Source organism: Salmo salar, chromosome ssa19, assembly GCF_905237065.1.
Source record: "Salmo salar chromosome ssa19, Ssal_v3.1, whole genome shotgun sequence".
NCBI lineage: Eukaryota > Metazoa > Chordata > Actinopteri > Salmoniformes > Salmonidae > Salmo > Salmo salar.
This window is the reverse complement of record NC_059460.1, coordinates 87,765,311-87,902,314: the sequence shown is the minus strand read 5'-3', so window position 1 is coordinate 87,902,314 and position 137,004 is coordinate 87,765,311. Positions and strand designations below refer to the sequence as shown.

Genomic DNA, 137,004 nt, shown 5'->3' with positions numbered 1-137,004 from the left:
AAGGCTTTTTTCACCCGATCTGTCCAACTTATCGCCTTATCGCCTCTAAAATGTAAATAAAACACTATAAAGAGTTTATATAATGTGTCATTACATACCTATTTGAAGGTTTGTGTCGAATTTGAATCGGGTTTTTAGGGCGGTACTAAAGTGATCTTCAGAAGTAAACAGCGGCTTTTGAGAGTCATGATAGCTTGTAGTGATGACGGGAAAAATGACTAGGTATCCCCCTTACCCCGTTCCTGTCCCCTTACCCCGTTCCTGTCCCTTTCTTGTTTTTAAACGGTGAGAGAAGTGCTACCCCTAGTGGAGAGAGGCTGTAAGACAGAATTAGTTGCTTTATGCTGTACGTTAGGCCATGACACGTCCCGATGTAACGTTCAGCGTCGGAGGGGTACGTTTTTTCATATTTTCTCCAATACTAAAGATCCTTTACCATGACAATCAACGCTTGAATAGAAACGTAGTTCACACCACAGATTTTGATGTCAACACAGTCACTACAGTCCCATTAGTTTTCATTGCAGCCTTGTTTGAATGTAGCGGTTGCGCAAATTTGTACAGAATGGGGTTAGTCACAGTTATATTATATATATATATAAATAATCACACAGTTGAAGTCAGAAGTTTACATGCACCTTAGCCAAATACAATTAAACTCAGTTTTTCACAATTCCTGACTGTAATGTGGTGTGTGTGTAGCTTGTGTAGAGGAGTCAGGCGCAGGGCAGCAGATATGAGTAAACAAACGTAATTTACTCAAAATAGACAAATATAATACAATAAAGCGAGCCCACATAACGGACCGTCTTACAATCAATCAGAACATGGGGGAACAAGAGGGTTAAATAATGAACAAATGGCAAAACAAATGGAAAATGAAAAGTGGATCGGCGATGGCTAGAAGGCCGGTGACGTTGACTGCCGAACGCCGCCCGAACAAGGAGAGGGACCGACTTCGGTGGAAGTCATGACAGTACCCCCCCCTTGACGCGTGGCTCCAGCAGCTCGCCGACACCGACCTCGGGGACGACCCGGAGGACGAGGCGCAGGGCGATCCGGGTAGAGACGGTGGAAATCCCACAGCAACGAAGGGTCCAAGACATCCTCCACTGGCACCCAGCATCTCTCCTCCGGACCGTACCCCTTCCACTCCATGAGGTACTGAAGGCCCCTCGCCCGACGCCTCGAGTCCAGGATGGCTCGAACAGCATACGCCGGGGCCCCCTCAATGTCCAGAGGGGGCGGAGGAACCTCCAGCACTTCAGACTCCTGGAGTGGACCAGCCACCACCGGCCTGAGGAGAGACACATGGAACGAGGGATTAATACGGTAATCTGGGAGAAGCTGTAACCTGTAACAAACCTCGTTCAGTCTCCTCAGGACTTTAAATGGCCCCACAAACCGGGGACTCAGCTTCCGGCAGGGCAGGCGGAGGGGCAGGTTTCGGGTCGAGAGCCAGACCTGGTCCCCCGGTGCGAACACCGGGGCCTCACTGCGGTGGTGGTCGGTGCTCGCCTTCTGCCGCCTCAAGGGCCGTTGCAGGTGCACATGGGCGGCGTTCCAGGTCTCCTCCGAGCGCTTAAACCATTTGTCCACCGCAGGAGCTTCGATCTGTCTCTGATGCCACGGTGCCAGAACCAGCTGATACCCAATACGCACTGGAAGGGAGAGAGGTTAGTGGAGGAGTGGCGGAGTGAGTTTTGGGCCATCTCTGCCCAGGGGATGAACGCCGCCCACTCCCCCGGCCGGTCCTGGCAAGATGACCACAGAAACCTACCCACATCCTGGTTTACTCTCCACCTGCCCGTTACTCTCGGTGTGAAAACCTGAGGTGAGGCTGACCGAGACACCCAGACATTCCATGATCGCTCTCCAAACCCTGGACGTGAACTGGGGACCCCGATCAGAGACTATGTCCTCAGGCAGCCCATAGTGCCGGAAGACGTGAGTGAACAGGGCCTCCGCAGTCTGTAGGGCCGTAGGGAGACCGGGAAAGGGGAGGAGACGCCAGGACTTAGAAAACCGATCCACAACGACCAGGATCGTGGTGTTGCCCTGTGAGGGAGGAAGATCCGTCAGGAAATCCACCAACAGGTGCGACCACGGCCGTTGTGGAAAGGAACAGGCAGTGCTGGAACAGTGGTAGCAGGTCAAGGAAGAGATACTGTTCAGCTACTGTCTGTGCGTAAGTGTGTGCATAGGTTACCTACTTTTGGGTGTGGATGTGTGTGCGTAGCGGAGAGAGAGGATAAAATGAACATCTTTGTTATTTGTACCTCAGAATGTTCTCTGAATAAACTGAACAGACCTATTGCAGAAAGCTGAGTCCTTGCCTAATTATGAACCCAGTGTCTTACAAACCCTGGGGATTAGTCAAGGCTTATTGATTGTTAATTTATAGCATTAGGATATAAAATTCCATTATCAGAGACATATGTTTCCATAGCCGCCGTCTCCTCCTGTGACAGAGGATACACGTGACTCCTGGGAAGTGCTGCGTCTACCAGGAGATTTATCGCACAATCCCCCCCCGTCGATGGGGTGGTAATTAAGTCGCCTTCTTCTTACAGAAGGCGAGAGCCAAATCAGCATATTCTGAGGGGATGCGCACAGTGGAGACCTGGTCTGGACTTTCCACCGTAGTCGCACAGATGGAAACTCCCACACACCTCACTGAGCACTCTCGTGACCACCCCTTGAGCACCCTCTGTTGCCACGAAATAGTGGTGTCATGACAGGCCAACCAGGGTAGGCCCAGCACCACAGGAAACGAAGGAGAATCAATAAGGAAGAGACTGATTCTCTCCTTGTGACCCTCCTGCGTAACCATGCTTCGTGGAGCGGTGGCCTCACTAGTCAGCCCTGACCCTAATGATCGACTATCTAGGGCATGCACAGGGAAGGGCATATCTACAGGAACAAGGGGGATCCCTAAACTATGAGCAAATGAACGGTCAATAAAATTCCCAGCTGCGCCTGAATCTACGAGCGCCTTAAGCTGGGAATGCGGGGAAAACTCAGAAATGTAATTAACACATACATGTGAGCAACAGGGGGCTCTGGGTGAGCCTGGTGCCAACTCACCTGGGGTGACACGATAGTGCCCTGCCTGCTGCCTCGACTCCCTGAGGAACCCCCCAGCACCGACCAGCATTGTGCCCTCTGCAGCCACAGATGGTGCAGGGAATGGCCCCTCCGGTCGCCCTAATTGCAGCACCTCCCAGCTCCATGGGTGTCGGAGCGGTGGTGCTGGGGGATGGAAATGACGGGCCCCGATCCGGACGTCCGCCTGTAGCCAGCAGGTTGTCCAGCCGGATGGACAGGTCCACCAGCTGGTCCAACGTGAGGGTGGTGTCTCGGCAGGCCAACTCCCGACGGACGTCCTCGCGCAGACTGCATCGGTAGTGATCGATCAGGGCCCTGTCGTTCCATCCTGCGCTGGTGGCCAGGGCCCGGAAGTCCAAAGCGAAATCCTGCGCGCTCCTCGTCCCCTGCCTCAGGTGGAACTAATCTCATTGCAACTCCCCTCCAAGTCTCCGACCACTACCTTGTATCCTTTTCCCTCTCGCTCTCATCCAACACTTCTCACTCTGCCCCTACTCGGATCGTATTGCGCCGTCCCAACCTTCGCTCTCTCTCTCCCGCTACTCCCTCCTCTTCCATCCTATCATCTCTTCCCTCTGCTCAAACCTTCTCCAACCTATCTCCTGATTCTGCCTCCTCAACCCTTCTCTCCTCCCTCTCTGCATCCTTTGATTTCCTCTGTCCCCTATCCTCCAGGCCGGCTCGGTCCTCCCCTCCTGCTCCGTGGCTCGACGACTCACTGCGAGCTCACAGAACAGGGCTCCGGGCAGCCGAGCGGAAATGGAGGAAAACTCGCCTCCCTGCGGACCTGGCATCCTTTCACTCCCTCCTCTCTACATTTTCCTCTTCTGTCTCTGCTGCTAAAGCCACTTTCTACCACTCTAAACTCCAAGCATCTGCCTCTAACCCTAGGAAGCTCTTTGCTACCTTCTCCTCCCTCCTGAATCCTCCTCCCCCCCCCCCCCCCCTCCTCCCTCTCTGCGGATGACTTCGTCAACCATTTTGAAAAGAAGGTTGACGACATCCGATCCTCGTTTGCTAAGTCAAACGACACCGCTGGTCCTGCTCACACTGCCCTACCCTGTGCTTTGACCTCTTTCTCCCCTCTCTCTCCAGATGAAATCTCGCGTCTTGTGACGGCCGGCCGCCCAACAACCTGCCCACTTGACCCTATCCCCTCCTCTCTTCTCCAGACCATTTCCAGAGACCTTCTCCCCTACCTCACCTCGCTCATCAACTCATCCTTGACCGCTGGCTACGTCCCTTCCGTCTTCAAGAGAGCGAGAGTTGCACCCCTTCTGAAAAAAACCTACACTCGATCCCTCCGATGTCAACAACTACAGACCAGTATCCCTTCTTTCCTTTCTCTCCAAAACTCTTGAACGCGCCGTCCTTGGCCAGCTCTCTTGCTATCTCTCTCAGAATGACCTTCTTGATCCTAATCAGTCAGGTTTCAAGACTGGGCATTCAACTGAGACTGCTCTTCTCTGTGTCACGGAGGCTCTCCGCACTGCTAAAGCTAACTCTCTCTCCTCTGCTCTCATCCTTCTAGACCTATCTGCTGCCTTTGATACCGTGAACCATCAGATCCTCCTCTCCACCCTCTCCGAGCTGGGCATCTCCGGCGCCACCCACGCTTGGATTGCGTCCTACCTGACAGGTCGCTCCTACCAGGTGGCGTGGCGAGAATCTGTCTCCGCACCACGTGCTCTCACCACTGGTGTCCCCCAGGGCTCTGTTCTTGGCCCACTCCTATTCTCGCTATACACCAAGTCACTTGGCTCTGTCATATCCTCACATGGTCTCTCATATCATTGCTATGCAGATGACACACAATTAATCTTCTCCTTTCCCCCTTCTGACAACCAGGTGGCGTATCGCATCTCTGCATGTCTGGCAGACATATCAGTGTGGATGACGGATCACCACCTCAAGCTGAACCTCGGCAAGACGGAGCTGCTCTTCCTCCCGGGGAAGGACTGCCCGTTCCATGATCTCGCCATCACGGTTGACAACTCCCTTGTGTCCTCCTCCCAGAGTGCTAAGAGCCTCGGCGTGACCCTGGACAACACCCTGTCGTTCTCCACCAACATCAAGGCGGTGACCCGATCCTGTAGGTTCATGCTCTACAACATTCGCAGAGTACGACCCTGCCTCACACAGGAAGCGGCGCAGGTCCTAATCCAGGCACTAGTCATCTCCCGTCTGGATTATTGCAACTCGCTGCTGGCTGGGCTCCCTGCCTGTGCCATTAAACCCCTACAACTCATCCAGAACGCCGCAGCCCGTCTGGTGTTCAACCTTCCCAAGTTCGCTCACGTCACCCCGCTCCTCCGCTCTCTCCACTGGCTTCCAGTCGAAGCTCGCATCCGCTACAAGACCATGGTGCTTGCCTACGGAGCTGTGAGGGGAACGGCACCTCCGTACCTTCAGGCTCTGATCAGGCCCTACACCCAAACAAGGGCACTCCGTTCATCCACCTCTGGCCTGCTCGCCTCCCTACCTCTGAGGAAGCACAGTTCCCGCTCAGCCCAGTCAAAACTGTTCGCTGCTCTGGCACCCCAATGGTGGAACAAGCTCCCTCACGACGCCAGGACAGCGGAGTCAATCACCACCTTCCGGAGACACCTGAAACCCCACCTCTTCAAGGAATACCTGGGATAGGATAAAGTAATCCTTCTAACCCCCCCTTAAAAGATTTAGATGCACTATTGTAAAGTGGTTGTTCCACTGGATATTATAAGGTGAATGCACCAATTTGTAAGTCGCTCTGGATAAGAGCGTCTGCTAAATGACTTAAATGTAAAATGTAAATGTGGAACAGACGTTCACCTGCCGCTCGACCCTCAGGCGGGTGGTCGAAAACTGCCCGAAAGCGGCGGGTGAACTCTGCGTAATTGGCCCACTCCAGGGCTTTGCCTGAGAGGCAGGAGACGAGGGTGGACACGCTCTCATGTCCCGAAGGAGCCGGGTGGACGGTCGCCAGGTAGAGCTCAAGCTGGAGGAGGAACCCCTGGCATCCGGCAGCCGTCCCATCATACTCCCTCGGGAGCGCGAGCCGAATTCTGCTGGGACCGGGTGAAGGAGGGGTGGGCAGTGGGGCCTGCTGTAGTGGGGCTGGTGGAGGCGCTGGACGACCTTCTCCTCTCTCCCAACGATCCATTGTCTGCAGCACGCAATCCATGGCGGTGCCCAGATGTCGCAATATGGTCGCGTGCTGCTGGACGTGTTCCTGTATCGCCACAGGGAGGGCGTCTGCTTCTGCTGACTCCATTCTTGGTGAGTAATTTTGTAATGTGGTCTGTGTGTAGCTTGTGTAGAGGAGTCAGGCGCAGGACAGCAGATATGAGTAAATAAAAGTAATTTCCTCAAAATAGTCAAATATAATACAATAAAGTGAGCCCACATAACGGACCGTCTTACATACAAACAATTACTCACAAACAAACATGGGGGAACAGAGGGTTAAATAATGAACAAGTAATTGGGGGATTGAAACCAGGTGTGTAAGACGAAGACAAAACAAATGGAAAATGATCTTGGTGAGTAATTCTGTAATGTGGTCTGTGACGTTGACCACCGAACGCCGCCCGAACAAGGAGAGGGACTGACTTCGGCGGAAGTCATGACACTGACATTTAATTATAGTAAAACTTCCCTGTTTTAGGTCAGTTTATTTATTCATTTCACCTTTATTTAACCAGGTAGGCAAGTTGAGAACAAGTTCTCATTTACAACTGCGACCTGGCCAAGATAAAGCAAAGCAGTTCAACACATACAACAACATAGAGTTACACATGGAATAAACAAACATACAGTCAATAATACAGTGGAAAAACAAGTCTATATACAATGTGAGCATAAGGGAGGTAAGGCAATAAATAGGCCATGGTGGCAAAGTAAATACAATATAGCAATTAAACACTGGAATGGTAGATGTGCAGTAGATGAATGTGCAAAGTAGAACTACTGGGGTGCAAAGAAGCAAGATAGATAAATAAATAAATACAGTAGGGGATGAGGCAGTTTGGGCTATTTACAGATGGGCTATGTTCAGGTGCAGTGATATGTGAGCTGCTCTGACAGCTGATGCTTAAAGCTAGTGAGGGAAATAAGTGTCCAGTTTCAGTGATTTTTGTAGTTCGTTCCAGTCATTGGCAGCAGAGAACTGGAAGGAGAGGCGGCCAAAGGAGGAATTGGCTTTGGGGCTGACCAGTTAGATATACCTGCTGGAGCGCGTGCTACGGGTGGGTGCTGCTATGGTGACCAGAGAACTGAGATAAGGTGGGGCTTTACTTAGCAAGGTCTTGTAGATGACCTGGAGCCAGTGGGTTTGGCGATGAGTATGAAGCGAGGGCCAGCCAACGAGAGTGTACAGGTCGCAGTGGTGGGTAGTATATGGGGCTTTGGTGACAAAACGGATGGCACTGTGATAGACTGCATCCAATTTGTTGAGTAGAGTGTTGGAGGCTATTTTGTAAATGACATCGCCGAAGTTGAGGATCGGTAGGATGGTCAGTTTTACGAGAGTATGTTTGGCAGCATGAGTGAAGGATGCTTTGTTGCAAAATAGGAAGCCAATTCTAGATTTAATTTTGGATTGGAGATGTTTGTGAGTCTGGAAGGAGAGTTTACAGTCTAGCCAGAAACCTAGGTATTTGTAGTTCTCCACATATTCTAAGTCAGAACCGTCCAGAGTAGTGATGCTGGACAGGCTGGCAGGTGCGGGCATTGATCAGTTGAAGAGCATGCATTTAGTTTTACTTGCGTTTAAGAGCAGTTGGAGGCCACGGAAGAAGAGTTGTATGGCATTGAAGCTCGTCTGGAGGGTAGATAACACAGTGTCCAAAGAAGGGCCAGAAGTATACAGAATGGTGTCGTTTGCGTAGAGGTGGATCAGAGACTCACTAGCAGCAAGAGCGACATCATTGATGTATACAGAGAAGAGAGTTGGCCCAAGAATTGAACCCTGTGGCACCCCCATAGAGACTGCCAGAGGCCCGGACAACAGGCCCTCTGATTTGACACACTGAACTAAGTAGTTGGTGAACCAGGCGAGGCAGTCATTTGAGAAACCAAGGCTGTTGAGTCTGCCGATAAGGATGTGGTGATTGACAGAGTCGAAAGCCTTAGCCAGGTCGATGAAAACGGCTGCACAGTATTGTTTCTTATCGATGGCGGTTATATCATTTACAGTGAGGGGAAAAAGTATTTGATCCCCTGCTGATTTTGTACGTTTGACCACTGACAAAGAAATGATCAGTCTAGAATGTTAATGGTAGGTTTATTTGATCAGTGAGAGACAGAATAACAACAACAAAAATCTAGAAAAACGCATGTCAAAAATGTTATAAATTGATTTGCATTTTAATGAGGGAAATAAGTATTTGACCCCCTCTCAATCAGAAAGATTTCTGGCTCCCAGGTGTCTTTTATACAGGTAACGAGCTGAGATTAGGAGCACACTCTTGGAGTGCTCCTAATCTCAGCTTGTTACCTGTATAAAAGACCCCTGTCCACAGGAGCAATCAATCAATCAGATTCCAAACTCTCCACCATGGCCAAGACCAAAGAGCTCTCCAAGGATGTCAGGGACAAGATTGTAGACCTACACAAGGCTGGAATGGGCTACAAGACCATCACCAAGCAGCTTGGTGAGAAGGTGACAACAGTTGGTGCGATTATTCGCAAATGGAAGAAACACAAAAGAACTGTCAATCTCCCTCGGCCTGGGGCTCCATGCAAGATCTCACCTCGTGGAGTTGCAATGATCATGAGAACGGTGAGGAATCAGCCCAGAACTACACGGGAGGATCTTGTCAATGATCTCAAGGCAGCTGGGACCATAGTCACCAAGAAAACAATTGGTAACACACTACGCCGTGAAGGACTGAAATCCTGCAGCGCCCGCAAGAAAGCACATATGCATGCCGTCTGAAGTTTGCCAATGAACATCTGAATGATTCAGAGGACAACTGGGTGAAAGTGTTGTGGTCAGATGAGACCAAAATGGAGCTCTTTGGCATCAACTCAACTCGCCATGTTTGGAGGAGGAGGAATGCTGCCTATGACCCCAAGAACACCATCTCCACCGTCAAACATGGAGTTGGAAACATTATGCTTTGGGGGTGTTTTTCTGCTAAGGGGACAGGACAACTTCACCGCATCAAAGGGACAATGGACGGGGCCATGTACTGTCAAATCTTGGGTGAGAACCTCCTTCCCTCAGCCAGGGCATTGAAAATGGGTCGTGGATGGGTATTCCAGCATGACAAGGACCCAAAACACACAGCCAAGGCAACAAAGGAGTGGCTCAAGAAGAAGCACATTAAGGTCCTGGAGTGGCCTAGCCAGTCTCCAGACCTTAATCCCATAGAAAATCTGTGGAGGGTGCTGAAGGTTCGAGTTGCCAAACGTCAGCCTCGAAACCTTAATGAGATCTGCAAAGAGGAGTGGGACAAAATCCCTCCTGAGATGTTTGCAAACCTGGTGGCCAACTACAAGAAACGTCTGACCTCTGTGATTGCCAACAAGGGTTTTGCCACCAAGTACTAAGTCATGTTTTGCAGAGGGGTCAAATACTTATTTCCCTCATTAAAATGCAAATCATTTTATAACATTTTTGACATGTGTTTTTCTGGATTTTGTTGTTGTTATTCTGTCTCTCACTGTTCAAATAAACCCACCATTAAAATTATAGACTGATCATTTCTTTGTCAGTGGGCAAACGTACAAAATCAGCAGGGGATCAAATACTTTTTTCCCTCACTGTATGTACGGCAGGACCAAATCGGAAAGATAGGTATGAGCAAGCCCATGTAATGCTTTGTAAGTTAGCAGTAAAACCTTGAAATCAGTCCTAGCCTTAACAGGAAGCCAGTGTAGAAAGGCTAGCACAGGAGTAATATGATCACATTTTTTTGGTTCTAGTCAAGATTCTAGCAGCCATGTTTAACACTAACTTTAGTTTATTTAGTGCTTTATCCGGGTAGCCGGAAAGTCGTGCATTGCAGTAGTCTAATCTATCAGTGACAAAAGCATGGATACATTTTTCTGCATCATTTTTGGACAGAAAGTTTCAGATTTTTGCAATTTTACAAAGATGTAAAAAAAAAAGCTGTCCTTTAAATATTCTTGATATGTTCGTCAAAAGAGAGGTCAGGGTGCAGAGTAACGCCGAGGTCCTTCAGTTTTATTTGTGACGACTGTACAACCATCAAGATTAATTGTCAGATCCAACAGAAGATCTCTTTGTTTCTTGGGACCTAGAACTAGCATCTCTGTTTTGTCCGAGTTTAAAAGTAGAACATTTGCCGCTATCCACTTCCTTATGTCTGAAACACAGGCTTCCAGGGAGGGCAATTTTGGGGCATCACCATGTTTCATCAAAATGTACAGCTATGTATCGTCCGCATAGCAGTGAAAGTTAACATTATGTTTCCGAATGACATCACCAACTGGTAAAATATATAATGAAAACAATAGTGGTCCTAAAACGGAACCTTGAGGAACACCGGAATTTACAGTTGATTTGTCAGAGGACAAACCATCCACAGAGACAAACTGATATCTTTCCGACAGATAATATCTATACCAGGCCAGAACTTGTCCGTGTCGACCAATTTAGGTTTCCAATCTCTTCAAAAGAGTGTAGTGATCGATGGTATCAAAAGCAGCACTAAGATCTAGGAGCACGAGGACAGATGCAGAGCCTTGGTCTGACACCATTAAAAGGTCATTTACCACCTTCACGAGTGCAGTCTCAGTGCTATGATGGGGTCTAGAACCAGACTGAAGTGTTTCGTATACATTGTTTGTTTTCAGGAAGGCAGTGAGTTGCTGCGCAACAGCTTTTTCAAAAAATGTTGAGAGGAATGGGAGATTTGATATAGGCCGATAGTTTTTCTATATTTGCTGGGTCAAGGTTTGGCTTTTTCAAGAGAGGCTTTATTACTGCCACTTTCAGTGAGTTTGGTACACATCCGGTGGATAGGGAGCCGTTTATTTTGTTCAACATAGGAGGGCCAAGCACAGGAAGCAGCTCTTTCAGTAGTTTAGTTGGAATAGGGTCTAGTATGCAGCTTGAAGGTTTAGAGGCCAAGACTATTTTCATCAATGTGTCAAGAGATATAGTATTACAAAACTTGAGTGTCTCCCTTGATCCTAGGTCCTGGCAGTGTTGTGTTAAGCTTTGGAGAAATATGCAGATTAAAGAGGAGTCCATAATTTCCTTTCTAATGATCATGATCTTTTCGTCAAAGAAGTTCATGAATTTATCACTGCTGAAGTGAAAGCCATCCTCTCTTGGGGAATGCTGCTTTTTAGTTAGCGTTGCGACAGTATCAAAAATTAATTTTAGATTGTTCTTTATTCTCCTAAACTAAGTTGGAAAAATATGATGATCGAGCAGCAGTGAGGGCTCTTCGATACTGCACGGTACTGCCTTTCCAAGCTAGTCGGAAGACTTCCAGTTTGGTGTAGCGCCATTTCCGTTCCAATTTTCTTGAAGCTTGCTTTAGGGCTCTGTTTTTTCTGTATACCAGGGAGCTAGTCATAGATGCTCTTCCCCAACTTCTCTCCTGGACTTTCGTCAACTGTCGGTTGCTTTTACCTTACTACTCAAACGAGCCCAATGTCTTAATTAAGAAGTTAAACATGGTATTACTCCAACGTCGTGAAAGTGATAAACTGACACGTTTTAATTTGTCAAAAACATCTTGATATCGAATGAGTGATTTGATGGCCTGCACATGCTCAGTTTGGTGTGAGACGACCGTTAGACCGATGAAGTGTTTCTGCACATGAGCTCAGCTAGCCAGCTAGCTAGCCAGCTAGCCAACTTTGCCTATTGGTGCTTTCAAGACAACTGGGGAAAAAAACGAGTTGAGTTGGATGACTGTTCAAAACGATTTTTCCCAGTCTGAGCTAGTTTTTTCCCCCAAGTTCCCAATTGTCCAAAAGTTGGAAGTCGAAGATTTCAGAGTTCCCAGTTGTTTTGAATGTGGTAATGGCTAGCTAAGTTCATGCACAGAAACACGTCATCGGGTCTAAGAGTCATCTCGCACCGAATTGCGAATGTATCGACCGTCAAATCAAAGGTACTCTGATATACAGTATAAAGTTGTTTTTAACAAAAATAAAAATGTGTCAGTTTGTCACTTTCACAAGGTTGGAGTAATAACATGTTCAACTACTTAAGACATTTGGCGCGTTTGACATTGCACCTGACTTGAAAGGTGAGTTGAGACTGACTGATATTCAAATGACCTTGCATCCTAAATAACTACTAAATATTATTTGTAGATCAGTCAGTCACAATTTACCCATGATACATCACAGTTTTGATGCTCTCAAACACGCCAATTGGCTCAAATCTAGGTTATGCATTTACATTTTGAGAAAAATATTTTTTTACTTCTCTCAATGGGCTTGTTCGACATTACAGCCGACATTGCAGGCGACTGACGATCTACAAATCACTTTGGATCATAAATAAATATTCATTATTATTTGTAGATCGATCCTTCAGTCATTTACCCACAATGCATCATGTATTTGATGCTCTCAAACATGGCTATTGACTTCCCAAACCTCAGCCTGGTCTGTTTCGCAAGCGTTCCCGGAAGTTTCGTGACTTTGCTCGATCAAAACTGCTCGATCAAAACCATCTAACCAATAGAGTCCCACAGTGAAGGTGTCATGATACCCATAAAACCTAGCGGTCAAGCAGGGAAATTGTTCCAATCGTTTTTTCCCATTGGGAATTTTAGAAACACTTAAAACAAGGGCTTTGTTTTGTGTAGGCTCTACTCTGATTTGAAAATACTAATTAGCATCGAAGTAGGCATCATGCAAGACTACAAATCCCTGCCAGCTCCTGCATGTTCTCTTGCTGACACCTTTGCTCACAGGTATTGTGTCAATTTAAAGCATGCACAATACAGATCATAGAATTGTCAATTCAAAGACATTTAGTCAATTTATTCGTTACTAAATTTAGCTAACATTAGATAGTTAATCCAGAGATTACCTTTGCATTGATTCGGCATAGCCACATTAGTAGCTAATTAGCATTTCATTTTTGAGGGGTAAATACAGGTGAATATATTGAACGTCACACTAGGGTAAGAGTACACAAAACACAGCTTTTATTTAGTGTTTCTAAAATCCCCTATGGGAAAAATGAATGGTAGAAAAACGATTGGAACCATTTCCTTGTTTGACTGCTAGAGCACGTTCCACACACCCACAACTTTTCACACGCTCACTATTTTCTGTTCGACACACCCACTCACCCATACTCTGGCTGCTGCTACCACCCTTCTCTTCTTTATAAACTTAATGCTTCAATGTTTACACAAATTATACAGTATATAAACCCTGGATTGCTGATGCTATGTATTGGCCATTGAGAAGCTTTGAACCCACATGTCGGCCATATTGGCAATCCCCATAGGAATGAATGGAATTCTACAGTATTTCAATTAAACGTTTCAATGACAAAATTACATGTATTTAAGTTTATTGTTGTTGTTGTAGTGGGGCCAGTAACATTACTAATCTCAAAAAATGTAAGGGAAATGTTTTGATGTATTTTATTTTTATGTTTAGCTCACATAATATGTAAAAGTATGCCTTAAGGTGTCTATAATATAATAAACATGGTAAACAAATGTAGACATTAATAAATGCATTTCTGTAGCTTCCAAAATATTATTTACAACGGTGAGGGAGTACCAAGATGGAAGCCCTATGGCTTCAACACAGCGCCCCCTATTAGTCCTCTAGTGTGTATATAAATGTGTTTAGGCCAAGGGGCCAGGGTTCCAGTCTAGAAGCACAGTTTCGACTGATCCTACAGTTTAGCCTTGGTACTGCCGTTTAACTGACGCCCGGCCCAGAAAGACAATTTCCATAGAGAAGTCAGATTTGGAAAATTCCTAATAAGACACTTTAGTCATCACCTTTGTGCTCAAAACATCAATTAACTGATTCAAATAACTGTTGCTGAGGATTTTTATTTATTTAATGACTCACAGTTAGGAGGATATTAACATTTTATATTCATATATTATTAACATTTTATATTCACCCAATGTCTGCCATGTTTTTGGATGACGTCGCCTCTGCTCCCTGAGTACATGTGATGTTGGCATGTATACACCGGCTATAACCTGGATGGAGACCGTCCATGAATGGTGTATGCGAACGTGAGTAGATTACCTTGAAAACAATGGTCTGACATCTTGGACGCATTATTCAGTTCTTTTTATACTGTACTTCAGTAGTTTACAGTGCTTCCTCAGACTTTTAGCCCGAATTTATCACTCCAGTGTTAATCTGCTGAAATGTAATTACTTTGTTACTATGGCCTATTTATTGCCTACCTCCTCACGCCATTTGCACACACTGTATATAGACTTTATTTTTTTCTATTGCGTTATACGCTTGTTTATTCCATGTGTAACTCTGTGTTGTTGTTTGTGTCGCACTACTTTGCTTTATCTTGGCCAGGTCGCAGTTGTAATTGAGGACTTGTTTTCAACTAGCCTACCTTGTTAAATAAAGGTGAAATAAAATAAATAAAAAAAGGCATGGAGCTGCTTTGATTGATTTGTTATTTTCTACTCTGAAGAGTTGTGTTCCTACGGGATCTAGTGATGGGTCGTTCACGAACGAACGGCTCTTTATTTAAATTATATTTTTGGTTAAAGTCGGGAACCGAATCGCATCGGTCAAAGAGCCGTTCATTTGGCTCCCTGGTTTGCATACTGCTAGTACTGCTTTTGAGTTAAGAACAACGTTTTTCTGCAGATAAGTTACAAAATAATTATCTAAAGAAAGAGTAAATGGTGGGGAGAGCACCTCATTCTGGTCCACGCTGATTTTTTGTTGTTGTTGTGCGTTTTTGTATTTTATATTAATTTGGTCAGGTAAAAATGTATTTGTATTTTTTTACGATCTGACATCATGGTAGCCAACCTTCTGTGTTTAACATTGGAGATTTGCATTTTTGTTCATGGTTCTAGGTCGATTTTGAATCATTTTGTACTAAGAGCCGATTGGGAGTAAAATGAGCCGAAAATACTCTAAAGTCTCGTCCCTAACCAACTCATCATATTTGATCTGCGTTCACCAGACAGTGTTAAAGGCATCGAAACGACTGCAGGGAGTCATATAAAAAGTTACACCAAACCGTCACAATCAGAACGCATCGGAACTAATGTCACGCTGGGAAGAGTTTAGCACGGACCTTTTAACATGACACAGGCGGCGGTCGATTGACTGATTTACAAATCACCTTGCATCAAATAACAACTCATTATTTGTAGATCGGTCAGCCAAATTACCCATGATCCATTGCAGTTTTGATCCTCGAACACGGCCATTGCGTTCACACACCGATCAGCTACGGTGCGCAGATCACAGGTAGGTAAAGCCTGCGTAGGTTGCTTAATCAAAACTATATTGTTTATTATTATTGGTTTTTTTTTAAATTAACGGTGGCATCTTGTCAACCTCTGGGAATCAGTAAACAACCGATGTTGTGGTGTTTAGCTCACCAAACGGCCTGGACATCGCAAGGTTAGCTAGCTTGCTAACTAACGTGTTAAATTGAGATTGCTAACGGTAGCTAGCTAATGAACGTATGCTAGTAGCCTACTACGGAGTCTTTCTTTAGCTAGTTGGCGTATAAACCAGCTTGATAAAACACATTCGTATCATATGTATTGTGCCTTTCCAAGAGTGCTAGATGGTAACAAACTGAGGAACGCCGTGGAGTCAGCCAGATCAGCCAACAACAGCCAAGTAAACATTGCATATCAAGTCACGGCGGATATGTCGATTTAGCGGGCATACTATGTGCTGGTACTATAATTGTTCAAACTCCAACACAAATTAACCTTGCAAACATGGCTCAATACTTAGCAGTAGCTACAGACAATATCCTAACTGAAAGTGAAAGTAGGTCAACAATAGGCGCGACTGTAACTACCTTTAGTGTTTACTGAAGATAGTATTTTCCGGTCGTTGAGTGCCCCACCGCTTGCTCTAAATCTAAATGCATCGCTTGCGTTACGGTTTTGGAAACAAGGAACATTTCGTTGATATTAGCGAGAGCTAATAAAAACAAGGTTCAATTATCGCAGATTTTTATGGGGTTGGGGTTCCCACACGGCTGTTTTTCCATGTTACAGCGCTTGTTAACGGAAACCAGACGGAAGACGGTTGACTACCTGTGGTAATTAACATTAGTTCTCTGCATCTCCGAACACATGCGGAAGATGGATGCCACAAATGCGTTACTACTGAAATACCGTCTGCTGCTAATGTTAAAACCGTGTACAGTAAATGTATTTTGCATTTGTGAAATTATTTTTGATACAATTTGAAAGTAGAGGGCTTAATGAACCTTACCGCAATTGAGAATACATTCGTGTTTAGATGGAGTTTTTGGCTGCCAAAGGAGCCTAACGTTACTCTTTAACTGGGCTTGGGTCGACAATGTGATCAAAAACATTTGCCCAGTTCAAAAAGGGCCTATGGTGTCATGTAACTTGGCAAAGTGTTTTCGCTACCAATCTAGCAGACATTCAATAGGCTATGGACTAGTTAAATACAATCAACTAGATACTGTGGGTCCTCCCTGGTATTCAAATCCATTTCCTTGTCCTCAAACCCTGCCTATTTTGGGTGGGGTGTCACTCTGTGTCCCAGTCAACCATGTCAAAAAATGTGAGATAAACAGCCAAGCTGGTGTTGTTTTGTGTCCCTTACAGTGGGGATCCCCCACATTTCATTTCCCTCAGCCAACAAGAAAAGTAACAAATGCCAAAATCACCAGCCGCTGCATAGGCTGTGTGAGTTTAAGGTTTGGGGAAGCATATTTTCACCATACAAATGCACCTTTATAATAAAGCAGTCCATGCATCCTTGCGTTTGCAGACCGATGTAAGGTACCCTACTATTCATAATGTGATGAGTAGATAGCATTAATCTAAATTATGACTATCCAATCACTGTTTTGCAAAAAAATACCATTCAATGCCTGCAATCATTGGGAAAAAAAATTGATGCCCTACGATTAAGATTATCCTACCAACGGGACATGAAAAATTGTAACGTCCTAACATCTTATGTTTCACCGAGATGTGGCTGAACGAAGGAACGGACAATATAGAGCTGGTGGTATTTTCCGTGCACCGGCAGAACAGAGACGCTACCTCTGGTAAGACGAGGGGTGGAGGGTGTGTGTCTATTTGTCAATAACAGCTGGTGCGCGATGTCTAATATTAAATAAGTTTTGAGATATTGAGGTAGCGTACCGTATGATAAGCTGTAGACCACACTATCTACCAAGAGAGTTCTCATCTATATTATTTGTAGCCGTCTATTTACCACCACAGAACGAAGCTGGCACTAAGACCGCCTACTCTATAAGGCCTCCCTGTGGCTCAGTTGGTAAGGGATGAGCATGGTGTTTACAACGCCAGGGTTGTGGATTCGATTCCCACGGGGGGCCAGTACGAAGAAAAAAAATCTATGAAATGTATGCATTCACTACTGTAAGTCGCTCTGGATAAGAGCGTCTGCTAAATGACTAAAATGTAAGAAAATGCTCACCCAGAAGCTGCGCGCCTAGTAGCCAGGGACTTTAATGCAGGCAAACTTAAATCAGTTTTACCAAATTTTTACCAGCTTGTCACATGTGCAACCACAGAGGAAAAAAAATCCTAGACCACCTTTACACCACACACAGAGATGCATTGAAAACTCCCCTGCCCTCCATTTGGCAAATCTGACCATAATTCTATCGGGAGACTAATCCGGACACTTATAAGAAATCCCGCTATGCCCTCAGATGAACCATCAAATAAGCAAAGCGTCAATACAGATTGAGGTTGAATCCTACTACACCGGCTCTGACACTCGTCGGATGTGGCAGGGCTTGAAAACTCTTACGGACTACAGAGGGAAACCCGGATGCATGTTGCCCAATGACGCGAACCTACCAGACGGGCTAAAGGCCTTTTTTTATGCTCGCTTCAAGGCAAGCAACACTGAAGCATGCACGAGAGCACCAGCTGTTCTGGATGACTGTGTGATAACGCTCTCAGTAGCCGATGTGAACAAAACATTTAACCAGGTCAACATTCACAAAGCCGCTGGGCCAGATGGATTACCAGGGTGTGTACTCAGAGCATGCGCGGACCAACTGGCAAGTGTCTTCACTGACATTTTCAATCTCTCCCTGACCGAGTTTGTAATACCTACATTTTTCAAGCAGACCACCATAGTCCCTGTGCCCAAGGAAGCGAAGGTAACCTGTCTAAATGATTACCGCCCCGTGGCACTCACGTCTGTAGCCATGAAGTGCTTTGAAAGGCTGGTTATGGCTCACATCAACAGCATCCTCCCGGACACCCTAGACCCACTCCAATTCGCATACCGCTCCAACAGATCCACAGATGACGCAATCGCAATCACACTCCACACTGTCTTTTCTATCCTGGACAAAAGGAACACATATGTGAGAATGCTGTTCATTGACTACAGCTCAGCATTCAACACCATAGTGCCCACAAAGCTCATCACTAAGCTAAGGACTCTGGGACTAAACACCTCCCTCTGCAACTGGATCCTGGACTTCCTGACGTGCCGCCCCCAGGTGGTAAGAGTAGGCAACAACACGTTTGCCACGCTGATCCTCAACACTGGTGCCCCTCAGGGGTGTGTACTTAGTCCCCTCCTGTATTCCCTGTTCACCCACGACTGCGTGGCCAGGCACGACTCCCAACACCATTAAGTTTGCTGACGATAAAACAGTGGTAGGCCTGATCACCGACAATGATGAGACAGCCTATTGGGAGGAGGTCAGAGAACTGGCAGTTTGGTGCCAGGACAACAACCTCTCCCTCAATGTGAGCAAGACAAAGTAGCTGATCGTTGACTACAGGAAAAGGCCGAACAAGCCCCCATTAACATCGACTGGGACTGTAGTGGAGCGGGTCGAGAGTTTCAAGTTCCTTGGTGTCCACATCATCAACGAACTCTTGTGGTCCAAACATACCAAGACAGTCGTGAAGAGGGCACGACAAAGCCTTTTTCCCCCTCAGGAGACTGAAAATATGTGTCATGGATCCCCAGATCCTCAAAAGGTTCTCCAGCTGCACCATCGAGAGCATCCTGACCGGTTGCATCACCACCTGGTATGGCAACAGCTCGGCATCTGTCCGTAAGGCGCTACAGAGGGTAGTGCGAACGGCCCAGCTTCCTGCCATACCGACCTATACAATAGGCGGTGTCAGGGGAAAGCCCATAAAATTGTCAGACTCCAGTCACCCAAGTTATAGACTGTTCTCTCTGCTACCGCACGGCATGCGGTACCAGAGCGCCAAGTCTAGGACCAAAAGGCTCCTCAACAGCTTCTACCCCCAAGCCATAAGACTACTGAACAATAAATAAAATCGTCAACGGACAATTTACATTGACCCCGCCCCCCCAGTACACTAATGCTACTCTCTGTTTGTTACTTATGCATAGTCACTTCGCCCCAGCTACATGTACAGATTAGTCTTCCTGGTAAAGTGTATTTGGAGCATGTGACAGTTTGATTTGAACTCGTATAGCGTAGAGGCCTGGGCTCTTTCCTTTTCCAACAGCCAGATCAATCGCCTTCAACTTGAAAGCTGCATCATATGCATTTCTCCGTGTCTTTGCCATGACGAGGGTGACAAAATGACTACCGTAATCAGAATGATGGGAAGTTTGAGAGCGCTCGATTTAATCTAAACAGTAAACCAAAAAGTTGTTTGACCTTAACCCGTTCGGCAATTTCATTGGTCTAATGAAAGCTTCATGCCGCCCAAAAACTGAGCACGTCACAGAATGTGTTTTTTGGGGGGGAAAAAATTGAAAGCGGGAAAAATCCATATATTAGCCGCGTCATTGTTTAAGCCGCGAGGTTCAAAGCCTGGGAAAAAAGTTGCGGCTTATAGTCCGGAATTTACGGTAGTATTTTCATTATCTTCTCTTTACAGGAATAGCCATTTTATTTCCAAACTATTTTACAGTTGCAACTATAAAATCTAATCATCAGGCTGCCAAAATTGCGCGCGCTACCTTAAGTGTAGGGAAGTGTCCATTTTGGGGGTGTCTGACTTCTGATTGGCTTAACCCTGATTGGGCTCCCGAGTGGCGCATCTCAGTGCAAGAGGCGTCACTATAGTACCTGGTTTGAATCCAGGCTGTATCACATCTGGCTGTGATTGGGAGTCCCATAGGGCGGCGCACAATTGGCGCAGTGTCGTCCGGGTTTGGCCGGAGTAGGCCGTGATTTTAAATAAGAATTTGTTCTTAAAAGACTAGTCAAATAAAGGTAAAAACCCCACCTCACCATGGCTAATAAGCTGGGCTTCAGTCATTTTATTTTCATCTCGCACAGTAAGTCAAGTCTTTCTATTTATAGTAGTTCCTCACAGTATTTTGGAAAAACTTTCAACACTCGTCACCTCTAATCTGCTGTTAAATAGGCTGTGGATATGCGTTTTCTATTTTACTGACTGTCAATTTCATATTCATACTAGTACCGAGTCTGGACTCAATCAATTTAATAAGGATCAAATGCTCCTGTCATTATTTAACCCTCCCGCTGTGTTCCGGTCGAATTGGACCGATTTACAAGTTCTCTCTGAAAAATGTAGTTCATTTAATCTGATTGTCATAAGATTCCATGACTTTGTCCACACAGGGCATCTGAACACACAATACATTTTGATGATTTTCATAACATTTTGGGTGTTTTATTTAACTTTTGTACACCTGTGGTGTTAACGGTATAAAAAAAAATGGCCGGTTATTCGAAATAAATGGGTGAGACTACAATTAGTGTATAAAATTGAGTTCAGGCATATGCCCATTCTTCAGATGGACACACTTCCTCTCGCAGACCCCCGGATGTGTGTTTGAACACACACACCTCACTCCCCTTCTTGGCTTCCATGGCAACCCCCACAGGAACCTTTCCCCAATATAATCTTTCCCCCCACAGGGACCACATCTGTTTGCATTCTCACAAACAATCGCAACATTGTTTCAATAATATATAGAACTTTTCTCAAAGCTCTTGTATGTAAAGCTTTTTTGAGGCCTTGCTCACAATTCATTCTGTGGCAGCACAATGACCGAACGATATACTGTATGTGAGGCTCTTGATCATATCTTTGATCATGAAACTGGTGAGGAGAGAGTCCTTGTTTAACTTTGTGTCAAAGTCGTCTGTGATAAATAGCACTATGTTTCATCTGAGTATTTGTTATATTGAAAATAATCCATACATTATGCTTTTTTTACTCAACAACGAGTTGTATGAGCTCAGCTCAATGAGGCCAACAGGCCATAAATTGCAAATAGGAGTTCAAAACTTGTAATGTTCACAAGAACTTTAGTTGATAAAAATCTAACATTAGGTGATAATATATGTATTATTATGGATTTATAATCAGCTATAATGGGGCGGTCATTTTGGACCAGGAACACATAATTAATTAACATGAAACGAACACAACAGGAGGGTTAATCTTGTAAAAGGCCTACAGTGCATTCAGGAAGTATTTAGACCCCTTCCCCTTTAACACATGTTACCTTACAGCATTATTCTAAAATGGATTCAATAAAAAAATGTCCTCATCAATCTACACACAATACCCCATAATGACAGTGAAAACAGGTTTTTAGAAATGTTTGCAATATTATTAAAAATAAAGTATTCAGACCCTTTGCTGTGAGACTGTCTATATAAGTTCCCACAGTTGACAGTGCATGTCAGAGCAAAAACCAAGCCATGAGGTCAAAGGAATTGTCCTTAGAGCTCCGAGACAGGATTATGTCGAGGCACAGATCTGGGGAAGGGTACCAAAACATTTCTGTAGCATTGAAGGTCCCCAAGAACACAGTGGCCTCCATCATTCTTAAATGGAAGAAGTTTAGAACCACCAAGACTCTTCCTAGAGCTGGCCGCCCGGCCAAACTGAGTCATCAGAGGAGAAGGGCCTTGGTCAGGGAGGTGATCTTCGGCGGAATGCACTCGGAAGGGCACCCACTTCCACAAGAAATGCTCATTTGTTCTGCTAAGTCCATAATTTATGTCCAAATACGTCCGTTTTGTTGACCCATCCAGAACACTTTACAATGCCATGTGGCGTGGACGCAAATCCATAGACAATGTTCAAAAGTTCCATTACCGTTTGTAGAAACATGTCAAACGATGTTTACAATCTGTCCTTTAGGGTATTGTTTTACGTAAAATTGCGATAATTTTTACAACCGGGCAATAGGTATTCATCCCAGAAGATAAATAACAAACAGCGAAGTCACGTGCACGCGCGTCGTGACACACCTGTCCTCAGACTGGCCAGTGATTGACTGAGCCACAATTTTCTGCCCGGTAACAGGTGACAGATGAAACCAGTTCCTGAAGATTGTTGACAGCCAATGGAAGCTTTAGGAGGTGCAACGTAAATCCTATGTCGCTGTAGTTTTTCAAGGGATTCAAAAGAAAAACTACATTTCTAATTTCTCCCACTTCCTGATTCAATTTTTCTCAGGTTTTTGCCTGCCATATGAGTTCTGTTATACTCACAGACACCATTCAAACAGTTCTAGAAACTTCAAGTGTTTTCTATCCAAATCTACTAATAATATGCATATTCTATTTTCTGGGCCAGAGTAGTAACCTGTTTAAATTGGGTACGTTTTTCATCCAGCCGTGAAAATACTGCCCCCTAGCCCCAAGAGGTTTTAAGGAATTGGCACCTTGCTTCATTGATATTTGACATACTGCACAGTATAAGGACTATGCTCGGCATTAAAAACCATAACAACCAACCCTGACCCTCAGTAATTGTTTCCCATCATCACGTGAAAGATATGGCAGCTGTTTATCTCGTGGCTTAACAAATGTATTAGATCTGCCAGAGATATCATGTTGAATCCTTTCTATATGTAGCAAGCCTGTGACTTCAGCTAACCAGGTTTTAAAAACTGGTACAGTCTCCTTATTCCAAAGGCTTAAAATTGTTATTTTTGCCATATTGTAGTGTTTTTGTTCTCAGTGGGTTAAAGTCGTTAGGTGCTGTGTCCTGCCTAAAACAGCAGTGTCCGGGACTAGTATGAGGTTACAGCTGTATACTAATGACAAACACTTACAAATATCCTGCCAGTATGTGTGCAGTTTGGGGCATGACCAGAAGAGGTGACCCAGGGTACCCTCTGCAGATTCGCACTAGAACGTGTGTAATTTGGTACAGGAACAGTGGAGTCTGTGAGTCACTTTGTATTGAATAAGTTGGTGTCAGGAGTTATATCTCGAAGGCAATCAGCCCAACATTCATCAGTAATCTCCATACCAAGGTCTTCCTCCCAGGTCTCCTTCAAATGTTGTGTGGATACTGAGTAATATGCTGTAAAGAGATCAAACTCTTGGAGCCAGGGGCGAGGTACATGAAAATATACAATTTGCGTGCAGGTGTAATTGCCTCAGTGTTACATCGCTTCGGAAGATGTCATAAGAAGTTAGATGCAGGGAGATCATACATTTCCCTCAACTATGAGAATGTGGCAAAAATATTTTTGACGTAAAGGTCTGCATATAGTAGTAATGCCCTTTCTCTTGCTCTCTCCCCCTTTTTTCTCTCTCTTGCTCTCTCCCCCTTTTCTCTCTCTCTCTCTCTCTCCCCCTTCTCTCGCTCTCTGCCCTGCAGGTGTCCCAGTCTGCTCTGTAGTCAGGATGGGGGTGAAGGAGCGTCCTCAGTGCTACTTTGATGTGGAGATCAACAGAGAACCAGGTAAGACAACCACCCAGTGATGGCTCACTGCCAGACAGGAAGAAAACACTGAGACAGGACTTTGCTGCTCTGCTCTGTCATTCTCATTCACGTTTTACGTGTAGCCTTGGATAGGCTTGTTGCACTATTGAAAGCTGAGACCAGATTTTTTACCTAGTCGGCTCTGGGATTCCAACCAACAATCTTTTGGTGACTGGCCCATCGCTCTTATTTGAAATGCAACAGGATATTAAATCATAAAGCCACAGCTAGACTGCTAATATCAACAGTAATTGTTTTATTGTGCTCCAGATTGGATGTGTGCCCTATTTACCTTTTTACTGTAGAATACTGTACAACCTACTGCGTACAGTAACAGTATATATACAGGGAGAGCTGGGTAGGTGTTTCCATACTCTGGGGAGCATGCTAGGCAGGTGTTGACGGGGGGGGTCCAGGGCGTAGACGGGGGGGGTCCAGGGCGTAGACGGGGGGGTCCAGGGCGTAGACGGGGAGACGGGGGGCCGAGGGGGGGTCCAGGGCATAGACGGGGGGTCCAGGCCGTAGACGGGGGGGTCCAGGGCGAGCGGGGGGGTCCAGGGCGTAGACGGGGGGGGTCTAGGCCGTAGACGGGGGGGGTCCAGGGCATAGACGGGGGGGTCCAGGCCGTAGACGGGGGGGGTCCAGGGTGTTGATAATGGCAGGGACAACTAGGGCCGGGACCATACCAGTATCGCCATACTCGTTAGTATCATAGCAAAGAAACAAAACGGGAAGCGGATTGAACTTCTTTAGGAAAGCAGCCCCAATAGGCTCTGGATGACAACTAACATGTCGTCCAGAGTCAAATGTATTTATTTTCCAAGCTATAGCTATATATACACTATTTTACATACAGCAGGTTTTTAAAGGACGAAGGAGCGGTTTTATGTATTCATTTTTGCCATTGAAAAAATCTTGCGATACTGGTATTGTCCCAGCCCTAGTGATAACTGCGGTGTTGAGATGATTGGTCAGGTGCTATACTGCCATTAGAAATATTTATTGGCCAGAGAGACCTGTCAGCCCAGGATATGTTTCAGATTGATTCCTCTGTTCTGTTCTGTTTCAGTTGGACGTATAGTCTATCAACTGTTCTCCGATGTCTGTCCCAAGACTAGCAAAAACTTCCTCAGTTTGTGCACTGGTGAGTATTGACCAGACACAGCAGGTCTGGATGTTTCATCCACAGAGCTGAGTTCCAACTCAACATTACATGAAGCCTATCTTAACCTCCATGTTTGAGATGTATGAAATGTACCTCGTCTATAATGAACATCCAGTTAGACATTACCTCCAATACCATGAAGACATCTCTTCCTGGAGGAAGAGCAGCTGCAGGATGTGGTGAAAGTGCCACACAGTCTGTCCCTATCTGAGATAGTGTTTCGGGATGAAGGCATACCAGTCTGAATTACATGTATGATGTATGTACTAGGCATGGCGTGTACAGTAGTGGTGTGAACATTTAAACAAAATGTAATTGTTATTGTTAAGAAAAAAAATAAGAACAGTGTCGTCGTCCCTCGGTGCAGTATTCACTAAACTACCACTAACAGATCCGATCATCATCCCAAAAATTATACAAATAGGCCTACCTAACGCGACGCCGCTGTGAGCCTACCTAACGCGACGCCGCCGTGAGCCTACCTAACGCGAAGCCGCTGCGGGCCTACCTAACGCGACGCCGCCGTGGGCCTACCTAACGCGACGCCGCCGGCGGGCCTGCCTAACGCGACGCCGCCCGCGGGCCTGCCTAACGCGCGCGCCGCCGGGCCTGCCCTAACGCGCGCCGCCGCGGGCCTGCCTAACGCGACGCCGCCGCGGGCCTGCCTAACGCGACGCCGCCGCGGGCCTGCCTAACGCGACGCCGCCGCGGGCCTGCCTAACGCGACGCCGCCGCGGGCCTACCTAACGCTGAATACAACAGTGAAATGCTTACAAGTCCTAACCAACAATGCAGTTTAAAAAATGTAATAAATTAAAGTAACAATTAAAGAGCAGCAGTAAAATAACAATAGCGAGGCTATATACAGGAGCTACTGGTACAGAGTCAATGTGCAGGACACCGGTTAGTGGTGTTTCTTGAGGTAATATGTACATGTAGGTAGGGTTATTGAAGTGACTAGACATAGATAATAACAGAGTAGTAGTAGTACCAGCAGCAGCAGTGTAAAAGGGGGGGGGGGGTAATGCAAATAGTCCGGGTAGCCATTTGATTAGATTTTCAGGAGTCTTGTGGTTTGGGGGTAGAAGCTGTTTAGAAACCTCTTGAACCTAGACTTGGCGCTCCGGTACCGCTTGCCATGTGGTAGCAGAGAGAACAGTCTATGACTAGGGGTGGTTGGAGTCTTTGACAATTTTTAGGGCCTTCCTCTGACACTGCCTGGTATAGAGGTCCTGGATGGCAGGAAGCTTGGCCCCAGTGATGGACTGGGCCGTACGCACTACCCTCTGTAGTGTCTTGCGGTCGGAGGCCGAGCAGTTGCCGTACCAGGCAGTGAAGCAACCAGTCAGGATGCTCTCGATGGTGCAGCTGTAGAACCTTTTGAGGATCTGAGTACCCATGCCAAATCTTTTCAGTCTCCTGAGGGGGAATAGGTTTTGTTGTGCCCTCTTCACGACTGTCTTGGTGTGCTTGGACCATGTTTGTTTGTTGATGATGTGGACACCAAGGAACTTGAAGCTCTCAACCTGCTCCACTACAGCCCCGTCGATGGGAATGGGGGCATGCTCGGTCCTCCTGTTCCTGTAGTCCACAATCATCTCCTTTGTCTTGATCACGTTGAGGGAGAGGTTGTTGTCCTGGCACCACACGCCAGTTCTCTGACCACCTCCCTATAGGCTGTCTTGTCATTGTCGGGCCTACCACTGTTGTGTCATCGGCAAACTTAATGATGGTGTTGGAGTCGTGCCTGGCTGTGCAGTCATGGGTGAACAGGGAGTACAGGAGGGGACTGAGCACGCATGTGAGCATGTGAGCATGTGTTGTTACCTACCCTTACCACCTGGGGGCGGACCGTCAGGAAGTCCAGGATCCAGGTTCAGAGGGAGGTGTTTAGTCCCAGGGTCCTTAGCTTAGTGATGAGCTGTGAGGGCATGCAGAGCTAAAGTGAATGAATAGCAATCTCACATAGGTGTTCCTTTTGTCCAGGTGTGAAAGGGCAGTGTGGAGTGCAATAGAGATTGCGTCGTCTGTGGCTCTGTTGGGGTGGTATGCAAATTTTAGTGAGTCTGGTTGTTTCTGGGATAATGTTTATTGTGAGCCATGACCAGCCTTCATGGCTACAGATGTGAGTGCTACGGGTCGGTAGTCATTTAGGCAGGTTACCATAGTGTTCTTGGGCACAGGGACTATGGTGGTCTGCTTGAAACATGTTGGTATTACAGACTAAGACAGGGAGAGGTTGAAAATGTCAGTGAAAACACTTGCAAGTTGGTCAGTGCAGGCTCGGAGTACACGTCCTGGTAATCCGTCTGGCCCTGCGGCCTTGTGAATGTTGACCTGTTTAAAAAGGTGTTACTCACATCGGCTGCGGAGAGCGTGTTTCTTGTTTGCTTATGGCGGTATACAGCTCATTGAGTACGGTCTTAGTGCCAGCATCGGTCTGTGATAGTTTGTAGACAGCCACAGTGGCAAGAAAAAGTATTTGAACTGAACTTCATCTAAGTCTCAATAATAGACACACAGTGTGCTTAAACTAATAACACCTTAATTATTGTATTTTTCTTGTCTTTATTGAATACATCATTTAAACATTCACAGCGTAGGTTGGAAAAAGTATGTGAACCCCAAGGCTAATGACTTCTCCAAAAGCTAATTGGAGTCAGGAGTCAGCTAACCTGGAGTCCAATCAATGAGATGAGATTGGAGATGTTGGTTAGCGCTGCCTTGCCCTATAAAAAACACTCACAAAATTGAGTTTGCTATTCACAAGAAGCATTGCCTGATGTGAACCATGCTTCAAACAAAAGAGATCTCAGAAGACCTAAGATTAAGAATTGTTCACTTGCATAAAGTTGGAAAGGGTTACAAAAGTGTCTCTAAAAGCCTTGATGTTCATCAGTCCACTGTAAAACAAATTGTCTATAAATGGAGAGAGTTCAGCACTGTTGCTAGTCTCCCTAGGATTGGCCGTCCTGCAAAGATGACTGCAAGAGCACAGCGCAGAATGCTCAATAAGGTTAAGAAGAATCCTAGAGTGTCGCTAAAGACTTACAGAAATCTCTGGAACATGCTAACATATCTGTTGATGAGTCTACGATACGTAAAACACTAAACAAGAATGGTGTTCATGGGAGGACACCACGTAAGAAGCCTCTGCTGTCCAAAAAAAACCCATTGCTGCACATCTGAAGTTTGCAAAAGAGCACCTGGATGTTCCACAGTGGCAAAATATTCTGTGGACAGATGAAACTACAGTTGAGTTGTTTGGAAGGAACACACAACACTATGTGTGGAGAAAAAGGCACAGCACACAACCATCAACCTTATCCCAACTGTAAAGTATGGTGGAGGGAGCATCATGGTTTGGGTGTGCTTTGCTGCCTCAGGGCCTGGACGGCTTACTATCATCGACGGAAAAATGAATTCCCAAGTTTATCAATACTTTTTGCAGGAGAATGTAAGGCTATCTGTCTGCCAATTGAAGGTCAACAGAAGTTTGGGTGATGCATCAGGACAACGACCCAAAAGACAGAAGTAACTCAACAGAAGAAAATACGCCTTCTGGAGTGGCCCAGTCCTGACCTCAACCTGATTGCGATGCAGTGACATGACCTCGAGAGCGGTTCACACCAGACATCACAAGAATATTGCTGAACTGAAACAGTTTTGTGAAGAGGAATGGTCAAATTCCTCCTGACCGTTGTGCAGGTCTGATCCGCAACTACAGAAAAAGTTTGGTTGGGGTTATTGTTGCCAAACAAGGGTCAACCAGTTATTAAAACCAAGGGCTCACATACTTTTCCCACCCTGCACTGTGAATGTTTACACAGTGTGTTCAGTAAAGACATGAAAACGTATTGTTTGTGTGCTATTAGTTTAAGAACAATGTGTCTATTGTTGTGACTTAGATGAAGGTCAGATCATATTTTATGACCAATTTATGCAGAAATCCAGGGAATTCCAAAGGGTTCACACACTTTTTCTTGCTACTGTACAAAAATACAGAACCTCTCTAGGTGTAGATAGTGCGGTCTACAGCTTATCATGAGATACTCTACCCCAGGCATGCAAAACCTCAAGACTTACTTAAATATCGTGCACCAGCTGTTGTTTACAAAATACATAGTCCGCCACCCCTTGTCTTACCAGAGGCTGCTGTTCTATCCTGCCGATACAGTGTAAAACCCTGCAGCTGTATGTTGTTCATGTTGTCGTTCAGCCAGGACTCTGTGAATCATTAGACTTTACAGTTTTTACTGTCCCGTTGGTAGGTTAATCTTGCTCGTAGGTCATCGATTTTGTTTTCCAATGATTGCATGTTTGCCAATAGAACGGATGGCAGTGGGGGTTTACTCGCTCGCCTACGAATTCTCAGAATGCAGCCCGACCTCCTCCCCCTTTTTCTCCGTCTTCTCTTCACGCAAATGATGGGGATTTGGGCCTGTTCCCGGGAAAGCAGTATATCCTTCATGTCGGACCTGTCGGATTCGTTAAAGGAAAAAGTTTCTACCAGTTCGTGGTGAGGAATCGCTGTTCTGATGTCCAGAAGTTATTTTCGGTCATAAGAGACGTTAGCAGCAACATTATGTAATTTAAAAAACAGTTACAACGCAAAAAAACGAACAAAATAACACTGTTGGTTAGGAGCACGTAAAATGTCTGCCATCCTCTCTGGTGCCATTCTATGGGATTATCTGATGGAAATTGAATGCTATACCACGTGAATGCTATAGTCACCGTTCTACATCTGTAGTGGACAAGAGATTGAATTCAGATTGTAAATTCAAGCGTTGCTTATATAGCTCGGGGTGGCGTCAGGGCATATTGATGGTCTGAGTCAAGGATGGCTTTAGAGTTCTAAGAGTTTAGAGTTCCAAGTTTAGCTTTCCGAGTTTTGTTTAAATGAGAAGAATAAGAAATAATTTCTCCTCTAAAATAGGCCTTAAGTGATTGTCTGATTTGGAAAAAAGAAAATGATCAATAGAAGTGGAGATAACGAAAGTCTGCATCAGACAGGAGAAGAGAATTGGATCTCCAGAGAGGAGCGTGGGTTTGTCCTGATAGGGATATGTCGTGGGCTAAAGGTCCATGGTCAGAAATTACAATGGGTAAATATTCAAAAGAGTTGACATTTGTAAGTAACTTATGATCAATAAAAAATGGTCAATATGAGAAAAAGAATACTCTCTTGCCTGGGGAATCTGAAATCTACAGGGATCTGTACACCCATTCTGAGCCATAACATCTGAGAAGGACTTTGACATAGCAGAAGGAGACATTGTTCTGGGGTTGGAGCGGTCTGAAGCCGGGCTAATAAACACAATTCAGATCCCTGCCAAATAGCAAAAGATGGGTGTTCAGAGAAGGGATTTTCCCCCAGAAACCCATTGGCAAATTCAACATCAAAATTGGGAGCATATACATTGAACCAATAGTACAGGTGTGTTCCAAATGGTGCCAGTTGTGATTTAAGAGTCTCCCATTACTCTCTGAAATAACATCAGTAGTAGAGAAATGTATTATTTTACTAACCAAAAGTCCAACCCCTCTGGCTTTGGAGTTAAGGTCTGAATGTAAAACCTGACTAAACCTGGAGTTTTGTAGCCTTGAGTGATCTGTAATGCGTAAAAATGACCTTATCTGCTTTCAGCTTTTTCAGGTGAGAGAAGACCCTAGACCTCTTGACAGGATTGTTCATTGTGAATTCCAAGATAAAAGCTTAATAGGATTAGGCCTACCTATTCCCATATTACTGTTATTAGTGTTGCTAGCCATCTAAAATATTGAAAGGAAAAAGATGTGAAAACAGACCAAGCGTTTGCAAAGATAACAGAGAACTGATGAAGAAAACAAATGGGACCAAACCCAAAGTCTCCAGTGAATGGAGACAGCAGGTTGAAGTTTGCGCAGCTTCGATGCATATAAACAGAACCTTCCTATTCTAAGTACATTTGAAAAGGCTTTCACAAAATGGGAAAGTAAGTCAACAGATAACCCCGTAACAGTAAAACGGAGCCGTCCTGACTCAGGGAGTCTCCAATCAGTGTCTGTACATGTACGAGTGATCAATAGGGCGTAATAAAGTGGTGAAAAGTCCTTCAGTCAGTATCAAGATGTAAAATCAAACAAAGGAAAGCTCTGCAAAAGCCTGGAATTGTAGCCATGCATTACTATGCTAGCCATCCAGCCAAATAAAAAGCACCTCCCAAAAGTGTAGCTTAAATAACAACCACACAAGACAGTATTAGTCATATCAGAGTTCAATAACGTCAGTGTTTCTGCCTGGTAGAAAAGGAATGGCAACATGGGGGGGGGGAAGGCTCTGTCGTTTAAGTCAAAACATGCCTTCGACTTAGAGGCTAGGCTAGGCTAGGCTAGGCTATGCATGCTACCTGGCAAAAGAGTAGGTCATAGATCCAAGATAAGGCTCAGAAGGGACTGTTAAACCACTGCTGGGCGTCCTCGTGGGAGTCAAACCGTAGCTTCCCCCCAGCATGTTCAATGTGGAGACGAGCGGGGTGAGAAGTTCACTTTTTTTCTCATGAAGGTTGTGTTTCACATCGAGAAATGTAGGTCTTTTCTTGGTGACATTTGAGCTAAGGTCAGGAAAGATGAACACCTTGCGTCTGCAGAAGTGTAGCTGGTCTCTGCCCTGCCTCTGGAGGATGAGCTCCTTGTCACGGTACTAGTGAAAACGGACGATAAACGCTCTAGGCTTGGAGTTGTCGTCTCCGCCCGCTGGGGAGGGGCCAATGCGGTATCCAGCTTCGCGGGTGATGGAACGATGGCCGGACCTCCACAAAGAATTCTGACATGAACTTAACCGAGTCCACCCCTTCACGTTTCTCTGGTATACCAACAAAACGGCGAGAATGGGATTCCAGGTCATTGACCAATCAGCTTTTGGTTTTTGGAGCTCAGATGGGTAATTGTTTTCTCAAGGGCTACTATGTGGTCACACAGTTCATGTTCAAAGCCATCAATTCGGCGGCCTTGTTCATCTGCAGTAGCTCGCACACCATCCAGGACGGCGGAGAAGGGGGCCATCGATGGCAGTTTTGAGCTGAGGGGCAATGGTAGCTTTAATTTCCAAGACCAGAACCGTTCGGAGGTTCTGAAGGTCAGTGGGGAGTGTGACCGCGTGAGACACTAACGGTTGGACTGGAGTCGGCACCATTACCGTTCACGTTTGCCATCGCGGTTGAAATGTTACAGGTCTTCTGCTTCTCAGCTTCTTCTCCATTCACATGCTGAACCAGAAACATATTTCCCTATTTTAATCAACCAGTCCATTTTGAATTTGTGATTTAAGCTGTCGGGATTTGGCAAAGAATGTACACGAAGTATGTGGACACCTGCTTGTCTCATTTCAAAATCATAGACATTAATATGGAGTTGGTCCCCTCTTTGCTGCTATAACAGCCTCCACTCTTCTGGAAAGGCTTTCCACTAGATGTTGGAACATTACTATGGGGACTTGCTTCCATTCAACCACGAGCATTAGTGAGGTCGGCATTGATGTTGTGCGATTAGGTCTGGCTTAGAGCTGGGCGATATGGCCTAAAAATCATGTCTATTTTTTTCAAACTTATGTGTGTTTCTACAACTTGATTGGAGTCCACCTGTGGTAAATTCAATTGATTGGACATGATTTGGAAAGGCACCCCTGTCTATATACGGTCCCACAGTTGACAGTGCATGTCAGAGTAAAAATCAAGCCATGAGGTCGAAGGAATGGTCCTTAGAGCTCCGAGACAGGATTGTGTCGAGGTACAGATCTGGTGAAGGGTACCAAAAAATGTCTGCAGCATTGAAGGTCCCCAAGAACACAGTGGCCTCCATCATTCTGAAATGGAAGAAGTTTGGAACCACCGAGACTTTTCTCAGCCAGAGTCCGGACTTCAACCTGATCGAACATCTCTGGAGAGACCTGAAAATAGCTGTGCAGCAACACATTTATAGACAGGTGTGTCTTTCCAAACCATGTCCAATCAATTGAATTTATCACAGGCGGACTCCAATCAAGTTGTAGAAACATCTCAAGGATGATCAATGGAAACAGGATGCACCTGAGCTCAATTTCGAGTCTCATAGCGAAGGGTCTGAATACTTTTTGAAATTATATATTTGCAAACATTTCTAAACCTGTTTTCACTTTTATCATTAAGCTATTGTGTGTATATTGATGAGGATTTTTTTTAATGCATTCTAGAATAAGGCTGTAATGTAACAAAATGTGTAAAAAGTGAAGGGTTCTGAATCCTTAACAAATGCACTACGTGTTAAATGTAAAATAATATATATTTAAAAAAACATTTTTTTTCCACATACACCGGAAATGTGTTGTTTACAGGGTCAGCCATAAAAGTACGGCTCTAACCACTAGGCTTCCTCCCGCCCTCAGTATGCGATACATACTGGACCGTTGGAGTGGTTGTACTAGAGGCTGGTTTCTGACTGCCTTCAGATGGTGTTAATGAGCAAGTTAAACCACATGAGAGACTTTCAGAAACCTGATGACTGTTCAGATAATAACATGTTGTCTGGAGGCTGGAGACAGGATTTTGAACCACAGTGGGTCTCTGTCCCTCTGGCAAGCTGGGGAGGTGTTAGGATGGGAAATTAGAGTATTTATGAGGAGAGGAGAAGGGGTATAGGGAGGGCTGTGCTTTTGGACAGTTTTCCGACGCTCACACATTTCTCTCCAGTAGTTCAAGTGGTGTTACAGGGGTTTCGGTTTCCTTTAAATCCCAATAAGAGACACCGGGACAGGCTTCCAGAGAGACCAAGCATGCTGACGGGGACAGGTGTGGGCGGAGGTGATAGGGGAGGAAGGGGGCGAGGAAGAGGGCAAGGGTGGTGTAGCCGGTCTCGGTAGTCTCCATGTCGGTCTCTCCTTGCATGTGTATTTATATTGTATTTATTATGGATCCCCATTAGTTCCTGCCAAGGCAGCAGCTACTCTTCCTGGGGGTTTATTATGGATCCCCATTAGTTCCTGCCAAGGAAGCAACAACTCTTCCTGGGGTTTATTATGGATCCCATTAGTTCCTGCCAAGGCAGCAGCTACTCTTCCTGGGGTTTATTATGGATCCCCATTAGTTCCTGCCAAGGCAGCAGCTACTCTTCCTGGGGTTTATTATGGATCCCCATTAGTTCCTGTCAAGGCAGCAGCTACTCTTCCTGGGGTTTATTATGGATCCCCATTTAGTTCCTGCCAAGGCAGCAGCTACTCTTCCTGGGGTTTATTATGGATCCCCATTAGTTCCTGTCAAGGCAGCAGCTACTCTTCCTGGGGTTTATTATGGATCCCCATTAGTTCCTGCCAAGGCAGCAGCTACTCTTCCTGGGGTTTATTATGGATCCCCATTAGTTCCTGCCAAGGCAGCAGCTACTCTTCCTGGGGTTTATTATGGATCCCCATTAGTTCCTGTCAAGACAGCAGCTACTCTTCCTGGGGTTTATTATGGATCCCCATTAGTTCCTGTCAAGGCAGCAGCTACTCTTCCTGGGGTTTATTATGGATCCCCATTAGTTCCTGCCAAAGCAGCAACGACTCTTCCTGGGGTCCAGCAAAATTAAGGCAGTTTATACAATTTTAAAACATTACAATACATTCACAGATTTCACAACACACTGTGTGCCCTCAGGCCCCTACTCCACCACTACCACATATCTGCAGTACTAAATCCATGTGTATGTATAGTGTGTGTGTGTGTGTGTGTGTGTGTGTGTGTGTGTGCGTGTGCGTGTGTCTGTGTCTATGTTTCTGTTGCTTCACAGTCCCTGCTGTTCCATAAGGTGTATTTTTATCTGCTTTTTAAATCTGATTCTACTGCTGCATCAGTTACCTGATGTGGAATAGAGTTCCATGTAGTCATGGCTCTATGTAGTACTGTGCTCCTCCCATAGTCTGTTCTGGACTTGGGGACTGTGAAGAGACCTCTGGTGGCATGTCTTGTGGGGTATGTATGGGTGTCCGAGCTGTGTGCCAGTAGTTTAGACAGACAGCTCGGTGCATTCAATATGTCAATACCTCTCACAAATACAAGTAGTGATGAAGTCAATCTATCCTCCACTTTCATCCAGGAGAGATTGACATGCATATTATTAATGTTAGCTCTCTGTGTACATCCAAGGGCCAGCCCTGTTCTGAGACAATTACAATTTTCCTAAGTCCTTTTTTGTGGCACCTGACCACACGACTGAACACTAGTCAAGGTGCGACAAAACTAGGGCCTGTAGGACCTGCCTTGTTGATAGTGTTGTTAAGAAGGTAGAAACTAGGGCCTGTAGGACCTGCCTTGTTGATAGTGTTGTTAAGAAGGTAGAAACTAGGGCCTGTAGGACCTGCCTTGTTGATAGTGTTGTTAAGAAGGTAGAAACTAGGGCCTGTAGGACCTGCCTTGTTGATAGTGTTGTTAAGAAGGTAGGGCATCACTTTATGATAGACAGACTTCTCCCCATCTTAGCTACTACTGCATCAATAATATGTTTTGACCATGAGTTTGCAATCCAGGGTTACTCCAAGCAGTTTAGTCATCTCAACTTGCTCAATTTTCACATTATTTATTACGAGATTTAGTTGAGGTTTAGGGTTTAGTGAGTGTTTTGTTCCAAATACAATGGTTTTAGTTGTTGAAATATTTAGGACTAACTTATTTCTTGCCACCCACTCTGAAACTAACTGCAGCTCTTTGTTGAGTGTTGTAGTCAGTTCAGTCGCTGTAGTAGCTGACGTGGATATTGTCATCCGCATACATAGACACAGTCAGTGGCATGTCATTAGTAAAAATTGAGAAAAGCAAAGGGCCTAAACAGCTACCCTGGGGAATTCCTGATACTAAGTGGATTATATTTGAGAGGCTTCCATTAAAGAGCACTCTGTTCTGTTAGACAAGTAACTCTTTATCCACATTATAGCAGGGGGTGTAAAGCCATAACACACAAGTTTATCCAGCAGCAGACTATGATCGATAATGTCGAAAGCTGCACTGAAGTCTAACAAGACAGCCCCCACAATCTTTTTATCATTAATTTCTCTCAGCCAATCACCAGTCATTTGTGTAAGTGCTGTGCCTGTTGAGTGTCCTTCCCTATAAGCGTGCTGAAATTCTGTTGTCAATTTGTTTACTGTGAAAAATCATTGTATCTGGTCAAACAACATTTTTTTTCTAGAAGTTTACTAAGTGTTGGTAACAGGCTGAATGGTCAGCTATTTGAGCCAGTAAAGGGGGCTTACTTTTCTTGGGTAGCGGAATGACTTTAGCTTCCCTCCAGGCCTGAGGGCACACACTTTCTAGTAGGCTTAAATTGAAGATGTGTTAAATAGGAGATGCAATATCATCTGCTATTATCCTCAGTTATTTTCCATCCAAGTTGTCAGACCCCGGTGGCTTGTCATTGTTGATAGACAATAAATGTTTCTCCTCTTCCACACTGACTTTACGGAATTCAAAAGTACAATTCTTGTCTTTCATAATTTGGTCAGTTATACTTGGATGTCTAGTGTCAGCATTTGTTGCTGGCATGTCATCCCTAAGTTTAATTATCTTGCCAATGAAAAAGTCATTAAAGTAGTTGGTAATATCAGTGGGCTTTGATGAATGATCATCTGATTAAATTAATGAAGGAGCCGAGTTGGCTATTTTCCCAACGTGTCATTTACGGTGCCCCAAAGCTTTTAACTATCATTCTTTATATAATTTATCTTTGTTTCATAGTGTCATTTCCTTTTATTTAGTTTAGTCACATGATTTCTTAATTTGCAGTACGTTTGCCAATCAGTTGAGCTGCCAGACTTAATTGCCATACCTTTTGCCTCATACATTTTACATTTTAGTCATATAGCAGACGCTCTTATCCAGAGAGACTTACAGTAGCGAATGCATACATTTCATACATTTTTTTTCTCCGTACTGGTCCCCCGTGGGAATCGAACCCACAACCCTGGCGTTGCAAACACCATGCTCATCCCTCTCAACCATACAATTCTTCAATTCCTAATCAATCCAAGGGGATTTCAGTTTTTACAGTAATTTTCCTAATGGGTGTGTGCTTATTAGTAACTGGAATAAGTAGTTTCATAAATGTGTCCAGTGCAGTGTCTGGTTGCTCTTCATTACACACCACAGACCAGCAAATATTCTTTACATCATCAACATATGAATCCCTACAAAACGTATTATATGACCTCTTATACACTATATTAGGCCCAGCCTTTGGAACTTTGGTTTTCCTAGATATGGCTACTATATTGTGATCACTACATCCTATGGATTTGGATACTGCTTAGCAGCAAATATCTGCAGCATTAGTAAAGATGTGACCAATACATGTTGATGATTTAATTCCTGTGCTGTTTGTAACTACCCTGGTAGGTTGACTGATAAGCTGAACCAGGTTGCAGGCACTGGTTACAGTTTGACGTTTTTCCCTGAGTGGGCAGCTTGATGAAAGCCAGTCAATATTTAAATCACCCAGAAAATATACTTCTCTGTTGATATCACATACATGATCAAGCATTTCATACATTATCCAGATACTGACTGTTAGCACTTGGTGGTCTATAGCAGCTTCCCACCAGAATGGGCTTTAGGTGAGGCAGATGAACCTGCAGCCATATTACTTCAACAGTATTTAACATTATCCAGATACTGACTGTTAGCACTTGGTGGTCTATAGCAGCTTCCCACCAGAATGGGCTTTAGGTGAGGCAGATGAACCTGTAGCCATATTACTTCAACAGTATTTAACATGAGATCCTCTCTAATCTTTACAGGAATGTGGTTCTGAATATAAACAGCAACACCGCCACCACTGGCATTTCTGTCTTTTCTGTAAATGTTATAACCATGTATTGCTACCACTGTATCATCGAAGGTATTATCTAAGTGAGTTTCAGAGATAGTCAGAATATGAATGTCATCTGTTACAAGCAAGTTATTGACTTCATGGACCTTGTTTCTCAGGCTACATATGTTAATATGGGCTATTTTTTAGCACTTTTCTGGGTTGTTGATTGTTTTTAATTGCTTTACTGGGAAGCTTATCAGAGGTAGACTTACTCATGGTATTCAAATCAATTTTATTTGTCACATACACATGGTTAGCAGATGTTAATGCGAGTGTAAAGAAATGCTTGTGCTTCTAGTTCCGACCATGCAGTAATATCTAACAAGTAATCTAACCTAACAACTACCTTATATACACAAGTGGAGCTGATGGTGCAGGGTGAGCTGCATAAAGTGGTCTTCCTACTATTGAATACCGCCTCTGTGCTAACCGTGTAACTCTGGGTTACAGGCTCATGATTACTGTTTACAATAGCTGGAGGATAAACAGATGTATTCGGTGCAATTAGGGGTACATAAATTAAATTACTTTGTGTTTGCCAATCCCCCTTCCTAAATATGAGTGATATTTAGGAAGGGGGATCGACACCCCCTCACATCCCAATCCATCTCTCTTCTCTTGAAGACAACTGTTAATTCACGTAGACTTGAGTGTTCCTTCCATGTGTTATGTGCATTAGAGACTTACAACAAAAAAGTGACCTAGCCAGTGGTCACAGTTCTAATCCCTACATTCTCTTTTCCCTCCGTCACGTCTCGATCTGACCTGAGCTGCGCACCCAATCTCCCATTAGGCCTGCGGAAATGACTGCCTATAGAAACATCTGACTCGATACACAAACAAAACTGTAGACAAGCTACGCTAGTATGTGGACACCCCTTCAAAATGAGTGGATTCAGCTATTTCAGCCACACCTGTTGCTGACAGGTGTATACAATTGAGCATACAGCAATTCAATCTCCATAGACAAACATTGGCAGTAGAATGGCCTTACTGAAGAGCTGTGACTTTGAACGTTGCACCGTCATAGGATGACACCTTACCAACAAGTCTGATTGTCAAATGTATGCCCTGCTAGTGCTGCCCCGTTCAACTGTTAGTGCTGTTATTGTGAAGCAAAAGCGTCTAGGAGTAACAACGGCTCAGCTGCGAAGTGGTAGGCCACACAAGCTCGGACCGCTGAGTGCGTAGTGTGTAAAAACTGTCTGCCCTTGATTGCAACACTCACAACCGAGTTACAAATTGCCTCTTGAAGCAACGTCAGCACAAGAACTGTTCTTTGAGGGCTTCATGAAATGGTTTTCCATGGCCGAGCTGCCACACACAAGCCTAAGATCACCATGAGCGATGCCAAACTTCGGCTGGAGTGGTGTAAAGCTCGCTGCCATTGGGCTCTGAAACAGTGGGAACCCGTTCTCTGGAGTGAATCACGCTTCGCCATCTGGCAGTCCGACGGACGAATCTGGGTTTGATGGATGCCAGTGGAACGCTACCTGCCCCAATGCATATTGCCAACTGTAAAGTTTGGTGGAGGAATAATGGTCTGGGGCTGTTTTTCATGGTTCGGGCCCCTTAGTTCCAGTGAAGGGAAATCTTAACGCTACAGCGTTCAATGACGTTCTAGATGATTCTGTGTTTCCAACTTCGTGGAAACAGTGCCCCCGTGCATAAAGCGAGAGGTATAACTTCACAAGCCCTGAATAAATTACTGTGTTTGAAATGCGGTGTATTTGACCTTTTAATTGTACAACATCGCATATTTAGAGAACAGTGTACACTACCGTTAAAAAGTTTGGAGTCACTTAGAAATGTTCTTGTTTGTTAAAGAAAAGCATATTTTATTTGTCCATTACAATGACATCAATGACATCAAATCAAAGTTTATTTGTCACGTGCGCCGAATACAACAGGTGTATTTCACCTTACAGTGAAATGCTTACTTACAGGCTCTAACCCAAAACAGGTATTAGGTGAACAATAGGTAGGTAAAGAAATAAAAAGACAGTGAAAAATAACAGTAGCGAGGCTACATACAGACACCAGTTAGTTGGGCTGATTTGAGGTAGTATGTAGATATGGTTAAAGTGACTATGCATATATGATAAACAGAGAGTAGCAGCAGCGTAAAAGAGGGGTTGGGGGGGCACACAATGCAAATAGTCCGGGTAACCATTTGATTACCTGTTCAGGAGTCTTATGGCTTGGGGGTAAAAACGGATGAGAAGCCTTTTTGTCCTAGACTTGGCACTCCGGTACCGCTTGCCATGCGGTAGTAGAAAGCACAGTCTATGGCTGGGGTCCTTGACAATTTTTATGGCCTTCCTCTGACACCGCCTGGTGTAGAGGTCTTGGATGGCAGGCAGCTTAGCCCCTCTGTAGTGCCTTGCGGTCGGAGGCCGAGCAGTTGCCATACCAGGCAGCGGATACAACTGGTCAGGATGCATTCGATAGTGCAGCTGATCAGAAATGCAGTGTAGACATTGTTAATGTTGTAAATGACTATTGTAGCTGGAAACGGCTGATTTTTTTTAATGGAATATCTACGTAGGCGTACAGACGCCCGTTATCAGCAACCATCACTCCTGTGTTCCAATGGCATGTTGTTAGCTAATCCAAGTTTATAATTTTAAAGGCAGTTTGCACTGTTCTGTGAAGGGAGTGGTACACAGCGCTGTTCGAGCTCTAGGGTTTCTTGGTAATTTCTCGCATGGAATAGCCTTCATTTCTCAGAAGAAGAATAGACTGACTTTTTTTAACCCAAAGCATCGCCCGGCGGAGGAGAGGCATTCGAGGCGGTCTGCTGGTTTAACTTAGGAGGCGTGCCCACCACCCACTGCTTCAGAGTATATTACTCGCTAATGTTCAGTCTTTGGATTACAAAGTTGATGAGCTTAGAGCAATTATTTCTTTCCGGAGAGAGATCGGGGCCTGTAACATACTTTGTTTCACGGAAACATGGCTCTCTCGGGATACTTTGTCGGAGTCAGTAAAGCCAGCAGGATTCTCAGTACATCGCGCAGACAGGAATAAATATCTCCGGGAAGCAGAAGGATGGAGGGGTGTGTGTCATGATTAACGACTCATGGTGTAATTTCTAGGAACAGACAGGAACTCAAGTCATTTTGTTCACCCGACCTAGAATACCTCACAATTTAATGCCGACCATATTATCTCCCAAGAGAATTCTCCTCCGCCATCGCCACGGCCGTTTACATCCCACCTCAAGCCGATACCTCGACGTCCATCAAAGAACATCACTGGACTCTATGCAAACTGGAAACCACATATCCCAAGGCTGCATTTATTGTAGCTGGGGATTTTAACAAGGCAAATCTGAGTACTAAGCTGCCGAAGGTCTATCAGCATATTGACTACTACTCACGCTGCTAAGACTCTCGACCACTGCTATTCAAACTTCCGGAATGCTTACAAGGCCCTCCCCCGCCCTCTTTTCGGCAAATCTGACCATGAATCCATCTTGCTCCTCCCTTCCTATAGGCAGAAACTTAAACAGGAAGTACTCGTGCTTCAAACTATTCAACGCTGGTCTGACCAATCGCAATCCATGCTTCAGGATTTTAGCAGGGACCCCAGACAATCACGGGCTACAAAAGGAAAACCAACCATGTCGCCGAGACTGACGTCTTGCTTCCGGACATATGTATATACTGTATTCTATACTATTCTCCAGTATCCTAGTCACTTTGTTTACATATCTGCATTACTCATCTCCTATGTATATACTGTATTCTATACTATTCTATGGTATCTTAGTCCCGTCTGCTCTGACATCGCTTGTCCATATGTATATTGTCTTAACTCATTCCTACTTAGATTTGTGTAAGTTGGGTATATATTGTGTAATTTGTTAGATATTACTGCACTGTTGGAGCTAGAAACACATGCATTTCACTACACCTGCAATAACATCTGCTCATCACATGTATGTGACCAATGAAATTTGATTTGATAGTGTGAGAAACAATTTTGGTTTATTTCGTTAGTGTGCAATCTGCAAAACAACGTTTACGAAAAATGATCTGCATTAACTGAAATTAATGTCACCAAATGACCGGGATTAAAGGTAAATTTCCTGTTTTACAAACGATGGCTACCACATGGGCATTCATGAAATGCATTGTGGGCCGACACTGTATAGCCTAGGCTACTATTCTACTTTGCAGGGATTTGTTTTTTTTTCTCAGCTAGGGCTGCATATCGGCCAGGAACAGGCCTGATCAGCGTCGATTAGTCTATAAATTAAGAAATGATTTCATATCAAATTATACCATGCCAGGTTGGAGAGGATCGGCACATTGTCCGTTTGACACAACGTTAGCTCATTATAGAACTCAGAGCCAGAACAACCATGTCGACTGTAGCATTTCGCTACACCCGCAATAACATTTGCTAATTACGTGTATTGGTTAGAATTGTGGAGAAATTACAATGTTGTTGACCAGGCTTCAGTTTTCTCCTATCACAGCCATTAAACTCCTGTAACTGTTTTAAAGTCACCATTGGCCTCACAGTGAAAATCCGGGAGCGCTTTCCTTCCTCTCCGGCAACTGAGTTAGGAAGGATGCCTGTATCTTTGTAGTGACTGGGAGTATTGATACACCATCCGAAGTGTAATTAATAACTCTACCAATAGGTGCCCTTCTTTGCGAGGAATTGGAAAACCTCCTTGGTCTTTTGTTGTTGAATCTGTGTTTGAAATTCACTGCTCGACTGAGGGACCTTACAGATAATTGTGTGTGTGGGGTACAGAGATGAGGTAGTCATTCACAAATCATGTTAAATACTATTATTGCACACAGTGAGTCCATGCAACTTTATTATGTGACTTGTTAAGCAAATGTTTACTCCTGAACTTATTTAGGCTTGCCATAGGAAAGGGGTTGAATACTTATTGACTGAAGACATTTCAGCTTTTCATTTTTTATTAATTTGTGAAACAAAAAATGGACATGGGGTGGTATTGTGTTGTAGGCCAGTGAAACAAAATCACATTTTAAATTCAGGCTGTAACACAACAACATGTGGAAAAAGTCCAGGGTGGGAATCTTTATGAAGGCACTTTGTGTTGTATAGTTTGTGTTTTGGGGGATGTCACGTGAATGTAATAAGGTGCTGGGTCAGGTCATAGGTTAGATTAGTTTAAAGGTAGACTCAGAGAGAAGTTAACAGTAGTATAGTGTCAATTTCTGCAACAACCAGGAGTGTTAAAGGGTGAGTCTTAACTTCTCTGCTGTTTTGGTCCAGTAGCTACCATGTAACTGCATGAAGCGCACCCATTCACATGTGAAGATATTGTGTGAGAGCAAAGTCTTGCGTTCCCCTGCTCAGAAGTTGCTGACGCCTGCCAGATCTTACAAAACCTGGATCGGTATTTTAATGTATCAGCTAACCACATCATGGTTGCGGTCCCCTGCTCAGACATTGCATGCATCGACCAATGGTTGTGTTCCCCTGCTCAGACATTGCATGCATCGACCAATGGTTGCGTTCCCCTGCTCAGACATTGCATGCATCGACCAATAGTTGCGTTCATCGTCATTGACTGTGCAGTCGAGCACCAGACTGCTATAGCATATGCTGTGGTTAGCTGATACCTATCCAGACGTTGAAAGATCCAGTTGGCAATGCCTGAGCAGAGGAACATGACCAACATGTTACAGCTGCCTGGTGCCCTACTGCGCAGTCTCACATGGCACTCTACCGTTGCTTGATGTTTGCAACGTCTAAGCAGGGAAACGCGACCAATATCTGCAGTGCTGCTCGCGGAAACGCCATCTCGCTGAGTCTACCTTTTTAAATTTAAGTCAATCTCAATGTGACCCCCCCCCCCCAGATTGAGGCTTGAAAACCCTATTAGGAAAAAAAACCTTAAACATCATTTAAATACTTTTTTGTTGTTGATTTTGCCCAAAATGGAGAGAGAAAAAACGAACACCTAATGTAATTCATGATGGTTTTTATTTTAGTTTGTTTTGGAGTCTAAGATAATAGTTCGAGTTTTTAAGATAATAAGGGGAGGGTTTTAAAATGATACTTTTAGTAACAGGTTTGTTTATATTTCAGTTTACAAAAAAAGGTAATTGTTTAGTTTAAATTAATAATCTTGATACACACACACACACACACACACACATACACACATCTCAACTGCTGCTACCAGACTCTTATTATGATTGCTAAATTCTGCACAATTGAAACTTGCCCCCCAATCCCCCTTTCCCCAAAAGGACATGAAGTGTTGGAAGTATAAAATATTGGAGTATAAATTGACTTCCTGTATTATGCTAAAACATTTATTCTATTCTACTGAGTCATTTACTTTATGTTCCTATTCTTATATTTTATTATGTCTTATTGTGGAGAAGGAACCAGCAGTAAACATTTGGTTGGACGGTGTATACCATGTGTATCCTGTACATGCGACTAGTACAACTTGAAACATTCATTTAGTTAATTCTGTAACTGTGTTTTTACAGGTGAGAGAGGAACTGGGAAAAGCACAGGGAAAAAGCTGTGTTTTAAAGGCTCCACGTTTCACAGAGTTGTAAAGAACTTCATGATACAGGGAGGAGACTTCACCGAGGGTAAACCTACACAATATATTACATCTTCATAGGGTAAACCTACACAATATATTACGTCTTCATAGGGTAAACCTACACAATATATTACATCTTCATAGGGTAAACCTACACAATATATTACATCTTCATAGGGTAAACCTACACAATATATTACATCTTCCTAGGGTAAACCTTGTAATATATTGTGTAATATACATACAGTACCAGTCAAAAGTTTGGACACATACTCATTCAAGGGTTTTTCTTTATTTGCACTGTTTTCTACATTGTTGAATAATAGTGAAGACATCAAAACTATGAAATAACACATATGGAATCATGTAGTAACCAAAAAAGTGTTCAACAAATCAAAATATATTTGAGATTCTTCGAAGTAGCTACCCTTTGCCTTGATGACAGCTTTGCACACTCTTGGCATTCTCTCAACCAGCATCATGAGGAATGCTTTTCCAACAGTCTTGAAGGAGTTCCCACATATGCTGAGCACTTGTTGACTGATTTTCCTTCACTCTGCGGTCCAACTCATCCTAAACCATCTCAATTGGGTTGAGGTCGGGTGATTGTGGAGGCCAGGTCATCTGATGCAGCACTCCATCACTCTTCTTGGTCAAATAGCCCTTACACAGCCTGGAGGTGTGATGGGTCATTGTCCTGTTAAAAAACGAGTGATAGTCTCACTAAGCCCAAACCAGATGGGATGGTGTATCGCTGCATAATGCTGTGGTAGCCATGCTGGTTAAGTGTGCCTTGAATTCAAAATAAATCACCGACAGTGTCACCAGCAAAGCACCCCCACACCATCACACCTCCTCCTCCATGCTTCACGGTGGGAACCACACATGCGGAGATCATCCGTTTACCCACTCCGCGTCTCACAAAGACACGGCAGTTGGAACCAAAAATCTCACATTTGGACTCATCAGACCAAAGGACAGATTTCCACCGGTCTAATGTCCATTGCTCGTGTTTCTCGGCCCAAGCAAGTCTCTTCTTATTGGTGTTCTTAAGTAGTGGTTTCTTTGCAGCAATTTGACCATGAAGGCCTGATCAACGCAGTCTCCTCTGAACAGTTGATGTTGAGATGTCTGTTACTTGAACTCTGAAGCATTTATTTGGGCTGGAATCTGAGGTGCAGTTAACTGTAATGAACTTATCCTCTGCAGCAAGGGTCCTTTCCTGTGGCAATCCTCATGAGAGCCAGTTTCATCATTGGGCTTGATGGTTTTTGTGACTGCACTTGAAGAAACTTTAAAAGTTCTTGAAATTTTCCGTATTGACTGACATTCATGTCTTAAATTAATGATGGACTGTCGTTTCTCTTTGCTTATTTGAGCTGTTCTTGCCATAATATGGACTTGGTTTTTTACCAAATAGGGCTATCTTCTGTATACCACCCCTACCTTGTCACAACACAGATGATTGGCTGAAACGCATTAAATTCCACAAATGAACTTTTAAGAAGGCACACCTGTTAATTGAAATGCATTCTAGGTGACTACCTCTTGAAGCTGGTTAACATAACACCAAGAGAGTGCAAAGCTGTCATCAATGCCAAAGGTGGCTACTTTGAAGAATCTAAAATATATTTTGATTTGTTTAACACTTTTCTGGTTACCACATGATTCCATATGTGTTATTTCATAATTTTGATGTCTTCACTATTATTCTACAATGTAGAAAATAAAGAAACCCTTGAATGAGTAGGTGTTGTAAAATTGTTGACCAGTAGTGTGTGTGTGAAAGAAAAACACGTTTTTTTTGTCCATTTAAAATAACATCAAATTGATCAGAAATACAGTGTAGACATTGTTAATGTTGTAAATGACTATTGTGGCTGGAAACGGCAGATTTTTTATGGAATATCTACGTAGGCGTACAGAGGCCCATTATCAGCAACCATCACTCCTGTGTTCCAATGGCACGTTGTGTTAGCTAATCCAAGTTTATAATTTTAAAAGGATATGTGATCATTAGAAAACCATTTTGCAGTTATGTTAGCACAGCTGAAAACTGTTGTTCTGATTAAAGAAGCAATAAAACTGTCCTTCTTTAGACGAGTTGAGTATCTGGAGCATCAGCATTTGTGGGTTCGATTACAGGCTCAAAATGGCCAGAAACAAAGACCATTTCTTCTGAAACTCGTCAGTCTGTTCTTGTTCTGAGAAATGAAGGCTATTCCATATGAGAAATTGACAAGAAACTGAAGATCTCATACAACACGGTGTACTACTCCCTTCACAGAACAGCACAAACTGGCTTTAACCAGAACAGAAAGAGGAGTGGGAGGCCCCGGTGCACAACTGAGCAAGAGGACAAGTACATTAGTGTCTAGTTTGAGAAACAGACGACTCACAAGTCCTCAACAGGCAGCTTCATTAAATAGTTCCCGCAGAACACCAGTCTCAACGTCAACAGTGAAGAGGCGACTCCGGGATGCTGGCCTTCTAGGCAGAGTTCCTCTGTCCAGTGTCTGTGTTCTTTTGCCCATCTTAATCTTTTCTTTTTATTGGCCAGTCTGAGATGTGGCTTTTTCTTTGCAACTCTGCCTAGAAGGCCAGCATCCCGGAGTCGCCTCTTCACTGGGAGGAGTGATGGTTGCTGATAATGGGCCTCTGTACGCCTACGTAGATATTCCATAAAAAATCTGCCGTTTCCAGCACAATAGTCATTTACAACATTAACAATGTCTACACTGTATTTCTGATGAATTTGATGTTATTTTATATTGACTTTTTTTTGTTGCCTTTCTTTTAAAAAAACAAGGACATTTCTAAGTCACCCCAAACTTTTGAATGGTAGTTTATAAATGTGTATCTGATGCCCTAGTGATTTCCATACATTCTTACTGTTCTGTGTCATGTTGGAAGCATTACTGACTGTTTAACGTCCTGGCAGGCAATGGAAGAGGAGGGGAATCCATATATGGAGGCTACTTTGAAGGTAAGGAGTAGGATCTATTAATCTGATATAATACTGTAATGTCCCTTTATTAATTCATATCTAAAAAATAATATGCTGCTGTGCACCTCTATCTTAGAGTCTACGACTGCATGCCTGTAGTTGCATGGACAGACAGATAGGTAACTGGTGGTGAGCTGCCAGGTTTAAGTTGTGCTGTTAACTCTTTGTTGTACTGCCTTCCATCTAGTCAACGTAGCTAGTAGTGAGCTTTGTGATTCAGCATGGAGACGCTAATCTATTTTCTTTATTTCAAGCTCCAATCTTCCTGCCTAAAATGTTCAACATATTCTTTTATTTATAGAGTGTGGTCTTTTGCAAAATGAGAAGGTAAGAGACTGTCCTCAGCTCAGTAACACAATGTCAACCTGTACCACTCCACCTCCCCCAGCTCAATACAAGATGTCTGCCTCAGTCAGTCAGTCAGCCAGCCAGCCTGTCTTGTCAGTCAGCCAGCTAGCCCAGTGGTTCCCAAACCCACAACGAGGGTCCAGGTGTGTTGCGGGATTTGATGTATACTGTATATATAGATAGTACCAGTCAAAAGTTTGGACACACCTACTCATTCCAGGGTTTTTCTTAATTGTACTATTTTCTACAATGTAGAATGATAGTGAAGACATTAAAACTATTAAGTAACACATAGAATAATTTAGTAACCAGAAAGTGTTAAACAAATCAAAATCTATTTTATATTTGAGATTCTTGAAAGTAGCCACCCTTTGCCTTGATGACGGCTTTGCACACTCTTGGCATTCTCTCAACCAGCTTCTTGAGGTAGTCACCTGGAATGCATTTAAATTAACAGATATGCCTTGTTAAAAGTTCATTTGTGGAATTTCTTTCCTCCTTAATGCATTTCAGCCAATCAGTGGTGTTGTGACAAGGTAGGGGTGGTATACAGAAGGTAGCCCTATTTGGTAAAAGACCACGTCCATATTATGGCAAGAACAGCTCAAAATAAGCAAAGCGTAACGACGGTCCATCATTAATTTAAGACATTAAGGTCAGTCAATCTGGAAAATTTCAAGAACTTTGAACATTTCTTCAAGTTCAGTCGCAAAAATCATCAAGTGCTATGATGAAACTGGCTCATGAGGACTGCCACAGGAAGGAAGACCCAGAGTTACCTCTGCTGCAGAGATGAAAGATGGCGCCGAAGACCATGGCTGACGTTTTACATTCTCCCAACCAATTGTGCAATTCAAATTTTGGGGCATTTTGTGGAACTTATTTTTTAGCTTATTGTGTACATAATGTTGCTGCTACCCTCTCTTATAACCGAATAGAACTTCTGGACATCAGAAAAGCGATTACTCACCACGGACTTGAATAAACTTTTTCCTTCCACGAGTCCGACGAGAAGGATATCCTGCTTTAACTGGAACAGGCCCAGATCCACGCCTTTTGGATTCAGAAAAAATGGCGGGAAAGGGGACGCAGATCGCAGATCCTTCTGAGAATCCGGAGGCGAGCAAGAACTCCCACTGCCTTCCATTCTTCTTGCTAACGTGCAATCGTTAGAAAATAAAATTGATGACCTAATATTGCGATTATCCTACCAATGGGACATTAAAAACTGCAACATCTTATGTTTCACCGAGACGTGGCTGAACGAAGAAACGGACAATATAGAGCTGGCGGGATTTTCCGTGCACCGGCAGAACAGAGACGCTACCTCTGGATAAGACGTGGGGTGGGGGTGTGTATCTTTATGATAAGCTGTAGACCACACTATCTACCAAGAGTTCTCATCTGTATTATTCGTAGCCATCTATTTACCACCACAAAGTGAAGCTGGCACTAAGACCGCTCTCAACCAACTCTATAAGGCCATAAGCAAAGAAGAAAATTCTCATCCAGAAGCGGCGCTCCTAGTGGCCGGGGACTTTAATGCAGGCAAACTTACATCAGTTTTAACAAGTTTTTGGTAAAAAATATCCTAGACCACCTTTACTTCACACACAGCGATGCATACAAAGCTCTCCCCTGCCCTCCATTTGGCAAATCTGACCATAATTCTATCCTCCTGATTCCTGCTTACAAGCAAAAACTAAAGCAGGAAGTACCAGTGACTCGCTCAATACGGAAGTGGTCAGATGACGCGGATGCTACACTACAGGACTGTTTTGCTGCACAGACTGGAATATGTTCCCGGGATTCATCCAATGATATTGAGGAATACACCACCTCAGTCATCGGCTTCATCAATAAGTGCATCGATGATGTCGTCCCCACAGTGACTGTACGTACATATCCCAACCAGAAGCCATGGATTACAGGCAACATCCGCATTGAGGTAAAGGCTAGAGCTGCCACTTTCAAGGAGAGGGAGGCTAATCCGGACGCTTATAAGAAATCCCGCAAAGCCCTCAGATGAACCATCAAACAAGCAAAGCGTCAATACAGGATTAAGATTGAATACTACTCTGACGCTCGTCGGATGTGGCAGGGCTTGAAAACTATTATGGACTACAAAGGGAAACCAAGACGCGAGCTGCCCAGTGACGCGAGCCTACCAGACGAGGTAAATGCCTTTTATGCTCGCTTCGAGGCAAGCAACACTGAAGCATGCACGAGATCATCAGCTGCTCGTGATGACTGTGTGATAACGCTCTCGGTAGCCGATGTGAACTAAACCTTTAAACAGGTCAACATTCACAAAGCCGCTGGGCCAGACGGATTACGAGGACGTGTACTCAAAGCATCCACGGACCAACTGGCAAGTGTCTTCACTGACATTTTCAATCTCTCCCTGACCGAGTTTGTAATACCTACATTTTTCAAGCAGACCACCATAGTCCCTGTGCCCAAGGAAGCGAAGGTAACCTGCCTAAATGATTACTGACCCGTAGCACTCACGTCAGTAGCCATGAAGTGCTTTGAAAGGCTGGTCATGGCTCACATCAACAGCATCCTCCCGGACACCCTAGACCCACTCCAATTCGCATACCGCCCCAACAGATCCACAGATGACGCAATCGCAATCACACTCCACACTGTCTTTTCTATCCTGGACAAAAGGAACACATATGTGAGAATGCTGTTCATTGACTACAGCTCAGCATTCAACACCATAGTGCCCACGAAGCTCATCACTAAGCTAAAGACTCTGGGACTAAACACCTCCCTCTGCAACTGGATCCTGGACTTCCTGACGTGCCGCCCCCAGGTGGTAAGAGTAGGCAACAACACGTTTGCCACGCTGATCCTCAACACTGGGGCCCCTCAGGGGTGTGTATTTAGTCCCCTCCTGTTTGCCCTGTTCACCCACGACTGCGTGGCCAAACACGACTCCAACACCATCATTAAGTTTGCTGACGACACAACAGTGGTAGGCCTGATCACCAACAATGACAAGACAGCCTGTAGGGAGGAGGTCAGAGAACTGGCAGTGTGGTGCCAGGACAACAACCTCTCCCTCAATGTGAGCAAGACAAAGGAGATGATCGTGGACTACAGGAAAAGGCGGGCAAACAAGCCCCCATTAACATCGACGGGGCTGTAGTGGAGCGGGTCAAGAGTTTCAAGTTCCTTGGTGACCACATCACTAACGAAGTATCATGGTTCAAGCATACCCAGACAGTCGTGAAGAGGGCACGACAAATCCTATTCCCCCTCAGGAGACTGAAAAGATTTAGCATGGGTCCTGAGATCCTCAAAAGGTTCTACAGCTGCACCATCGAGAGCATCCTGACCGGTTGCATCACTGCCTGGTATGGCAACAGCTCAACATCTGACCGTAAGACGCTACAGAGGGTAGTGCGAACGGCCCAGTACATCACTTGGGCCAAGCTTTCTGCCATACCGACCTATATAATAGGCGGTATCAGAGGAAAGCCCATAAAATTGTCAGACTCCAGTCACCCAAGTTATAGACTGTTTTCTCTGCTATCGCACGGCAAGCGGTACCGGACCGCCAAGTCTAGGACCAAAAGGCTCCTCAACAGCTTCTACCCTCAAGCTATTAAACTGCTGAACAATTCATGAGAATCGTCACCGGAAAATGTACATTGACCCCCCCCCCCGTACATTGCTGCTACTCGCTGTTTGTTTGTTACCTATGCATAGTCACTTCGCTCCCACCTACATGTACAGATTACCTCAACTAGCATGTACCCCTGCACACTGACTCGGTACCGGTGCCCCCTGTATATAGCCTCGTTATTCTTATTGTGTTACTTTTTATTTTAGCCTGCTTGGTAAGTATTTTCTTCGTCTTGAACTGCACTGTTGGTTAAGGGCTTGTAAGTAAGCGTTTCACGGTGAAGTCTACACTTGTTGTATTCGGCGCATGTGGCAAATAGTTTTATTTGATAAGTTCATTAGAGTTAACTGCACCTCAGATTGCAGCCCAAATAAATGCTTTACAGAGTTAAAGTAACACACATCTCAACATCAACTGTTCAGAGACTGTGTGAATCAGACCTTCATGGTCGAATTACTGCAAAGAAACCACTTCTTAAGGACACCAATAAGAAGAAGAGACTTGCTTTTGCCAAGAAACACGAGCAATTGACATTAGACCGGTGGAAATCTGTCCTTTGGTCTGATGAGTCCAAATTTTAGAATTTTGCTTCGAACCGCCATGTCTTTGTGAGACACAGAGTAGGTGAACGGATGATCCCTGCATGTGTGGTTCCCACCGTGAAGCATGGAGGAGGTGGTGTGATGGTGATTTGCTGGTGACACTGTCTGATTTATTTAGAATTCAAGGCACACTTAACCAGCATGGCTACCACAGCATTCTGCAGCGATACGCCATCCCATCTGGTTTTGGCTTAGTCCCACAATCATTTGTTTTTCAATAGGACAAGGACCCAAAACACACCTCCAGGCTGTGTAAGGGCTATTTGACCAAGGAGAGTGATGGAGTGCTGCATCAGATGACCTGGCCTCCACAATCACCTGACCTCAACCCAATTGAGATGGTTTGGGATGAGTTGGACCACAGAGTGAAGGAAAAGAAGCCAACAAGTGCTCAGCATATGTGGGAACTCCTTCAAGACTGTTTGGAAAAGCATTCCTCATGATGCTGGTTGAGAGAATGCCAAGTGTGTGCAAAGCTGTCATCAAGTCAAAGGTTGGCTACTTTGAAGAATCTCAAATATAAAATGTAACACTTTTTTGTTTACTACATGATTCCATGTGTGTTATCATAGCTTTGATGTCTTCTATTATTCTACAATGTAAACATATAAAGAAAAACCCTTGAATGAGTAGGTGTGTGAACTTTTGACTGGTAGTGTGTGTGTGTGTGTGTGTGTGTGTGTGTGTGTGTGTGTGTGTGTGTGTGTGTGTAAAATCTCCACGTTTGATAAAATTGAGCATTTCACTGTACCTTTTACACCTGCTGTGCACATGACGAATAAACTTTGATTTTATTTGGAAGAAATGTTTATCAATAAACCCCTGTGTTAGGGGTGACATTTATTGGGAATCAGTGGCGTGCACTGTTGGCAGCTCTCCAAACAGGGGAGCTATAAACATAGCGTTAGTTAACGCTTAGCTAGCGTACAGGCAGCTAACTCTGACGGCAAGAAACATTTATCAAAATCCAAACCAAAAATGTGGAGAGACAAATGATTTGGTGGGAAATGTTGGCTCAACCCTGGACCCGGCCCCCAAATGGTATTCCTCAAGTCGGAAATATGACGAGTTATACCTTCATTTTGGCTTGGTGCCCTGTGGACCTGAGAACCGCAGGCCCCAAAATGCCTGCTATGTCTGGAAATGCTAGCTAAGGAGTGTGTGAAGCCATCCAAACTGAAAAGGTATCTGTTGTCCAAGCACCAGGAATATGCAGGGAGAGGGAGTCCAAGCACCAGGAATATGCAGGGAGAGGGAGTCCAAGCACCAGGAATATGCAGGGAGAGGGAGTCCAAGCACCAGGAATATGCAGGGAGAGGGAGTCCAAGCACCAGGAATATGCAGGGAGAGGAAGAGATTTTTGATGAGGAAGACTACTAACGAGAGATGAGGACGACGACTACTGGCCTCCCGAGTGGCGCAGCGGTCTTAGACACTGCATCGATCCCAGGCTGTGTCACAACCGGCCGCGACCGGAAGTCCCATAGGGCGCTGCACAATTGGCCCAGCATCGTCCAGGTTAGGGGAGTGTTTGGCTCATCGCTCTCTAGCGACTCATTGTGGCGGGTCGGGCGCATGCAGGCTGACTTTGGTCGTCAGTTGGACGGTGTTTACTCCGATACATTGGTGTAGCTGGCTTCCAGGTTAAGCGGGTGGGTGTTATGAAGCGCTGTTTGGCGGGTCATGTTTCGGAGGACGCATGACTCAACCTTCGATTCTCTTGAGCCCTTTGGGGAGTTGCAGCGACGAGACAAGATCATAATTGAAATTGGGAGAGAAGGGGTAAAAAAATAAATAAATAGGAAGGCTACCGCTTCGAACGAGAGGGCTGTTAACGTTTTCACACTGTTTTCACTTCAACTAGATGAGAGCAACGATGTCGGGAAGAGTGCTCAGTTCACAGGCCTTTTGTTGAAGTTAATAACATTTTAGAGGAATTGTTATTTTGTGAGTAACCAAGAAGTGAACCACAGGCACAGCTATTTTTGAGTGGCTGGATAATTCCGTCCGTAAAGAGGGTTTTGTATGGGAGAATTGTGTGGGCCTATGTACTGACGGCGCAGCTACGACGACGGAAAAATAGTGGTCACACCAAATGCCATCTTTACGCACTGCTTCCTACACCGAGAGGCCCTGGCCTGCAAGAGGCCTCATTCAGTGCTGAAAGATATGCTGGGCTTTGCTGTCAAGATGGCTAATGCCATCAAGGTTGGGGTAGTGAGCAGCAGTCTGTTCACTGTGCTCTGTGGGGAGATGAGATCAAACACCAGCACCTCCTTCTCCACTCCGAGGTCAGGTGACTATCACGGGTCAAGTGGTTTAACTTGCTGCGCAAGGACGTATGCAAATTCTTGGTTGACTCCAGGTCCTCGCTCCACCTCTCAGACAGCAAGTGGTACGCAAAGCTACCTGGCTGTTACCTTCAGACACCTCAACGTCCTTAATGATGGCACCTTATCCAGCCTCACATTCAAGGATGAAATATTTGCCTTTCAAGGCCAGTTCAAGCTGTGGCGGACCTGAGTTGAGAGAGATGTGAGACATGTTTTTGTCATTGACCAACCTGGTGATCAAAGATGGTGTGCATCCACCTAAATTCGCTCATCGGGAAGTTTGAGGACTACTTTCCTGATGTACCAGATGAGGAGTGTGACTGGGAGAGGAGGAGCTGCTGATTGCACCCTCTGCCGACAGAGATCTGCAGCTAAAACTCTAGCAGGACACACAGGCCTTCAAAGATAATGTGCATCCACCTAAATTGGTAGGGGCTGTTGTTCATGGTTCTGGCTAGACCCCTTAGTTCCAGTGAAGGGAAACCTTAACGCTACGCATACAATGACATTCTAGATGACTCCGTGCTTCCAACTTTGGAAACAGTTTGGGGAAAGCACTTTTTAATATCGAACCTGTTTTAAAAAATATATAAATCGATACTATAGCAATAATTACAATAAGTCTATATCAATGATAATGTATATTGATACTAGATCAACAATTACTATAGCCCTATCAATGATAATGTATATTAATACTAGATCAATAATTACTATAGCCCTATCAATGATAATGTATATTGATACTAGATCAATAATTACTATAGCCCTATCAATGATAATGTATATTAATACTAGATCAATAATTACTATAGCCCTATCAATGATAATGTATATTGATACTAGATCAATAATTACTATAGCCCTATCAATGATAATGTATATTAATACTAGATCAATAATTACTATAGCCCTATCAATGATAATGTATATTAATACTAGATCAATAATTACTATAGCCCTATCAATGATAATGTATATTAATACTAGATCAATAATTACTATAGGCCTATCAATGATAATGTATATTAATACTAGATCAATAATTACTATAGCCCTATCAATGATAATGTATATTAATACTAGATCAATAATTACTATAGGCCTATCAATGATAATGTATATTAATACTAGATCAATAATTACTATAGCCCTATCAATGATAATGTATATTAATACTAGATCAATAATTACTATAGGCCTATCAATGATAATGTATATTAATACTAGATCAATAATTATTATAGCCCTATCAATGATAATGTATATTAATACTAGATCAATAATTACTATAGCCCTATCAATGATAATGTACACTACCAGTCAAAAGTTTTAGTACACCGACTCGTTCAAGGGTTTTTCTTTATTTTTACTATTTTCTTAATTGTAGAATAATAGTGAAGACATCAACACTATGAAATAACACACATGGAATCATGTAGTCACCAAAAAAGTGTTAAACTAATCAAAATATATTTGAAATTCTTCAATGTAGCCACCCTTTGCTTTGACAACTTTGCACACTCTTGGTATTCTCTCAACCAGCTTCACCTGGAATGCTTTTCCTTCACTCTGCTTTCCAACTCATCCCAAACCATCTCAATTGGGTTGAGGTCGGGTGATTGTGGAGGCCAGGTCATCTAATGCAGCCCTCCATCACTCTCCTTCTTGGTCAAATATCCCTTACACAGCCTGGAGGTGTGTTGGGTCATTGTCCTGTTGAAAAACAAATGATAGTCCCACTGAACCCAAACCAGATGGGATGGCGTATCGCTGCAGAATGCTGTGGTAGCCATGCTGGTTAAGTGTGCCTTGAATTCTAAATAAATCACAGACAGTGTCACTAGCAAAGCACCCCCACACAATCACACCACCTCCTCCATGCTTCACGGTGGGAACCACACATGCAGTGATCATCCGTTTACCCACACCGCGTCTCACAAAGATACGGTGGTTGGAACAAAAAATCTCACATTTGGACTCATCAGACCAAAGGACAAATTTCCACCGGTCTAATGTCCATTGCTCATGTTTCTTGGCCCAAGGAAGTGTCTTCTTCTTATTGGTGTTCTTTAGTAGTGGTTTCTTTGCAGCAATTCGACCATGAAGGCCTGATTCATGCAGTCTCCTCTGAACAGTTGATGTTGAGATGTGTCTGTTACTTGAACTCTAGTATTTATTTGGACTGCAATCTGAGGTGCAGGTAATTGCTGATTTCTGAGGCTGGTAACTCTAATGAACTTATCCTCTGCAGCAGAGGGAACTCTGGGTCTTCCATTCCCATTCCTGTGGCTGTCCTCATGAGATCCAGTTTCATCATAATGCTTGATGGTTTTTGTGACTGCACTTAAAGAAACTTTCAAAGTTCTTTAAATTTTCCAGATTGACTGACCTTCATGTCTTAAATTAATGATGGACCGTCGTTACGCTTTGCTTATTTGAGCTGTTCTTGCCATAATATGAACTTGTTTTTTTACCAAATAGGGCTATCTTCTGTATACCCCCCTACCTTGTCACAACACAGATGATTGGCTGAAACGCATTAAATTCCACAAATGAACTTTTAAGAAGGCACACCTGTTAATTGAAATGCATTCTAGGTGACTACCCCTTGCTGTCTCTGCCTGGCCGGTTCCCCTCTCTCCACTGGGATTCTCTGCCTCTAACCCTATTACAGGGGCTGAGTCACTGGCTTACTGGTGCTCTTCCATGCCGTCCCTGGGAGGGGTGCGTCACTTGAGTGGGTTGAGTTACTGACGTGGTCTTCCTGTCTGGGTTGACGCCCCCCCTTGGGTTGTGCCGTGGCGGAGATCTTTGTGGGCTATACTCGGCCTTGTCTCAGGATGGTAAGTTGGTGGTTGAAGATATCCCTCTAGTGGTGTGGGGGCTGTGCTTTGGCAAAGTGGGTGGGGTTATATCCTGCATGTTTGGCCCTGTCCGGGGGTATCATCGGATGGGGCCACAGTGTCTCCTGACCCCTCCTGTCTCAGCCTCCAGTATTTATGCTGCAGTAGTTTGTGTCGGGGGGCTAGGGTCAGTCTGTTACATCTGGGGTATTTCTCTTGTCTTATCCGGTGTCCTGTGTGAATTTAAATATGCTCTCTCTAATTCTCTCTTTCTTTCTCTCTTTACTCCTGAGGTGCTGACCTGTTGCACCCTCGACAACTACTGTGATTATTATTATTTGACCCTGCTGGTCATTTATGAACATTTGAACATCTTGGCCATGTGCTGTTATAATCTCTACCTGGCACAGCCAGAAGAGGACTGGCCACCCCTCATAGCCTGGTTCCTCTCTAGGTTTCTTCCTAGGTTCTGGCCTTTCTAGGGAGTTTTTCCTAGCCACCGTGCTTCTACACCTGCATTGCTTGCTGTTTGGGGTTTTAGGCTGGGTTTCTGTACAGCACTTTGAGATATCAGCTGATGTAAGAAGGGCTTTATAAATGTGATTGATTTGATTTGATGAAGCTGGATGAGAGAATGCCAGGAGTGTGCAAAGCTGTCATCAAGGCAAGGGGTGGCTATTTGAAAAATATCAAATATATAATATAGCCAGCCACTAGGACAACACTTTCTTTGGTTACTACATGATTCCATATGTGTTATTTCACAGTTTTGATGTCTTCACTATTATTCTACAATGTAAAACATAGAGAAAAACCCTGGAATTGAGTAGGTGTTCTAAAACTTTTGATCGGTAGTGTATATTAATACTAGATCAATAATTACTATAGCCCTATCAATGATAATGTATATTAATACTAGATCAATAATTACTATAGCCCTATCAATGATAATGTATATTAATACTAGATCAATAATTACTATAGCCCTATCAATGATAATGTATATTAATACTAGATCAATAATTACTATAGGCCTATCAATGATAATGTATATTAATACTAGATCAATAATTACTATAGGCCTATCAATGATAATGTATATTAATACTAGATCAATAATTACTATAGCCCTATCAATGATAATGTATATTAATACTAGATCAATAATTACTATAGGCCTATCAATGTTAATGTATATTAATACTAGATCAATAATTACTATAGGCCTATCAATGATAATGTATATTAATACTAGATCAATAATTACTATAGCCCTATCAATGATGATGTATATTGATACTAGATCAATAATTACTATAGCCCTATCAATTATAATGTATATTGATACTATACTGAACAAAAATATAAACGCAACATGCAAGATTTACAGGTCATATGAGGAAATCAGTCGATTTAAATAAATTCATTAAGCCCTAATCTATGGATTTCACATGACTGGGAATACAGATATGCATCTGTTGGTCACAGATACCTTAAATGAAATGGGCCTCACAATGGACCTTTCTGAACATTCATATTGCCGTCGATTTTAAAAGGCAATTGTGTTCATTGTCAGTAGCTTATGCCTGCCCATACCATAACCCCACTGCCACCATGGGGCCCATACCATAACCCCACCATGGGGCCCATACCATAACCCCACCATGGGGCCCATACCATAACCCCACTGCCACCATGGGGCCCATACCATAACCCCACTGCCACCATGGGGCCCATACCATAACCCCACCTCCACCATGGGGCCCATACCATAACCCCACTGCCACCATGGGGCCCATACCATAACCCCACTGCCACCATGGGGCCCATACCATAACCCCACCATGGGGCCCCTACCATAACCCCACCATGGGGCCCATACCATAACCCCACCATGGGGCCCATACCATAACCCCACCATGGGGCCCCTACCATAACCCCACCATGGGGCCCATACCATAACCCCACCATGGGGCCCCTACCATAACCCCACCATGGGGCCCCTACCATAACCCCACCATGGGGCCCATACCATAACCCCACCATGGGGCCCATACCATAACCCCACCATGGGGCCCATACCATAACCCCACCATGGGGCCCCTACCATAACCCCACCATGGGGCCCCATACCATAACCCCACCATGGGGCCCCTACCATAACCCCACCATGGGGCCCATACCATAACCCCACCATGGGGCCCATACCATAACCCCACCATGGGGCCCATACCATAACCCCACTGCCACCATGGGGCCCCTACCATAACCCCACCATGGGGCCCATACCATAACCCCACCATGGGGCCCATACCATAACCCCACCGCCACCATGGGGCCCATACCATAACCCCACCTCCACCATGGGGCCCATACCATAACCCCACCTCCACCATGGGGCCCATACCATAACCCCACCGCCACCATGGGGCCCATACCATAACCCCACCACCACCATGGGGCCCATACCATAACCCCACTGCCACCATGGGGCCCATACCATAACCCCACCATGGGGCCCATACCATAACCCCACCATGGGGCCCCTACCATAACCCCACCTCCACCATGGGGCCCATACCATAACCCCACCATGGGGCCCATACCATAACCCCACCATGGGGCCCATACCATAACCCCACCATGGGGCCCATACCATAACCCCACTGCCACCATGGGGCCCATACCATAACCCCACCGCCACCATGGGGCCCATACCATAACCCCACCTCCACCATGGGGCCCATACCATAACCCCACCTCCACCATGAGGCCCAATACCATAACCCCACCTCCACCATGAGGCCCAATACCATAACCCCACTGCCACCATGGGGCCCATACCATAACCCCACCATGGGGCCCATACCATAACCCCACCATGGGGCCCCTACCATAACCCCACCTCCACCATGGGGCCCATACCATAACCCCACCATGGGGCCCATACCATAACCCCACCATGGGGCCCATACCATAACCCCACCATGGGGCCCATACCATAACCCCACTGCCACCATGGGGCCCATACCATAACCCCACCGCCACCATGGGGCCCATACCATAACCCCACCTCCACCATGGGGCCCATACCATAACCCCACCTCCACCATGGGGCCCATACCATAACCCCACCTCCACCATGAGGCCCAATACCATAACCCCACTGCCACCATGGGGCCCATACCATAACCCCACCTCCACCATGGGGCCCATACCATAACCCCACTGCCACCATGGGGCCCATACCATAACCTCACCTCCACCATGGGGCCCATACCATAACCCCACCTCCACCATGGGGCCCATACCATAACCCCACTGCCACCATGTGGCCCATACCATAACCCCACCTCCACCATGGGGCCCATACCATAACGCCACCATGGGGCCCCTACCATAACGCCACCATGGGGCCCATACCATAACCCCACCATGGGGCCCATACTATAACCCCACCTCCACCATGGGGCCCATACCATAACCCCACTGCCACCATGGGGCCCATACCATAACCCCACCTCCACCATGGGGCCCCTACCATAACCCCACCGCCACCACGTGGTCTGCGGTTGTGAGGCCGGTTGGACGTACTGACAACAGCTCTGGTGGTCATTCCTGCAGGTTGCACATCCCTCAGCTTGAAACATCTGTGGCCTTATGTCCCCAGCACAAGGTGCATCTGTGTAATGATCATGCTGTTTTAATCAGTTTATTGATATGCCACCTTTCAGGTGGATATATTATCTTGGCAAAGGAGAAATGCTCACTAACGGGGATGTATACAAATTTGTGCACAGAATTTCAGAGAAATCCGCTTTTTGTGCATATGGAATATTTCTGGGATCTTATTTCAGCTCATGAAACATGGGACCAACACTTTACATGTTGTGTTTTATATTTTTGTTCAGTGTACATCAGTAATTACTACAGGCCTGTCAATGATGGCTATAGGCTAATACAATGAATTTGAACTATTTGGAGCAAAATCTGTTGTCCATTAATAAATTGCTATTTTCTAGTAATTTACTTAAAATTTGCCATTAAAGCTTATCACATATTGATGAGAATATAAATGTTTGGGATCAAGATTTTTTTTACTACTTAAAAAAAAACTTGCCGTGGTCTGAGTTATGTTTTTCTGGTGGGTCCTGGGGAAACGGACCCCTCCCCAGGTGTGTCCCAGAGTTAATAAACAGTTTGGGAACCCCTGAGCTAGCCAGTCAGCCAGCCAGTCAGTCAGTCAGCCAGTCAGCCAGTCAGCCAGCCAGTCAGCCAGTCAGTCAGTCAGTCAGCCAGTCAGCCAGTCAGTCAGTTAGTCAGTCAACCAGCCAGCCAGTTAGTCAGTCAACCAGCCAGCCAGTTAGTCAGCCAGCCAGTCAGCAAGCCAGTTAGTCAGTCAACCAGCCAGTTAGTCAGCCAGCCAGCCAGTCAGCCAGTTAGTCAGCCAGCCAGCCAGTCAGCCAGTTAGTCAGCCAGTTAGTCAGTCAACCAGCCAGTTAGTCAACCAGCAAGCCAGTTAGCCAGCCAGTTAGTCAGTCAACCAACCAGCCAGCCAGCCAGTCAGTCAGCCAGCCAGCCAGTCAGTCAGTCAACCAGTCAGCCAGTTAGTCAGTCAGTTAGTCAGCCAGCCAGCCAGTTAGTCAGCCAGCCAGTTAGTCAGCCAGCCAGTTAGTTAGTCAGTCAGCCAGCCAGCCAGTTAGTCAGTCAGTCAACCAGTCAGCCAGCCAGTCAGCCAGCCAGTCAGCCAGCCAGCCAGTCAGTCAACCAGTCAGCCAGTTAGTCAGTCAACCAGCCAGCCAGTTAGTCAACCAGCCAGCCAGCCAGTTAGTCAGTCAACCAGCCAGCCAGCCAGTTAGTCAGTCAACCAGCCAGCCAGTTAGTCAGTCAACCAGCCAGCCAGTTAGTCAGTCAACCAGCCAGCCAGTTAGTCAGTCAACCAGCCAGCCAGTTAGTCAACCAGTCAGCCAGCCAGCCAGCCAGTTGATGGTGTCCGTCTCCAGGGGTTCCTACCTTTCAATCCCTGTTACTGTAGGGGGCTAGGAGCTGTAGGGGGGCTAGGAGCTGTAGGGGGGGCTAGGAGCTGTAGGGGGGCTAGGAGCTGTAGGGGGCTAGGAGCTGTAGGGGGGCTAGGAGCTGTAGGGGGGCTAGGAGCTGTAGCTGTAGCCACTCAAGCCATGTCCCTGTTAATAGCTTTTCCAGGTAGGGGGGCGGGGAGCAGAGCGGCGGTAGGGGGGGCTGGGAGCAGAGCGGCGGTAGGGGGGCGGGGAGCAGAGCGGCGGTAGGGGGGGCTAGCGGCGGTAGGGGGGCTGGGAGCAGAGCGGCGGTAGGGGGGCGGGGAGCAGAGCGGCGGTAGGGGGGCTAGCGGCGGTAAGGGGGGCTAGCGGCGGTAGGGGGGCGGGGAGCAGAGCGGCGGTAGGGGGGCTGGGAGCAGAGCGGCGGTAGGGGGGCTGGGAGGCGAGGGGTGTAGCAGTCTGGATTCTATCTCAGGTTATTGATCTGTCAGTCCTATACTGGGAGGACACATGATCTCGCACTCTCTCTTTCTCTCTCTCTCTCTCTCTTTCCCTCTTTCTCTCTCTCTTTCTCTCTCTCTCTTTCTCTCCCTCTGTCCCTTGCTATCTAGCTCTCTCGCTCTCTCTCTATCCCTCGCTCTCTCTCTATCCCTCGCTCTCTCTCTATCCCTCGCTCTCTCTATATCCCTCGCTCTCTCTCTATCCCTCTCTTTCCCTCTCTCGCTCTCGCTCTTCCTCGCTCATCCCTCTCGCGCGCTCTCTGTCCCCTCTCGCGGGGCGCGCTCTGTCCCGCTGGCGAGAGCGCGCGCTCTCTGTCCCCTCTCGCGCGCGCGCTCTCTGTCCCCTCTCGCGCGCGCGCTCTCTGTCCCCCCCCTCTCGCGAGAGGGAGACAGCGAGAGGGAGACAGCGAGAGGGAGACAGCGAGAGGGAGACAGCGAGAGGGAGACAGCGAGAGGGAGACAGTGAGAGAGAGAGCGCGCGCGAGAGGGGACAGAGCGCGCGCTCTCTCTCGCTGTCTCCCTCGCGCTGTCCCCCTCGCGCTGTCCCCCTCTCCCACGCACTCCCTCTCGCTGTCCCCCTCGCGCTCTCTCGCTCTCCCCCTCGCGCTCTCTCGCTGTCCCCCCTCTCCCACGCACTCCCTCTCGCTGTCCCCCTCGCGCTCTCTCGCTGTCCCCCTTGCGCTCTCTCGCTGTCCCCCTCGCGCTCTCTCGCTCTCCCCCTCGCGCTCTCTGTCTCTTGCTCTCACCCTCTGTCTATCCCTCTCTTTATCCATCCCTCTAACCCTCTCTATACATCCCTGACTCTCACATTATTAGGTATAGACTCTCTCTATACCTTTATCTATCCCTGTCTCTCTATCCCGCTATTCCCCTCTCTATCCCTTTATCCATTCTTCTATCCTCCCTCTCTCCTCTGCCTCTCTTTCGCCCTCTATCATCCTTCTCTCTCTGTCCCTCTCACTCCCTCTATCCATCTCTATCCCTCTCTCACCACCTCCACCATAGACAGTGAGAGTTGTAAATCTCACAGATTGTCCCTGTCTCTCTCTCTCAAATAGACGAGAACTTTATTCTCAAACACGACCGAGCTTTCCTGTTGTCCATGGCCAACCGCGGCAAACACACCAACGGGTCCCAATTCTTCATGTGAGTAGAAATTCATGAAAGTGTCATAACATTTACTAAGCTTTCTGGTTGCTAGGTTTCCACACAGGTTTGTACATGAGATGGCAAGTCCCTCTGTAGCTGAGGTTAATTTCAGGTTCAGCTCATTTGTTTTGCTGTTTATCTGAGGCCTGTCTGTGTATTATGCCAGGGCTAAGCATTGCAGATAGAGGCCTGTCTATATACAGGTGAAGCTGGAAGTTTACATACACCTTAGCCAAATACATTTAAACTCAGTTTTTCACAATTCCTGACATTTAATCCTAGTAAAAATTCCCTGTTTTAGGTCAGTTAGGATCACCACTTTATTTTAAGAATGTGAAATGTCAGAAGAGTGATTTATTTCAGCTTTTATTTCTTTCATCACATTCCCAGTGGGTCAGAAGTTTACATACACTCAATTAGTATTTGGTAGCATTGCCTTTAAATTGTTTAACTTGGGTCAAACGTTTCGGGTAGCCTCCCACAAGCTTCCCACAATAAGTTGGGTGAATTTTGGCCCATTCCTCCTGACAGAGCTGGTGTAACTGAGTCAGGTTTGTAGGCCTCCTTGCTCGCACACGCTTTTTCAGTTCTGTCCACAACTTTTCTATAGGATTGAGGTCAGGGCTTTGTGACGGCCACTCCAATACCTTGACTTTGTTGTCCTTAAGTCATTTTGCCACATTTTTACTTTGGAAGTATGCTTGGGGTCATTGTCCATTTGGAAGACCCATTTGTGACCAAGCTTTAACTTCCTGACTGATGTCTTGAGATGTTGCTTCAATATATCCACATAATTTTCCATCCTCCTGATGCCATCTATTTTGTGAAGTGCACCAGTCCCTCCTGCAGCAAAGCACCCCCACAACATGATGCTGCCACCCCCGTGCTTCACAGTTGGGATGGTGTTCTTCGGCTTGCAAGCATCCCCCTTTTCCTCCAAACATAACGATGGTCATTATGGCCAAACAGTTCTATTTATGTTTCATCAGGCCAGAGGACATTTCTCCAAAAAGTACGATCTTTGTCCCCAAGTGCAGTTGCAAACCGTAGTCTGGCTTTTTTATGGCGGTTTTGGAGCAGTGGCTTCTTCCTTGCTGAGCGGCCTTTCAGGTTATGTCGATATAGGACTCGTTTTACTGTGGATATAGATACTTTTGTACCTGTTTCCTCCAGCATCTTCACAAGGTCCTTTGCTGATGTTCTGGGATTGATTTGCACATTTCACACCAAAGTACGTTCATCTCTAGGAGACAGAATACATCTCCTTCCTGAGCGGTATGACGGCTGCATGGTCCCATGGTGTTTATACTTGCGTACTATTGTTAGCGCAGATGAACTTGGTACCTTCAGGCATTTGGAAATTGCTCCCAAGGATGAATCAGACTTGTGGAGGTCTGCATATTTTTTTTCTGAGGTCTTGGCTGATATCTTTTAATTTTCCCATGATGTCAAGCAAAGAGGCACTGAGTATGAAAGTAGGCCTTTAAATACATCCACAGGTACACCTCCAATTGACTCAAATTATGTCAATTAGCCTATTAGAAGCTTCTAAAGCCATGACATCATTTTCTGGAATTTTCCAAGCTGTTTAAAGGCACAGTCAACTTAGTGTATGTAAACTTCTGACCCACTGGAATTGTGATACAGTGAATTATAAGTGAAATAATCTGTCTGTAAACAATTGTTGGAAAAATGACTTGTGTCATGCACAAAGTAGATGTCCTAACCGACTTGCCAAAACTATAGTTTGTTAACAAGAAATTTGTGGAGTGGTTGAAAAACAAGTTTTAATGACTCCAACCTGAGTGTATGTAAACTTCCGACTTCAACTGTATGTATTATGTCAGGGCTAAGCACTGCAAAATATAGGCCTGTCTATTTGTGTATTCATAGCTAAGCACTGCAGAATAGAGGTCTGTCTATTTGTGTATTCATAGCTAAGCACTGCAGAATAGAGGCCTGTCTATTTGTGTATTCATAGCTAAGCACTGCAGAATAGAGGCCTGTCTATTTGTGTATTCATAGCTAAGCACTGCAGAATAGAGGTCTGTCTATTTGTGTATTCATAGCTAAGCACTGCAAAATGGCATCATGTTGTGTGAATTTTACAACCCTTCTCCCCTTCAGTCAGTCGATGTGCTTTAATGCACAGAAATAAACAAACATGGATTCCTTATTTTTTTCCCACAAATAAGTTAATGTTTCTCTTGCCATTTTTGTGTAAAATTTGCAGAAAGTCATCGTGCTCTTCCAAGGTAATATGTCTCCGGGGCTGTTTCTCTCTCCTCTCCTCTCTTCTCCTGACTGTCTGTCTGTCTTTATCTCTCATTCACTAGTCTGTTTTAAACTTAGTAGGGCCCTATAAAATCCATGTTGCAGAGAATGCGGATGCAATCACAGAATCCAGACAATTAAAATGGAATTCAACAATATTTTTAAAAAATCCATCGAATTTATTAGAAAAGTAATTCATTTTCCCCAGATTATCGTAAAACATGAAGAGTCAACAGCACGGGAATGTCTGTGTGCGCGTTTGTCTACCACTTTTTGTAGTAGCTGTTAGCGATGATGCTAATGTAATGACTTTCCCAAAAACCTTCTCAGTTGAATGTTAACTACAATGTAACCTATGCCTACTTTGCAGAATATCATGATTATTTGCCTCAATCCAGTGGCCATTTTGTTTTGCAAACTCGGTCTCTGGCTGGTGCGCAGTTGAGTTAAAGAATTTTTCCCAGATCTCAAAAGAGGTCTCCTGATGTGGTTTAAGCATGGTTGTGGACTTAAAACATCACATTTGGTTGTTTTTCTATTATAAAAGTGTGATTTTCAGAGCGAAAACCTGAACCATTTTTGAAAAATGGAAACAGAATTTGGGGAAAAACTAGATGGAATCAGGCAAAGAAGTTAAAGGGATTTTCTAGGGCCGTAACTTAATGTACACTATGAACACAGCCTCTTTTCTACTGCACCAGGGCAGCAACACAGCCAGCAGTCATTTGAACATCCATCTAGATGATATATTACTGTAGTGTGGACATTTATTGTCTACTTCTGATATTGAGCACAGTGAGTCATTTGACATGTCGTCATGATGGTATAGCATGACAATCACTGTGCTGTCACCGACGGTTCTGTTGTTCATGGCTCCAGAATACCTCAACACACACCTGTCCTCACCTGACAGCAGAATACCTCAACACACACCTGTCCTCACCTGACAGCAGTATACCTCAACACACACATGTCCTCATCTGATAGCAGAATACCTCAACACACACCTGTCCTCACCTGATAGCAGAATACCTCAACATACACCTGTCCTCACCTCATAACAGAATACCTCAACACACACCTGTCCTCACCTGACAGCAGTATACCTCAACACACACCTGTCCTCACCTGACAGCAGAATACCTCAACACACACCTGTCCTCACCTGACAGCAGTATACCTCAACACACACATGTCCTCATCTGATAGCAGAATACCTCAACACACACCTGTCCTCACCTGATAGCAGAATACCTCAACACACACCTGTCCTCACCTGATAACAGAATACCTCAACACACACCTGTCCTCACCTGATAGCAGAATACCTCAACACACACCTGTCCTCACCTGATAGCAGAATACCTCAATACATACTCCTGTCCTCACCTCACCTCGTAACAGAATACCTCAACACACACACCTGTCCTCACCTGATAGCAGAATACCTCAATACATACCTGTCTATACCTGATAGCAGAATACCTCAACACACACCTGTCCTCATCTGATAACAGAATACCTCAACACACACCTGTCCTCATCTGATAACAGAATACCTCAACACACACACCTGTCCTCACCTGATAGCAGAATACCTCAACACACACATGTCCTCATCTGATAGCAGAATACCTCAACACACACCTGTCCTCACCTGATAGCAGAATACCTCAACGCACACACCTGTCCTCACCTGATAACAGAATACCTCAACACATACCTGTCCTCACCTGATAGCAGAATACCTCAACACACACCTGTCCTCACCTGATAACAGAATACCTCAACACACACCTGTCCTCATCTGATAGCAGAATACCTCAACACACACCTGTCCTCACCTGATAGCAGAATACCTCAACACACACCTGTCCTCATCTGATAACAGAATACCTCAACACACACCTGTCCTCACCTGATAACAGAATACCTCAACACACACCTGTCCTCACCTGATAGCAGAATACCTCAACATACACCTGTCCTCACCTGATAACAGAATACCTCAACACACACCTGTCCTCACCTGATAGCAGAATACCTCAACACACACCTGTCCTCACCTCATAACAGAATACCTCAACACACACCTGTCCTCACCTGATAACAGAATACCTCAACACACACCTGTCCTCACCTGATAACAGAATACCTCAACACACACCTGTCCTCACCTCATAACAGAATACCTCAACACCCACCTGTCCTCACCTCATAACAGAATACTTCAACTATAGTTTTTCCTTTAGGCCCAGTATAATTGGTCATTACATTTTTTAAAGACGTGTTGCAGATGAATGCTGTGTATTAATGGTCATGTTGTTCCTGTGTTTTGTTTCCGTGATCTGTCCTCTCATTCTCTCCCTCCTTTCTCGCTGTGTTCCATAACTCTGCCCGGGCCGTACTGGACTGTAACCCAACCCTGGTTGGATTCCTCTAACAGAACCACCAAGACAGCACCTCATCTCGATGGGTATGTCTTATCTCACTACCTTGCAGCTCCAGAGAAGGTTTACTTGGCAGTAATAAAATGAATGAGTCTAACTACCTTGGTTGGCCCTAACCTCTCCCTGTTGTATTATTGTCAGTGTCTAACCCCTCCACCCCTCTCTGACCCCTTCTCCTCCCTGCAGGGTCCATGTGGTGTTTGGCCTGGTCATCTCAGGCTTTGAGGTGATCAAGAGGATAGAGGGTCTGAAGACGGACGGAGCCAGCAGGCCGTACGCTGATGTTAGGGTTATGGACTGTGGTCAGCTCATCACTAAGTCAGCCAACGATGGTAGGGATCACAATGCCTAGTCCCTCCCTCACTCCCTCACTCCACGGATTGACTTATGTCATTCACTCCTGTGTTATCCCTTAGCTATTTAACTAGACTGGTAGTTTGTATTGTGTTTATTATGGATCCCCATCAGTTCCTGCCAAGGCAGCAGCGACTCTTCCTGGGGTTTATTATGGATCCCCATTAGTTCCTGTTGCCAAAGCAGCAGATACTCTTCCTGGGGTTTATTATGGATCCCCATTAGTTCCTGCCAAGGCAGCAACGACTCTTCCTGGGGTTTATTATGGATCCCCATTAGTTCCTGCCAAGGCAGCAGCTACTCTTCCTGGGGTTTATTATGGATCCCCATTAGTTCCTGTCAAGGCAGCAGCTACTCTTCCCGGGGTTTATTATGGATCCCCATTAGTTCCTGCCAAGGCAGCAGCTACTCTTCCTGGGGTTTATTATGGATCCCCATTAGTTCCTGCCAAGGCAGCAGCTACTCTTCCTGGGGTTTATTATGGATCCCCATTTAGTTCCTGCCAAGGCAGCAGCTACTCTTCCTGGGGTTTATTATGGATCCCCATTAGTTCCTGCCAAGGCAGCAGCTACTCTTCCTGGGGTTTATTATGGATCCCCATTAGTTCCTGCCAAGGCAGCAGCTACTCTTCCTGGGGTTTATTATGGATCCCCATTAGTTCCTGCCAAGGCAGCAGCTACTCTTCCTGGGGTTTATTATGGATCCCCATTAGTTCCTGCCAAGGCAGCAGCGACTCTTCCTGGGGTTTATTATGGATCCCCATTAGTTCCTGCCAAGGCAGCAGCTACTCTTCCTGGGGTTTATTATGGATCCCCATTAGTTCCTGCCAAGGCAGCAGCTACTCTTCCTGGGGTTTATTATGGATCCCCATTAGTTCCTGCCAAGGCAGCAGCTACTCTTCCTGGGGTTTATTATGGATCCCCATTAGTTCCTGCCAAGGCAGCAGCTACTCTTCCTGGGGTTTATTATGGATCCCCATTAGTTCCTGCCGAGGCAGCAGCTACTCTTCCTGGGGTTTATTATGGATCCCCATTAGTTCCTGCCAAGGCAGCAGCTACTCTTCCTGGGGGTTTATTATGGATCCCCATTAGTTCCTGTCCAAGGCAGCAGCTACTCTTCCTGGGGTTTATTATGGATCCCCATTAGTTCCTGCCAAGGCAGCGGCTACTCTTCCTGGGGTTTATTATGGATCCCCATTAGTTCCTGCCAAGGCAGCAGCTACTCTTCCTGGGGTCCAGCAACATTAAGGCAGTTATACAGTTTAAAAACAATACATTCAATACAACACCCGGTGTGCCCTCTGGTCCCTACTCTACTACCACATATTTATAACACAAAATCCATGCATTCGTGTGTGTATTTAAATGTAACTTTTTATTTAACTATGCAAGTCAGTTAAGAACAAATTCTTATTTACAATGACGGCCTACCGGGGAACAGTGGGGTTAACTGCCTTGTTCAGGGGCAGAACGAGATTTTTACCTTGTCAGCTCTGGGATTTGATCCAGCAACATTTCGGTTGTTATGTTATCGTGTGTGTGTGTGTGTGTGTGTGTGTGTGTGTGTGTGTGTGTGTGTGTGTGTGTGTGTGTATGCATGTGTCTGTGCCAATGTTTGTGTTGCTTCACAGTCCCTGCTGTTCCATAAGGAGTATTTTTATCTGCTTTTTAAATCTGATTCTACTGCTGCATCAGTTACTTGATGTGGAATAGAGTTCCATGTAGTCATGGCTCTATGTAGTACTGTGCTCCTCCCATAGTCTGTTCTGGACTTGGGGACTGTGAAGAGACCTCTGGTGGCATGTCTTGTGGGGTATGTATGGGTATCTGAGCTGTGTGCCAGTAGTTTAGACAGACCTCTGGTGGCATGTCTTGTGGGGTATGTATGGGTGTCCGAGCTGTGCCAGTAGTTTAGACAGACCTCTGGTGGCATGTCTTGTGGGGTATGTATGGGTGTCTGAGCTGTGTGCCAGTAGTTTAGACAGACCTCTGGTGGCATGTCTTGTGGGGTATGTATGGGTGTCTGAGCTGTGTACCAGTAGTTTAGACAGACCTCTGGTGCCATGTCTTGTGGGGTATGTATGGGTGTCTGAGCTGTGTGCCAGTAGTTTAGACAGACAGCTCTGTGCAACATGTCAATACCTCTCACAAATACAAGTAGTGATGAAGTCAATCTCTCCTCCACTTTCAGCCAGGAGAGATTGACCTGTATATTATTAATATTAGCTCTCTGTTCATCCAAGGGCCAGCCGTGCTGCCCTGTTCTGAGCCAATTACAATTTTCCTAAGTCCCTTTTTGTTGCACCTGACCACACGACTGAACAGTAGTCCAGGTGCAACAAAACTAGGGCCTGTAGGACCTGCCTTGTTGATAGTGTTGTTAAGAAGGTAGAAACTAGGGCCTGTAGGACCTGCCTTGTTGATAGTGTTGTTAAGAAGGTAGAAACTAGGGCCTGTAGGACCTGCCTTGTTGATAGTGTTGTTAAGAAGGTAGAAACTAGGGCCTGTAGGACCTGCCTTGTTGATAGTGTTGTTAAGAAGGTAGAAACTAGGGCCTGTAGGACCTGCCTTGTTGATAGTGTTGTTAAGAAGTTAGAAACTAGGGCCTGTAGGACCTGTCTTGTTGATAGTGTTGTTAAGAAGGTAGAAACTAGGGCCTGTAGGACCTGCCTTGTTGATAGTGCTGTTATGAAGGTAAAGCAGTGCTTTATTGTGGACAGACTTCTCCCCATTTTAGCCTCTGTTGTATCAATATGTTTTGACCATGATAGTTTACAATCCAGGGTTACGCCAAGCAATTTAGTCACGTTATTTCCACATTATTTTTTACAAGATTTGGTTGAGGTTTAGTGCATGATTGGTCCCAAATACAATGCTTTTAGTTTTAGAAATATTTAGTTTTAACTTATTTCTTGCCACCAACTCTGAAACTAACTGCAGCTCTTTGTTGAGTGTTGTAGTCATTTCAGTCGCTGTAGTAGCTGACGTGTGTAGTGTTGCCATCCGTGTTCATAGAGTGGCATGTCGTTAGTCAAGATTGAAAAAAGCAAGGGGCCTAGACATCATTCCTGATTCTCCCTGGATTATGTTGAAAACCTTTTGTTCATAAATGAAATTGTAATTGTCAGATGAGCCGAATACAACAAGTGTAGACCTTACCATGAAATGCTTACTTATGAGCCCTTAACCAACAGTGCAGTTCAAAAATAGAGTTAAGAAAATAGTTACTTTTTAGTTTATTTAGTAACACAATAAAATAACAATACCGAGGCTTTATACAGGGGGTACTGCGTCAGTGTGTGGGGTCCAGGTTAGTCGAGGTAATATGTACGTGTAGGTGGGGGGGGGGTAAAGTGACTGCATAGATAATAAACTGTGAGTAGCAGCAGTGTAAAACAAAATGGGGGGGTCAATGTAAATAGTCTGGGTGGCCATTTGATTAATTGTTCAGCAGTTTTATGGCTTGGGGGTAGAAGCTGTTGAGGAGCCTTTTGGACCTAGACTTGGCGCTCCGGTACCGCTTGCCGTGCGGTAGCAGAGAGAACAGTCTATGACTGGGGTGACTGAAGTCGTTGACAATTTTTTGGGCCTTCCAGACTGGTAGTTGAAACCCTGCTGTTATTCTAAGTACCTATTTAACCAGGATGTTATTATACATACCAAGTGTTCAAGAGACATAAAGTGACATAAAACCACATCCCTATGAAGGAGAATCATTTCAGGAAGTTATGAAGTAAGGTCTAATGCTACTCAGGATATATAGATGACCATGGTCAGGCAAATAGCTGCAAGGACTTCCGGATGTTAATCCCAGATTCCAAATATAGCATTATTGTTGTTGTTCAAACCACTGAGTAGAGAGCAGCCTTTTTTCTCTGTTCCCTTTATAGTGCACTACTTTTGACAAGGGGCCGTAGGGTAGTGCTGTGCTGCTTGTCTCAGTGAATCTGGGTCATATTTTACAGCTCATACAGAGGCTGTGCTGCTCGTTGTCTCTCAGTGAATCTGGGTCATATTTTACAGCTCATACAGAGGCTGTGCTGCTCGTTGTCTCTCAGTGAATCTGGGTCATATTTTACAGCTCATACAGAGGCTGTGCTGCTTGTCTCAGTGAATCTGGGTCATATTTTACAGCTCATACAGAGGCTGTGCTGCTTGTCTCAGTGAATCTGGGTCATATTTTACAGCTCATACAGAGGCTGTGCTGCTTGTCTCAGTGAATCTGGGTCATATTTTACAGCTCATAAGAGGATCACATTTGATGCTGGTGGTGTTTCTAACAGGCTGTTAGTGCAGGGTGGGCGGTAACCTGCTCTCCATTCAGTCAGGCTCAGTGATGTGACCGCTGTGGACTTGACAGCTGTCCTCCAGTTATCAGAAGGACAGGACGGCCAGACGGACCGGACACTTGTGTGCCAATCTGATATGTATTGCGACTTGATACTGTGGTTTTATTGCGATTTGATGTTCCGAACATTAATCATAACTTTTGTGAAGCATCACAGCACAGTTGAAAAAATATATGGCAAATAGAAATCAAACCTAGATGGTGTTAAGAGATAGATGGGAGGGGTTGAGTGGAGCTGAAGGATGGGACTAAAAACAAACAAAGATATCTATTGTAAAATAGTGTCCATAAAATGGAAGTAGAAGCCTAAGTGGTAGTGTTCACTAGTTTACTCCAATTAGGGGAGGGATGGTAGAGTTGGGGGGGGAAATAATAAAGAAAAGATGAATATATATATACGGTGCCTTTGGAAAGTATTCAGACCCCTTGACTTTTTCCAAATTTTGTTAGTTACAGCCTTATTCTATAATTTATTAAATACATTTTTTCCTCATCAATCTACACAATACCTCATGATGACAAAGCGAAAACAGGTTTTTAGAAATAAAAAACAAATACATATACATAAGTTTTCAGACCCTTTGCTATGAGACTGGAAATTGAGCTCAGGTGCATCTTGTTTCCATTGATCATCCTTGGGATGTTTCTACAACTTGATTGGAGTCCACCTGTGGTAAATTCAATTGATTGGACATGATTTGGAAAGGCACACACCTGTCTATATAAGATCTCACAGCTGACAGTTGTCATGTCTTTGGGGTACCATTAAACTGAAGACATGTTTATCAAAATAACTCCCTGTAATTATTATCACGCGATTAAACTGATTAATTGTTTAACTGTAATTAACTAGGAGATAGGGGCACCAAGGAAAATATTCAGATTACAAAGTTATAATTTTCCTAATATAACTTTCCTATATTATAACATTATATATTATATTCTATCATAGTATAGGCCGATTATCTTCTGGTTTAAATGGTGTATTTTACCTCGCGTCGGTCTCATTCCAAACGTCGTAAATTGTTGTATCTGCACGAACCCAGTCTTCACGAAGTCATCCATACATCAACTGTCTTAAAATCATTTATTTGCTAAACAAAGTAATTCACAGAAAGCATACAAACAGTAGTTATCATCACAAAGAATTGGTAGAGTAATGTGCCCTAGTGGTCTAAACAGGCATGGCTGGTGTCTTGTCGAACAATCGGTCATAAAGGGCAGCTGAGAAGACCCTACAGAGTTGATAAATATTAACAATTGATATGCTAATCCTTTGCACATGAACGCTCACTCATTCGGGAACAATTGCAATCAATATATATTTACACTCAGTGTGTCGTCGGGATCCTTCTTGGAGAGTTTTTGTCCTGTTCTCTCTCTCTCGGTTAGAATGGATCTTTCAAAGCGACATTCATTAATGTCGTTATAGAATGGATGTTTCGTCGGTCTTCACGTTCAATGATATCAAATTTCTAGCTGCAGGCTATTAATTAATATCAAAGACATGTTATTATTCTGTCGGTATTGATAGTCTAAAAGTTTAACCATGGTATGGTTAACTTCAGTAGAGGAATGCATGGTCAAACCTTGGCTCTCATCTGAGGTAAGCTGGTCTGAAGAAAGTAACCCTGGGTGGGCTTATATACTGAACGTAGAAAAACTGTCACATGACGCCTTGTCCTGTCTGTGTCCCTGGGGGCGTGCCGATGACTGAGTTAAGCATTGAACAGAAATACAATTCTATCACATTAACATCAGCACATAGCATCTCAACGTATTCCAAATAGCTTTAATCTTATTAACCTGTTGGGGGTAGGGGGCAGTATTTACACGGCCGGATAAAAAACGTACCCAATTTAATCTGGTTATTACTACTGCCCAGAAACTAGAATATGCATATAATTATTGGCTTTGGATAGAAAACACCCTAAAGTTTCTAAAACTGTTTGAATGGTGTCTGTGAGTATAACAGAACTCATATGGCAGGCAAAAACCTGAGAAGATTCTGTACAGGAAGTGCCCTCTCTGACCATTCCTTGAGCTTCTTGACTCTGTTTATTGAAGACTGAGGATCTTTGCTGTGACGTGACACTTCCTACGGCTCCCATAGGCTCTCAGAAGGGGGGAAAAAGCTGAATGATGTAATTCCAGCCCCAGGCTGAAAAACATTAGCGCCTTTGGTAAGTGCTCTATCAGAGGACAATGAGCTGAGGCGCGTGCACGAGTCGACCCCATGTTTTATTTTCTTTCGTCTTTGAACCTAAACACGCTTTCCCGGTCGGAATATTATCGCTTTTTTTACGAGAAAAATGGCATAAAAATGGATTTTAAACAGCGGTTGACATGCTTCGAAGTATGGTAATGGAATATTTAGAATTTTTTTGTCACGAAATGCGTCGTGCGCGTCACCCTTCTTTACCATTCGGATAGTGTCTTGAACGCACGAACAAAACAGAGGATATTTGAACATAACTATGGATTATTTTGAACCAAACCAACATTTGTTATTGAAGTAGAAGTCCTGGGAGTGCATTCTGACGAAGACAGCAAAGGTAATAACATTTTTCTTATAGTAAATCTGATTTTGGTGAGTGCTAAACTTGGTGGGTGTCTAAATAGCTAGCCCTGTGATGCCGGGCTATCTACTGAGAATATTGCAAAATGTGCTTTCACCGAAAAGCTATTTTAAAATCGGACATAGCGAGTGCATAGAGGAGTTCTGTATCTATAATTCTTAAATTAATTATGTTTTTTGTGAACGTTTATCGTGAGTAATTTAGTAAATTCACCGGAAGTTTGCGGGGGGTATGCTAGTTCTGAACGTCACATGCTAATGTAAAAAGCTGGTTTTTGATATAAATATGAACTTGATTGAACAAAACATGCATGTATTGTATAACATAATGTTCTAGGGTTATCATCTGATGAAGATCATCAAAGGTGAGTGCTGCATTTAGCTGTGGTTTGGGTTTATGTGACATTATATGCTAGCTTGAAAAATGGGTGTCTGATTATTTCTGGCTGGGTACTCTGCTGACATAATCTAATGTTTTGCTTTCGTTGTAAAGCCTTTTTGAAATCGGACAGTGTGGTTAGATTAACGAGAGTCTTGTCTTTAAAATGGTGTAAAATAGTAATATGTTTGAGAAATTGAAGTAATAGCATTTCTAAGGTATTTGAGTAACGCGCCACGGGATTCAACTGGCTGTTGAGTAGGTGGGACGATTTCGTCCCGCCGACCCTAGAGAGGTTGAGTCATTGTATACAACCATTTAGATGCAAGTCCCATAGCTGAGGCTATTATATAAACCTTAGTATGGTAATATGGCAATATTGTCTCTAATGAGTATCACAAAATTGTACCAACCGGACCAGTTCGTAGCTGGATTCTTCACCAATCTTTTATACCTTCTCCAGAACATAAATGTCGTTCGGTTCCCCAATTCTGTGAGTTGAAAGAATTCCTTTGTCTCTCTATGAAACCCCTCTGTCTCAAAACTGGGCCATGAGGCCGGACATTCTCCTTTGGAATTTTACGACCCCTCTCACCACAGCAGCCTGGGTGGGGGGAGGTAGGTAGGGGAATGGTGCATAGAAAAGGCCCTAACCCTAACCCTAAAGGCCTGGTGCAGAGGGACGGGGTTCAACTGTGTTCTCTGTACCCAGAGAGAGGGCAACGTCATGACACTGTGCATGTCAGAGCAAAACTGCCCCAGATACATTTCCATCTTTGGCACGAAGGTTAGTGTGGATGATGATGTTTTCAGGTGTGTCAATCCTTGTCTGACTGAGTAGCTGCATTACACTCTCAGTTGTAGGACACCAGAACTTATACACCTGGTGTCTAGGGAATAATCTCTCCTGGACCAAGAACTTCCCATTTGAATCGATAAGGATTGCAGTTGTGTGTGATTGTCTGGCTGGAGCAGACTGGGAGGCTGGAGCAGACTGGGAGGCTGGTATTCTGACCTGGGCTGGAGCAGACTGGGAGGCTGGTTGGTTGACCTGGGCTGGAGCAGACTGGGAGGCTGGTTGGTTGACCTGGGCTGGAGCAGACTGGGAGGCTGGTTGGTTGACCTGGGCTGGAGCAGACTGGGAGGCTGGTAGGCTGACCTGGGCTGGAGCAGACTGGGAGGCTGGTTGGTTGACCTGGGCTGGAGCAGACTGGGAGGCTGGTAGGCTGACCTGGGCTGGAGCAGACTGGGAGGCTGGTTGGTTGACCTGGGCTGGAGTAGACTGGGAGGCTGGTATTCTGACCTGGGCTGGAGCAGACTGGGAGGCTGGTATTCTGACCTGGGCTGGAGCAGACTGGGAGGCTGGTATTCTGACCTGGGCTGGAGCAGACTGGGAGGCTGGTAGGCTGACCTGGGCTGGAGCAGACTGGGAGGTTGACCTGGGCTGGAGCAGACTGGGAGGCTGGTTGGTTGGGCTGGAGCAGACTGGGAGGCTGGTATTCTGACCTGGGCTGGAGCAGACTGGGAGGCTGGTTGGTTGACCTGGGCTGGAGCAGACTGGGAGGCTGGTAGGCTGACCTGGGCTGGAGCAGACTGGGAGGCTGGTTGGTTGACCTGGGCTGGAGCAGACTGGGAGGCTGGTAGGCTGGTAGGCTGACCTGGGCTGGAGCAGACTGGGAGGCTGGTAGGCTGACCTGGGCTTTAGCAGACTGGGAGGCTGGTGCGGGGTCATCAGGCTGTGTGGTGGCTGTGCTGGTTGTGCTAGTCTCAGGTTCTGCCTGTGTTGTACCAAGCTGGTGGATATGTTCTCTAGATGCAGAGGACATAATGACTAGCTGCTGGTTGAGGGGGTCCGTGTACCTCTCTCTCTGCTCAGGCTCCTCTCTCATTGTGCTGGTCTCAGGTTCTGCCTGTGTTGTACCTCTCTCTCTGCTCAGGCTCCTCTCTTGTTGTGCTCTGATGATCTCTGTGCTCATCTGTTGTCTGACTCAGTTTGTCTGTTCTGCTTTGTAATTTAGCAATAGATGCTCTGCTCTCCTCCCTGAACTGTTTCATCTCTTCTATTAGTTTCTGGACAGTGTCCTCCTCTTGAAGCTTGTTGTCTCTGAGTTCTATGACCTCTGCTTCAACTAGAGAGAGGGTGTTGTGGAAACGTTGCATAGCAGGTGTTCTTGGTGTTTTAGGCATGTTCTTGGCTCTGTCTGCTGCAGGACGTGCCCTCGTTTGTTATTAAATATTACATTTGTTCTTGTTCTGTAACTGGTAAGATCTGCAAACAGGCGTTCATGGTTCTGTCCCGTCTTCAAACCTTTTGAAAGGGTTTTCTTATCTTTCTCCGTCTGGATGTCTGGTGGGTAAACCATTTCCATAGCAACGCTGGTGATGTTAGCTACAATGCTACAGTAGAAGCCTACCTTTTCCAAAACAGCGTTGTTTCATGTATTATTGTCTCTGTCTTTACTTTAATGTCCTTTGTCTTCTGTCCTTTTGTCTTTCTATTAGTTAGCTAGCTAGCTTATTTTAGGAGAGTCCCAGCAACTGCTTAGCAACTGGTAAACAATTCAGCTGGCTAAGATAACTGTACAATTTTATAAAAATGGTAACTTTTTCAAAAGCTTATCTTTGTTGCTTGTTTTGTCTCCCATTCAGTCTTGCAGTCCCCCCCTTCCCCCAATGTACTTCACTCTAAAAACCATAGGACCTCATTTTATTCAGCAGCTGCTGCTCAATTTGGAACTCTGGAACCTGTCTCTCTCTCTGTCTCTCTCTCTCTCTCTGTCTCTCTCACTCACTCTGTTTCTCTCTCTCTGTCTCTCTCTGTCTCTCTCTCTCTCTCTCTCTCTCTCTCTCTCTCTCTCTCTCTCTCTCTCTGTGTCTCTCACTCACTCTGTTTCTCTCTCTCTGTCTCTCTCTCTCTCTCTCTCTCTCTCTCTCTCTCTCTCTCTCTCTCTCTGTGTCTCTCACTCACTCTGTTTCTCTGTTTCTCTCTCTCTCTCTCTCTCTCTCTCTCTCTCTCTCTCTCTCTCTCTGTCTCTCTGTCTCTCTGTCTCTCTGCTCTCTGTCTCTCTGTCTCTCTGTCTCTCTGTCTCTCTGTTCTGTAGTTCTGGAAGGAAAGAGGAAGCGGCAGTCGCATTCTGCAGACTCCTCCCTCAGTTCTCCTGGCTCCTCTCAGTTGTCCTCTCTGGAGTCTGGGAGTGAATCTGAGGAGAAGCACCACCATCACAGGCGAACGAGACACTCCAAGAGCAAACGCTCCAAGAAGAGGAGGAGAGAAAGGGAGGTGAAGAGAGAGGGTCACACTGACAGGGTGGAGCCTGGTCTGAAGAGGTGAGGTTCACTGTGGACTACCTCACACCAATACGGCTAAATTATTCACAAGACATTTCAGGTTTATTATGATGTGCAACTCTCTTGCACATTTGAGCTGAGGTATCAAATCTGTTTACATTCCACGGTTGTGATGTTTTTTTAATTGGTGTGTTTTTTTGTTGCTTCTCACTCAATCATTTTCTCACAGCCTTGTGGATGGCGGGATGGTGGTGGTAGCTGTGGAGGAGGAGGGTGGAGGGAAGGAGCAGAGTGGTGTGAAGAGAGAGAAACCAGTAGTTCGTCCAGAGGAGATCCCTCCTGTTCCTGAGAACCGCTTCCTGTTGAGGAGAGACCAGCCGGGTCAGGAGGACCATCCAGACAAGTCAGTCCATCTCTGTTACTAACCCTCTCTCTGTTACTAACCCTCTCTCTGTTACTAACCCTCTCTCTGTTACTAACCCTCTCTCTGTTACTAACCCTCTCTCTGATACTAACCCTCTCTCTGTTACTAACCCTCTCTCTGTTACTAACCCTCTCTCTGTTACTAACCCTCTCTCTGTTACTAACCCTCTCTCTGTTACTAACCCTCTCTCTGTTACTAACCCTCTCTCTGTTACTAACCCTACTAACCCTCTCTCTGTTACTAACCCTCTCTCTGTTACTAACCCTCTCTCTGTTACTAACCCTCTCTCTGTTACTAACCCTCTCTCTGTTACTAACCCTCTCTCTGTTACTAACCCTCTCTCTGTTACTAACCCTCTCTCTGTTACTAACCCTCTCTCTGTTACTAACCCTCTCTCTGTTACTAACCCTCTCTCTGATACTAACCCTCTCTCTGATACTAACCCTCTCTCTGTTACTAACCCTCTCTCTGTTACTAACCCTCTCTCTGTTACTAACCCTCTCTCTGTTACTAACCCTCTCTCTGTTACTAACCCTCTCTCTGTTACTAACCCTCTCTCTGATACTAACCCTCTCTCTGTTACTAACCCTCTCTCTGATACTAACCCTCTCTCTGTTACTAACCCTCTCTCTGTTACTAACCCTCTCTCTGTTACTAACCCTCTCTCTGTTACTAACCCTCTCTCTGTTACTAACCCTCTCTCTGATACTAACCCTCTCTCTGTTACTAACCCTCTCTCTGTTACTAACCCTCTCTCTGTTACTAACCCTCTCTCTGATACTAACCCTCTCTCTGTTACTAACCCTCTCTCTGTTACTAACCCTCTCTCTGATACTAACCCTCTCTCTGATACTAACCCTGTTAACCAGCCGGGTCAGGAGGACCATCCTCTCTCTGATACTAACCCTCTCTCTGTTACTAACCCTCTCTCTGTTACTAACCCTCTCTCTGTTACTAACCCTCTCTCTGATACTAACCCTACTAACCCTCTCTCTGTTACTAACCCTCTCTCTGTTACTAACCCTCTCTCTGATACTAACCCTCTCTCTGTTACTAACCCTCTCTCTGTTACTAACCCTCTCTCTGTTACTAACCCTCTCTCTGATACTAACCCTCTCTCTGATACTAACCCTCTCTCTGATACTAACCCTCTCTCTGTTACTAACCCTCTCTCTGTTACTAACCCTCTCTCTGTTACTAACCCTCTCTCTGTTACTAACCCTCTCTCTGTTACTAACCCTCTCTCTGTTACTAACCCTCTCTCTGATACTAACCCTCTCTCTGATACTAACCCTCTCTCTGTTACTAACCCTCTCTCTGTTACTAACCCTCTCTCTGATACTAACCCTCTCTCTGTTACTAACCCTCTCTCTGTTACTAACCCTCTCTCTGATACTAACCCTCTCTCTGTTACTAACCCTCTCTCTGTTACTAACCCTCTCTCTGTTACTAACCCTCTCTCTGATACTAACCCTCTCTCTGTTACTAACCCTCTCTCTGTTACTAACCCTCTCTCTGATACTAACCCTCTCTCTGTTACTAACCCTCTCTCTGTTACTAACCCTCTCTCTGTTACTAACCCTCTCTCTGTTACTAACCCTCTCTCTGTTACTAACCCTCTCTCTGTTACTAACCCTCTCTCTGTTACTAACCCTCTCTCTGATACTAACCCTCTCTCTGATACTAACCCTCTCTCTGATACTAACCCTCTCTCTGTTACTAACCCTCTCTCTGATACTAACCCTCTCTCTGTTACTAACCCTCTCTCTGTTACTAACCCTCTCTCTGTTACTAACCCTCTCTCTGATACTAACCCTCTCTCTGTTACTAACCCTCTCTCTGTTACTAACCCTCTCTCTGTTACTAACCCTCTCTCTGTTACTAACCCTGTTAACCAGCCGGGTCAGGAGGACCATCCTCTCTCTGATACTAACCCTCTCTCTGTTACTAACCCTCTCTCTGTTACTAACCCTCTCTCTGTTACTAACCCTCTCTCTGATACTAACCCTCTCTCTGTTACTAACCCTCTCTCTGATACTAACCCTACTAACCCTCTCTCTGTTACTAACCCTCTCTCTGTTACTAACCCTCTCTCTGATACTAACCCTCTCTCTGTTACTAACCCTCTCTCTGTTACTAACCCTCTCTCTGATACTAACCCTCTCTCTGTTACTAACCCTCTCTCTGTTACTAACCCTCTCTCTGTTACTAACCCTCTCTCTGTTACTAACCCTCTCTCTGATACTAACCCTCTCTCTGTTACTAACCCTCTCTCTGTTACTAACCCTCTCTCTGTTACTAACCCTGTTAACCAGCCGGGTCAGGAGGACCATCCTCTCTCTGATACTAACCCTCTCTCTGTTACTAACCCTCTCTCTGATACTAACCCTCTCTCTGTTACTAACCCTCTCTCTGATACTAACCCTACTAACCCTCTCTCTGTTACTAACCCTACTAACCCTCTCTCTGTTACTAACCCTCTCTCTGATACTAACCCTACTAACCCTCTCTCTGTTACTAACCCTCTCTCTGATACTAACCCTCTCTCTGTTACTAACCCTCTCTCTGATACTAACCCTCTCTCTGTTACTAACCCTCTCTCTGTTACTAACCCTGTTAACCAGCCGGGTCAGGAGGACCATCCTCTCTCTGATACTAACCCTCTCTCTGTTACTAACCCTCTCTCTGATACTAACCCTCTCTCTGTTACTAACCCTCTCTCTGTTACTAACCCTCTCTCTGTTACTAACCCTCTCTCTGTTACTAACCCTCTCTCTGTTACTAACCCTACTAACCCTCTCTCTGTTACTAACCCTCTCTCTGTTACTAACCCTCTCTCTGATACTAACCCTCTCTCTGTTACTAACCCTCTCTCTGTTACTAACCCTCTCTCTGTTACTAACCCTCTCTCTGATACTAACCCTCTCTCTGTTACTAACCCTCTCTCTGTTACTAACCCTCTCTCTGTTACTAACCCTCTCTCTGTTACTAACCCTCTCTCTGTTACTAACCCTCTCTCTGTTACTAACCCTGTTAACCAGCCGGGTCAGGAGGACCATCCTATCTCTGATACTAACCCTCTCTCTGTTACTAACCCTCTCTCTGATACTAACCCTCTCTCTGTTACTAACCCTCTCTCTGTTACTAACCCTCTCTCTGTTACTAACCCTCTCTCTGTTACTAACCCTCTCTCTGTTACTAACCCTCTCTCTGTTACTAACCCTCTCTCTGTTACTAACCCTCTCTCTGATACTAACCCTCTCTCTGTTACTAACCCTCTCTCTGTTACTAACCCTCTCTCTGTTACTAACCCTCTCTCTGTTACTAACCCTGTTAACCAGCCGGGTCAGGAGGACCATCCAGACATGGCAGACTCTTGATTCTGATTCTACCATGTGTTGCATCCCTAGAGGGTCAATCTAGTCCCGGACCTATCTAATCTACGGTCAATCTAGTCCCGGACCTATCTAATCTACGGTCAATCTAGTCCTGGACCTATCTAATCTACGGTCAATCTAGTCCTGGACCTATCTAATCTACGGTCAATCTAGTCCTGGGCCTATCTAATCTACGGTCAATCTAGTCCTGGACCTATCTAATCTACGGTCAATCTAGTCCTGGGCCTATCTAATCTACGGTCAATCTAGTCCCGGGCCTATCTAATCTACGGTCAATCTAGTCCCGGACCTATCTAATCTACGGTCAATCTAGTCCCGGACCTATCTAATCTACGGTCAATCTAGTCCCGGGCCTATCTAATCTACGGTCAATCTAGTCCCGGGCCTATCTAATCTACGGTCAATCTAGTCCTGGGCCTATCTAATCTACGGTCAATCTAGTCCCGGGCCTATCTAATCTACGGTCAATCTAGTCCTGGGCCTATCTAATCTACGGTCAATCTAGTCCTGGGCCTATCTAATCTACGGTCAATCTAGTCCTGGACCTATCTAATCTACGGTCAATCTAGTCCCGGGCCTATCTAATCTACGGTCAATCTAGTCCTGGGCCTATCTAATCTACGGTCAATCTAGTCCTGGACCTATCTAATCTACGGTCAATCTAGTCCCGGGCCTATCTAATCTACGGTCAATCTAGTCCCGGACCTATCTAATCTACGGTCAATCTAGTCCCGGGCCTATCTAATCTACGGTCAATCTAGTCCCGGACCTATCTAATCTACGGTCAATCTAGTCCCGGACCTATCTAATCTACGGTCAATCTAGTCCTGGACCTATCTAATCTACGGTCAATCTAGTCCTGGACCTATCTAATCTACGGTCAATCTAGTCCTGGACCTATCTAATCTACGGTCAATCTAGTCCCGGGCCTATCTAATCTACGGTCAATCTAGTCCTGGACCTATCTAATCTACGGTCAATCTAGTCCCGGACCTATCTAATCTACGGTCAATCTAGTCCCGGGCCTATCTAATCTACGGTCAATCTAGTCCTGGGCCTATCTAATCTACGGTCAATCTAGTCCCGGACCTATCTAATCTACGGTCAATCTAGTCCCGGACCAGTCCAGGCTCAGTCTAATCTTGTTTAATGCAGTAGTTACCTAATTGAACTCAAGAATTGACCACTTGACCTGGAATGTTAATTGAAAAATGCCTGTCATGGAAAATGGGGCATTGATTAACTTTTTTAAGCCTCAAAATGACCTGAACTGAAAACCAAATGGCTTGCAGTTTGTTTGTGTATAATTGTGTTCATGTTATTTCCAGAACTGAGCCAGAGGCGTCCTCCCTTCCCAATGACCTGAAGCAGACAGTCACCAAGTCTGGACGCAAGATCAAAGGCAGAGGGACAATGGTACATTATCCTATTATAACTACTACCATACTATACCAATGGTACATAATATAACTACTACCATACTATACCAATGGTACATAATATAACTACTACCATACTATACCAATGGTACATAATATAACTACTACCATACTATACCAATGGTACATAATATAACTACTACCATACTATACCAATGGTACACAATATAACTACTACCATACTATACCAATGGTACATAATATAACTACTACCATACTATATCAATGGTACACAATATTATAACTACTACTGTCGTGTTTTTGGCTATGCCGGATTAAGTGATATGACATGCTAACCTATAAAATCCTTTCTCTGTAATTAATATTACCTGATTAAGCTAATCATGTAAATGTAATTAACTAGAAAGTCGGGGCACCACGGAAGAACGTTTATAGAGCCGTTATCTTCCGAATAAACTCTTAAAATACTTATTAATTTTTTACATCGATAGCAGTCAATATTAACCCTTATCTTATTTTCAGTCTCATAATGAAAGTTGTAAATTCTTGGCTATCTTCACGAACCCTGGCTAACAAGTTGAATCAGCAATACAAAATTGGGTTTAATTATTTATTTACTAAATACCTAAACTAATCACACAGAATTACAAATACACAGAATACAAATGATGTCATACATGATGGCTGGTTACACAAAGGAAAGGGGGTTGGGCTTGAATGAAAGAGCGGGAAGACTTAGGAACAAAGAAACAGCAGCTATGCTATCGTAAATACATTATCTTATGCATTCTAAATTACCGCCCATTTGGAAAAGGAAAATGCAATAAATATTTACTCTGAGCTGCGCTTCGGTAGATTGGTCGTAGATGCTGGCCGGGTTGGCCAACAGATCTTCCTGTCCTCGGAAGAATGTCTCTGGTGGTACATTGGATACGTGGTGGTATCTTCGTCCGTCTGTTAGACTGGATCCGTCGTCCGTCCTTTCCTAGCCCCCGTCTACAGCGGCCGCTGCTAACTCAACGGCTAGGAAGTATCACTTCTGTAGTGAATAAGCTCAAAGTTCATACCATTCGCCACCAAAGCTCATGCCGAGGTTGGCTTAGTTCTGTACTTGACGTGTGTCCTAACGTAGAGGCTGCAGACCTCACGTGCTGGAACAACCTGGTTATCTTTTCGTCAAAGGCTTATATAGTGGAGAGGGGGAAGGATGTGTTTCATCGTTTATAACCCCTGTCTCTTCACAAGGGTGGGCCACTGATCAAGCAGGGCACTTTCCTTATGAAAACCCAATTCTCTCATTTGGAAGCTAAAATTACATTTAATCTCCTAACAAACAATTTCAATATCAAACATTTCAATTGCATAACAATTCCATGTTACTCTGATAACTAGAGGGTGTAGACTTTCCCAGGTACAGTTTATGTCGTCCTGTCATCAGTCATAATGTCTCAGATGACAACCGAACTGACATCCATACTCATTACGTTCCCAAGCATATTTCCAACTGGTTTTATTAACAAAATATGTGGTACCTTTCCACATTTGTTTGATGTTCCCAGACTCTCTATATTTAACACAGGCTATTCAAGTCCTTCAGTAGGGTCAGAAAGAGAGGGGAAGGGAGAAAGGTATTTATGGGGGGGTCATAAACCTCACCCACAGGCCAAAGTCATGACACTACCATACTATACCAATGGTACATTATCCCATTATAACTACTACCATACTATACCAATGGTACATTATCCTATTATAACTACTACCATACTATACCAATGGTACAATATTGTAACTACTACCATACTATACCAATGGTACATACTAATATAACTACTACCATACTATACCAATGGTACAACCTAATATAACTACTACCATACTATACCAATGGTACATAATATAACTACTACCATACTATACCAATGGTACATAATATAACTACTACCATACTATACCAATGGTACATTATCCTATTATAACTACTACCATACTATACCAATGGTACATTATCCTATTATAACTACTACCATACTATACCAATGGTACATTATCCTATTATAACTACTACCATACTATACCAATTGTACATATTGTAACTACTACCATACTATACCTATGGTACACAATATAACTACTACCATACTATACCAATGGTACATAATATAACTACTACCATACTATACCAATGGTACATATTGTAACTACTACCATACTATACCTATGGTACACAATATAACTACTACCATACTATATACCTATGGTACACAATATAACTACTACCATACTATACCAATGGTACACAATATTATAACTACTACCATACTATACCAATGGTACATATTATAACTACTACCATACTATACCAATGGTACATATTATAACTACTACCATACTATACCAATGGTACATAATATAACTACTACCATACTATACCAATGGTACATAATATAACTACTACCATACTATACCAATGGTACATAATATAACTACTACCATATTATACCAATGGTACATAATATAACTACTACCATACTATACCAATGGTACATAATATAACTACTACCATATTATACCAATGGTACATTCTCCAGTCTGAAGTCGCTCTAAAGCCCCAATGTGACTGAATCAGGACTCTGCACAAAGACACAACCTGTTAAAGGACATAAGATGAACGGTACAGAGACAGCAAGATGTTGCTAAATGTCCTGAGGAATCTGTTTTAATGGAAGAGAAGCAAACGTCTCTCTGTCCGTGGTCTTTGCCTATATTTCTGGTATAACTGCCTAGCTCTCATTTTGCAGTGTTAGATTATTTTAATTCCCCACTAAAGCAACCATTCAATGTTGGCTTAATGGACATCAGGTAACCAGCCCTTTGGGAGCTCTGTGAAGAAACTGGACTAGACTATCAGGGGAGGAAGTGACATGTGCAGAATACCAGTGTGCTGTAGGTCAGTCTGGTTAGTTTCCTGTTCTGTTCTCTCTGCAGAGGTACCACACCCCGACGTGCTCTAAGTCGCGCTCGGCTTCAGAGGAGGAGGGACAAGGAAGCAGCGAGACTCCGCCCCACTGGAAGGAGGAAATGCAGAGAACCAAGACCTACCAGCCACCCAGCGTAGAGAGATGGAGCCGAGGAGACAAGTACACCACTGTTTCACTGTATACAATACATAGTGGAACTGCACCATATGGCCCTGACCATTAAAGTGTCACAATACAATAGGAGACTCCCAGCTCCACTAAAACCATGTGTTTAAAACGGTTTGTTTTGTTGGTTTCTACATGATTCGTAAGTCGCTCTGGATAAATGACGTAAATGTAAATTCCATATGTGTTATTTCATAGTTTTCATGTCTTCACTATTATTCTACAATGTAGAAAATAGTAAAAAGGCAAACTCTTGAATGAGTAGGCATGTCCAAACTTTGGACTGGTACTGTATGTATAAATATACCGTAAATTCCGGATTATAAGCCACAACTTTTTCCCCAGGCTTTGAACCTCGCGGCTTAAACAATGACGCGGCTAATATATGGATTTTTCCCGCTTTCAATTTTTTTTTCTCCAAAAAAACACATTCTGTGACGTGCTCAGTTTTTGGGCGGCATGAAGCTTTCATTAGACCAATGAAATTGCCGAACGGGTTTTAAGGTCAAAACCTTTTTTGTTTACTGTTTAGATTAAATCGAGCGCTCTCAAACTTCCCATCATTCTGATTACCGTAGTCATTTTGTCACCCTCATCATGGCAAAGACACGAAGAAATGCATATAATGCAGCTTTCAAGTTGAAGGCGATTGATCTGGCTGTTGGAAAAGGAAATAGAGCTGCTGCACGGGAGCTTGGTCTTAATGAGTCGATGATAAGACGTTGGAAACAGCAGCGTGAGGAATTGACTCAGTGCAAAAAGACAACTAAAGATTACTGCAAATTTTTTATTTTTTGTTACAAGCCGTGTTTTGTTAAAGCATATTTATTTTTGTTACAAGCCGTGTTTCATTAAAGCCTGTGTAAAGTTAATTTGTTTCAATGTACCGGTAGACACCTGCAGCTTATTTATGTTCAAAATAATATATTTTTTTAAATTCAGTGGGTGCGGCTTATATTCAGGTGTGCTCAATAGTCCGGAAATTCCGGTTTAATAGGGAAAGTGGAATACCTAGTCAGTTGTACAACTGAATGAATACATAGCTACTATATGTAATACATAGCTACTATAACTACTATATATATATATATATATATATATATATATATATATATATATATATAGTAGTTATAGTAACTATGTATTATATATATATATATATAAAATACCTAGCTACTATAACTACTATGTGTATATATATATATATATATATATATATATATACCTAGCTACTATAACTACTATGTGTATATAATACCTAGCTACTATAACTACTATGTATAATACCTAGCTACTATAACTACTATATATAATACCTAGCTACTATAACTACTATGTATATATAATACCTAGCTACTATAACTACTATGTATAATACCTAGCTACTATAACTACAATATATAATACCTAGCTACTATAACTACTATGTATATATAATACCTAGCTACTATAACTACTATGTATATATAATACCTAGCTACTATAACTACTATGTATATATAATACCTAGCTACTATAACTACTATGTGTATATAATACCTAGCTACTATAACTACTATGTATATATAATACCTAGCTACTATAACTACTATGTATATATAATACCTAGCTACTATAACCACTATGTATATATAATACCTAGCTACTATAACTACTATATATAATACCTAGCTACTATGACTACTATGTATATATAATACCTAGCTACTATAACTACTATGTATAATACCTAGCTACTATAACTACTATGTGTGTATATATATATATACCTAGCTACTATAACTACACTGTAGGCCTATACCTAGCTACTATAACTACACTGTAGGCCTATACCTAGCTACTATAACTACACTGTAGGCCTATACCTAGCTACTATAACTACACTGTAGGCCTATACCTAGCTACTATAACTACACTGTAGGCCTATACATAGCTACTATAACTACACTGTAGGCCTATACCTAGCTACTATAACTACACTGTAGGCCTATACCTAGCTACTATAACTACACTGTAGGCCTATACCTAGCTACTATAACTACTATGTGTATATATATATACCTAGCTACTATAACTACTATGTGTATATATATATATATATATACCTAGCTACTATAACTACACTGTAGGCCTATACATAGCTACTCTAACTACACTGTAGGCCTATACATAGCTACTCTGTGTGACAACTTAAGCATTATCAATGCTATCCACTGATCCAGCTACATGTCGTATTGTTTGAAACCTTGAGGTCTGTTCGACTGTTCTCTCTGAGGGTGGGATCTTGACTTAACAGATTGAATGACCGTTGTTCCAGCAGATGGGAGGGAGACCGCAGCAGGAGTGACTCCCCATGGTCCCAGTCCCCGGAGTGCTCCTCAGGCCACAGCTCTGACCGCTCCAGCCAGCCCCGCCCACACAGGAAGGAGAAGAAGAAAGCCAAGCGCAAGAAGGCCAAGAAACGCAAACATGCCAAGAGACAAAAGAAGGAGTCCACCAAGAGCAAAGAGCCCAAACAGTCGCCCGTCCGAGAGGGTCAGGAGTCAAATCCTGGTGATATTGAGAGAAGGTCCCTCTCCGTGTCCCGGACCCCCTCCGCCCACCGACGCTCCCCCAGGAAGCAGTGCTCCGGGTCGGGCAAGCGGCGTCACTCCTCCCCTTCATCCAGAGACTCCAGTTCCTACACACCTAGCCGCTCCAGATCCAGGGGCAGGTCTATGTCTTACTCCCAGTCCAGGAGTTTGTCTCACTCCAGAAGCAGGTCTCTATCCATGTCAAGGTCCACATCCAGGTCTCGATCCAGATCCCGGTACAGATCCAGGTCCAGGTCTTTGTCCCGGCTCAGGAGGAGAAAATCAACCAGATCCTCCAAGAAGCGCAAGATGGCTGACGTCAGCAGGCTAAAGCCAGACGCCTCAACCAAAGGGGCAGTGAAGGGTGTAGAGACCAAAGCCACAGCCCTCCCTGCCACCCCAGCCCCTGAGAACGCCCCTGTCATACCCATGAGTGACAGCCCCCCTCCCTCACGCTGGAAGCCCGGCCAGAAACCATGGAAACCCTCCTACGTCCGAGTCCAGGAGGTCAAGACCAAGACGACCCCAGCCTGCCTGTCCCCCATAGGCCCCACAGCCCCCAGTACATCTGAGAACCACCCAGAGAACTCCCACCTGGAAAAGAGCCGTGGCTCTAAGAGCCACAGACACCAGAGACGATCACCCAGCGGCTCCTACAGGAGCAGGTCCTACAGCCGGTCTCACAGTCACTCCAGGAGTCACTCCCGGTCCAGGATACGGTCACCAGATCACTACTACAGCAGATCCTCCTCCTACAGCAGGTCAGACTCCTATGACTCTCACAGGAGAGGCTTAGACAAGACCTTAGACAAGACCTTAGACAAGACCTTAGACAAGACCTTAGACAAGACTATAGACAAGGGTTGGAAGCAGTACTACAGCTCTCTGAAGCGGATCAAGAACCTGGATAAGTACCTCAAAGCGCCTGACTCCCAGATCAACATGTTTTCATCTGACTCTGAGGACGGAACAGCCAGCGAACACAGTCCTGGGCCCAGGCAGAATGGCTCCAAGGGACCGAAGCTCTTTGGCACCTTATCAGAAGACTTACGTCGTCAGGAAACGGAAGCAAAAAGTCTGAAACCAAACCAAAAGTCCTTGGAGGAACCCAGCAGTAGGTCAGAGTGGGACAGTGACGGGGATAAACTAGGCAGAAAGACCAGCCTGGTGAACAACCAGAAGCCTGATGTTAGCTCAGCAGAGATTCCTGACCAGAGACTAGCAGCTCTCGCTGGGTGGGACTCTGAGAGCGACTCTGAGAAGGTGCTGCCCAAGATGGCCACCACCGAGCCCAAGGTCTTCCTGTCAGAGAAGGAGGAGGGCGAGGCCAGCTCAGAGTCAGAACACGAACACCATGTACGATCACACAGCAAGATGAACAAAGCCCCTGGAACCTCTGTGTTGCTGCTTCCTGCACCTGTACATAATGCCACCCCATTGGAGGGGAGCCCTGAGAAGGGCCCCGAGGCAGAGAGACACAAGAGCAGGAAGAAGAACAAACGTAAACACAAACGCAAGAGGAGGAGCTCTGCCAAGTCTGGCTCCCACAGGTCAAAGGTCAAGTCGAAGCGGTCCAAGAGGAAACACCAGAAGCTGAAGGAGACTTTCCACTGGCAGCCGCCAATGGAGTTTGGAGAGGAAGAGGAGGAGGATGAGTCCCAGAAAGAGAAACGACTGGAGCAAAAACATGCTGCTGTAAAAGATAGTCCTCAGAGAGCTGTCAGGGGAAGACCTGGCAAATCCCCACGTCTGGAAAAGGAGGACAAGGAGAGAAGTCCTGCTTCATCCAACAGAAACAGTTCAGTACAGCCAACGCCTCACAGCGTGGAAGATGCAGCAGAGATGACCAAAGAACTGAAAGCTAAACCAACTGCCAACTCAAACCCAAAACACACAAAACCTCAGGACCTCACTGCTAACCTGCCAAAGATGGATCAGCCAGAGATGGTAGACGATATGGAGATCTGCACCCCAGAACATGACCTCCCTGACCCCACTACCGAGCCACCAGGCCTTCCTGGCCAACAGCCACCAGATATCAGTCTGAAAACACTGTCTCCTCTGAGTCGCTCCTTAAAGACGGGAGACGTGTTTCTCTCACCTGTTAAAGATCCACAGTGTACAGCCTCTCTGCCAGCTGTGATGCTAGCTAGTGGGGAGCAGCAGGAAACTGCAGCAGGCAGAGCCGCTGGTCCTCCTGTCGACCCCAAATGGAAGCCTCTAAAGGGGATGGCTGCTCTGCAAGCCCTGAACCCAAACCCCTCCTCCATGGCTCGTCTGCTCCCCACCAGACTCCCGGAGCACAGTGGGTCCCGGACCCAGCCCCAGGAAGGCATCAGGCCCCAGGGCAGCAGGACCCAGAGCCAAGGTGGGAGGACCCAGGGGGGAGTCAGCATCCAGATCAAGAGCCAGAGCCGGGTGCGTCCGGGGTCGCTGTTCGACGAGGTACGGAAGACGGCCAGACTGAACCAGAGGCCCAGGAACCAGGACAGCAGTTCCAGTGAGGAGAGGTCTCAGTCTGCAGCTGGAGCCGGGGGAGGGGCCACGGAGGAGGAGCGGGGCAGCAGGAGGTCCCGGTCGGGGTCTAGCCACTCCCACAGGTCCCGGTCCAGAGGAAGATCCCCCTCCTCCAGCCGCTCCAGGAATAGATCGCGCTCCTCCAGCTTCTCCTCCAGGTTTGCTTACTGGCTTGCTTATTTACTGGCTTGTTTACTTACTGGCTTGCTTACTTACTGGCTTGCTTACTTACTGGCTGACTAACTGGGGGGTTTACTGACTGAGTGGTTTAATGGCTGGTTGGCTGACCGACTGACTGGTTGGGTGGCCGGCTGGCTGGCAGACAGACTGACTGGCTGGTTGACTGACTGACTGAAATGATTGATGTTATTTTGATATGTAGCCAGGTAATGTCTGGTTTGTGTAATATAAAGGTAATTTATGCAACATATGCAGGTTTTATGATCTACAGGTCTGATATGGACGGGACAGAAATAATCTGATTTAATCTGGAACTCTTCTCCTAGGAGTCGGAGCAGGAGCAGGAGGAGGTATCCCAGACGGCGCTCCCGGTCCCGCAGCATCACCTACCGCAGCTACAACAGTCATAGTCGGACCTATAGTAGAAGTAATTCCAGAAGCCGTTCCTATGATCGACGCAGGAGATCCAGGTAGACTAGACATGTAGACCTGTCCATCTGTCCTCCTCAATGTAGACCATCTAGACCTGTCCATCTGTCCTCCTCAATGTAGACCTTCTAGACCTGTCCATCTGTCCTCCTCAATGTAGACCATCTAGACCTGTCCATCTGTCCTCCTCAATGTAGACCATCTAGACCTGTCCATCTGTCCTCCTCAATGTAGACCATCTAGACCTGTCCATCTGTCCTCCTCAATGTAGACCATCTAGACCTGTCCATCTGTCCTCCTCAATGTAGACCATCTAGACCTGTCCATCTGTCCTCCTCAATGTAGACCATCTAGACCTGTCCATCTGTCCTCCTCAATGTAGACCGTCTAGACCTGTCCATCTGTCCTCCTCAATGTAGACCGTCTAGACCTGTCCATCTGTCCTCCTCAATGTAGACCATCTAGACCTGTCCATCTGTCCTCCTCAATGTAGACCATCTAGACCTGTCCATCTGTCCTCCTCAATGTAGACCATCTAGACCTGTCCATCTGTCCTCCTCAATGTAGACCGTCTAGACCTGTCCATCTGTCCTCCTCAATGTAGACCGTCTAGACCTGTCCATCTGTCCTCCTCAGTCATGTCTCCATGTTTTCTCTACATGTGCATCATGTCAATCAACAATCCAAATATACATGTTTGGGGTTTGTGGGTAAACACCAGCTACAGTACATTCGGAAAGTATTCAGACCCTTTGACTTTTCCCCCATTTTGTTATATTAAGTCTTATTTTAAAATTGATTTAAATTGGGGGTTTTTCGTCATCAATCTACACCCAATACCCCACAATGACAAAGCAACATTTATAAAAAAATTCAAAAACTGAAATATCACATTTACATAAGTATTCAGACCCTTTACTCAGTACTTTGGTGAAGCACTTTTGGCAGTGATTACAGCCTCGAGTCTTCTTGGGTTTGACGCTACAAGCTTGGCACACCTGTATTTGGGGAGTTTCTTCCATTCTTCTCTGCAGATCCTCTCAAGCTCTGTCAGGTTGGACGAGGAACGTCGCTGCACAGCTATTTTCAGGTCTCTCCAGAGATGTTCGATCTGGTTCAAGTCCGGGCTCTGGCTGGGCCACTCAAGGACATTCAGAGACTTGTCCCGAAGCCACTCCTGCGTTGTCTTGGCTGTGTGCTTATGGTTGTTGTCCTGTTGGAAGGTGAACCTTCGCCCCAGTCTGAGGCCCTGAGCGCTCTGGAGGAGGTTTTCATCAAGGATCTCTCTGTACCTTGCTCTGTTCATCTTTCCTTCGATCCTGACTAGTCTCCCAGTCCCTGCCGCTGAAAAACATCCCCACAGCATGATTCTGCCACCACCATGCTTCACCGTAGGGATGGTGCCAGGTTTCCTCCAGACGTGATGCTTGGCATTCAGGCCAAAGTGTTCAATCTTGGTTTCATCAGACCAGAGAATCTTGTTTCTCATTGTCTGAGAGTCCTTTAGGTGCCTTTTGGACAACTCCAAGCGGACTGTCGTGCCTTTTACTGAGGAGTGGCTTCCGTCTGGCCAATCTACCATAAAGGCCTGATTGGTGGAGTGCTGCAGAGATGGTTGCCCTTCTAGAAGGTTCTCCCATCTCCACAGAGGAGCTCTAGAGCTCTGCCAGTAACCATTGGGTTCTTGGTCACCTCCCTGACCAAGGCCCTTCTCCTCTGATGACTCAGTTTAGCTGGGCGGCCAGCTCTAGGAAGAGTCTTGGTGGTTCCAAATTTCTTCCATTTAAGAATTATGGAGGCCACTGTGTTCTTGGGGACCTTACTGTGCTGCAGAAACTTTTTGGTGCCCTTCCCCAGATCTGTGCCTCAACACAATCCTGTCTCTGAGCTCCATGGACAATTCCTTCGACCTCAGGGCTTGGTTTTTGCTCTGACATGCACAGTCAACTGTGGGACCTTATATAGACAGGTGTGTCTTTCCAAACCATGTCCAATCAATTGAATTTACCACAGGTGGACTCCAATCAAGTTGTAGAAACATCTCAAGGGTGATCAATGGAAACAGGATGCACCTGAGCTCAATTTCGAGTCTCATAGCGAAGGGTCTGAAAACTGATGTGAAAATCTATCTGTTTTTTTATTTTTAATACATTTGCAAAAATGCCTAACTCTTTTTGCTTTGTCATTGTTTGGGTAATGTGGGTAGATTGAGGGGAAAACAAATATTTAATCAATTTTAGAACAAGGCATTAATGTAACAGTGTGGAAACAGTCAAGGGTTCTTAATACTTTCCAAATGCAGTGTGTATTTGGATGAAGTCTGAATACTTTGTAATACTTCAGTGAACAGTCCTTTGTCTATCTTAACACAGGTCCGACTCCTATGACACTTATTCCAGTCGGAGTCGCAGCTCCAGCAGGAGACGTGGGAGAAGGCGTGATAGCTACAGGAGCTCCAGGTATATTCCCCCCCTCACACACACAGACAGGTATATTCCCCCCCCTCACACACACAGACAGGTATATTCCCCCCCCCTCACACACACAGACAGGTATATTCCCTCACACACAGACACAGACAGGTATATTCCCCCCTCACACACACAGACAGGTATATTCCCCCCCTCACACACACAGACAGGTATATTCCCCCTCACACACACAGACAGGTATATTCCCCCCCTCACACACACAGACAGGTATATTCCCCCCTCACACACACAGACAGGTATATTCCCCCCTCACACACACAGACAGGTATATTCCCCCTCACACACAGACACAGACAGGTATATTCCCCCCCTCACACACACAGACAGGTATATTCCCCCCCTCACACACACAGACAGGTATATTCCCCCCCTCACACACACAGACAGGTATATTCCCCCCCCTCACACACACAGACAGGTATATTCCCCCCCCTCACACACACAGACAGGTATATTCCCCCCCACACACACAGACAGGTATATTCCCCCCCCTCACACACACAGACAGGTATATTCCCCCCCTCACACACACAGACAGGTATATTCCCCCCTCACACACACAGACAGGTATATTCCCCCCTCACACACACACAGACAGGTATATTCCCCCCCTCACACACACAGACAGGTATATTCCCCCCTCACACACACAGACAGGTATATTCCCCCCCTCACACACACAGACAGGTATATTCCCCCCCCCACACACACAGACAGGTATATTCCCCCCCTCACACACACACAGACAGGTATATTCCCCCCCTCACACACAGACAGGTATATTCCCCCCCACACACACACAGACAGGTATATTCCCCCCCCACACACACACAGACAGGTATATTCCCCCCCCACACACACACAGACAGGTATATTCCCCCCCTCACACACACAGACAGGTATATTCCCCCCCCTCACACACACAGACAGGTATATTCCCCCCCTCACACACACACAGACAGGTATATTCCCCCCCTCACACACACAGACAGGTATATTCCCCCCCTCACACACAGACAGGTATATTCCCCCCCTCACACACAGACAGGTATATTCCCCCCCCCACACACACAGACAGGTATATTCCCCCCCCTCACACACACAGACAGGTATATTCCCCCCCCCCACACACACAGACAGGTATATTCCCCCCCTCACACACACAGACAGGTATATTCCCCCCCTCACACACACAGACAGGTATATTCCCCCCTCACACACACAGACAGGTATATTCCCCCCCTCACACACACAGACAGGTATATTCCCCCCTCACACACACAGACAGGTATATTCCCCCCCCTCACACACACAGACAGGTATATTCCCCCCCCCACACACACAGACAGGTATATTCCCCCCCCCCACACACACAGACAGGTATATTCCCCCCCTCACACACACAGACAGGTATATTCCCCCCCCCACACACACAGACAGGTATATTCCCCCTCACACACACAGACAGGTATATTCCCCCTCACACACACAGACAGGTATATTCCCCCCCCACACACACAGACAGGTATATTCCCCCCTCACACACAGACAGGTATATTCCCCCCCTCACACACAGACAGGTATATTCCCCCCCCTCACACACAGACAGGTATATTCCCCCCCCACACACAGACAGGTATATTCCCCCCCCACACACACAGACAGGTATATTTCCCCCCCCACACACACAGACAGGTATATTCCCCCCCACACACACAGACAGGTATATTCCCCCCCCACACACACAGACAGGTATATTCCCCCTCACACACACACAGACAGGTATATTCCCCCCCACACACACAGACAGGTATATTCCCCCCCCACACACACAGACAGGTATATTCCCCCCCTCACACACACAGACAGGTATATTCCCCCCTCACACACACAGACAGGTATATTCCCCCCCTCACACACAGACAGGTATATTCCCCCCTCACACACACACAGACAGGTATATTCCCCCCTCACACACACAGACAGGTATATTTCCCCCCCCCCTCACACACACAGACAGGTATATTCCCCCCCCACACACACAGACAGGTATATTCCCCCCCCACACACAGACAGGTATATTCCCCCCCTCACACACACAGACAGGTATATTCCCCCCCACACACACAGACAGGTATATTCCCCCCCCTCACACACACAGACAGGTATATTCCCCCCCCACACACACAGACAGGTATATTCCCCCCCCCACACACACAGACAGGTATATTCCCCCCCTCACACACACAGACAGGTATATTCCCCCCCCACACACACAGACAGGTATATTCCCCCCCACACACACAGACAGGTATATTCCCCCCCTCACACACACAGACAGGTATATTCCCCCCCCACACACACAGACAGGTATATTCCCCCCCCTCACACACAGACAGGTATATTCCCCCCCCACACACACAGACAGGTATATTCCCCCCCACACACACAGACAGGTATATTCCCCCCCTCACACACAGACAGGTATATTCCCCCCCTCACACACAGACAGGTATATTCCCCCCCCCTCACACACACAGACAGGTATATTCCCCCCCCTCACACACACAGACAGGTATATTTCCCCCCCCACACACACAGACAGGTATATTCCCCCCCCTCACACACAGACAGGTATATTCCCCCCCTCACACACAGAGAGGTATATTACCCCCCCCTCACACACAGACAGGTATATTCCCCCCCCCCACACACAGACAGGTATATTCCCCCCTCACACACACAGACAGGTATATTCCCCCCCTCACACACAGACAGGTATATTCCCCCCCCCCACACACAGACAGGTATATTACCCCCCCTCACACACAGACAGGTATATTCCCCTCCTCACACACAGACAGGTATATTTCCCCCCCTCACACACAGACAGGTATATTCCCCCCCCTCACACACAGACAGGTATATTCCCCCCCTCACACACAGACAGGTATATTTCCCCCCCCACACACAGACAGGTATATTCCCCCCCCATACACAGACAGGTATATTCCCCCCTCACACACACACAGACAGGTATATTCCCCCCCTCACACACACAGACAGGTATATTCCCCCCCTCACACACACAGACAGGTATATTTCCCCCCCCTCACACACACACAGACAGGTATATTCCCCCCTCACACACACAGACAGGTATATTCCCCCCCCACACACACAGACAGGTATATTCCCCCCCCCCACACACACAGACAGGTATATTCCCCCCCCTCACACACACAGACAGGTATATTCCCCCCCCACACACACAGACAGGTATATTCCCCCCCCCACACACACAGACAGGTATATTCCCCCCCCCACACACACAGACAGGTATATTCCCCCCCTCACACACACAGACAGGTATATTCCCCCCCCCCACACACACAGACAGGTATATTCCCCCCCACACACACAGACAGGTATATTCCCCCCTCACACACACAGACAGGTATATTCCCCCCTCACACACACAGACAGGTATATTCCCCCCCCACACACACAGACAGGTATATTCCCCCCCCCACACACACAGACAGGTATATTCCCCCCCACACACACAGACAGGTATATTCCCCCCCCCACACACACAGACAGGTATATTCCCCCCCCCCACACACACAGACAGGTATATTCCCCCCTCACACACACAGACAGGTATATTCCCCCCCTCACACACAGACAGGTATATTCCCCCCCACACACACACAGACAGGTATATTCCCCCCTCACACACACAGACAGGTATATTCCCCCCCCCTCACACACACAGACAGGTATATTCCCCCCCTCACACACACAGACAGGTATATTCCCCCCACACACACACAGACAGGTATATTCCCCCCCCCCACACACACAGACAGGTATATTGCCCCCCCCACACACACACAGACAGGTATATTCCCCCCCTCACACACACAGACAGGTATATTCCCCCCCTCCACACACACAGACAGGTATATTCCCCCCCCACACACACACAGACAGGTATATTCCCCCCCACACACACAGACAGGTATATTCCCCCCCTCACACACACAGACAGGTATATTCCCCCCCCACACACACAGACAGGTATATTCCCCCCTCACACACACAGACAGGTATATTCCCCCCCCCACACACACAGACAGGTATATTCCCCCCCACACACACAGACAGGTATATTCCCCCCCCACACACACAGACAGGTATATTCCCCCCCCACACACACAGACAGGTATATTCCCCCCCCACACACACAGACAGGTATATTCCCCCCTCACACACACAGACAGGTATATTCCCCCCCTCACACACACAGACAGGTATATTCCCCCCCACACACACAGACAGGTATATTTCCCCCCCTCACACACAGACAGGTATATTCCCCCCTCACACACACAGACAGGTATATTTCCCCCCCTCACACACACAGACAGGTATATTCCCCCCCTCACACACACAGACAGGTATATTCCCCCCTCACACACAGACAGGTATATTTCCCCCCCCACACACACAGACAGGTATATTCCCCCCCACACACACAGACAGGTATATTCCCCCCCCACACACACAGACAGGTATATTCCCCCCCCCCACACACACAGACAGGTATATTCCCCCCCTCACACACACAGACAGGTATATTCCCCCCACCACACACAGACAGGTATATTCCCCCCCCCACACACACAGACAGGTATATTCCCCCCCCACACACACAGACAGGTATATTCCCCCCCCCACACACACAGACAGGTATATTCCCCCTCACACACACAGACAGGTATATTCCCCCCCTCACACACACAGACAGGTATATTCCCCCCCACACACACAGACAGGTATATTCCCCCCCCACACACACAGACAGGTATATTCCCCCCCTCACACACAGACAGGTATATTCCCCCCCTCACACACAGACAGGTATATTCCCCCCCTCACACACAGACAGGTATATTCCCCCCCCACACACACAGACAGGTATATTCCCCCCCCACACACACAGACAGGTATATTCCCCCCCCACACACACAGACAGGTATATTCCCCCCCTCACACACAGACAGGTATATTCCCCCCCTCACACACACAGACAGGTATATTCCCCCCCCTCACACACAGACAGGTATATTCCCCCCCCCCACACACACAGACAGGTATATTCCCCCCCACACACACAGACAGGTATATTCCCCCCCCACACACAGACAGGTATATTCCCCCCCCACACACACAGACAGGTATATTACCCCCCCCACACACACAGACAGGTATATTCCCCCCCTCACACACAGACAGGTATATTCCCCCCCCTCACACACAGACAGGTATATTCCCCCCCTCACACACAGACAGGTATATTCCCCCCCTCACACACAGACAGGTATATTTCCCCCCCCACACACAGACAGGTATATTCCCCCCCTCCACACACAGACAGGTATATTCCCCCCCCTCACACACAGACAGGTATATTCCCCCCCCCTCACACACAGACAGGTATATTCCCCCCCTCACACACAGACAGGTATATTCCCCCCTCACACACACAGACAGGTATATTCCCCCCCCACACACACAGACAGGTATATTCCCCCCCCCACACACACAGACAGGTATATTCCCCCCCTCACACACACAGACAGGTATATTCCCCCCCCTCACACACAGACAGGTATATTCCCCCCACACACACAGACAGGTATATTCCCCCCCCCACACACACAGACAGGTATATTCCCCCCTCACACACACAGACAGGTATATTCCCCCCCTCACACACACAGACAGGTATATTCCCCCCCCCTCACACACAGACAGGTATATTCCCCCCCCTCACACACACAGACAGGTATATTTCCCCCCCTCACACACAGACAGGTATATTCCCCCCCTCACACACAGACAGGTATATTCCCCCCCTCACACACAGACAGGTATATTCCCCCCCCCTCACACACAGACAGGTATATTCCCCCCCTCACACACAGACAGGTATATTCCCCCCCTCACACACACAGACAGGTATATTCCCCCCCTCACACACACAGACAGGTATATTCCCCCCCCCACACACACACAGACAGGTATATTCCCCCCCCACACACACACAGACAGGTATATCCCCCCCCCCACACACACACAGACAGGTATATTCCCCCCCACACACACACAGACAGGTATATTCCCCCCTCACACACACAGACAGGTATATTCCCCCCTCACACACACAGACAGGTATATTCCCCCCCCACACACACAGACAGGTATATTCCCCCCCACACACACAGACAGGTATATTCCCCCCCCTCACACACACAGACAGGTATATTCCCCCCCTCACACACACAGACAGGTATATTCCCCCCCCTCACACACACAGACAGGTATATTCCCCCCCTCACACACACAGACAGGTATATTCCCCCCTCACACACACAGACAGGTATATTTCCCCCCCTCACACACAGACAGGTATATTTCCCCCCTCACACACACAGACAGGTATATTCCCCCCCTCACACACAGACAGGTATATTCCCCCCTCACACACAGACAGGTATATTTCCCCCCCTCACACACACAGACAGGTATATTCTCCCCCCCTCACACACACAGACAGGTATATTTCCCCCCCTCCACACACACAGACAGGTATATTCCCCCCCACACACACAGACAGGCATATTCCCCCCCCTCACACACAGACAGGTATATTCCCCCCCCTCACACACAGACAGGTATATTCCCCCCCTCACACACAGACAGGTATATTTCCCCCCCTCACACACAGACAGGTATATTCCCCCCCTCACACACACAGACAGGTATATTCCCCCCCTCACACACACAGACAGGTATATTTTCCCCCCCTCACACACACAGACAGGTATATTCCCCCCCTCACACACACAGACAGGTATATTTCCCCCCCTCACACACACAGACAGGTATATTCCCCCCTCACACACACAGACAGGCATATTCCCCCCCTCACACACACAGACAGGTATATTCCCCCCTCACACACACAGACAGGTATATTCCCCCCCTCACACACACAGACAGGTATATTTCCCCCCCTCACACACAGACAGGTATATTCCCCCCTCACACACACAGACAGGTATATTCTCACCCCCACTGACAGGTATATTCTCACCCCCCACCAGACAGGTATATTCTCACCCCCCACACTGACAGGTATATTCTCCCCCCCACCACAGACAGGTATGTTCTCACCCCCCCACCAGACAGGTATATTCTCACCCCCACACACAGACAGGTATATTCTCCCACCCCCCACACAGACAGGTATATTCTCACCCCCCACACACAGACAGGTATATTCTCACCCCCCACCAGACAGGTATATTCTCAACCCCCCCACACCACAGACAGGTATATTCCCCCCCCCACACAGACAGGTATATTCTCACCCCCCCACACAGACAGGTATATTCTCACCACACAGACAGGTATATTCTCAACCCCCACACAGACAGGTATATTCCCCCCCACACAGACAGGTATATTCTCAACCCCCAGACAGGTATATTCTCACCACACAGACAGGTATATTCTCACCCCCACACAGACAGGTATATTCTCACCCCCTGACAGGTATATTCTCACACACAGACAGGTATATTCTCACCCCCACACAGACAGGTATATTCTCACCCCCTGACAGGTATATTCCTCACCACAGACAGGTATATTCTCCCCCCTGACACACACAGACAGGTATATTCCCCCCCTCACACACACAGACAGGTATATTCCCCCCCTCACACACACAGACAGGTATATTCCCCCCTCACACACACAGACAGGTATATTCCCCCCCTCACACACACAGACAGGTATATTCCCCCCTCACACACACAGACAGGTATATTCCCCCCTCACACACACACAGGTATATTCCCCCCCTCACACACACAGACAGGTATATTCCCCCCCCTCACACACACAGACAGGTATATTTCCCCCCCTCACACACACAGACAGGTATATTTCCCCCCCTCACACACACAGACAGGTATATTTCCCCCCCCTCACACACACAGACAGGTATATTCCCCCCCCTCACACACAGACAGGTATATTCCCCCCCCTCACACAGACAGACAGGCATATTCCCCCCCTCACACACACAGACAGGTATATTCCCCCCCTCACACACACAGACAGGTATATTCCCCCCTCACACACACAGACAGGTATATTCCCCCCTCACACACACAGACAGGTATATTCCCCCTCCCACACACACAGACAGGTATATCCCCCCACACACACACACACAGACAGGTATATCCCCCCCACACACACACACACAGACAGGTATATTCCCCCCACACACACACACAGACAGGTATATTCCCCCCTCACACACACAGACAGGTATATTCCCCCCCTCACACACACAGACAGGTATATTCCCCCCTCACACACACAGACAGGTATATTCCCCCCTCACACACACAGACAGGTATATTCCCCCCCCACACACACAGACAGGTATATCCCCCCTCACACACACAGACAGGTATATTCCCCCCCTCACACACACAGACAGGTATATTCCCCCCCTCACACACACAGACAGGTATATCCCCCCCCCACACACACAGACAGGTATATTCCCCCCTCTCACACACAGACAGGTATATTCCCCCCCCTCACACACACAGACAGGTATATTCCCCCCCCTCACACACACAGACAGGTATATTCCCCCCCCTCACACACACAGACAGGTATATTTCCCCCCCTCACACACAGACAGGTATATTTCCCCCCCCTCACACACAGACAGGTATATTTCCCCCCCTCACACACACAGACAGGTATATTCTCCCCCCCTCACACACACAGACAGGTATATTTCTCCCCCCTCACACACACAGACAGGTATATTCCCCCCTCACACACACAGACAGGCATATTCCCCCCCTCACACACACAGACAGGTATATTCCCCCCCCTCACACACACAGACAGGTATATCCCCCCCCTCACACACAGACAGGTATATTTCCCCCCCTCACACACAGACAGGTATATTCCCCCCTCACACACACAGACAGGTATATTCCCCCCCCTCACACACACAGACAGGTATATTTTCCCCCCCCACACACACAGACAGGTATATTCCCCCCCCTCACACACACAGACAGGTATATTTCTCCCCCCCCTCACACACACAGACAGGTATATTCCCCCCTCACACACACAGACAGGCATATTCCCCCCCCTCACACACACAGACAGGTATATTCCCCCCCTCACACACACAGACAGGTATATTCCCCCCCCCACACACAGACAGGTATATTTCCCCCCCTCACACACAGACAGGTATATTCCCCCCTCACACACACAGACAGGTATATTCTCACCCCCTGACAGGTATATTCTCACCCCCTGACAGGTATATTCTCACCCCCCACCTGACAGGTATATTCTCACCCCCCCACCTGACAGGTATATTCTCACCCCCCACCTGACAGGTATGTTCTCACCCCCCACCTGACAGCTATATTCTCACCCCCCCACCTGACAGGTATATTCTCACCCCCCCCACCTGACAGGTATATTCTCACCCCCCCACCTGACAGGTATATTCTCACCCCCCACCTGACAGGTATATTCTCAACCCCCCCACCCCCTGACAGGTATATTCTCACCCCCCACCTGACAGGTATATTCTCACCCCCCACCTGACAGGTATATTCTCACCCCCTGACAGGTATATTCTCACCCCCTGACAGGTATATTCTCAACCCCCACCTGACAGGTATATTCTCACCCCCCCACCTGACAGGTATATTCTCACCCCCTGACAGGTATATTCTCACCCCCTGACAGGTATATTCTCACCCCCCACCTGACAGGTATATTCTCACCCCCTGACAGGTATATTCTCACCCCCTGACAGGTATATTCTCAACCCCCACCTGACAGGTATATTCTCACCCCCTGACAGGTAAATTCTCAACCCCCACCTGACAGGTATATTTTCACCCCCTGACAGGTATATTCTCAACCCCCACCTGACAGGTATATTCTCACCCCCTGACAGGTATATTCTCACCCCCTGACAGGTATAATCTCACCCCCTGACAGGTATATTCTCACCCCCTGACAGGTATATTCTCACCCCCCACCTGACAGGTATATTCTCACCCCCTGACAGGTATATTCTCACCCCCTGACAGGTATAATCTCACCCCCTGACAGGTATATTCTCACCCCCTGACAGGTATATTCTCAACCCCCCCACCTGACAGGTATATTCTCACCCCCCCCCTCATCGCTACAACTCCCGTACGGCCTCGGGAGAGGCGAAGGTCGAGAGCCATGCGTCCGCCATGCGTCCTCCGAAACACAACCCAACAAAGCCACACTGCTTTTTAACACAGTGCCCATCCAACCCGGAGGCCAGCCGCACCAATGTGTCGGAGGAAACCCCGTACACCTGGCGACCTGGTCAGCGTGCACTGAGCCCGGCCCACCACAGGAGTCGCTAGTGCGCGATAAGACAAGAACATCCCTGCCGACCAAACCCTCCCTAACCCGGACGACGCTGGGCCAATTGTGCGCAGTCCCATGGGCCTCCCGGTCGCGGCCGGCTGCGACAGAGCCTGGACTCGAACCCAGAGTCTCTGGTGGTCTAAGGCGATGCAGTGCCTTAGACCACTGCGCCACCCGGGAGTCCTTAAAAACATTTTTAAGAGTCTTAACCATCCACTTAGCAAGACTAAAGTGAAATATTTATTTATATTTTCACTGTTTTCCCTCATTCATATGTCTGTCCCTCTGCAGGTCCTACCACTCCTCTAGTCGCAGCTCCTCACGACACTGGAGTCACAGTGGAAGATACAGTTGATATGGATCATGTCTGTTACCGTCTCTGTCCTGATGATTCATGAGTCTGTTTCTGTCCTGATGATTCATGAGTCTGTTTCTGTCCTGATGACTCATGAGTCTGTTTCTCTCCTGATGATTCATGCGTGTCTTGGTCCTGATGATTGATGAGTCTGTTTCTGTCCTGATGTCCTGATGATTCATGTGGGCTGATCTGGTTCATGAATCTGTCTCTGTCCTAGTGATTCCTGTGGGTCTATACAGCTATCATGCCTACTCCCTGTCACTCAGTGTCGTACCGAACTGGACTAAAATACGAACAGATCTGCGACCAGGCTACTCATTGTCATACCGAACTGGACTAAAATACGAACAGATCTGCGACCAGGCTACTCATTGTCATACCGAACTGGACTAAAATACGAACAGATCTGTGACCAGGCTACTATACACGCCTTCTTTTGTTCTCTCATCTTCTATTGGGAACTTATTTGGTTACTTGTTATATAGAGGGAAAAGTAATGACCTGTATGTCATTTGTGTGGATATCAGAAAGCATTCATACCCCTTGACTTATTCCACATTTTGTTAGAACCTGAATTCAAAATTGATTAATTATATATTTTCTCTCACACATCTGCACACAAAACCCTCTAATGACAAAGTGAAAACATGTTTTTAGACTTTCTTGCTAATTTATTGAAAGTTAAATACAGAAATATCTCCTTTATGTAAGTATTCACATCCCTGGTAGCGATTACAGCTGTGAGTGTTTCTGGGTAAGTCTCTAAGAGATTTGCACACTAGGATTGTACAACATTTGCACATTATTCTTTCAAAAATTCTTCAAGCTCTGTCCAGTTGGTTGTTGACAATTTTCAAGTCTTGCCATATATAACTAAGCCACTCAGGAACATTCAATGTCTTCTTGGTAAGTGACTGTAGTGTATATTTGGCCTTATGTTTTAGGTTATTGTCCTGCTGAGAGGTGAATTAATCTCTGGTGGAAAGTAGACTGATCCAGGTTTTATTCCAGGATGTTGTCTGTGCTTCATGTCCCAGTGTCTGGTGGAAAGCAGACTGATCCAGGTTTTATTCCAGGATGTTGTCTGTGCTTCATGTCCCAGTGTCTGGTGGAAAGCAGATCCAGGTTCTCCTCCAGGATGTTGTCTGTGCTTCATGTCCCAGTGTCTGGTGGAAAGCAGACTGATCCAGGTTTTATTCCAGGATGTTGTCTGTGCTTCATGTCCCAGTGTCTGGTGGAAAGCAGACTGATCCAGGTTTTATTCCAGGATGTTGTCTGTGCTTCATGTCCCAGTGTCTGGTGGAAAGCAGACTGAACCAGGTTTTATTCCAGGATGTTGTCTGTGCTTAGCTCTATTGCGTTTCTTTTTATCCTGAAAAACTCCTAGTTCTTACAGATGCCACATTTTTGACAGTTTTACTTTAGTGCCTTATTGCAAACAGGATGCATGTTTTGGAATATTTTTATTCTGTACAGGCTTCCTTCTTTTCACTCTGTCATTTAGGTTTCTATTGTGGAGTAACTACAAGGTTGTTGATCCATCCTCAGTTTTCTATCACAGCCATTAAACTCTGTAACTGTTTTAAAGTCACCATGGGCCTCATGGTAAAATCCCTGAGCAGTTTCCTTCCTCTCTGGCAACTGAGTTAGGAAGGATGCCTGTATCTTTGTATTGACTGGGAGTATTGATACACCATCCGAAGTGTAATTAATAACTTCAACATGCTCAAAGGGATATTCAATGTCTGCTTTAAAAAAAGAATCTATCTACCAATAGGTGCCCTTCTTTGCGAGGAATTGGAAAACCTCCTTGGTCTTTTGTTGTTGAATCTGTGTTTGAAATTCACTGCTCGACTGAGGGACCATACAGATAATTGTGTGTGTGGGGGTACAGAGATGAGGTAGTCATTCAAAAATCATGTTAAACACTATTATTGCACACAGTTAGTCAATGCAACTTATGTTTACTTATTTAGGCTTGCCATAACAAAGGGGTTGAATACTTATTGACTGAAGACATTTCAGTTATTCATTTTTTAATTAATTTGTAATTATTCTTTTTTTAAATACATAATTCCACTTTGACATTATGGGATATTGTTTGTAGGACAGTGACAAAATCTAAATTGAATCAATTTTAAATTCTGGATGTAACACAACAAAATGTGTAATAAGTCAAGGTTGTGAATACTTTCTGAAGGCACTGTATATTTGTTTATTCCTAACAAACAGTTTTTTTTAATTCATTTTATTTAGTTTTGATTTTATACACTGAAATAACTGAATGTACATCAAGCAAGAAACTGATCCAATGTTGAGTTTATGATAGACAAGTTCTAATGTTTTTGTTTGAGAATTATCAATGTATTTGATAGTTTGCATTTAAACGGTGGTCACCGTACATCATGTGGGTAAACGAAGAAAAGCAATGCCTTAAGCTGCTTGGACCGGGTGAGACAGAAGGCAGGACAGGGGCCCTACGGTTATTTAATACTGGTTAGAAGGAGGTGTTTGTTCTTTATTTTGCATGTCATAAAAGTACAATTGTTTGCTCTAGATTGCAGGAAATGACAGTGTGACGTTCAAAAACGCAAAAAATCTCTGAATCCAAAGGGGGGCACTGCCCCCTTGGCCGTATTCAGCAGCGTTGTTAAAGAAATCCTGGGGAGAACCCTGGGTTAGTAGTGGTACCGGTTGGTTCTGGATCATTCTCAATAGTATATACCGCAGCAAACTATACCAACGTTTTGCAAAGGAAATTAGTTTCTTATTGGTCAAGTTCAGGTCAGGTTTTCTTCCATTTTTGACCCAGGTAAGTGATTACAGAAGAGAAATGCCTGTTTAGTTTTTCACTGAATATTTTTATTGTTCTAACAGTTATTTTGCCTCAATAGTTTCATGAATGTACAACATGCATTGACGAGATGTCTGTATCCTGCGGTCATTGAAAAGGCTGCATTCAAACATTAAAACTCAAGTAAGGCTTTGCATTTTCAAATTTGTTCGGTGTTGATTTTCTGGTATGGACAATGTTCTATGGTCAGAGGCGATAGGACCGACACCCACTGCTATTTACCGTTGGTCGGCGCAGTGCTAATTACAGGTTCACTATGGTCTACTGTAGAGCAGGCAGCTGGGATCGCTCTCTGAGGGGCCATTTCAACTTTCTGATCTCTGGCCCCCTCCTGGGTTAGGTTAACCCTAACCCATCTCCAGCCCCCTCCTGGGTTAGGTTAACCCTAACCCATATCCAGCCCCCTCCTGTATTTACATGTAATCTCCGAGATACACACAATGTACCTCCTTTTGTAAATATTCCAACAGAGATCCGTCAGTGAGAATCTTTTTTCTGTGACAATGAATAGTTCCCCTCTGATGGCCCAGAGACCACAGGCTAATGATATATTTAGTCAGACTACCGTGATGAACACAAGTGCTTCAGGCTGATTTAAAAGAGCCAATATTCATTTTGTTAGTCGATGCAATTTGAAGCAACAGAATAATGTATGAGTCTAATTCCACTCCCTGTAGCCCATCCACTACGGCAAGGTAATCATGTTCCCGTAGCCCATCCACTACGACAAGGTAATCATGTTCCCGTAGCCCATCCACTACGACAAGGTAATCATGTTCCCGTAGCCCATCCACTACGACAAGGTAATCATGTTCCCGTAGCCCATCCACTACAACAAGGTAATCATGTTCCCGTAGCCCATCCACTACGACAAGGTAATCATGTTCCCGTAGCCCATCCACTACGACAAGGTAATCATGTTCCCGTAGCCCATCCACTACGACAAGGTAATCATGTTCCCGTAGCCCATCCACTACGACAAGGTAATCATGTTCCCGTAGCCCATCCACTACGACAAGGTAATCATGTTCCCGTAGCCCATCCACTACAACAAGGTAATCATGTTCCCGTAGCCCATCCACTACGGCAAGGTAATCATGTTCCCGTAGCCCATCCACTACGACAAGGTAATCATGTTCCCGTAGCCCATCCACTACGACAAGGTAATCATGTTCCCGTAGCCCATCCACTACGACAAGGTAATCATGTTCCCGTAGCCCATCCACTACGACAAGGTAATCATGTTCCCGTAGCCCATCCACTACGACAAGGTAATCATGTTCCCGTAGCCCATCCACTACAACAAGGTAATCATGTTCCCGTAGCCCATCCACTACGACAAGGTAATCATGTTCCCGTAGCCCATCCACTACGACAAGGTAATCATGTTCCCGTAGCCCATCCACTACGACAAGGTAATCATGTTCCCGTAGCCCATCCACTACGACAAGGTAATCATGTTCCCGTAGCCCATCCACTACGACAAGGTAATCATGTTCCCGTAGCCCATCCACTACGACAAGGTAATCATGTTCCCGTAGCCCATCCACTACGACAAGGTAATCATGTTCCCGTAGCCCATCCACTACGACAAGGTAATCATGTTCCCGTAGCCCATCCACTACGACAAGGTAATCATGTTCCCGTAGCCCATCCACTACGACAAGGTAATCATGTTCCCGTAGCCCATCCACTACAACAAGGTAATCATGTTCCCGTAGCCCATCCACTACGACAAGGTAATCATGTTCCCGTAGCCCATCCACTACGACAAGGTAATCATGTTCCCGTAGCCCATCCACTACGACAAGGTAATCATGTTCCCGTAGCCCATCCACTACGACAAGGTAATCATGTTCCCGTAGCCCATCCACTACGACAAGGTAATCATGTTCCCGTAGCCCATCCACTACAACAAGGTAATCATGTTCCCGTAGCCCATCCACTACGACAAGGTAATCATGTTCCCGTAGCCCATCCACTACAACAAGGTAATCATGTTCCCGTAGCCCATCCACTACGACAAGGTAATCATGTTCCCGTAGCCCATCCACTACGACAAGGTAATCATGTTCCCGTAGCCCATCCACTACGACAAGGTAATCATGTTCCCGTAGCCCATCCACTACGACAAGGTAATCATGTTCCCGTAGCCCATCCACTACAACAAGGTAATCATGTTCCCGTAGCCCATCCACTACGACAAGGTAATCATGTTCCCGTAGCCCATCCACTATAACAAGGTAATCATGTTCCCATAGCCCATCCACTACGACAAGGTAATCATGTTCCCGTAGCCCATCCACTACGACAAGGTAATCATGTTCCCGTAGCCCATCCACTACGACAAGGTAATCATGTTCCCGTAGCCCATCCACTACGACAAGGTAATCATGTTCCCGTAGCCCATCCACTACGACAAGGTAATCATGTTCCCGTAGCCCATCCACTACGACAAGGTAATCATGTTCCCGTAGCCCATCCACTACGACAAGGTAATCATGTTCCCGTAGCCCATCCACTACAACAAGGTAATCATGTTCCCGTAGCCCATCCACTACGACAAGGTAATCATGTTCCCGTAGCCCATCCACTACAACAAGGTAATCATGTTCCCGTAGCCCATCCACTACGGCAAGGTAATCATGTTCCCGTAGCCCATCCACTACGACAAGGTAATCATGTTCCCGTAGCCCATCCACTACGACAAGGTAATCATGTTCCCGTAGCCCATCCACTACGACAAGGTAATCATGTTCCCGTAGCCCATCCACTACGACAAGGTAATCATGTTCCCGTAGCCCATCCACTACGACAAGGTAATCATGTTCCCGTAGCCCATCCACTACAACAAGGTAATCATGTTCCCGTAGCCCATCCACTACGACAAGGTAATCATGTTCCCGTAGCCCATCCACTACGGCAAGGTAATCATGTTCCCGTAGCCCATCCACTACGGCAAGGTAATCATGTTCCCGTAGCCCATCCACTACAACAGCTACTTACACAGAGAAACATCTAGTTACACAGCAGCATAGACAGAAACATCTAGTTACACAGCAGCACAGACAGAAACATCTAGTTACACAGCAGCATAGAAACATCTAGTTACACAGCAGCATAGAGAGAAACATCTAGTTACACAGCAGCACAGTGAGAAACATCTAGTTACACAGCAGCACAGAGAGAAACATATAGTTACACAGCAGCACAGTGAGAAACATCTAGTTACACAGCAGCACAGTGAGAAACATCTAGTTACACAGCAGCACAGAGAGAAACATATAGCTACACAGCAGCATAGAGAGAAACATATAGTTACACAGCAGCATAGAGAGAAACATATAGCTACACAGCAGCACAGAGAGAAGCATATAGCTACACCGCAAAATACTGCAAAATATATAGTTTTATTTTATTTTTTATTTAACCTTTATTTAACCAGGTAGGCAAGTTGAGAACAAGTTCTCATTTACAATTGCGACCTGGCCAAGATAAAGCAAAGCAGTTCGACACATACAACAACACAGAGTTACACATGGAGTAAAACAAATATACAGTCAATAATACAGTAGAAAAATACGTCTGTATAATATGTCAGCAAATGAGGTGAGATAAGGGAGGTAAAGGCAAAAAAGGCCATGGTGGCAAAGTAAATACAATATAGCAAGTAAAACACTGGAATGGTAGATTTGCAGTGGAAGAAAGTACAAAGTAGGGAATAATGGGGTGCAAAGGAGCTAAATAAATACAGTAGGGGAAGAGGTAGTTGTTTGGGCTAAATTATAGATGGGCTATGTACAGGTGCAGTGGTCTGTGAGCTGCTCTGACAGCTGGTGCTTAAAGCTAGTGAGGGAGATAAGTGTTTCCAGTTTCAGAGATTTTTGTAGTTTGTTCCAGTCATTGGCAGCAGAGAACTAGAAGGGGAGACGACCAAAGCAGGAATTGGCTTTAGGGGTGACCAGAGAGATATACCTGCTGGAGCGCGTGCTACAGGTGGGTGCTGCTATGGTGATCAGTGAGCTGAGATAAGGGGGGACTTTACCTAGCAGGGTCTTGTAGATGACCTGGAGCCAGTGGGTTTGGCGACGAGTATGAAGCGAGGGCCAGCCAACGAGAGCGTACAGGTCGCAGTGGTGGGTAGTATATGGGGCTTTGGTGACAAAACGGATGGCACTGTGATAGACTGCATACAGTTTATTGAGTTGGGTATTGGAGGTTATTTTGTAAATGACATCGTTGAGGATCGGTAGGATGGTCAGTTTTACGAGGGTATGTTTGGCAGCATGAGTGAAGGATGCTTTGTTGTGAAATAGGAAGCCAATTCTAGATTTAACTTTGGATTGGAGATGTTTGTGAGTCTGGAAGGAGAGCTTACAGTCTAACCAGACACCTAGCTATTTGTAGTTGTCCACATATTCTAAGTCAGAACCGTCCAGAGTAGTGATGCTGGACGTGCGGGCAGCGATCGGTTGAAGAACATGCGTTTAGTTTTACTTGTATTTAAGAGCAGTTGGAGGCCACGGAAGGAGAGTTGTATGGCATTGAGGCTCGTCTGGAGGGTTGTTAACACAGTGTCCAAAGAAGGGTCAGAAGTATACAGAATGGTGTCGTCTGCGTAGAGGTGGATCAGAGAATCACCAGCAGCAGGAGCAACATCATTGATGTATACAGAGAAAAGAGTTGGCCCAAGAATTGAACCCTGTGGCACCCCCATAGACTACCAGAGGTCCGGACAACAGGCCCTCCGATTTGACACATTAAACTCTATCAGAGAAGTAGTTGGTTAACCAGGTGAGGCAATCATTTGAGAATCCAAGGCTATTGAGTCTGCCGATGAGGATGTGGTGATTGGCAGAGTCGAAAGCCTTGGCCAGGTCAATGAATACGGCAGCACAGTATTGTTTCTTATCGATGGCGGTTACGATATCGTTTAGGACCTTGAGGGTGGCTTAGGTGCACCCATGACCAGCTCTGAAACCAGATTGCATAGCGGAGAAGGTGCGGTGGGATTTGAAATGGTCGATAATCTGTTTGTTGACTTGGCTTTCGAAGACCTTAGAAAGGCAGGGTAGGATAGATATAGGTCTGTAGCAGTTTGGGTCAAGAGTGTCCCCTCCTTTGAAGAGGGGGATTACAGCATCTGCTACCAATCTTTTGGAATCTCAGATGACACGAAAGAGAGGTTGAACAGGCTAGTAATAGGGGAAGCAACAATTTCGGCAGATACTTTTAGAAAGAAAGGGTCCAGATTGTCTAGCCCGGCTGATTTGTAGGGGTCCAGATTTTGCAGCTCTTTCAGAACATCAGCTGACTGGATTTGGGAGAAGGAGAAATGGGGAAGGCTTGGGCGAGTTGCTGTGGGGGGTGCAGTGCTGTTGACCGGGGTAGGGGTAGCCAGGTGGAAAGCATGGCCAGCCGTAGAAAAATGCTTATTGAAATTCTCAATTATAGTGGATTTATCAGAGGTGAGAGTTTCCTATCCTCAGTGCAGTGGGCAGCTGGGAGGAGGTGTTCTTATTCTCCATGGACTTTACAGTGTCCCAGAACTTTTTTGAGTTTGTGTTGCAGGAAGCAAATTTCTGCTTGAAAAAGCTAGCCTTGGCTTTTCTAACTTCCCTGAAAAGTTGCATATCGCGGGGGCTGTTCGATGCTAATGCAGAACGCCACAGGATGTTTTTGTGTTGGTTAAGGGCAGTCAGGTCTGGAGAGAACCAAGGGCTATATCTGTTCCTGGTTCTACATTTCTTGAATGGGGCATGCTTATTTAAGATGGTGAGGAAGGCATTTTTTTTTTTAATAACCAGGCATCCTCTACTGACGGGATGAGGTCAATATCCTTCCAGGATACCCGGGCCAGGTCGATTAGAAAGGCTTGCTCACTGAAATGTTTCACGGAGCGTTTGACAGTGATGAGTGGAGGTCGTTTGACCGCTGACCCATTACGGATGCAGGCAATGAGGCAGTGATTGCTAAGATCTTGGTTGAAAACAGCAGAGGTGAATTTAATGGGCAGGTTGGTCAGGATGATATCTATGAGGGTGCCCGTGTTTACGGCTTTGGGGTGGTACCTGGTAGGTTCATTGATAATTTGTGTGAGATTGAGGGCATCAAGCTTAGATTGTAGGATGGCTGGGGTGTTAAGCATGTCCCAATTTAGGTCACCTAGCAGCATGAGCTCTGAAGATAGATGGGGGGGCAATCAGTTCACATATGGTGTCCAGAGCACAGCTGGGGGCAGAAGGTGGTCTATCGCAGGCGGCAATGGTGAGAGACTTGTTTTTTAGAGAGATGGATTTTTAAAAGTAGAAGTTCAAATTGTTTGGGTACAGACCTGGATAGTAGGACAGAACTCTGCAGGCTATCTCTGCAGTAGATTGCAACACCGCCCCCTTTGGCCGTTCTATCTTGTCTGAAAATGTTGTAGTTAGGGATGAAGATTTCAGAGTTTTTGGTGGACTTCCTAAGCCAGGATTCAGACACGGCTAGGACATCCGGGTTGGCAGAGTGTGCTAAAGCAGTGAATAAAACAAACTTAGGGAGGAGGCTTCTAATGTTAACATGCATGAAACCAAGGCTATTACGGTTACAGAAGTCATCAAAAGAGAGCGCCTGGGGAATAGGAGTGGAGCTAGGCACTGCAGGGCCTGGATTCACCTCTACATCACCAGAGGAACAGAGGAGGAGTAGGATAAGGGTACGGCTAAAAGCTATGAGAATTGGTCGTCTATGACATCCGGAATAGAGAGTAAAAGGAGCAGGTTTCTGGGGGCATTAAAATAGCTTCAAGGTATAATGTACAGACAAAGGTATGGTAGGATGTGAATACAGTCGAGGTAAACCTAGGCATTGAGTGATGATGAGAGAGATATTGTCTCGAGAAACATCATTGAATCCAGAAGATGTCATAGCATGTGTGGGTGGTGGAACTGAAAGGTTGGATAAGGTATAATGAGCAGGGCTAGAGGCTCTACAGTGAAATAAGCCAATAAACACTAACCAGAACAGCAATGGCAAGGCATATTAACATTAAGGAGAGGCATGCTTAGCCGAGTGATCTTAAGTGTCCAGTGAGATTCAGACTGCTAGCCGGGCCATAGGTAGTAAGTTGGCAGAAGATGGTCTGTTTTTAGCCACCTCGTGCGTTTCCGTCGGTAGATTAGTGGGGTTCCGTGTGGTAGGGGGGACCAGTCCAATTGGCAAAATAGTTATAGTGGCCCAAGAAAATTCTCCGATAGACATATTAAGATAGCAGCCGATAAGACGGCTAACGATTAGCGGGCCGCAGATGGGCATTCAGGTTACGTCGCGACAGAGGGGCCAATTGGATAACTCCCTCGGCAGATAGCGTTGATAGTTCAGTCGTGAAGACCCGATGGGGCTCCGCATCGGCAGTAAAACGGGTCCGGTAGGTGATTGTAGCCCAGGAGTGGCTGATGGAATTCTTCAGCTGGCTAGCTCTGGAGTAATTGATGTTAGCTCCAGGACCGACGTTAGCCAATAGTCACTTGGGTAGCAGCTAGCTAGCTGCAAGATCCAGGTGTAAATGTCCAGAGCCTGCGGTAGAAATCCGGGGATGTGGAGAGAAAAATAGGTCCGGTATGCTCTGGTCTGAGTTGCGCTGTACAAAACTGGCGATAGCTTTTCGAGCTAAGGGATAACTGATGACCGCCAACCGTGGCTAGCTGAACTCCAACGTTAGCCAGTGAACTGGCCAACCTCCGGCTAACCTCTGGCTAGCTTCTGTTGTGGATTTCAGATTTGAGGTAAATAATACTTTTTTTTTTAATTGGTGAGGCAGGTTGCAGGAGAGTGTTTTGAGGTTGAGTTTTTTGAAAAAAATATCTAAAAAGATATGCGAAGAAAAAATGTAAGTGTATATATACACGGGACACGACAAGAGGAGGACAAAGGACGTCTGAGTTACACAGCAGCACAGAGAAATATCTAGTTACACAGCAGCATAGAGAGAAACATCTAGTTACACAGCAGCACAGAGAGAAACATCTAGTTACACAGCAGCACAGAGAGAAACATCTAGTTACACAGCAGCACAGAGAGAAACATATAGCTACACAGCAGCATAGAGAGAAACATCTAGTTACACAGCAGCATAGAGAGAAATATCTAGTTACACAGCAGCACAGAGACATCTAGTTACACAGCAGCATAGAGAGAAACATCTAGTTACACAGCAGCACAGAGAGAAACATCTAGTTACACAGCAGCACAGAGAGAAACATCTAGTTACACAGCAGCATAGAGAGAAATATCTAGTTACACAGCAGCACAGAGACATCTAGTTACACAGCAGCATAGAGAGAAACATCTAGTTACACAGCAGCATAGAAACATCTAGTTACACAGCAGCACAGAGAGAAACATCTAGTTACACAGCAGCATCATTGCAGAAAAAGAAGCCAGTGCAGAGCGGCAGGAAGCAGCAGCAGCAGGAAGCAGCAGGAAGCAGCAGCAAGCAGGAAGCAGCAGGAAGCAGGAAGCAGCAGGAAGCAGGAAGCAGCAGGAAGCAGGAAGCAGCAGGAAGCAGGAAGCAGCAGCAGCAGGAAGCAGCAGCAGCAGGAAGCAGCAGCAGCAGGAAGCAGCAGCAGCAGGAAGCAGCAGACCCGGTGGGCTTAAATAGATAGCCAATATAGTAGGCGTGATTGTTACAAGCTTCTAATTGATGCCGTCTCAGCTGATGCATCAGCCTTAGGCAGGGCACTCAGGTTTTTCCTCCGGCATAATGTCTTGCCATAGATTTTCAGGTAGATTTTAGTCAAAACTTTGACTCGACCACTCAGAGACATTTACTGTCTACTTGGTAAGCAACTCCAGAGGAGATTTGGCCTTGTTTTTTTAGGTTATTGTCCCACTGAAAGGTAAATTCATCTCCAAGTTTCTGGTGGAAAGCAAACTGAACCAGGTTTTCCACTCGGATTTTACCTGTGCTTAGCTCCATTCTGTTTCTTTTTTATCCTGATAAACTCCCCAGTCCTTTAACGATTACAAGCATACCCATAGCATTATGTGGCCACCACTATGCTTGACAATTTGGAGAGTGGTACTCAGTAATGTGCTGTATTGAATTTGCACCAAACATAAACACTGTCTTCAGCAAACAAAGTCAAAGTCAAGGTATTGGAGTGTCCATCACAAAGCCCTGACCTCAATCCTATAGAAAATGTGTAGGCAGAACTGAAAAAGCGTGTGCGAGCTAGGAGGCCTACAAACCTGACTCAGTTACACCAGCTCTGTCAGGAGGTATGGGCCAAAATTCACCCAACTTATTATGGGAAGCTTGTGGAAGGCTACCCGAAACGTTTGACCCAAGTTAAACAATTTAAAGGCAATGCTATCAAATAATAATTGAGTGTATGTAAACTTCTGATTCACTGGGAATGTGATGAAAGAAATAAAATCTGAAATAAATCATTCTCTCTACTATTATTCTGACATTCCACATTCTTAAAATAAACTGAGTTAAATGTATTTGGCTAAGGTGTATGTAAATTCCGACTTCAACTGTATATACAAACTAATATACTTTTTTTAGAATATACCTTTATTATTCCCCAAACCCTACCACCCTTCCCCCAATTGGAGTAAACTAATAACACTTAGGCTTCTAACTTCAGTTTATACATATTATACACATTTTACAGACACAATCTATTTGTAATTGTGCTATTTCACAAAACGTCTGAACCTACAGTGGCAAGAAAAAGTATGTGAACCCTTTGGAATTACTTGGATTTCTGCATAAATTGTCATCAAATTTGATCTGATCTTCATCGAAGTCACAACAATAGACAAACATAGTGTGCTTAAAAACCTCTTAAGGATTGGCCCCTTTTTTTCAATTTTCGCCTAAAATGACATATTCAAATCTAACTGCCTGTAGCTCAGGCCCTGAAGCAAGGATATGCATTTTCTTGGTACCATTTGAAAGAAAACACTTTGAAGTTTGTGCAAATGTGAAAGGAATGTAGGAGAATAACACATTCGATCTGGTAAAAGATCATACAAAGAAAAAAAAAAAGTTTTTTGTACCATCATGTTTGAAATGCAGTGCATGTGCAAAGTTTTAGGCTGATCCAATGAACCATTGCATTTCTCTTCAAAATGTGTCAAGACTGCCCAAATGTGCATAATTTGTTGATTAATAACTTTTTATGTTCAAAACTGTGCACTCTCCTCAAACAATAGCATGGCATTATTTCACTGTAATAGCTACTGTAAATTGGACTGTGCAGTTAGATTAACAAGAATTTAAGCTTTCTGCCCATATCAGATATGTCTATGTCCTGGGAAATGTTCTTGTTACTTACAACCTCATGCTAATCGTATTAGCCTAAGTTTGCTCTACCGTCCCGCAGGAGACCCACCAATCCTGAAGAAGTTTTAAACTAATAACACAAATTATTGTATTTTTCTTGTCTATATTGCATAGACATCATTCAACCTGTTGGGGGTAGGGGGCAGTATTTTCACGGCCGGATAAAAAACGTACCCGATTTAATCTGGTTGCTACTCCTGCCCAGAAACTAGAATATGCATATAATTGTTTGATTTGGATAGAAAACACTCTAAAGTTTCTAAAACTGTTTGAGGGCACTTCCTGTAAGGAATCTTCTCAGGTTTTTGCCTGCCATATGAGTTCTGTTATACTCACAGACACCATTCAAACAGTTTTAGAAACTTTAGGGTGTTTTCTATCCAAATCAAACAATTATATGCATATTCTAGTTTCTGGGCAGTAGTAATAACCAGATTAAATCGGGTACGTTTTTTATCCGGCCGTGCAAATACTGCCCCCTACCCTAGAGAGGTTAAAGGATTAAGGACATGGTCCATAGACACTCGTAACCGGAAACCCCATGTCACATCTATATGGTGGCAAAACAATATTCAGAAGGTCTAATCTTCATTTAAATGTTATCAAAGGTTATATTGAATACATTATTATATTCCTTTAACATTGATTACATGGTTATATCCCTTTATTCTATGCATATTTTTAAACACATTCCTCATCCTTACATATGGGACAATCCCCCCTCTGACACATGGCACAGAAAAATGGTTCAATAATGATGATAATGTTCAGCTCTTTCTTTCCATCCCTTTGAGCACTACATATAATATCCTCTTTTAGGGCACTTTTGGTGCCAATGTGCTCCTACATTCGGTTGAAACCCGTGATCAGTATTAGGAAACTCACTATCCTTTACATCCGGAACTGGGTCAGGAAGTTCACCTTCTATTTCAGTCTCTACCAATTGTTGTTGTTCTTGATAGGTCCCGAAAGCCCATCCTCCCCCTGGAGCTACTCCACATAAGCATTCAGGATTTCCAAATGGTTTTCCTCTTCTGTCAGTGTATTGTCCTGGGGCTATAGGAACAGGGTACACCTCCACTGGTGGGTTGGTAATGACTGCCTGTACTGTCATTTGTTTTACTGTGGTTCGGATCAGGAGGGATTTCAGTAAAGGTAGAACACAGCAGAATACCATTCCCATTACCACTAGTGTTACACCTATCATGATTTCTATTTTGGAAACATTGCTCCCCATTCTCCCAGGATGGAGTCCAACCAGTCCCAGGCATAGAATCATGTCCAGCATTGTCCTTTACTTCCTGTCATAGTCCTTTCAACTTGGCCGTGTTGTTGAGGATAAAGGTGCAACATTCTTCTCCGAACATTATACAAACTCTACCTTTCTCTGCTAAGAGCCAGTTCAAAGCCTGCCTGTTCTGCCATGTCATTTTGCTAGTGGCCTGTACCTGTTCTCCCAAAGCTGTCAATGCTGAGTCTGTATAATTTATGAATCTTTGTTGGTTGTATTAAATATAATTTATCCACTCTAAGTTTTTATTAGGTGATATCCACAGAAATATTGATTCAAATCCTAATTTAATCTCATCTCTTGCTTTGTATTCATTGGGGATTCCTCTTGCATCTAAATAGACCTTGGGGTCAGACTTATATTCTCTCCTTACTTTATGTTTTGTAGTTTGTTGCTTAGTATCACTAGGATTCCATTCAGTGACAGTTATCTGTTGAATCAACCTAACCCCTTGCACAAAGGCCTGTCCATCCTTTTGGTAGTGTTGCCCTTAGTCTTTGCCTTCCACATACCCAGAAGAAATCTGCCACTACCACAGCCTGTTCTTCATATGGTGTGATTAATGGTAGTGCTGGAGTTTGATTATCGTGAGTAATTACTTTTCCCACCCAACTTCCGGCTGCTTAATACGTAGCCCTTTTTGGAGTGTCTGCATTCCAATTGGTGTCTGTAGTTAAGTGCCATGTGGTCTCGCATGTGCCTTTAAACTTCCCCATCTCATTCTGTCCTTCTGTGCTGTTAACATTCCTATGGTTGTTTATAATCTATTCAATATTTATATGGGGCCTCTAACTTCTGTGCTTCCACCCATACATCCAATTCTTGACACCATTTTGCTACTTCCTTCAAAGATTTGTCCTTGTACAGTTCTGGGGTTGAATCATCAATTGGGGTTACAGTCTCCTTTTCTTGATTTAGACTGCTGGGATTGGTTAGAAGGTTTGAAATGTTTTGGAGGAACCCACCTGATTCTGATGTTTCTGCCTTTTTCGTAACGGCAGTGGACGGTAGCTGGGTTGTTTCTGCTTCAGTCATATCTCTTCTCTGTCTTGTCAGAGGCTCTTGAGTGGGGGGTCAATCTGGATGATAGTCACACTATTCACTTCAGACCATTTAGTGCTAACTATTTCTATTACATATTCTTCACCTTCCTATTGGTCACGCTTTTCCATGGTAATCAGCCAATTAGCTTCTCCTTTGTTTATTCTTAGGTTACATCGTTTTGAGTCCCAGATGGCTTCTCCCTTCGTCTGATGGATCCATCCACAGAGTGCTATTTCTGGTTGAGGTCTGGTTCTCCTAATTGAGAGGGACTCTAAACTTCTACTTCTGTTATTGTTTGGGGTGGAATGGGAATGCTGATCCTATTCTTTTCTGAAGGAGATTAGGAAGAAACCTATTTTCTTATTCTTTGTTTGGTATACTGTATGGTTGTAGTTGGGTCTGTTACCATTTCTCCTAGGTTTGCCGACGTCACTGTCCAGGACATTCCATCATTCCTCAGCTGTTCTGGATTCCATTGTCTATTGGGGAGACTATGTAAGGGCTGAGAAGTCTCCTTCCCCTTCTCCTGGTGGTATTTCTTCATTCCATTGGAATAGGCTTCCGCCAGGGGTATCTGCCAGAGTAGGTATGTCATCAGGAGCAACAAGCATGCCACTCCTCCCCATCCCTGGACTCTCTGGTCCTTCAGAAGAGAGCATATTTTGGCTGTTGGAAGTTGCTCCTTGATCTGCCTCTCCTTCGGCTTCTTCCTGGTTCCTGCCTGGTGCGTCGACCTCCTCTGCTCCTGTTCCCTCCGGACACCCACCTTGTGTATCAGCATCCTTTACATCCCCATGACTCGGTGGTTGCCCCCTTCTCTGCGCCGCGACTCTGGTGCTGTGGTTTAGATGGCACCACGTGTTGCTTCCTTTCACCTGGACAGCTGTTGGTGTTGCTAGGACCACCTCGTAGGGACCCTCTCTCCTTGACTAGTTCCACTTCCTCCGGAACACTCGGATGTAGACCAGATCTCCTGGTATCACCGGACAGGTCCTGGTTAAGGCACCTGCTTCTTTTCCTGGAGATGAATAGCTTCATGTCTCTGTTAGTTGTTTCACATACTCCTTCAAAAAGGAAATGCAAATAGCACCAGCCCTAGTAGCCCCAGATTACACACAACCATTTTTGCTGTATGTAGCAAACAGGTGTGACAGATATGCAGCAGCGGTACTTATGCAGGAAACATGTAGTGGAAGAAGGAAACAGCCAATTGCATACTACAGCACTAAATTAGATCCGGTAGCTCAAGGTTATCCACCGTGTTATCAGGGATTGGCTGCATTACATTATGCGTATGATAAAGCATCAACCATAACCATGGGATAACCTGTAACAATACATACACATCATAAAATAGTGGAATGGATAGAACAGGAAAAAAATGTATTAACTAATGCAAGAACCATGGAATACATGACTCTACTAACTTATCCAGATGTCTCCATTAAAGGTTGTACTACAGTAAATCCAGCTGAAAGAGTTCCATTGGAATTTGAAGGGAAAGCACATGATTGCATAGCAGAAACTCTGTTTACTAAACTGTGTCCAGATCTCGAATCTATACCATTGCTAGACGGAGAAGGAGTTGATTTTGAAAATTACTTTGTGGATGGCTCCTGTTATAAAGAATATGCAGGAAACCATGCAAGATATGCAGTGATAAGAAAACAAGGAAAGTAATTCATAGAGGAAAAATTGGAGTATTGTCCTCAACCATGTTCAGCCCAATTGGCAGAACTCAAGGCATTAACTGCAGCATGTGTGCTAGAGAAAGGAAAGACCGTTAATATCTAAAGTGATTCGGCATACCTACATGGAGTATGTCATTTGTTTGGAGCAGTTTGGAAACAGAGAGGATTCAAGAAGAGTGATGGTACACCCATACAACATCACGCACAAATTGTAAAGTTGATGACAGCATTGATGTATCCTAAAATAAATAGCAATAATAAAATGTCAGGCACATAAAAAAGGAAATTACTTTGTGGTTCAAGGGAATAAATAGCACAGCAGATGAAGCCGCAAAAAAAGGCATCTAAATGTATTGTTCCAATACTAACAGCCCTTTTGATCAGTCTTGTATCCTTACCTTCTCCTACTGACATAATCCAAGCTTGAGCTGGTATTTATGAACAATCTATGTGGAAACAAAGGGGGGCTTCCATAGATAGGAAAGGGCTATGGAGATCCCACGATGGAGCCTTAGTAGCATCTACTACCTTGTTGAGTTTGCTTACTGATGATGCACATGGTCAGTGGTCTAGATCAGTGCGCAAGGGGGGAGGTAATAAGGACAATTAAAACACAAGGATACTGGTCACCATACCTACAGGCAACAATAGATGAAGTATTGACGAGATGTGAAGTATGTGCGCACAATAACATACGGAAAGGAATAACTACACCCATAGGCCACATACTGGTCCCAGAAGGACCATTTGGACACACTGTAATGGACTATGTGGATATAATAAAGCCAGTACGTGGCAAGAGATACATGTTAGTTATCATAGACAGATTTAGCAGATGGATAGAAGCAATACCATCAGCAGATCAGGGAGCAGGAACAGTGATAAGGTTTTTGACCAGAGAAGTAATACCTAGGTTTGGGATATCTACAGAAATCAGCTCAGATAATCAGCATTTGTGCAAAAAATTGTAAAACTGGTGATACAACAGCTAAGAATGAAGCAAAGGCTGGGATGTGTTTATTATTCCCAGTCACAAGGGATGGTTGAAAGTTCAAATGGAACCCTCAAGGCTAAGATAAATCAAATTTGTGCAACTACAGGCCTTAATTGGGTAGATGCACTACCGCTTGCTTTAATGAGCTGTCGCATGGAAACTAACAGAAGCACATGCCTAACCCCGCATGAAATGCTTACGGGTCGATCCATGCCTGTGCCAACTCTACGAGGGCCCTACAAAGGTCCCTCATTATAACAACTGAAAACAGAGTTAATAAAGGCCTTATCTTTGGAATGGAAAATCTATGGATTATCTGTTTTATCCCATTTACTTTTCTTGGCTTTCTTCATCATTGGTCCCAATTCTTTTGCTGTAAATCCTTGATTTACCAACAATGTAATGTGAGGGACAGAATCAGAGACATTGTACAATTTTTGAACAAACATTAATATATCTCTGTCAGTCACATGCATTGCAGCTCCCTGTTTCCCTATAATTATGCACTGTGACATTGTTACTGACTTTGCATTCATTATCCAAAGTTGCTCTAACAAATGCTCTTGGTAGGGGTCATATTGCATTGTGCAGTGGTATTCTGATTTTGCTCTGCCAGCTTGAGGTATAGGAGCCTGAGTAAACCTACCCCACTTCCCTATGGTTCTACTCACTTCTGTCTCATTTGCTGTCTCTCCTGTCATTACCTCTACCTACTGAAGGACATCAGAGTACAAAAATCAGTTAACCACCTAACTGAGGAACTCAATTTCACCTTGAACAATACCCTAGATGCAGTCGCACCCCTAAAAACTAAAAACATTTCTTATAAGAAACTAGCAACCTGGTATACAGAAAATACCCGAGCTCTGAAGCAAGCTTCCAGAAAATTGGAACGGAGATGGAGCCACACCAAACTGGAAGTCTTCTGACTAGATTGGAAAGACAGTACCGTGCAGTATCGAAGAGCCCTCACTGCTGCTCGATCATCCTATTTTTCCAACTTAGTTGAGGAGAATAAAGAACAATCCAAAATTGATTTTCGATACTGTCGCAACGCTAACTAAAAAGCAGCATTCCCCAAAAGAGGATGGCTTTCACTTCAGCAGTGATGAATTCATGAACTTCTTTGACGAGAAGATCATGATCATTAGAAAGCAAATTACGGACTCCTCTTTAAATCTGCGTATTACTCAAAAGCTCAGTTGTCCTGAGTCTGCACAACACTGCCAGGACCTATGATCAAGGGAGACACTCAATTGTTTTAATACTATATCTCTTGACACATTGATGAAAATAATCATGGCCTCTAAACCTTCAAGCTGCATACTGGACCCTATTCCAACTAAACTACTGCAAGAGCTGCTTCCTGTGCTTGGCCCTCCTATGTTGAACATAATAAACGGCTCTCTATCCACCGGATGTGTACCAAACTCACTAAAAGTGGCAGTAATAAAGCCTCTCTTGAAAAACCCAAACCTTGACCCAGCAAATATAGAAAAACTATTGGCCTATATCGAATCTCCCATTCCTCTCAACATTTTTTGAAAAAGCTGTTGCGCAGCAACTCACTGCCTCCCTGAAGACAAACAATGTATACGAAACACTTCATTCTGGTTTTAGACCCCATCATAGCACTGAGACTGCACCTGTGAAGGTGGTAAATGACCTTTTAAGATATGCATCTGTCCTCGTGCTCCTAGACCTTAGTGCTGCTTTTGATACCATCGATCACCAAATTCTTTTGGAGAGATTGGGAACCCAAAATGGTCTAAATGGACAAGTTCTGGCCTGGTTTAGATCTTATCTGTCGGAAAGCTATCAGTTTGTCTCTGTGGATGGTTTATCCTCTGACAAATCAACTGTAAATTTCGGTGTTCCTCAAGGTTCTGTTTTAGGACCGCTATTGTTTTCACTATATATTTTACCTCTTGGGGATGTCATTCGAAAACATAATGTTAAATTTCACTGCTATGCGGACGACACACAGCTGTACATTTCAATGAAACATGGTGAAGCCCCAAAATTGCCCTCCCTGGAAGCCTGTGTTTCAGACATAAGGAAGTGGATGGCTGCAAATGTTCTACTTTTAAACTCGGACAAAATAGAGATGCTAGTTCTAGGTCCCAAGAAACAAAGAGATCTTCTGTTGAATCTGACAATTAATCTTGATGGTTGTACAGTCGTCTCAAATAAAACTGTGAAGGACATCGGCTTTACTCTGGACCCTGATCTCTCTTTTGAAGAACATATCAAGACTGTTTCAAGGGCAACTTTTTTCCATCTACGTAACATTGCAAAAATCTGAAACTTTCTGTCCACAAATGATGCAGAAAAATGTATCCATGCTTTTGTTACTTCTAGGTTGGACTACTGCAATACTTTACTTTCCGGCTATCCGGATAAAGCACTAAATAAACTTCAGTTAGTGCTAAATAGGGCTGCTAGAATCCTGACTAGAACCAAAAAATTATCATATTACTGCAGTGCTAGCCTCCCTACACTGGCTTCCTGTTAAGGCAAGGACTGATTTCAAGGTTTTACTGCTAACCTACAAAGCATTACATGGGCTTGCTCCTACCCATCTTTCCGATTTTGTCCTGCCGTACATACGTACGCTACGGTCACAAGACGCAGGCCTCCTAATTGTCCCTAGAATTTCTAAGCAAACAGCTGGAGGCAGGGCTTTCTCCTATAGAGCTCAATTTTTATGGAATGGTCTGCCTACCCATGTGAGAGATGCAGACTCGGTCTCAACCTTTAACCTCTCTGGGCTAGGCGGGACGAATTCGTCCCACCTACGTAACAGCCACTGGCAGCCTGTGGCGCGATTTTAAAAATCTTAAAAATCCTATTACTTCAATTTCTCAAACATATGACTATTTTACAGCTATTTAAAGACAAGACTCTCGTTAATCTAACCACACTGTCCGATTTCAAAAAGGCTTTACAACGAAAGCAAAACATTAGATTATGTCAGCAGAGTACCAAGCCAGAAATAATCAGACACCCATTTTTCAAGCCTGCATATAATGTCACCAAAACCCAGAAGACAGCTAAATGCAGCACTCACCTTTGATGATCTTCATCAGATGACAACCCTAGGACATTATGTTATACAATACATGCATGTTTTGTTCAATCAAGTTCATATTTATATCAAAAACCAGCTTTTTACATTAGCATGTGACGTTCAGAACTAGCATACCCCCGCAAACTTCCGGGGAATTTCGCTAACATTTTACTAAATTACTCACGATAAACGTTCACAAAAAGCATAACAATTATTTTAAGAATTATAGATACAGACCTCCTCTATGCACTCGATATGTCCGATTTTAAAATAGCTTTTTGGTGAAAGCACATTTTGCAATATTCTAAGTACATAGCCCAGGCATCACGGGCTCGCTTATTTAGACACCCGGCAAGTTTAGCACTCACCATAATCATATTTACTATTATAAAAGTTTGATTACCTTTTGTTGTCTTCGTCAGAATGCACACCCAGGACTGCTACTTCAATAACAAATGTTGGTTTGGTCCAAAATAATCCATCGTTATATCCGAATAGCGGCGTTTTGTTCGTGCGTTCAAGACACTATCCGAAATAGTAAAGAAGTGTTGCGCGCATGGCGCAATTCGTGACAAAATTCTAAATATTCCATTACCGTACTTCGAAGCATGTCAACCGCTGTTTAAAATCAATTTTTACGCCATTTTTCTCGTAGAAAAGCGATAATATTCCGACAGGGAATCTCCTTTTCGGCAAACAGAGGAAAAAATCCCAAAGGCGGGGGCGGTCGGGTCACGCGCCTAAGCCCAGTGTCCCTTGATCGGCCACTTGAGAAAGGCGATAATGTGTTTCAGCCTGGGGCTGGAATGACGACATTCTGTTTTTTCCCGGGCTCTGAGCGCCTATGGACGACGTGGGAAGTGTCACGTTAGAGCAGAGATCCTTAGTAAATGATAGAGATGGAAAAGAAGTTCAAGAAATGGTCAGACAGGCCACTTCCTGTAAAGGAATCTCTCAGGTTTTGACCTGCCATTTGAGTTCTGTTATACTCACAGACACCATTCAAACAGTTTTAGAAAATTTAGGGTGTTTTCTATCCATATGTAATAAGTATATGCATATTCTAGTTACTGGGTAGGAGTGGTAACCAGATTAAATCGGGTATGTTTTTTATCCAGCCGTGTCAATACTGCCCCCTAGCCCTAACAGGTTAAGTCTTTACTGAAGACTCATCTCTTCAGTGGGTCCTATGATTGAGTGTAGTCTGGCCCAGGAGTGTGAAGGTGAACGGAAAGGCTGGAGCAACGAACCGCCCCTGCTGTCTCTGCCTGGCCGGTTCCCCTCTCTCCACTGGGATTCTCTGCCTCTAACCCTATTACAGGGGCTGAGTCACTGGCTTATTGGTGTTCTTCCATGCCGTCCCTAGGAGGGGTGCGTCACTTGAGTGGGTTGAGTCACTGACGTGGTCTTCCTGTCTGGGTTGGCGCCCCCCCTTGGGTTGTGCCGTGGCGGAGATCTTTGTGGGCTATACTCTGCCTTGTCTCAGGATGGTAAGTTGGTGGTTGAAGCTTTCCCTCTGGTGGTGTGGGGGCTGTGCTTTGGCAAAGTGGGTGGGGTTATATCCTTCTTGTTTGGCCCTGTCCGGGGGTATCATCGTATGGGGCCACAGTGTCTCCTGACCCCTCCTGTCTCAGCCTCCAGTATTTATGCTGCAGTAGTTTATGTGTCGGGGGGCTAGGGTCAGTCTGTTGTATCTGGAGTATTTCTCCTGTCTTATCCAGTGTCCTGTGTGAATTTAAGTATGCTCTCTCTAATTCTCTCTCGGAGGACCTGAGCCCTAGGACCATGCCTCAGGACTACCTGACATGATGACTCCTTGCTGTCCCCAGTCCACCTGGCCGTGCTGCTGCTCCAGTTTCAACTATTCTGCCTGCGGCTATGGAACCCTGACCTGTTCACCGGACGTGCTACCTGTCCCAGACCTGCTGTTTTCAACTCTCCAGAGACAGCAGGAGCGGTAGAGATACTCTCAGAGATCGGCTATGAAAAAGCCAACTGACATTTACTCTTGAGGCGCTGGCTTGTTGCACCCTCGACAACTTCTGTGATTATTATTATTTGACTATGCTGGTCATTTATGAACATTTGAATATCTTGGCCATGTTCTGTTATAATATCCACCCGGCACAGCCAGAAGAGGACTGGCCACCCCTCATAGCCTGGTTCCTCTCTAGGTTTCTTCCTAGGTTTTGGCCTTTCTAGGGAGTTTTTCCTAGCCACCGTGCTTCTACATCTGCATTGCTTGCTGTTTGGGGTTTTAGGCTGGGTTTCTGTACAGCACTTTGAGATATCAGCTGATGTAAGAAGGGCTATATAAATACATTTGATTTGATTTGATTTGACCAGATGGCTGACCACGACCAGATGGGAGACCACGACCAGATGGGAGACCACGACCAGATGGGAGACCACGACCAGATGGCTGACCACGACCAGATGGCTGACCACGACCAGATGGCTGACCACGACCAGATGGGAGACCACGACCAGATGGCTGACCACGACCAGATGGGAGACCACGACCAGATGGCTGACCACGACCAGATGGCTGACCACGACCAGATGGCTGACCACGACCAGATGGCTGACCACGACCAGATGGGAGACCACGACCAGATGGCTGACCACGACCAGATGGCTGACCACGACCAGATGGCTGACCACGACCAGATGGGAGACCACGACCAGATGGGAGACCACGACCAGATGGCTGACCACGACCAGATGGGAGACCACGACCAGATGGCTGACCACGACCAGATGGCTGACCACGACCAGATGGCTGACCACGACCAGATGGCTGACCACGACCAGATGGCTGACCACGACCAGATGGGAGACCACGACCAGATGGGAGACCACGACCAGTCCGTCACATCATTCCATTTGATCTTTCCCATGAGCAGTGGCAGTCTTTCTGAATTCATAAAGTAGAATCTGGGTCGGCCATCACTCAACGACCAAAACTGAAATTATAGATGTGCAAATGAGCCGTCGTGGGGCAGTGTGCCTACAAAAGCCTGGGACTTGGTTGGAGGCAGTACAGGGTCATATTAAATAGGAACCAAACAGAATGAAAATGGACTAAAACGGCAAGGGACTACCTGAACTTGTCCTATAAGAAAGGCTTGTTTTTAGTTTTCCATTGAAAAGGGAATTCTGCTACGGTCCGCACCAATAAATACAACCTAGTACTCGCATATGTTACAACAGATCTACCTAACGCTCTTCCTGGAGATCTACCATCCTGTGGGTATTCAGTCCAACCCTAACATAGCTGATTCAGCTAGTTGAGGGTCATGTTCCAGGCCCTGACCAAATTGCAGATAATGCATAGCATCAACCAATAGTTGTATAGCATCAACCAATAGTTGTATAGCATCAACCAATAGTTGTATAGCATGTCATCGACTGCGCAGTCGAGCATTAGATTGCTATACCGCTATATCATATGGGTTACATTCCTGCCTGACAACATTGCAGACACCTGCCAGATCTCTCAAAGCTTGGATAGGTGTTTAACATATCAGCTAACCACATCATATGATATAGCCATGTAATGCCAATGGTTGATGCAATGCAACGTCTTCAAGGTAATCAGGCAGGAACACCACCACTATGTGGTTCAACACTAGCCTCGCGTGGCTATCCTTCCATATCTTGGAAGTCTGGAGAAATCCAATATAAGATTCTGGGTTTGAATGAGAGTGTAGGTTTTTGTTCAAACCCTTATCTAGTGCACCTAACTAACGGGTTGATAAATTGAATCACATTAGTTACTACTGGGTTTGAAGCGAAAACCTACAGGATGGTAGCTCTCCAGGAACAGAGTTGGTTAGCCCTGCAATAGTGATTTGGGAGAGGCAAATAAATCATCAGATAATCTGAACCAATTATGCTAATCTGTTATGTTAACTATCCGTTGTAATACACCCATAAATTAAGAAGCAATGAAGTCCACCTGGAACGCACCCGTGTCGACCTGTGACACGCCCGCAAAGCAACCGCAGCCCAGCAACGAACTCAACCGTGTCAATCTGCAACCTGGAACACGCCCGCAGGTTGTCGGTAAAGCTACTGGGTGACGAGTTGCCGGGGTTCGTTCAGAGGAGATGTTTAAAACTACGTTTTAAATGTTTTATTAATTTATGAGCTGCAAATGCAATGCTCACATGCTGGAAATGTGATCTTGCGTTATTGTCAATACAGTATATCTACAACACGATATGAAATGTTGATTTAAACCTCCTGGCCAACTAGTGGGTCAGGCGGCGCCCCACTGTCTGATTCATATCGGTTTATTTTCTGATGATAGTTCTCGATTAAATCGACTGGATGAGTAAATAGAGATAATTTACGAACGCACCCTTAGTCATTTAATCTGACCGTCTCCATGGTAAACAGATACTCATCCTGCCATACATGCCTTTAAACTACCTTAAAGCCCCTACCTAAGGAAATATTTGAGGGGCTCTATGCAACGCCCTTAAACAATTCCTTTAGGTAAGGGACAATAAGGGAAACCTTTAAGGGAAACACTTAAGGTGTTTTATGCAACCGGGCCATGAATGAGGTTATGAAAGATTCAGTTAACCATTACGCTCTTCCTCAGTAACAGCGCCATCTGCTGGTGAACCCTGGAATACTTTGTCGAATCTGCACAAAGTGTATTTATAAAATGTTCTAGGGAACAACATGTTGAAAGTGCCACTTGATAACTGAAGCATTAATTTACTTGTTTTGTGAGATTTCATCATTCTGTTCCATCCACATTGTCGCTCCGCCCGCGGTCCATGCTTCGTAGAGCAACATCAGCACTGCTGAGGACCAGCACTGAGATTCACACTCTTCTCTCGGTGCCGAGGGTCTGCCGGTTTCTACAGTCGCTGCTGCGCTGTCCGACCCAAAACAGGTCGTTATCTCTGTCGGTCTGCTTGTGTAAGAAGAAGAAAAGTCTTTGGCTGGAGCTTTCCGAAGGACACAAAATGAGTGGCAATATTGAAGAAATCCTCGCCCCACTGAGGCTGGCAGTGAAAGAACAGGTAAATTGCCATTTAAAGCCACGGGAATTAAGCTAAAACATTATTTTTTTTTCTTATCCACTTCAAACATCCCCACATCATCCATGCATTCATTAGTTATCTCCCAGAAATGACAGCTCTAACAAAGCTGCTGTAGCTGTTTATTTTGCTAGCTAACATTTACATACAACGTTAGCAGAGATCTTTTGAATGTAGCATAGCCATGTAGCTAGCTAACTAACCAGTAGCCCCATAGCTACCGGTAGCTAGCATGCTAACTGATTTAAAGAAAATGTGCCTGTTAGTTGGAGATCTGTAGAGCAGTAAATAACTGATTTAATACAGTTATACCAGCTAGCTTGGATATGATTTGATAAATAATTGTATTAAATCCATGCCTGCGCCCTGCGACTTATTTCCCCCCATGCCACGTTTCAGCCCAGAGCTGATTCACTGATATTTGGGTGGCAGTGTTTCCCCTAGTATTTTTTTGTTGTTGCGGTTGTGTCAAAGTTAGCGTTAGAGGGGCGAGGTAGTGGCTAGCCAATTGTGAGGTCTCCCCGACCAAAGCTTTTAAAGGCCCTCATCTTGGCCATAAAGATAACGTTGTGCTGTTTTAAAGCAAATTACCTGCAATTCTGCGCATTTTGTCATGGGACTGAGAGAAAATGTGCAGTTTCAAAGCTATTTCCTGTAATTAGACATTTTGCCTTGGCTGATGCCGAGTTCTTACTGAGTGACTTAAACATTATAACAAAATCAATGTGGTCCCCATGACATTTTCAGAATAAAAAAATGGATTGTCTTGTTTTTATTGGTGATTGTGAGTTTGTATTAATGCCAAGTCAGCAGCTACTCTTCCTGGGGTCCATCAAAATGAAGGCTGTTAGACATTTTTAAAAACATTACAATACATTCATACATGTGCACTCTGGCCCCTACTCTACTAACACATTTCTACAACACAAAATCCATGTGTACGTATGTGTTTGTATGCATGTGTCTGTGCTTATGTTATGTTGCTTACATAGTCCCTGCTGTTTCACAATGTATTTTTATGTTTAAAAAATAATAAATCTGATTCTACTGCTGCATCAGTTACCTGATGTGGAATAGAGTTCCATGTAGTCATGGCTCTATGTAGTACTGTGCACCTCCCATAGTCTGTTCTGGACTTGGGGACTGTGAAGAGACCTCTGGTGGCATGTCTTGTGGGGAGATGGGTGTTGAGTGTGTGCCAGTCAGTTTAAACAGACCTCTGGTGGCATGTCTTGTAGGGTATGTATGGGTGTCTGAGCTGTGTGCCAGTAGTTTAAACAGACCTCTGGTGGCATGTCTTGTAGGGTATGTATGGGTGTCTGAGCTGTGTGCCAGTAGTTTAAACAGACCTCTGGTGGCATGTCTTGTGGGGTATGTATGGGTGTCTGAGCTGTGTGCCAGTAGTTTAGACAGACCTCTGGTGGCATGTCTTGTGAGGTATGTATGGGTACGAGCTGTATGCCAGTAGTTTAAAAGACCTCTGGTGGCATGTCTTGTGGGGTATGGATGGGTGTTGAGCAGTGTGCCAGTAGTTTAAACAGACCTCTGGTGGCATGTCTTGTGGTGATGGGTGTCTGAGCTGTGTGCCAGTAGTTCAAAAGACCTCTGGTGGCATGTCTTGTGGGGTATGGATGGGTGTCCGAGCTGTATGCCAGTAGTTCAAACAGACAGCTCGGTGCATTCAACATGTCAATACCTCTCACCAATACAAGTAGTGATGGAGAGATTGACTGACTTACTAATGTTAGCTCTCTGTGTGCATTTACGGGACAGCCGTGCTGCCCTGTTCTGAGCCAATTGCAATTTTCCTAAGTCCTTCTTTGTGGCACCTGACCACGCGACTGAACAGTAGTCCAGGTGTGACAAAACTAGGGCCTGTAGGACCTGCCTTGTTGATAGTGTTGTTAAGAAGGTAGAAACTAGGGCCTGTAGGACCTGCCTTGTTGATAGTGTTGTTAAGAAGGTAGAAACTAGGGCCTGTAGGACCTGCCTTGTTGATAGTGTTGTTAAGAAGGTAGAAACTAGGGCCTGTAGGACCTGCCTTGTTGATAGTGTTGTTAAGAAGGTAGAAACTAGGGCCTGTAGGACCTGCCTTGTTGATAGTGGTGTTAAGAAGGTAGAAACTAGGGCCTGTAGGACCTGCCTTGTTGATAGTGTTGTTAAGAAGGCAGAGTAGCTCCGTTGACAGTTTACAATCCAGGGTCACTCCAAGGAGTTCTTGCTCAATTACCACATTATTCATTACAATGTTTAGTGAATGATTTGCCCCAAATACAATGGTTCTAGAAATATTTAGGACTAACTTATTCCTTGCCACCCACTATGAAACTAACTGCAGCTCTTTGTTGACTTCATAGGGATTGATTTGACAACAGCCAGTGAAAGTGCAGGGCGCCAAATTCAAACAACAGAAATCGCATAATTACAATTCCTCAAACATACAAGTATTATACACCATTTTAAAGATAAACTTCTTGTTAATCCAACCACAGTGTCTGATTTCAAAAAGGCTTTACGGTGAAAGCACACCATGCGATTATGTTAGGTCATTGCCTAGTCACAAAAAAACAGCCATTTTCCAGCCAAAGAGGAGTCACAAAAAGCAGAAATAGAGAGAAAATGAATCACAAACCTTTGATCTTCATCAGATGGCACTCATAGGACTTCATATGTTTTGTTCGATAAAGTTCATATTTATATCCAAAAATCAGTTTACATTGGCGCGTTATGTTCAGTAATGTTTTGCTTCTGCTTCAAGAGCAGCGTCTGGTTGCTCCTCATTAGACACCACAAACCAACAGATATTATTTACATCAACAACAACAGGAATCGTTACAAAACATATTGTGACCTCTTATACTATATCAGCACGATTCTGCCACCAGTTGTAAAAGATTATTATTATTATTATTTATTATATTTTTCTTGTTAAATATGTAGCTCCTTTTTATACAGACTTTATATCTGGGTTTAGTTGTTTTAAATTTACACTGAAAATGATTTACCATCCTGAAAATGTTGTGTGTATACAGTACCAGTCAAAAGTTTGGACACCTACCCATTCAATGATTTCTTTATTTATACTATTTTATACATGGTAGACCAATAACGAAGACATCAAAACTATGAAATAACAAATATGGAAGCATGTAGTCAACAAAAGTGTTAAACAAATCAAAATATATTTTTCAAAGTATCCACCATTTGCCTTGATGACAGCTTTGCACACTCTTGGCATTCTCTCAACCAGTTTCATGAGGTAATCACCTGGAATGCATTTCAATTAGCAGGTGTGCCTTGTTAAAAGTTCATTTGTGGAATTTCTTTCCTTAATGTGTTTTGAGCCAATCAGTTGTTTTGTGACCAGGTAGGGGTGGTATACAGAAGACGGTAGGGCTGGGTGATATGGCCAAAATATTATATCATGGTATTTAAAAAAAGAAAATGGACGGGATTTGTCATTTTTGAATAATAAAAGCTCTACATTTGCATTAAGAGTAGTGAGTGATCCTAGAGTGGCAACACATGGACTCATTGAAATCACTTAGAATGTTTCTCC

The 137,004-nt window shown here is 45.2% G+C and overlaps 2 protein-coding genes across 6 annotated transcripts in view; both read left to right on the top strand.

Annotated features, from left to right (window-relative positions):
* Nucleotides 1-15,428: 15,428 nt before the first annotated feature.
* On the top strand, nt 15,429-107,795 carry nktr (natural killer cell triggering receptor). 5 transcript variants are annotated; one of them, XM_045702871.1, is made up of 16 exons: nt 15,429-15,516; nt 23,850-23,933; nt 25,024-25,098; nt 44,472-44,579; nt 47,475-47,519; nt 63,880-63,967; nt 68,691-68,720; nt 68,881-69,026; nt 79,454-79,679; nt 79,870-80,043; nt 84,791-84,878; nt 87,851-88,002; nt 90,329-93,256; nt 93,605-93,748; nt 96,080-96,166; nt 107,039-107,795. In XM_045702871.1, the coding sequence occupies exons 2-16, from the start codon at nt 23,876-23,878 to the stop codon at nt 107,100-107,102; spliced, it is 4,413 nt and encodes a 1,470-aa protein (XP_045558827.1). In that variant the 5' UTR covers nt 15,429-15,516; nt 23,850-23,875; the 3' UTR covers nt 107,103-107,795. The 5 variants fall into 5 exon arrangements, with proteins under 5 accessions (XP_045558827.1, XP_045558826.1, XP_045558825.1 ...); XM_045702870.1 differs by having other exon boundaries at nt 90,326-93,256; XM_045702869.1 differs by having other exon boundaries at nt 90,305-93,256.
* Nucleotides 107,796-133,119: 25,324 nt separating this feature from the next.
* Nucleotides 133,120-137,004, top strand: part of gars1 (glycyl-tRNA synthetase 1) — a 26,635-nt gene continuing 22,750 nt past the window's right edge. Inside the window, exon 1 of the mRNA XM_045702868.1 lies at nt 133,120-133,427. Within this exon, the coding sequence (XP_045558824.1) occupies nt 133,179-133,427 (249 nt within the window). The 5' untranslated portion in view covers nt 133,120-133,178. The remainder of the gene's footprint in view (nt 133,428-137,004) is intronic.

Bases quoted from the DNA above. Each gene is read 5' to 3' on its own strand.
- nktr (XM_045702869.1), top strand. From the start codon at position 23,876: ATGGGGGTGAAGGAGCGTCCTCAGTGCTACTTTGATGTGGAGATCAAC. The intron at 63,968-68,690 runs GTGAGTAGAAAT...TTCCTCTAACAG, and splicing joins AACGGGTCCCAATTCTTCAT to AACCACCAAGACAGCACCTC. The intron at 93,749-96,079 runs GTAGACTAGACA...ATCTTAACACAG, and splicing joins GATCGACGCAGGAGATCCAG to GTCCGACTCCTATGACACTT.